At 37.5% G+C, this 144,179-nt stretch overlaps 10 protein-coding genes across 10 annotated transcripts in view; 6 read left to right on the top strand and 4 right to left on the bottom strand.

Annotated features, from left to right (window-relative positions):
- Positions 1–15,251: 15,251 nt before the first annotated feature.
- On the bottom strand, positions 15,252–16,181 carry LOC102265256 (olfactory receptor 2J3-like). Its single transcript, XM_070360834.1, has one exon. It carries the CDS (start codon positions 16,179–16,181, stop codon positions 15,252–15,254), a length of 930 nt encoding a protein of 309 aa, XP_070216935.1.
- Positions 16,182–30,267: 14,086 nt separating this feature from the next.
- On the top strand, positions 30,268–31,685 carry LOC102265536 (olfactory receptor 10C1). Its single transcript, XM_005901926.2, has 2 exons — positions 30,268–31,210; positions 31,645–31,685. Exons 1-2 carry the CDS (start codon positions 30,268–30,270, stop codon positions 31,683–31,685), a joined length of 984 nt encoding a protein of 327 aa, XP_005901988.2.
- A 16,977-nt stretch (positions 31,686–48,662) lies between these two features.
- Positions 48,663–49,574, bottom strand: LOC102265821 (olfactory receptor 2J3). Its single transcript, XM_005901927.2, has one exon. It carries the CDS (start codon positions 49,572–49,574, stop codon positions 48,663–48,665), a length of 912 nt encoding a protein of 303 aa, XP_005901989.2.
- Positions 49,575–60,887: 11,313 nt separating this feature from the next.
- LOC138984948 (olfactory receptor 10C1-like) lies at positions 60,888–61,850 on the top strand. The gene has a single exon (XM_070360954.1). It carries the CDS (start codon positions 60,888–60,890, stop codon positions 61,848–61,850), a length of 963 nt encoding a protein of 320 aa, XP_070217055.1.
- An 18,064-nt stretch (positions 61,851–79,914) lies between these two features.
- On the top strand, positions 79,915–80,853 carry LOC102282905 (olfactory receptor 2B11-like). Its single transcript, XM_014483475.2, has one exon. The coding sequence runs from the start codon at positions 79,915–79,917 to the stop codon at positions 80,851–80,853; it is 939 nt and encodes a 312-aa protein (XP_014338961.2).
- An 8,361-nt stretch (positions 80,854–89,214) lies between these two features.
- Positions 89,215–90,165, top strand: LOC102282622 (olfactory receptor 10C1). The gene has a single exon (XM_005911128.2). It carries the CDS (start codon positions 89,215–89,217, stop codon positions 90,163–90,165), a length of 951 nt encoding a protein of 316 aa, XP_005911190.2.
- A 10,875-nt stretch (positions 90,166–101,040) lies between these two features.
- Positions 101,041–101,964, bottom strand: LOC102283187 (olfactory receptor 2J3). The gene has a single exon (XM_014483476.2). The coding sequence runs from the start codon at positions 101,962–101,964 to the stop codon at positions 101,041–101,043; it is 924 nt and encodes a 307-aa protein (XP_014338962.2).
- Positions 101,965–129,857: 27,893 nt separating this feature from the next.
- On the top strand, positions 129,858–130,808 carry LOC102281024 (olfactory receptor 10C1-like). Its single transcript, XM_014482748.2, has one exon. It carries the CDS (start codon positions 129,858–129,860, stop codon positions 130,806–130,808), a length of 951 nt encoding a protein of 316 aa, XP_014338234.2.
- Positions 130,809–140,177: 9,369 nt separating this feature from the next.
- Positions 140,178–141,114, top strand: LOC102280744 (olfactory receptor 2B11-like). The gene is given in 2 exon segments (XM_014482747.2): positions 140,178–140,378; positions 140,380–141,114. Coding segments are annotated over 2 exon segments (936 nt in total).
- Positions 141,115–144,152: 3,038 nt separating this feature from the next.
- Positions 144,153–144,179, bottom strand: part of LOC102280177 (olfactory receptor 2J3-like) — a 931-nt gene continuing 904 nt past the window's right edge. The window contains 1 exon segment of the mRNA XM_014482749.2: positions 144,153–144,179. This exon segment is cut by the window's right edge and continues 888 nt beyond it. Within this exon segment, the coding sequence (XP_014338235.1) occupies positions 144,153–144,179 (27 nt within the window).

The following is a 144,179-nucleotide window of genomic DNA, read 5'->3' as shown; positions in this document are numbered from 1 at the left end:
AATTTCTGTGTTGTCTGTTGTGATCTCACCATTTTCATTTCTAATTTTATTGATATGATTTTTCTCCCTTTGTTTCTTGATGAGTCTGGCTAATGGTTTGTCAATTTTATTTATCCTTTCAAAGAACCAGCTTTTGGCTTTGTTGATTTTTGCTATGGTCTCTTTTGTTTCTTTTGCATTTATTTCTGCCCTAATTTTTAAGATTTCTTTCCTTCTACTAACCCTGGGATTCTTCATTTCTTCCTTTTCTAGTTGCTTTAGATGCAGAGTTAGGTTATTTATTTGACTTTTTTCTTGTTTCTTGAGGTGTGCCTGTATTGCTATGAACTTCCCCCTTAGGACTGCTTTTACAGTGTCCCACAGGTTTTGGGTTGTTGTGTTTTCATTTTCATTTGTTTATATGCAAATTTTGATTTCTTTTTTTGATTTCTTCTGTGATTTGTTGGTTATTCAGCAGCGTGTTGTTCAGCCTCCATATGTTGGACCTGGGCCATAAATCTAGCCTTGGTAAACTCAAAAAAATAAAAATCATTCCAGGCATCTTCTCTGACCACAATGCAGTAAGATTAGATCTCAATTACAGAAGAAAAACTACCATGGCTTTCTTATCCATTTGTCTGCACATGGACATCTAGGTTACTTCCATGTCCTGGCTAATGTAAACAGTGTTGTGATGAACATTGGGGTACATGTGTCTGTTTCACTTCTGCTTTCCTTTTCTCCACACCCTCTCCAGCATTTATTGCTTGTAGACTTTTGGATCACAGCCATTCTGACTGGCATGAAATGGTACCTCACTGTGGTTTTGATTTGCATTTCTCTGATAATGAGTGATGTTGAGCATCTTTTCATGTTTTTGTTAGACATCTGTATGTCTTCTTTGGAGAAATGTCTATTTAGTTCTTTGGCCCATTTTTTGATAGGGTCATTTGTTTTTCTGGAATTGAGCTTCAGGGGTTACTTGTGTATTTTTGAGATTAATTCTTTGTCAGTTGCTTCATTTGTTATTATTTTCTCCCATTCTGAGGGCTGTCTTTTCACCTTGCTAATAGTTTTCTTTGTTGTGCAGAAGCTTTTAAGTTTAATTAGGTCCCATTTGTTTATTTTTGCTTTTATTTCCAATATTCTGGGAGGTGGGTCATAGAGGATCTTGCTGTGATGTATGTTGGAGAGTGTTTTGCCTATGTTTTCCTCTAAGAGTTTTATAGTTTCTGGCCTTACATTTAGATCTTTAATCCATTTTGAGTTTATTTTTGTGTATGGCATTAGAAAGTGGTCTAGTTTCATTCTTTTACAAGTGGTTGACCAGTTTTCCCAGCACCACTTGTTAAAGAGGTTGTCTTTAATCCATTGTATATTCTTGCCTCTTTTGTCATAGATAAGGTGTCCATATGTGCATGCATTTATCTCTGGGCTTTCTATTTTATTCCATTGATCTATATTTCTGTCTTTTTGTCAGTACCATATTGTCTTGATTACTGTAGCTTTGTAGTAGAGCCTGAATTCAGACAGGTTGATTCCCCCAGTTCCATTCTTCTTTCTCAAGATTGCTTTGGCTATTCAAGGTTTTTGTATTTCCATACAAATTGTGAAATTATTTGTTCTAGTTCTGTGAAAAATCTCACATTTTTTAAAGCAACTTAAAGGATTTTACATATATTTGGTGTTTAACTAATATGATGAGAAATCAACATAATGTTGTATAGTGAAAAATTAACAGGTAAGAATAACAAGAGTGAACTGGACTTTTCTGACATGTCTTTTGGTCTAGCAAATCAAGATTTAAGCAAAGTATTGGATGATAAAGTATATGCTTTCTTGAACAAGGTTTTACTTGAGCCCTCCAAGTATCTCTTGCAGGAATGGGGTTTTGATTCTAAACACAATTTTGCCCCTCCTACCATAGTCTTGGGGCTTCTTCTCCTTTGCCCCTGGAGATGGGGTATCTTTTTTTTGGTGGGATCCAACATTCTTCTGTCAATGACTGTTCAGCAATGAGTTACAATTTTGGAATTCTTGCAAAAGATGGCCACTTGTCCTTCTACTCTACCATCTCAGTAACTCAGTATTCTTGCCTTGAGAACCCCATGAACAGTATGAAAGGCAAAAAGATATGATACTGAAAGAAACTCCCCAGGTCAGTAGGTGCCCAATATGCTACTGGAGAAGAGTGGAGAAACAGCTCCAGAAAGAATGAAGAGACAGAGGCAAAGCAAAGAGAAAAAAAAAAAACCAGTTGTGAATGTGACGAGTGATGGAAGTAAAGTCTGATGCTGTAATGAATAATATTGCATAGGAGCCTGGAATGTTAGGTCCATGAATCAAGGTAAATTAAAAGTGGTCAACAGGAGAAGGCAAGAGTGAACACTGACATTTTAGGAATCAGTGAACTAAAATGAACCAGAATGGATGAATTTAATCCAGATGACCATTATATCTACTACTGTGTGCAAGAATCCCTTAGAAGAAATGAAGTGGCCATCACAGACCACAGAAGAGTCAAAAGCTCAGTACTTGGGTGAAATCTCAAAAACGACAGAATACTCTCTGTTCATTTCCAAGGCAAACTATTCAGTGTCACAGTAATCCAAGTCTATGCCCAACCACTAATCTAAAGAAGCTGACATTGAACAGATCTATGAAGATCTATAAGACCTTCTAGAACTAACACCAAAAAAAAAAAATGTACTTTTCATCATAGGGGACTAGAATGCAAAAATAGGAAGTCAAGAGATACCCAGAGTAACAGGCAAGTGTGGCCTTGTAGTATAAAATGAAGCAGGACAAAGGCTAAGAGAGTTTTGCCAAGAGAATGCACTGGTCATAGCAAACACCCTCTTCCAACAACACAAGAGACTACTCTATACATGGACATCACCAGATGGTCAATACTGAAATCAGATTGATTATATTCTTTGCAGCCAAAGATGGAGAAGTTCTATACAGTCAGAAAAACAAGACCAGGAACTAACTGTGGCTCAGATAGTGAACACTTTATTGCAAAATTCAGACTTAAATTGAAGAAAGTAGAGAAAACCACTAGACCATTCAGGTATGACCTAAATTAAATCCATTACAATAATGCAGTAAAAGGAACAAATAGATTCAAGGAATTAGATCTGATAGACAGAGTGCCTGAAGAACTATGGATGGAGATTTGTGACATTGTACAGGAGGAGTGATCAAAATCATCCACAAAAAGAGAAATGCAAAAAGGCAAAATGATTATCTGAGGAGGCCTTAAAAACAGCTGAGAAATGAAGAGAAATTGAAGAAAAAGGAGAAAATGAAAGATATATCAATCTGAATGCAGAGTTTCAAAGAGGAGCAAGGAGAGATAAGAAAGCCTTCCTCTGTGATCAGTACAAAGAAATAGAGGAAAACAACAGAATGGGAAAGACTAGCAATTCCTTCAAGAAAATATGAGATACCAAGGGAATATTTCATGCAAAGCTGGGCACAATAAAGGACAGAAACAGTATGGACTTAATAGAAGCAGAAGATATTAAGATGAGGTAGCAAGAATACACAGAAGGACTATACAAAAAAGATCTTTATGACCCAGATAACCACAATGGTGTGATCACTGACCTAGAGCCAGACATCCTGGAATGCAAAGTTAAGTGGGCCTTAGAAAGCATCACTATGAACAAAGCTAGTGGAGGTGATGGAATTCCAGCTGAGTGATTTCAAATCATAAAAGATGATGCTGTGAAAGTGCTGCACTCAACATGCCAGCAAATTTGGAAAACTCAGCAGTGGCCACAGGACTGGAAAAGGTCAGTTTTCATTCCAATCCCAAAGAAAGACAGTGTCAAAAAATGTTCAAACTACTGCACAATTGCACTCATCTCATATGTTAACAAAGTAATGCTCAAAATTCTCCAAGCCAGGCTTCAACAGTATGTGAACCAAAAACTTCCAGATATTCAAGATAGATTTAGAAAAGACAGAGGAACCAGAGATTAAATTGCCAACATTCATTGGATCATAGAAAAACCAAGAGAGTTCCAGAAAAACATCTACTTCTGCTTTATTGACTCCACCAAAGCCTTTCACTGTGTGGATCACAACAAACTGTGGAAAATTCTGAAAGAGATGGGAATACCAGACCATCCTACCTGCCTCCTGAGAAATCTGTATGCAGATCAAGAAGCAAGTTAGAACCAGACACGGAACAATAGACTGGTTCCAAATTGGGAAAGGAGTACATCAAGGCTGTATATTGTCACCCTGTTTATTTAACTTATATGCAGAGTACATCATGAGAAATGCCAGGCTGGATGAAGCACAAACTGGAATCAAGATTGCCAGGAGAAATATCAATAACCTCAGATATACAGATGACAACAGCCTTTATGGCAGAAAATGAAGAGAAATTAAGGAGATTTTTGATGAAAGTGAAAGAGGAGAGTGAAAAATCTGGCTTAGAACTCAACATTTCAACATTCAAAAAAGTAAAATCATGGCATCCAGTCCCACCACTTCATGGAAAATAGATGGGGAAACAATGGAAACAGTGAGAGAATATTTTGGGGGCTCCAAAATCACTGCAGATGGTGACTGCAGCCATGAAATTAAAAGAAGCTTGCTCCTTGGAAGAAAAGCTATGACAAATCTAGACAGCATATTAAAAAGCAGAGACAGAGAATATTAAGAGCATATTAAAAGCAGAGCATATTAAAAAAGGTCTGTCTAGTCAAAGCTATGGTTTTTCCAGTAGTCATGTATAGATGTGAGAGTTGGACCATGAAGAAGGCTGAGCACCAAAGAACTGATGCTTTTTTACTATGGTGTTGGAGAAGACTCTTGAGAGTACCTTGAACTGCAAGATCAAACCAGTCAATTCTAAAGGAAATCAGTCCTGAGTATTCATTGCAAGGACTGATGTTGAAGCTGAAGCTCCAATACTTTTGTCATGTGACACGAAGAACTGACTCCTTGGAAAAGACACTGATGCTGGGAAAGATTGAAGGCAGGAGGAGAAGGGGACGACAGAGGATGAGATGGTTGGATGGCATCACCAACTCAATGGACATGAGTTTGAGCAAACTTGGAAGTTGGTGATGGACAGGAAAGCCTGGCGTGCTGTAGTCCATGGGGTCAAAAAGAGTCAGACATGACTGAGCAACTGAACTGAACTGAATCAACTGCAACCCAGATCCATTTTTTGAAATAGAAATGACCATCTTCGTGCTTCATTCCAGTTCTTGAGACAAATTGACTTTGGTATATTTAGAAAAATTTGGTATATTTGGAAAAATTTCTAGAACAACTTCAAAATTTGATTGGGGGATGATTTACCATAAAATATTTTTAAATTTGACACACACACAGATATACACACACAACGCAAGGAAAATAAAACTTCCGTGATGTTACATAATATCTCTGATCATTTTTATTAGTTAAGACAACCTTAGTTTGGAGGGAAAAACCCAACAAGATTTGTCAAAAGCTTAGCTAAAGAGACTGTTTAGAACTGTTCAGATTACTTCTTTATCTTTCAGGCCTCTAAAGACAATTCATTTCAGAATTGTGTCTTCCACACAGAAAGCAATAGTGACAAAATACACCCTCAAGAATGGGCTTCTGCCCTCTCAAATTCTAAAGCGCACAAACTCATGACAAGTGCTTTTCTCAAAAATCAAACAAACAAAAAGAGCAAGAAGCACAGGAAGTCTTTTGGAGGTGACAGATTATGTTGTTTGTGATGACAGTATCATATACATAGCCATATGTTCAAATTCATCAAAATGCATACATCAATTTATTCAACTTTTTGTAATTCATATTTTTAAAGGAATATGAATCTGAATAGAGGGAGAAAACTAATTAAATTCCCAAATAAGAGGAAGAATTAAAGTTTTTTATATTCCACATGTAAGTGAGATCATATGGTATTTGTCTTTCACTTTCTAATTCATTTCACATAACATAATATGCTCTAGACCTCTTCATGTTGAAGTAAATGACAACATTTCATTTCTTTTTATTGCTGAGTAATATTCCATTGTATATATGTGGCACATCTTCTTTATTCCTCTGTTGATAGACACTTATATTGCTTCCATATCTTGGCTATTAGTAATGCCACAATGAACGTTGGTGTGCATATATCTTTTCAAATTAGTGTTTTTGTTCTCCTTAGGTAAATATCCAGGACAGAAATTACTGAATCATGTGACATTTCTGTTTTTCATTTTTTGAGGAACCTACACATCCTGTTTTCCATAGTGGCTGTACCAATTTACAGTCCCTCCAACAGTAGGCAAATCTTCCCTTTTCTGCACAAGAATAATGGAACTTTAAAAACAACCATTCCGTGAAGCAAAATAGCAATCACTGTTCCTTGGAAGAATTAATAAAGGATGCTTGATAATGAGGCTGGTGGGTGATGGCTGCAGGCTCTCAGAGGGCACTGAAAATCTAGGTTTCCCACCCACCTGAGTGCCAGCCACCTCAAGTAGTCACAAGTAGCTCAGTGGTCCCAGAAACCTCCCTTGACTGGAGGAAGCTCATTGGCTTCAAGATCCTAAATGGCTCCTGTGAACCCAGGCTCCCAGCCAAACAGAGCACCAACCAACACCCATGGCATCAAGTTCCTGACCAGCTCCCATGGCCATGGCAACTCCCAAGTACCAGGCTCCCAATGGGCCAGGACAACCCATACTTCTGTCATATTCCTGCACTGGCCAACTCCCACAGTCCAGGATATCTTAATTGGTCTTAGACATCCAATCAATGACCACAAACCAGTGTCTAGAGGGCACCTGTTAACTCCTGATGCTGGAGGGCCCCAGTGCCAGGTTGACTGCTATTCCAGGCTTTTGATGTACCCCAACACCAAGTCTTCCCTGGTAGCTCAGATGGTAAAGCATCTGCCTACAATGCGGGAGACCCGGGTTCAATCCCTGGGTCGGGAAGATCCCCTGGAGAAGGAAATGGCAACCCACTCCAGGACTCTTGCCTAGAAAAGCCCATGGATTGAGGAGCCTGGTAGACTACAGTCCATGGGGTCACAAAGAGTCAGATATGACTGAGTGACTTCACTTCACTTCAACACCAAGTCACCAAAATACTCCAATAGCAGTTTATCATGGATGCCACAAGAATGCCCATATAGATTCTCTGCACAAGTAGACTAGTGAAGGGCTTTGCCTGGCAAAGGCAGTCTATAAGGACTAGAAAAGGTACCTACATTCTTAAATGCACAGATACCAAGGCAAGACCACAAATATCATGACTAATCAAGGAAGCATGAAACCACAAAAGGGTAGTAATAAAATCCAATGCTTAATCTACAGATCTATGAACTGTCTAGCAAAGAATTCAAATAATCCCTTTTAAAAGAGCATGGTTCAGGAAACTCAAACAGGGGCTGTATATCAACCTAGAGTGGTGGGATGGGGAGGGAGATGAGAGGGAGTTTCAAAAGGGAGGGGATATATGTATACCTATGGCTGATTCAGGCTCCAAAATCACTACAGATGGTGACTGCAGCCATGAAATTAAAAGACGCTTACACCTTGGAAGGAAAGTTATGACCAACCTAGATAGCATATTCAAAAGCAGAGACATTACTTTGCCAACAAAGGTTCGTCTAGTCAAGACTATGGTTTTTCCTGTGGTCATGTATGGATGTGAGAGTTGGACTGTGAAGAAGGCCGAGCGCTGAAGAATTGATGCTTTTGAACTGTGGTGTTGGAGAAGACTCTTGAGAGTCCCTTGGACTGCAAGGAGATCCAACCAGTCCATTCTGAAGGAGATCAGCCCTGGGATTTCTTTGGAAGGAATGATGCTAAAGCTGAAACTCCAGTACTTTGGCCACCTCATGTGAAGAGTTGACTCATTGGAAAAGACTCTGATGCTGGGAGGTATTGGGGGCAGGAGGAGAAGGGGACGACAGAGGATGAGATGGCTGGATGGCATCACTGACTCGATGGACGTGAGTCTGAGTGAACTCCGGGAGTTGGTGATGGACAGGGAGGCCTGGCGTGCTGCGATTCATGGGGTCGCAAAGAGTCGGACACGACTGAGTGACTGATCTGATCTGATCTGATGGCTGATTCATGTTGAGATTTGACAGAAAACAGCAAAATTCTGTAAAGTACTTATTCTTCAATAAAAAATAAATTTATTTTAAAAATTTGGCAAGGTACAAGAAAACAGAGGGACACAACTAAATAAAATTATAGTTTTATTATAGTGGTTTTTGCCATACATTGACATGAATCAGCCATGGGTGTATGTGTGTTCCCCATCCTGAACACCCCTGCCACCTCCCTCCCCATCTCATCCCTCAGGGTCATCCCAGTGCACCAGCCCTGAGCACCCTGTCTCATGCATCAAACCTGGACTGGAGATCTGTTTCACATATGATAATATACATGTTTCAATGCTATTTTCTCAAATCATCCCACCCTCTCCTTCCTCCACAGAGACCAAAAGACTGTTCTATACATCTGTGTCTCTTTTGCTGTCTCACATGTAAGGTCATCATTTCCATCTTTCTAAATTCGATATATATGCATTAGTATACTGTATTGGTGTTTTTCTTTCTGACTTACTTCACTCTGTATAATAGGCTCCAGTTTCATCCACCTCATTAGAACTGATTCACATGCATTCTTTTTAATAGCTGAGTAATATTCCATTGTGTATATGTACCATGGCTTTCTTATCCATTCGTCTGCAGATGGACATCTAGGTTGCTTCCATGTCCTGGCTATTGTAAACAGTGCTGCGATGAACATTGGGGTATATGTGTCTCTTTCACTTCTGGTTTCCTCAGTGTGTATGCCCAGCAGTGGGATTGCTGGGTCATAGAGCAGTTCTATTTTCAGTTTTTTAAGGAATCCCACACTGTTCTCCACAGTGGCCATACTAGTTTGCATTCCCACCAAGACTGTAAGAGAGTTCCCTTTTCTCCACATCCTCTCCAGCATTTGTTGTCTGTAGACTTTTTGATTGGAGAAGGCAATGGCACCCCACTCCACTACTCTTGCCTGGAAAATCCCATGGACAGAGGAGCCTGGTAGGCTGCAGTCCATGGGGTCGTGAAGAGTCAGATAAGACTGAGTGACTTCACTTTCACTTTTCACTTTCATGCATTGGAGAAGGAAATGGCAACCCACTCCAGTGTTCTTGCCTGGAGAATCCCAGGGACGGGGAGCCTGGTGGGCTGCCGTCTATGGGGTCGCACAGAGTCAGACATGACTGAAGCGACTTAGCAGCAGCAGCAGCAGCAGCAGCAGACTTTTTGATAGCAGCCATTCTGACTGGCATGAGATGGTACCTCACTGTGGTTTTGATTTGCATTTCTCTGATAATGAGTGATGTTGAACATCTTTTCATGTGTTTGTTAGCCATCTGTATATCTTCTTTGGAGAAATGTCTGTTTAGTTTTTTGGCCCATTTTTTGATTGGGAATAAATGATCTATACTCTTTAGAAATATTTAGTTAATTAAAGGCAAAGAAAAACTGAAAAATAGTTTTGGATTAAGGGATACTAAGGACATAACACAGAAATCTAATTTGTTATACTGGATTATATCTTTAGAAAATACTCTCAGGAACAGTTAGAGATGGGCATGCATTATACTCTATAATATTTCAGAAAATTATTTAACTGCATATTAATATATTATTATTGACAGAACAACAAAGCACCAATGGCTTTGTGAAATAATATTGTGAAATCTAGTGAAGGCTTATTGCAAATTCATATTATTTTTCTTTTCTAAGTTATATTGTCTTGTTCAGTCACTCAGTTGTGTTCAACTCTTTGTGACCCCATGGACTGCAGCAAGCCAGGCTTCCCTGTCCTTCACCATCTCGCAGAATTTGCTCAAACTCATGTCCATTGAGACAATGATGCCATCCAACCACCTCATCCTCTGTAACACCCTTCTCCTCCTGCCCTCAATCTTTCCCAGCACCAAGGTCCTTTCCAATGAGATGACTCTTCACATCAGGTGGCTGATGTATTGGAGCTTCAGCTTCAGCATCACTCCTTCCTATGAATATTTAGAATTGATTTCCTTTAAGATTGGATAGTTTGACCTCCTTGCTGTCCAAGGGACTCCCGAGTCTTCTGCAGTACCACAATTCGAAAACATCAATTCTTCGGCATTCAGCCTTCTTTACGGATGTGAGAGTTTGATCATAAAGTTTTATTGTTGCTGAATTATAATTGGAATATGGTGAATTTGTATTTGAAACTTTATTATGCTTGAAATCACTTGATATTGTCATAGCATATGATAACCAGTGACCTTTCAGCATCACTTTCGTAAAAAGAGATATAGTATGTGACACTGATGCCAAAGAAAGTGTAGAGAATGAGAGAATCTGGACTGGAAGCCAGAGCTAGTTTCTGTAGCTATCTGATGGCATATTTGTGCCAATAATCCCACACTGCTGAGATATATTAAGAGAAATCCCTGAGCATGCGTCTGGGGAATATGCTGCACAGGAACAAGTATGAGATGAATTGGACAAAGATTGGGAGATATGGTCCCAATGGGGAGGAAAAATTTACTGAGATAAAGAAGAAGTTGGTCCTTCAGTGCATTTCACTTCCATTCTTACCTGAGAAAAGGCTGATTTCACTGGTAGTTTTTCAACAAAATTGCCTGTGACACAAATTCATGTGTGCTGTGTAAATGGTTGGGGTTAACAGTGGCAGGGTCTCAGACATTCTAGTTGTTCTTGACCATAACAAGGGAACTCAAGTAAAAATCTATTTTCATTACTTTATTTGTCACATAAAGTTGTTTAAGCTTCAGTAAGTCACATATCTTCTTCCCTTCTATTTTCTCATCTACAAAGTGAGAAAATACATTCCTATATCCTGCCTGCTATAAAATTGCATGAGGTTCATGTAAGTAGTTTGAAAATTACAAAGTAATAAAATCAATAGTATCTCTGGTCATCTTTGGGAGAATTTTTTGCAACTAATCTTTGTTTTAGATTACAAATTAAAAAAATATTATAGTAGTGTGGCTAGGATTCAAAAAGCATAAATGCTAAAATTATGTATTCCCAGAAAAATATTCTACATGTACAAAAGGATAAATGTATGCTTTTCACACAGAAAAGGAAAAGAAGAAATTGGAAATTTCAAAAATTTTTAAGTTACATAGTCAGAGACTTGGGAATTACAGGAGGTATCCCAAACAGTAAGATTTCCACAAAATGATTCAAAGAACTAAGCTATGTCTTTCAAGTGTTTTAAAGATTTTTTGCTCTGTAATGATTCACTCTGTGTGGCCCCAATTATTTACTAAAACTTCTTTTATAGACATGATTACTTGTTCTTCATTTCTTGGAATGGAGCTTAAGGACAAATGCATATACCCCATATTATTGTTTATGCCTTGTTGGAAATAATGAATCACAGACACACAAAGGGGAAGACAAAGACATCAGAATCAATGCAGCTGCAAGCCACACAGGAAATTGAGGAGAAGGTTTCAGATGTGTTTTTCATTTTAATAATTTAGGAATCAGCATTTGAATGCATCATACCTAAACTTTGTGCTTGTGCTTTAGCTTTTGCTTAGTCGCTCAGTCATGTCTGACTCTGCAATCATTTGTACTGTAGCCCACTAGGCTCCTCTGACTGTGGGATTTTTCAAGCAAGAATACTGGTGTGGGTTGCCATTTCTTCTCCAAGGGATCTTCTCAACTCAGGGATTGAATCTGTGTTAAAGTAAAACTGACAGTTAAGCTACCATACAAAAGTCAGGTGTTGCCAAGATTTTACTTTATTCCTTACTCCATTTTGGCTCAATATGGGTGCAGTTTAAAGTGTTATATACCAAAAAAAAAAAAAAAAAAAAGTGTTATATCCCTAGGACACCTACTTTATATGGAGGTGGTATCAATAATATAGAGAACAAAACTATTACTTAAATAAAAATTCATCTCTTTATTTAAAAAATATATGTTGATTTTCATAGTGAACTTTTAAACCACAAATATTCAAATCACATCAAGCTTAAAAGTAAAAAATTAATATATCATACAACTTTTATCATAATATTTTCAAACACATTTCAAGTAATTCTTTCAAATATCCATCAGATTCATCAACACATTTTTCAGAGCCTAGTATTTGGTCACCTCAGGTATTCTTTATTTCTTCTTAGGTTTTGCAAGAGTGCTATGCTCTTACTTTACCTAACAATACCTAGCCTGTACGACCATGACTTTATAGTTATATAGCACAGCTTTACAACTTATTTCTACTTCCTTTACACTTCCCACTGACTTGAAGAAAAAGGGAAATATGAGATGCTTACTTCTGCTGCATTACTGAGAGCACTTCTTCCCATGACTCAAAAAGGTTTTTTTCTGACCAATGATAATGTTATATTAAAGACTACGGACTAAAATTTCTTTCAATATTAACTAGCATTCAAAAAGGATAACAACGTTGGAAAAAATATTTAAAGTGTTTCAAAATGTCTTTCATTTTTTATATATATTATCTAATTTTATTTATTTATTTATTTATTTTCTTTTTTTTTTCTAATTTTATTTTATTTTTAAACTTTACATAATTGTATTAGTTTTGCCAAATATCAAAATGAATCTGCCACAGGTATACATGTGTTCCCCATCCTGAACCCTCCTCCTCCTCCCCTCCCCATACCGTCCTTCTGGGTCAGCCCAGTGCACTAGTCCAGTATCGTGCATCGAACCTGGACTGGCAACTCGTTTCTTACATGATATTCTACATGTTTCAATGTCACTCTCCCAAATCTTCCCACCCTCTCCCTCTCCCACAGAGTCCATAAGACTGTTCTATACATCAGTGTCTCTTTTGCTGTCTCGCATAATCGGGTTATTGTTACCATCTTTCTAAATTCCATATATATGCGTTAGTATACTGTATTTATGTTTTTCCTTCTGGCTTACTTCACTCTGTATAATAGGCTCCAGTTTCATCCACCTCATTAGAACTGATTCAAATGTATTCTTTTTAATGGCTGAGTAATACTCCATTGTCTATATGTACCACTGCTTTCTTATCCATTCATCTGCTGATGGACATCTAGGTTGCTTCCATGTTCTGGCTATTATAAACAGTGCTGCGATGAACACTGGGGTACACGTGTCTCTTTCCCTTCTGGTTTCCTCAGTGTGTATGCCCAGCAGTGGGATTGCTGGATCATAAGGCAGTTCTATTTCCAGTTTTTTAAGGAATCTCCACACTGTTGTCCATAGTGGCTGTACTAGTTTGCATTCCCACCAACAGTGTAAGAGGGTTCCCTTTTCTCCACACCCTCTCCAGCATTTATTATTTGTAGACTTTTGGATCACAGCCATTCTGACTGGTGTGAAATGGTACCTCATAGTGGTCTTGATTTGCATTTCTCTGATAATGAGTGATGTTGAGCATCTTTTCATGTGTTTGTTAGCCATCTGTATGTCTTCTTTGGAGAAATGTCTATTTAGTTCTTTGGCCCATTTTTTGATTGGGTCGTTTATTTTTCTGGAGTTGAGCTGTAGGAGTTGCTTGTATATTTTTGAGATTAGTTGTTTGTCAGTTGCTTCATTTGCTATTATTTTCTCCCATTCTGAAGGCTGTCTTTTCACCTTGCTAATAGTTTCATTTGATGTGCAGAAGCTTTTAAGGTTAATTAGGTCCCATTTGTTTATTTTTTGCTTTTATTTCCAATATTCTGGGAGGTGGGTCATAGAGGATCCTGCTGTGATGTATGTCGGAGAGTGTTTGCCTATGTTCTTCTCTAGGAGTTTTATAGTTTCTGGTCTTACGTTTAGATCTTTAATCCATTTTGAGTCTATTTTTGTGTATGGTGTTAGAAAGTGGTCTAGTTTCATTCTTTTACAAGTGGTTGACCAGATTTCCCAGCACCACTTGTTAAAGAGATTGTCTTTAATCCATTGTATATTCTTGCCTCCTTTGTCAAAGATAAGGTGTCCATATGTGTGGATTTATCTCTGGGCTTTCTATTTTGTTCCATTGATCAATATTTCTGTCTTTGTGCCAGTACCATACTGTCTTGATAACTGTGGCTTTGTAGTAGAGCCTGAAGTCAGGTAGGTTGATTCCTCCAGTTCCATTCTTCTTTCTCAGGATCGCTTTGGCTATTCGAGGTTTTTTGTATTTCCATACAAATTATGAAATTATTTGTTCTAGCTCTGTGAAGAATACTGTTGGTAGCTTGATAGGGATTGCGTTGAATCTATAAATTGCTTTGTGTAGTATACTCATTTTCACTATATTGATTCTTCCAATCCATGAACATGGTATATTTCTCCATCTATTAGTGTCCTCTTTGATTTCTTTCACCAGTGTTTTATAGTTTTCTATATATAGGTCTTTAGTTTCTTTAGATAGATATATTCCTAAGTATTTTATTCTTTCCGTTGCAATGGTGAATGGAATTGTTTCTTTAATTTCTTTTTCTGTTTTCTCATTATTAGTGTATAGGAATGCAAGGGATTTCTGTGTGTTGATTTTATATCCTGCAACTTTATTATAGTCATTGATTATTTCTAGTAATTTTCTGGTGGAATCTTTAGGGTTTTCTATGTAGAGGATCATGTCATCTGCAAATAGTGAGAGTTTTACTTCTTCTTTTCCAATTTGGATTCCTTTTATTTCTTTTTCTGCTCTGATTGTGGTGGCCAAAACTTCCAAAACTATGTTGAATAGTAATGGTGAAAGTGGACACCCTTGTCTTGTTCCTGACTTTAGAGGAAATGCTTTCAATTTTTCACCATTGAGGATAATGTTTGCTGTGGGTTTGTCATATATAGCTTTCATTAGACCAAAGATAGAAGACAAAGTTTATGACAAATTCTGCCTAAAAAGCAAGAAATTAAATGACATATTCTAGGCTTTTTAAATTAAGAATAGCATCTCTCCATAGAATTATATCTGAATTTTATTAATTTTTACAACAAATTCTATGCTTCATTTTTAATTGAGAAAATGATACTTTATTTTATTAGATTTGTGCACTAAAAAAATTAATATTGATGTTTGATCCATATTTTACATGGCTGTTACTGCCACTGAGGAGTGATTACTATTTAGGCAAACTGTGTTTAATCATATCTGCAACCATGAACTCTGTCCTTGTGAGAGTACACATTCAAAAAGTGCTAATAGAGTCAGTGAATGAAAGAGTAATGAGTGGATAGGTTAAAGAACCATTGGTAAAGAGATGCTCCATTTCATCATTAATGTCACAAGTATACCAGATCATACTCACCCCATTAGTCTCTTTACAGCCCCTCTTACATCTCTGTTTCTGAGGGTGTAGATTAGAGGGTTGAGGCTAGGTGTGACAACAGTATAGAAGAGGGCAATGAACTTGCCCTGATCTTGAGAATTTCCTGATGGTGGCTGGAGGTATATGCACATGGCTGGGATGAAAAAAAGGGATACGACCATAAGATGGGCTCCACACGTCCCAAAGACTTTCTGGAGTCCAGTTGTCGACTGCATCCTCAGCACTGCCTGGGCAATGGCACCATAGGAGCTGAGAATGAGGATGAGAGGTATGAGAACAAAAATGGAGCTCGTGACCATGAGGGTTAGCTCATTGGCACGGGTATCAATGCATGACAGTCGAAGAAGTGCTGGAACTTCACAGAAGAAATGGTCCACTTGGCGATGTCCACACAGGGGTACCCAAAATGTAAAGAAGGAATGAAGTGCTGAGTTGGTAAAGCCACTTACCCAACAAGCCACAGCCAACAGTTGGCAGAAACGAGGATGCATGAGGACAGTGTAATGCAGGGGTCTACACACAGCTGCATAACGGTCATAGGACATCACCATCAGTAGCACACATTCTGTAGATCCCAGTGCGAGGACAAAATAAAGTTGAATCATACAACCATTGTAAGAGATGGTTTTTTCTGGGCCCCAGAGGTTGACCAGCAGTTGAGGGATAGAACTGGTGGTGTAGCAGAGATCCAGGAAAGAGAGATTTGAGAGGAAGAAGTACATGGGAGTGTGGAGATGGGAGTCCAGGTATGACAAGATAATGATGAACAGGTTGCCTATCAATGTCATCAGGTAGAACATCAAGATAACCACAAAGAGAACTAACTCAAGCTGAGGCCAATCAGAAAAACCCAATAGAACAAACTGGGCTTCAGGGGTTGCATTCTTTTTTCCATCATCATTCATATCTTGTTACCTGAGGAAAGAATTACATACATCCTAAAAATGTAGGGAATGACTCCGAGAATCAAAGAGACACAGGAAATTTTAAAAACCAGTTTCAAGGGCATACCACTGCTCAATTGTAGGACAATTTGGGCATTAAGAGAAACTGTGGTACCAACGAATTGAAAGAAATAAGAACCCACAAGCTAATACTGATAAACTTAAAAAAGAATAAATTTATAGTGGCGAACAGAAGGCTGTTCCTGTTGGCTGGATACTAAATAGTAAATATAGAAGGAATGGTGGAGTTAGAAAAACTTAAATATATGCTAAAAATGAGTGAATGAAGAAATGTTGAGCCATGGACATAGTCTAAAATATCTCCCCACAAGTTACTTGTTAATTATAAAATATATAGTAGACTTTACAACAGAAAAACCTAGTAGAGCACTGTAACAACATAATCAGTGTTAACATCATTAATGTTGTTACAAACCAAGATCATGTGACCACCGATACAATGCTCTGAACCAGGGCATAGTGTCACTTCAGTCTTGTTCAAGCCAAAACATGCATAGCTTGAGGCTAATAATGAAAAGGCATGAAATAAACTCACATGGAGACAAGATGGGTAAAATAGCTGACCTGCACTCTTTAAAAACACCAAATTCAAGAAAGAGTTTGAAATGAAGATAGAGGATAAATACATAGATACATATATGACAGACATAGAAACAGATGAGAGAGGATAGGTGATAAAATAAATCTTTTCAGGCAGAGTGTAGACTATTGTTGAATCTGGTTAAAAGGTTAATAGCAGTTTTCTGTACCATTTTACAACTTTTCTACAAATTTTATATTTTACCAGAATAAAAAACTCCAGAAAGTAAATTAAATGCTTTTCTTTACTTTTATATTTTGTCCAAATATTTGTCCTATTATAGAAAAATAACTTAACTATTAAGTTTTTCTCACTCATCCAAGGATGACATCAGGGTAAATAGCAACTTGAAAATTTCTAACATAATGAAAGAAGAAAATCTCCATGAAACAAATAATCTTTTCTTTAAACAGTTTTAATTTTCTTCTCAGCATTTTCAGACAATTTCCATTTATGTGATTATAGAAAACAGAATAATTGCAATCTCAATAATCTTACATATAGAATAAGAGATATGATGAATGATATCAAATTTATTTATGATTTCAAGATGTTTATATAGTGTCAAAAATATTGTTTCAATTATATATTCTTATAGAAAAACTTTTCCTTCTTATTTGTTTACTTGCACTCACAGCTTATTTCTAAACTGAAACCCAAATAGAGATACCAAAAAAAGAGACAAGAAACACATGCATATCAGCTTACAAACAAAACTTACAATCACAGTCCTTATGATTTGACTCTGAAATAGATGGGGAGAACAGTGATAAAAAGCCTCCCAAAGAACATATGAATATAACTGATTTGAAAAGAGAAATTTTTAGGAAAAGGAAGATATAAAGTCATTGAAAGAACAAAGAAGTAAGGAAGGGTGTGAAAATGGAGGATGATGGAGAGGAACCAGATTACAGTGCTTCAAGTTGAAAATGTACAGATGTGTACCACAGAGCTGAGAAACACGAACACAGGGCCTGAGGTGGTTTCTAAAGTATTTCTTTTTCATTAGGACAATAACTGAGACCATATTTAAATTCTAATCATAATTTTATTCTATTCATAAATTTTAATGTCTACATATATTTTTATTCTCCAACTTAGTGAAGAATTCTATTTACTGAAACCATTAAATGACTTTATCATTTAAGATATTGTGCCTAGAGAATCCTGTATTTCTTTTTGGTTAAAAAAATGAAGTACATTTCACAAATAGCTATAAATCTTAAGTGATTCTTTTTCTCTTATGGGTTTCAGTCCTTCATATGAAAGATTAATACCACCTTTTTTTATACAGTTAACCCTGATAAGGCATAATAACCAACATTTAAATATACCTCTCCTCTCTGTAATTGCTTTGCCTCATCCTCATTCCATTGCCATATCACTTCTGCTTCCTCTTTCCACAGTCAATTTGTTTTCTCATGCTTCCTAATAAGCTATGGCAAAAAGAAAAAAAAGAAAGAAATCACAGAAGAGCCACCTGTGGTTACCTCTTTTGAGGTCTTTTAATTGCTCACATTTTTATTAGTACAACTCTCGAAAAGATACTAGCAGTAGATAAATGGTGGAATTTCAGCAGGAATATTAGAGAGAATGTAGCCTCATATTTTTAAGACTAATTCAGGCCTTAAAACTCTTATCATTAACTAATTGCTAATGATGAATCATTAACTAGACTACTTTCTATAGCTCAGAAACCATGCAGGATTATAAGCCAGTACATTGCTTAAAAGAAATTTTTTGTAATTAAATAGAAGATTAAAGTATTATTAAACTATAGAAGGAAAGTAACTATAAAGATGTAACTAGAACTCTAAATGATAACTTGGACCAAGACAGAGTATCCAAGAGAGGACAAGCTTGGAAAGACTTGCTCAAGGCTACAGCTCAGACCTCACCAGAGAAGGTGTGGTTGAGCCCACTGGATGGTGAAGAAGTTCACCATGGCTGAATCAAATAATAGCAATGGTTGAATAGTACATTATGAAGATGATTTCATTTAGAGGTCACTGCCATTTTTAGGATAATAGGAAAATTTCAAGATTTTTAAGCATTTTCCTAGAATAGGAGATAGTACATCATGAGATGTATAAACCCAAATGCTCTTGTTGCTTCTTCTGAAGCAGATATAATTTTCTTCCTCCTTATACAGTTGCATGAGTAACTTCATATTGATACATTAATTACAACAAAGCAGCAGCTCTGAGATATATTTATCTTTTGCATGACACATCTTTAAGCCTTCTTATACACATTATAAAAAGATATAAGAGACCCCCCAAAAAAAGATAGAAGTAGAAAAAAGGTAGACTTTAGGGTTAAATTTCTTCTTACCAGAGAAGTAAATAAAGACCTTAACAAAGGTTGCTTTCATGGACTTTGAATAAATTATCTCTTCTCTATTTTCAAAATAAGACATTATGGAGGAAATACTGGTGGACATGAGCTTCTCTTCTCCATCACTATATCACTGGTCAGCTTTAATCCTTAATACTCTTATCTAGTGCTTAAGTAGTATTCACATAACTCCTTTCATGTCTATCCCTTCTGTGTCTGTCCAAGTGCTTTGTATATGTCTGCTCAATCTACGCCTCTTTATGTGTGGACCAATCTGATCTCTGGTTTTCACCTCTTTGAAATCACCAACATAAATGGCTACCTACACCATATATTCTAATCTACTACATCAGTATAGGAAAGCAGAGTCTGAAAATTACTATGATTGTCCTTGCTACACAATTTGGTAGAGTCCTGAGTCTACCAAAAAGATCCAGCTTTAACTGGAAGGAGGAACTCATTAGAGCACGTAGTGTGTCCAGGGATAGACCTCTTTTCCTAGAGCAAGTAGTGCCTTTATGGAAACAAAAGAATACTGTGCTATGTTTTCCTTGAATGAGGCCACTGGGAGAGTAAATCCCAATGTGGCAATTAATGCCCTTCAAGGAGTTGTCGTAGTTAGAACAGTTTCTTTCTCTCAAAGCAGGGTGGAAAGGGCCAAATGAAACTGTGCAGCTAGCTAACTGGTTTCACGATACTGTCCTGGTGCTTCCCCACTCTGAGCTGAGCAAACGCTCACAGTTCTACACTGGAGGGAGAGCAGTGCAGACCATGAAAAAATCTCACTGTGAGATGTTAAGGCAGCGCCAACTCTGAGCAGGGAGTTGTTGTTCAGTCACTCAGTCATGTCCGACTCTTTGTGATCCCATGGAAAGCAGCATGCCAGGCTTCCCTGTCCTTCACCATCTCTCGGAGCTTGCTTAAACTCAAATCCATTGAGTCCATGATGCCGCCCAACCATCTCATCCTCTGTTGTCCCCATTTCCTCCTGCCCTCAATCATTCCCAGCCTCAGGGTCTTTTCCAATGAATCCACTCTTCACATCAGGTGGCCAAAGTATTGGAGCTTTAGTTTCTGTATCAGTCCTTTCAATGAATATTGAGGATTGATTTCCTTCAGGATTGGATGGTTCAATCCCATTGCTGTCCAAGGGATTCTCAAGAGTTTTCTCTAGCACTGTAGTTCAAAAGCATCAATTCTTCAGTGCTCAGCCTTTTTTATGGTCCAACTCTAATATCCGTACATGACTACTGGAAAGACCATAGCTTTGACCATATGGACCTTTGTCAAAAAAGTGATGTCTCTGCTTTTAATATGCTGTCTACGTTTGTCATACTTTTCTTCCAAGGAGAAAGTGTCTTTTAATTTCATGGCTGCAGGGAGAGGGCAGCCATTACTGCCACTTACACAGGCAGCACATCACAAGCAGACCAGGTCTCTGAGGGCAGCCTGACCACCACACCCATTACACTGACTATTGCCAAATAAACACCTTGGCTCCTCGCTCCAGCACTGCTCCCCTCTGGGGCTGAGGGGGCCAGTGCTGGGAGAGAGAAGAACACATACTATAAGGGAATGGAGCCAACTTGACCCAACTCTCAGGGCTTCTGCTCCAGCAACTTGGGACTCACCCATGCCCTAAAAGGACCGTGATGGCCACTGAGCAGAGGGGAAGCCCTGGCTCACACCTGGCTCTGGCCCCTCATCTCTAACCCCACCTCCTAACAAGATGATAGCTGACAGCACACCCTGAGGAAAGACATGACTTGTGTTCAAGTCAAATCCAGCTCTGCTATCAAAGTCACTGGCCCCATGCAGATGGTATAAGGATGCTCCCATATAAAGATACCTCCTCAAGCCCACCATAGGTAACTTTTCCATTGAGTTTCATAGAGACACACAAAGTTCAGTAAAATGAAAAGACAGAGTAACTTGTCCCAACTGAAATGGCAAGAGAAAATTTCTGAAAAAGCAACTAATGAGACAAAAATAAACAATTTACTAGACAAAAAATTAGAAGCATTAGTAGTGTGAATAATAACTGAATTAGGGAAAAGAATAGATGCACACAGTGAGATCTTAACAAGGAACTAGAAATTATAAGAAAGAACCAGTCAGAACTTTAGCGTACAATAACAAAAATGAAAAACACAATAGAAGGAATGAACAGCAGACCAGGTGATAAAGAAGAATGCATAAATTATCTGAAAGACAGATTAATGGAAATCACCGAGTGAGACTAACATAAAGAAAAAACAAAATTTTAATCAATTTATTTTTTAGTGAAGGATAATTGCTTTACAGAATTTTGCTGTTTTCTGTCAAACCTCAACATGAATCAGCCATAGGTATACATATATCTGCCCTCCCTTCTTTAACTCCCTCCCATCTCTCTCCACATCCCACCCCTCTAGGTTGATACAGAGCCCCTGTTTGAGTTTCCTGAGCCATACAGCAAATTCTTATTGGCTATCTATTTTACATATGGTAATGTAAGTTTCCATGTTACTTTTTCCATACAAGGAATTTTAAAAAATGAGCTTCCCAGAGTTGCTTGCTGCACAACTGAGTCTGTGCCTTTGCTGCAGCCCATGAAGCTGCCACCTCCTATGAGGACTACTGCTGCCCTGCCCTGAATCCACAACCTGTATCATTCATTTAAGGACTGATTATGAAGCTAAAGCTTCAATACTTTTTTCACCTGATGCAAACAGTCGACTCATTGGAAAAGACCCTGATGCTAGGAATGATTGAGGGCAGGAGAAGAAGGGGATGACAGAGGATGAGATAGTTGGATGACATCACCAACTCAATGGAAATGAGTTTGAGCAAACTCCAGGAGGTTGGTGAAGGACAAGGGAGCCTGGCATGCTGCAGTTCACGTGGTCACAAAGAGTCAGATATGACTTAGCAACTAAACAACAGCAACAACATCCTAACATGCAGCTGCACCTTAAACACTCCAATGGTCATTGAAACAACTGTTGCGTTCAATAAAACTGGGTTGCCTGGTGCCATTGCTTGGGAGGTAGAAGCTGAGATGGAACCAAATTTGTCATATATAGTAGCCAATACATTGGCTTGGTGGATAAATCTGATGAAGTTTCCATAAGTGTATTGAAAAGCCATTTTACCAAGCCACAAGCCTGGCAGAACTGCAGCCTCTATGTTGGGGTTGTAATCAACCTATGCAGACACTTAGCAAAGGATTCTTACTGTTCAGCTTTCCAAATGTGCTTATTGTTTGTACAAATTGACCTTTCGTGAATCATGCAGTATTGAGTTACGTCTTTAAATTTGTTTCCATGCCAGACTCTTATCAATGTTTCTTATAAAAAAATTTAGAAAGACTCGGGGCCAAGATAACTCAGCACAATACTTGCATATTAGTATTTTTAGTATCATATAGAACTAAAATCTCAGAAACTATGAACACTCTGGACTATATGAGGTTTATTCCTTCCACCATTTCAAACATGGAAATTAGGGCCTGTAAGGATATTTACAAACAGTATATTTACATCTCCCACATTCACACCATTATATATCAGATTTGCTCCTTTTTCTTTTACAGTGATTATTTAAAGTCTTTATATAAAACTCATTTTTTACTATTATAGAAAACCTCCATTCTGAAAATCTACATTGTACAGAAGCTTGTCTTTAATGTTTCCAAACAGAAAAAGCCTTACAGCTCATTTTAATGTTTGCACTTTTATTTTTATTTATTTTTTAATTTTATTTTATTTTTAAACTTTATAATATTGTATTGGTTTTGCCAAATATCGAAATGAATCTGCCACAGGTATACATGTGTTCCCCATCCTGAACCCTCCTCCCTCCTCTTTCCCCATACCATCCCCTGGGTCGTCCCAGTGCACTAACCCCAAGCATCCAGTATCGTGCATCGAACCTGGACTGGCGACTCATTCCATATATGATATTAAACATATCTTAATGCCATTCTCCCAAATCATCCCACCCTCTCCCTCTCCCACAGAGTCCAAAAGACTGTTCTATACATCAGTGTCTCTTTTGCTGTCTCATATACAGGGTTATTGTTACCATCTTTCTAAATTCCATATATATACGTTAGTATACTGTATTGGTGTTTTTCTTTCTGGCTTACTTCACTCTGTATAATAGGCTCCAGTTTCATCCATATAAAACTCATTTTTTCTATTATAGAAACCTCCATTCTGAAAATCTACATTGTACAGAATCTTGTCTTTAATGTTTCCAAACAAAAAAAGCCTTACAGTTCATTTTAATGTTTGCACTTCTAGATGCAACTTTCAAGGAGGGCATGAAAAAGAATGGGAAGGGTTATTAAGTGTTTTTAGTAAAATATTGCCTCTGTCTCTTGTAGAACATGTAGACTATACACTTTAATTGAGTAAATGTTTTTAAAGGTAGAAATACTTTGTTATTGTAGCTAAAACAATTCTTAATCATAAAATTTCTGAAATTCTTGCAATTTCTTCACATTTAATTGAAGTTGTTTACCAACTTATTATTTTTGTTTGAAGTGTGATTCCCAACCTCTCTTGCAAAAAAATAAAATAAAGAAGTGGGTTTCTGCTAATGAATTGAGCAGACAATTAATGTTTTATATGCATTTTGAGCTGTGTGACCTAGTATTTTGATACTTAACAAGTTGTTCTATTATGTGATTGATAAAATAGTGAAATATATTAATGTTAGCTTAACCATATATTTACAAGACCTGAGAACATGTGATTATAGTTCTGTGGGGTAAATAATTTGTCAGTGTTCATCATCTTTTAAAAATCCGGTAGGAGAGCTTATAGTTGCTGCTGTTTAATCACTAAGTCATGTCCAACTCTTTTACAATCCCATGGACTACAGCCCACCAGGCTCCTTCTGTCCATGGGATTCTCCAGGCAAGAATCCTGGAGTGGGTTGCCATTCCCTTTTCCAGGGAACCATCCTGACCCAGGGATTGAGCCCACATCTCCTGCATTGACAGGCAAGTTCTTCATCATTGAACCACCAGGGAAGCTTAAACATGAAATAAATAATGAAGCACATTTTTTTTAAAAAATGAAAACAATTTAAGGAATTTCTGGGACAACATCAAGGGTACCAACACTCACCTTATAGGGCTCCCAGAAAGAGAAAAGAGAGAGAAGAGTGTGGAAAATGTAAACGTGGAGCTGCATCTTGAACTACGTAGGGCTGGCGCAATCCCGAGGCTCAGGCTGGAACATGGGCCTAAGGCAGTCTTGGGAAACTGGCCAGCCCCTCGTGCAGTTCTCAGTTCTCCCTCTCCTCACTGTTTCAGGAGCAAGCAAGTGTGCATGTGTTCCTAAAGAGTGGAGTCCAAGCTTCCCACAGCCCTTCTGTTAGTCCGACTAGCTGTCCAACCAGCCTATGGGGTTCATCTTCCCTGTGCAGGACCCCAGGGCTGGTGTGCCCAGTATCTGGCTGGAACCACTCACTCCCTGGGGAGGATCTCTGCCCATGTAATCTCTCTTTTCCTCTGAGTCCCCTACCAGGGCACAGGTCCTGACCTGACACTTTTCTTCCTACTGGATTTCATGTGGATATTTCTTACAGCCTTGGTTGTACAGGAGTCTTTCTCCCAGTCTCCAGGTCATTTCCAGTAAGAACTGTTCCACATGTAGATGTATTTTTGCTGTGTTCATTAGCGAAGGGAGTTCCCCATCCTGCTACTCCACCATCTGTTCTCTTCTAGTGCATATTGCATCTAATGGGGCTTTGGTGAGGGGCGTTTTCTATTTAAACAACTTTCTCTTCCCTAGTCTTTCTCCTTTGCCTTTACATCATGTCAACGATATATTCAATATTAGGTAATCAGTACCTTGTACCTTATCTACTTTTTAATATCACGAAACAATAAATATTGTGTCATACAGTTTTGTTCATCACCCTATATATATCTCTCTGATTCTCAGTCCTTTTTTATTACTTTTGATAGACACAAATAGGTACTTTGTCAAACTCAGTTGTAATTAGAAGATTATTATTATTTATTAGAGTATCTTATGGTAATCAGAATAAATAATAATTGCTTCAATATAAGATGATATGAAAGTTATTTATGCCATTTTCATAATATTTTGATGACTACTTGGTTTAATTCAAACAAAAATTATAAATATTTTTTGAGTATTTCATCTTAATAATATAGAGTGGTCACATAAATATTTGATTCCAGTAGTACATTTCTCTTGAGTTAATCTCATTGTGTACCGAGTCTATGATAGCAGTTACCTAAATGATAGATTATATTATTTTACTGGTAATGATAGGTTGTTATATTTTACTGTTGATTCACTCTACTTTTGTTCTACAGTAATTTTTTTTTTTTTTTGCCACATTGCAGCATGCGGGAACTTAAGTTGTCTGACCAGGGAAGGAACCAGTGCCTCAAGCACTGGAATGCAAGTCTTAACCACTGCACTGCCATTGGTTAATGCAAGTCTTAACCACTGCACTGCCATGGAAGTCCCTATATTACCTTCTATATTTATCATTTTGCTTTCTATATATTCATTTTTACCATAAATACAGACTGACTTGAGAGAGAGAATTCCTGAGAGATAAAATCAAACTGCTTCCTGACATACTCTAGTGAGAAGAATATGTCTCCTGGGGAAGGGAGGCAGGATAAGGATTCAGAACAAGGAGAAGAAATGAAGTACAACTATTCATATACCATTTTTTTCAAGGCAAGAACGGTTCAAATACATCATCATGTAAACAGCATAGCCAAGCATGCTTTGTGTGTGTGTGTGTGTGTGTGTGTGTGTGTTTTTAGCTGATGGCATTGCTAGGAAGAATATAATGCTATCAGAGAAGACACACAATCTTGTCTGGGTTCAGACATGGTCCTAACTACAACAAAACTTCTCAGTGCATGGTCTTAGAAGATTGGGGCGATTTACATTCTCTAAATTTGGGGAGGTTATATCGAGAATGTTCAGACAAAATTCGGCAGTGGCTCATCAGAAGAAAATACCATCTACTTTTTTCCTCAAATATTAGGATCAAAGGTATGTGGTATAACTGATGCCTTAAAAAAGAAGCCTGCATTAAATGGTAGATTAAAATGTGAAAATGGATAGACAACACCAAAATCATTATTCAGTTCTGAACATTATTTTAATCAGTTCTTTTTCCTTCTCTGAGTAGTATAATAATTTACTCATTTTGCCAGGATCCCTGTCTTAAAATTGCTATAAGGTGTTCCAAAATAATTACTTCTCAGGAAATAGATATATCTCTTATTTGGAGGTAATAGAAATGCCTAGATTATCCTGTACATGTTACTCCAATCAAATGATAGTTTCTGCTGGGTTATGTTGAAGCATCACCCAGCTAAATATTAGGTGCTCGATAAAATGGTTATGGGTGAATCATCTCTACAAAATTTAATGATCAATTTACATAAATTGTATCTACTATTCAAGCATTTTAGAGGTGACAATTTCAGAATAACACATTAATATTTATTGAGTTTCCCTTGTATGCTAGGCACTGTACTGTTTAAGGTGAAATTTTAATAATGTCTCAGACGTTTCCCTTTAGCTGTTAGGAAACAAAGAAATATTTCATTATGAGAACAGAGATTAATAAGGAACTGAATCAGTGAAAGATAACTTCTAATTATGTGGCACTGACCCCAAATTAAACACTTATGCTGGATTATTTCCAACGCAGAACTATATAGAATGCACCTGTCTTGGATCTTGAGGCTGGGTAAGGTGGCACATGAAGTCAAGCCACTGAGGTATTAAAATTGTCTTGTCTCCTTCCTCTGTTTATTTCATATACCCAACTGTCACTGAAACTCCATCTCAAGATTCAAACTGTTAGAACCTTGTCAATGTCCAATGGTCACTTAATCTTTTATTATATTGAGTAGGAATAGAAAAATTCAATTTGCCATTGAGCATTAAACTTCTATATCTTTAGATTAATACCACAGTGCACATTTGCTTGATGATTGGCACTGAATATAGGTGATTTTGATAGCTTGGTAATAATAGGGAATATTGTAGGCAACATTCTATGAGATCATTAACATAAGGCTTTTAAAAAGTAGGTTTTGAGACTGATAAAGTAGTTTAGTTCTTGATTTTTCAGTTGTGGTTTGCTTCTGTGTTTCCATTTTAACTCAAAACAACTCCTCAATAAAGATAGGAAGGGCTTCATCATCCTTCCTTTACACAGAAATAATGGATCAGAAACTTTGTGAAGAAAATATATCAGGTGAGAGACAGAAGAATGTCCCAAATTTTTGTACTGCCCGTGATGCTCCTTTCTGCAGACTCCTGACATCCTGCTGTTGAGCAACTCACTCTCTTTCTATAGACAATGATTAAAATTAAACTTTCTTGGTATGTACATAAGACTGACCTTTACTACATGGAACTCAGGGTCCCTGGACAAAGGTCAATAGATTAAATCCTGAAAACAATAGAAAGGATAATGAAAAAATCAGATTTTACATGATGTAGAATTATTCCTGGTGACAGGAATGGAGAAGAGATTTTGACTGTTTGTCTGTATTCTCACTTCCAAGTGGGTATATGCATTTATTTTATATGATTTAATTTTTATTTCTAGACAAAGTATAATTCTTTGTCAGTTTAAATACTTAGAAGCACTCACAGATCTTCACTCTCTTGGACAGGTAATTTTTTTCATCTTTGAACTTTGTAAGGTTTTAAAAAGTATTTACCACAGGATGATTCTTTAATTCATCTTGTGGGTCTAAGAATATTAAATGACTAACAGCATGCATTAGCCTCTGTGCACTCAGCCCTCACCATGTGCTATCTACCAATAGGTTTCTCCCATTCCTCACATCCCCTGACTCTCACCCCCAACACAGGCATTTGCATTTACAGTCTACAGTCCAAATGGGACAAGGATATTTATGAAATAAAATCCTTACAATGTCATGACTTAAGAGTCAGGCATTCTCCTTTTCTGGTTGGGATTTCCACCTTGGTTCCTCCATCATTGTCACTGAGGAAATTGCAGTTCCTTTCAGATGCAGGAAGATAAAATTAGTTTGAAAAATATTTGAGTATTTAAATGACAAGAAGAATGAAAACATCTCCACATCCAGAATTTTTAAGTAACTGCATAGGTTATTATTGTGAACTGATGATATTTAAGAAAATATTTTGGGTTTTTAAAAAAGATAAGTAAACTATTGTCTGTTTTCTTTGCCAAAATCTTCACTGAAATGTGTTCCTACATGAGGAATACAGATACTAAATTATATTAATTAATTTAATTTGACAGAATGCAAGGTAAATGTTTATAAATGCTACAAGTGTAAATGCATTCAGTTCAGTTCAGTCAGTTCAGTCATCATGTCCAACTCTGCGACCCCATGAACTGCAACACGCCAGGCCCCCTGTCCATCACCAGCTCCCGGAGTACACTCAGACTCACGTCCATCGAGTCTGTGGTGCCATCCAGCCATCTCATCCTCTGTTGTCCCCTTTTCCTCCTGCCCCCAATCCCTCCTAGCATCAGAGACTTTTCCAATGAGTCAACTCTTTTCATGAGGTGGCCAAAGTACTGGAGTTTCAGCTTTAGCATCATTCCTTTCAAAGAACACCCAGGATTGATCTCCTTTAGAATAGACTGGTTGGATTTCCTTGCAGTCCAAGGGTAAATGCATTATAATAGAATATTTGATGTGTGAAAATTTTCAACAATTATATCTATAAAGGGTTCCTATAATCGTGCTGACTTGTTAGTCCATATTTAACAGAATTTTGAAAGAGTCCACTTGTTTCTATCTTATTTTACATTGTTTAATCCTAGGACCTACAACAGTAACTGAAAAATACTTGAAAATACCCTGTGTTCAATAAATACTTGTTGACTGAATGAGTGAAGAAAGCAAGTCAGTGGCAAAAGATTAGGAAATAAATAGGTATGAGAAGAACTTTATTTGATAAAATGAAGGAATGAAACAGAATTGTGCAGAAATTTCTTTTCCATTTTATGCCTGCTGAGTAGATATATCTTTGACAAATCAACTGAGATAGTGAACATAAAGTAGGATTCAGTTTCAGGATGAGTCTAACTTCTAACTTCCAAACTTCATATATTTTAAATTATAGGTAAGAAATTTATCTCTTTGACTCACTAGAGCTTGCTCAATTCAGTTCAGTTCAGTCGCTCAGTCATGTCTGACTCTTTGTGACCCCATGGACCGCAGCACGCCAGGCCTCCCTGTCCATCACCAACTCACGGAGTTAACTCAAACTCATGTCCGTTGAGTCAGGGATGCCATCCAACCATCTCATCCTCTGTCGTCCTGTTCTCCTCTCACCTTCAATCTTTCCCAGCATCAGGGTCTTTTCAAATGAGTCAGCTCTTCACATCAAGTGGCCAAAGTATTGGAGTTTCAGCTTCAACATCAGTCCTTCCAATGAACATTCAGGACTGACTTCCTTTAGGATGGACTGGTTGGATCTCCTTGCAGTCCAACAGACTCTCAAGACTCTTCTCCAACACCATGGTTCAAAAGCATCAATTCTTCGGTGCTCAGCTTTCTTTATAGTCCAGCTTTCACATTCATACATGACTACTGGAAAAACCATAGCATTGACTAGACAGACCTTTGTTGGCAATGTATCTGCTTTTTATTTTTTATTTATTTTTTTAAATTTTATTATTTTTTAACTTTACAATATTGTATTGGTTTTGCCATATATCAACATGAATCCACCACAGGTATACACATGTTCCCTGAACCCTCCTCCCTCTTTCCTTCCCATACCATCCCTCTGGGTCATCCCAGTGCACCAGCCCCAAGCATCCAGTATTGTGAATCGAACCTGGACTGGAGACTCGTTTCATATATGATATTATACATGTTTCAATGCCATTCTCCCAAATCATCCCACCCTCTCCCTCTCCCACAGAGTCCAAAAATATGCTGTCTAGGTTGGTCATAACTTTTCTTCCAAGGAGTAAGCGTCTTTTTATTTTAAGCGTCTTTTAAGAGCTTGTTAAGAGTAATATAATAAGGATTTATATTTCTATCTGAAAGAATCTTTCTGATGACTTCACCTTTCTTTTATTCAGGTCATGAGCATCAATTGTTCTTTGTGGCAGGACAACAGCATGTCTGTGAAACACTTTGCATTTGTCAAATTCTCTGAGGCCACCGAACAGTGCTTCCTTTTATTTACCCTCATCCTATTCATGTTCTTAGTATCACTGACAGGCAATGCTCTCATAGTTCTTGCCATCTGGACCAATCCAGCCCTCCATACCCCCATGTACTTCTTCCTGGCCAACTTGTCTCTCTTGGAGATTGGATACACTTGCTCTACTATACCCAAGATGCTGCAGAACCTTGTGAGTGAGGCCCGAGGAATCTCTCGGGAGGGCTGTGCTACACAGATGTTTTTCTTTACATTATTTGGTATCAGTGAGTGCTGTCTTTTGGCAGCCATGGCTTTTGATCGCTATATGGCCATATGCTCCCCACTTCACTATGCAACACGAATGAGTCGTGGAGTGTGTGTCCATTTAGCAATGGTTTCTTGGGGAGTAGGTTGCATAGTAAGCTTGGGCCAAACCAACTATATTTTCTCTTTAGACTTCTGTGGCCCCTGTGAAATAGACCACTTCTTCTGTGACCTCTTGCCTATCCTGGCACTAGCCTGTGGGGATACATCCCATAATGAGGCTGCAGTCTTTATTGCAGCCATTCTTTGCATTTCCAGTCCATTTTTATTAATCATTGCTTCTTATGGCAGAATTCTAGCTGCTGTATTGGTCATGCCCTCCCCTGAAGGCCGTCAAAAAGCTCTTTCCACCTGTTCCTCCCACCTACTGGTAGTAACACTCTTCTATGGCTCAGGATCTGTCACCTACTTGAGACCCAAGGCTAGCCATTCACCTGGGGTGGATAAACTCCTGGCCCTCTTCTATACTGTGGTGACATCCATGCTCAACCCTATCATCTACAGCTTACGGAACAAGGAAGTCAAGACAGCTCTTCGGAGAACTCTGGGCAAGAAAAGCAACTTCATTTAGAGGAGTCTATTCTACAGATTTCACGGGTAAGATACTAGGGGAACAACTAAATTCCTCTTTGAAAAAGATGCACACTCAACCTAAGAGGAAAGAAGGAAAGGGAGGAAGAAAGTAGGGAGAGAGGGAGGAAGGAGAAAAGGAGGGAGGAAAGAAGGAAGAAAGGAAGGAAGAAAACACTGTACTTGTCAGTGTGTTTTATAAGAAGCTTCTTTTATAACAGTGACTGTAACAATGATTGTAATTTTGAAGACAGCTCTCTTCTTATAGCTAAAGTTCTGACTGCCAAGTTTGGAAGGAAGTTGGCTAGCAAAGAATTTTAAAGGTGAAGTCAACACTAGACTGGTTTTCCAGAATATTTCATTTTAGGCTAAAGTACAGGCTTGGAGTATAAATTACCAGATTTATCCTCGGAAGCCTCAGAAATTCTCACTCTATCCTCTTATGCATTTTCTATCACCTGAGAGGTCTGTATGACATCTGCACTGGTCACTGGGGTAGTTCCCCCACATATGTTTGTCTCATATGACTCTCAGTTCCACAATAACTATGATGTGAATTATTTCCTTCCATAAAAATGTTTTAAAATTCTTCATTCTCAGTTACTGGTACATAATATAGAATTGAATGATTCTTCTTTTGAGTTGTGAGTATATAAAAATGTGTAAACATAAAAAAGCAAACTCTTAAAATTCAGAGGTGTTTGTTGCAGAATAATATGAGAAATTTTTGCCAAGAGTCCTCATAGTAAAAATTTTAAAAATAATAATACTTAAATTTAAGGATAGAAGAAGAAAGTTGAATTGAAAATAATTAATATGTTATACTAATATATGTTATCAGTATGTACTTGATTGTGGCAATCATTTCACAATGCGCACATACATAAAGTCATCACCTTATATACCTTAAGTCGTAACTCTTGACAATTTTGTCAGTTTTGTCTTGATAAAGATGAAGAAGAAAAAAATGTTATAATAATGTTACAATCAGGGGATGGTAGTGATGCTCACTAATGACCAAGATGTATTTTGCCACATATGCTGTTTTTCCCAAAACCTAATAAATTCATTTAGGACCAGAACAGCATATTATGGTTTCTATTTGTATTTTTATTTGTGTGTAGTCAGTGAAGAATGGAAATAAACTAAGCATGCAAAAATAACTATTTAAAAATTATCCTATAAAAATGGGCAGGAATTATCTGTAGGCATTAGATATTATTATTTATAAGTGTTTATTAATCTAAAAAATAAATGATATTAAAAATTAAAGCAAGTTAGGAACAATTTAGGTAGCATGATCATTTTTGTTTCATTTACTAATTTTGAAAAGTTTTACACGTTTGAAATGATCAAAAGCTGGTCAGTTACATGTAAAAAATAAAACTACATTTCTTCTAACCATAAACTCAAGAAATAGACTCAAGAAATAGATTATAGACCTAAAAGTAATAGCAAGACTAGAAACCATAAAACTCCTAGGAGTGAACATAGAACACTTTTTGAGATAAATCACAGCAGTCTTTTTGGATCTGTATGCTAATGCAAAAGATATAAAAGCAAAACCAAACAAATTGGACTTAATTAAGGTTAAAGGCCTTTGACGGCAAAGAAAACAATCTATAAATAACCAAAGGTCAACCTACTGAATGTGAGAAAATATTTGCAAATGATATGCTTGATAAGGGGTTACTACTCAAAATATATAAATAGCTCACTCAACTCAGTATTCAGAAAACCAAACGACTCAGTCAAAAAATGGGCAGAAGGCATGAATAGACATTTTTCCAAAGAACACATATAGATGACCAACAGGCACATTAAAAAATGATCAACATCACTAATTATTAGAGAACTGCAAAAAAAAAAAAAAAAAAAGAGATATCACCCTCACAGCTATCAGAATGGCTATCAAAAAAAAGAAATCTTTGAGCAATAAATTTTGGCAAGTATGTGGAGAAAAGGAAAGGAAATTCTTCTTGATAGGAATGTAAACTGGTGCAGCCACTAATGGAAAACATTATGGAGGTTTCTCAAAAAAAAAAAAAATACAACTACCAATCCTGGATATAGATCTGAAGAAAAAAAAAAAAAACACTAATTTGAAAAGATACATAGAATCCAATGTTCATAGCAGCATTATTTATAATAGCCAACATATGGGAGCAATCTTAGTGGATAAAGGAGATAAAGGAGATGTTACAATATACATGTCACATATGTACTGAAATACAAATAGTCCATGTCACCACTTCACACATGAAAAGTTGTCAACATGATTATTAGAGAAATGCAAATTAAAACAAAAAAAAAATCACCTCACACTTGTCACAATGGCTTTTATCAAAAGGACAAGAAATAATGTGTTGGCAAAAAATATGGAGAAAGGGAACATATGCTTGATTCATGGAACTGAAAACTGGTGCAGACATTATGGAAAATAATACGGAGGTTCCTCAAAAAACTTAAAAATAGAACTATCATGTGATGCAGCAATTCATATTCTTGTTATTTATCTGGAGACACCAAAAACAGTCATTCAAAATGATATGTGTACATATATGCTCATTTGCAACATTATTTACAAGAGCCAAGATATGGAAACAGACCAGGTGTCCATGGATGGATGAATGGATAAAGAAGGTGTGTTATAAAACAATGCAGTCCTACTCAGCTATAAGAAAAGAATGAAATTTTGTCATTTGCAACAACACGGATGGACCTTGAGGGTATTATGCTAAGGAAATAAGTCACACAAAGATACATACCATATGATTTCAACTATATGAGGGATACTTTTTTAATAAAGCAAATGAACAAACCAAACAAGATTTATAGAGAAAAGACTGGTGTTTGTCAGAGGGGAGGAGGGTTGAGGCAAGGGAGAGGGGGTGAAGGGAATCAAGCAGTATAATATCCAGATAAAAATAAATTGGTCATGGGGGTGTAATCTACAGCATGGTGAATATAGTCAATAATATTACATTGAAAACTTAAAAACTGCTAAGAAAATAAATCTTAAAAGATCTCATCACAAAGAAAAACTGTAACTTTGCATAATAACCAATGGTAATTAGATTTACTGTGATCATTTCAAAATGTATACAAGTATCAAATCATTATGTCATATAATGTAAAAGCAAGTCAATGTATGGCAAAACCAATACAATATTGTAAAGTAAAATAAAATTTTAAAAAGACACACTAAAAAGGAAAATAAATGAATAAAATAAAATTAGTTTCCAGTGTGTTGAAAACCAAATGAGTCTATTTTAAAACAAATCTAGCAATAGAGGAGATGATACCAACCTCAATTCAGTAGGTAACTAATTATACATAAGGAACATTCCCATGGAGAACTCTGTCCCATGGAACTTTTTCTGCTAGCTCATCTGGTATAACCATAAATGGGCTGCTGAAAATAATGTCCAAGGGGCTCAGGAATATTAAAAAAAAAAAAAATAGCACACCACAAAGCACTCTTGATATTAGTAATATCTACTAAGGTCTTTTGAATCTGGGCTTTTTTCTTTCTGACAGCATTTTATCAAATAGAAAACTCATATTTCTGAAGATATTTCTTAAGTACTCATCTGCAAACTACAGTTTCTTTGTCCTTTTCTGAACATTTGAAAAATTCAAGTATGTTCCTTCACACTTCCTTTTTCTTAAGTGATGTTTATCTAAAACAAGTAAGACTTTTGCTTTAAAAGCTATCCATTCTTAGAGAAGGTTGGAATGTGTGTACATCATAGTGCCAAATATTCATAGGGAAATTGGAAAGTATTTCATTCCTGGGAGCCTTCTCTAAATATTGGAAATAACTAGTGTGGTACCTATAGAAAGAAATGAGATTTTTCATTGTAATCAACTCAGTTTCTCAGTTGAACCGACCTTAAAAACATGTAAATTTTAGTAAACACTATATCTGACAGATATTAAATACCTGAATGAAGTGTGTAACCTTCATACAATCATATGAACATTTTTAATGTGTAGCATAATAAAAATCTGATAGACAACTTGTCCACATATTTCATCCAGATGTTTTGAAGTCAGATAAAAATATTTTCTTTCTTAGCAATTTCTTAATTGCTTAGAAAATAAATCTTAAAAGATCTCATCACAAAGAAAAATTGTAACTTTGTATAATAACGAATGGTAATTAGATTTACTGTGACCATTTCAAATGTATAAATATTTTAGAATAAAAAATAATATTTTCCCTCACATAACTTTAAAAACACTTTAAATATAAAGAAAATACTGTATAAAGACAATTATATATAAAAAGATACACTAGAATGATAATTTAGTGGAGAGACAAAGAACTTTAAACCTTCACAGATCAATAGATCCCTATATGGTTAAACCATAAGCCTATGGGCTTTCTTTATAGCTCAGTTGGTAAAGAATCTGCCTACAATGCAGGAGACCTGGGTTCAATCCCTGGGTCAGGAAGATCCCCTGGAGAAGGAAATGGCAACCCACTCCAGTATTCTGTCTGGAGAATCCCATGGACAGAGGAGCCTGGCAGATACAGTCCATGGGGTCGAAAGAGTCGGACATGACTTAACGACTAAATTACTATGGTTAAACAGTGACAGAAAATCACTGAAAGTAGATCAAAAATTGGATTAAAATGCCATGGAATGCAAGAGTTAGAAGTAATGAAATATCATGAGATTGATATGGGAAAAATTAGAGATCTAGGGTAGAATTATAGCACTTAAATATACATTTTTGGAATGTAGAAATCTGAATTTATACTCTCATTATCTCTCTACTTCATTGAAGAAATGTGTTGATTTTTGATCCTTAAAAAATTTCCTAGTTATTAGCATACAATTGGGATGAATTATTAACAATATCTTAAAATGGGAATACTAAAGTTTGCTTTGTCAAAGCATTTGGGGATCAGTGACTTAATGATTTAATCATTAATTAATCATTAATTAACTAAATGATTTAATGGATGTAAAATGCTTCCTGTAGTGTTTGGCACACCAGGCTCATTCAGAATTAGTTGGAATTATTGTTTTATTTTTGTATTACACTCATCTGACCTAAGTGTAGTGTGGAATCAAAGGGCCATAGTGACATCTTATCCCTGAGAAATTTTGTGTGACATTTCCCAGGATAGCTTTGAGGATTTAATGAAACAGAGAATATGAAAACTGTGAAAAAAAAAAAAAAAAGAAAACTGTGCTTTGCAACCCTACAAATGTAGTCTGTTGCCCCTAAACCAATGTCTCTGATCCTAAATTGGAAAAAGATTTTTCTCCTGGACCCAAAGGCTGTCTTCGTAGCTACATAAAATTAAGTAAATCACTGATAACTGTCCAAACTCTTAAATAAAAATAAGATAATCCCACTCAATAAGAAAAATTCCTACAACATAGGTAATTAAATTTTAACAAGAAAAATCAATTGCCCAGTTTAAATGAAGATAATTTATAGCACAAAAAGAGATGGTGCAAACTACTGACTGAATCCAAGTTTACTAAATGAGTCTAAACAGAAAAGGCACACCAGAAAGGTCACATTACTAGGGCTATTAACTGATTCTGATTGCTGGCAAGGTACATCAATATACCTCTTAGTATAGCCTTCTTGTGTTGTTTATTTACAAATTAATGAATATCTTAATTCTGATTATTTTCTGTCTAATACATTCCAAATGCACAGAACAATTATTGGTACTCATTCCCCTGGAGAAGGGAATGGTAACCCATTCCAGTATTCTTGCCTGGAGAATCCCAGGGATGGAAGAGCCTGCTGGGCAGCAGCACAGGCTCTGTGGGGTTGCACAGAGTCGGACACAACTGAAGACACTTAGCAGCAGCAGCAGCAGCAGCAGCAATGCCATCCCAGGGCATATATCCAGAGAAAAACTTGGTTTGAAAATATACATGCACCTCAATGTTCATTGAAACTCTCTTTACAATAACCAGGACATGAAAGCAACCAAAATATTGAACCAACAGAAATATCCATTGACAGATGAAAGGATAAACAAGATGTAGTATACATATGTATACATATACTACAATATTCCATTGTATATATACATTCACTGCAAGGAGATCCAACCAGTCCATTCTGAAGGAGATCAGCCCTGGGATTTCTTTGGAAGGAATGATGCTAAAGCTGAAACTCCAGTACTTTGGCCACCTCATGCGAAGAGTTGACTCATTGGAAAAGACTGATGCTGGGAGGGATTGGGGGCAGGAGGAGAAGGGGATGACAGAGGATGAGATGGCTGGATGGCATCACTGATTCGATGGACGTGAGTCTGAGTGAACTCCGGGAGTTGGTGATGGACAGGGAGGCCTGGCGTGCTGTGATTCATGGGGTCGCAAAGAGTCGGACACGACTGAGCAACTGAACTGAAGTATATATACATATACATACATATATACAATGGAATATATATATATATATAGAGAGAGAGAGAGAGAGAGAGAGAGAGTGGAATATTACTCAGTCATTAAAAAGAATGAAATAATGACATTTGCAGTGACATGGATGGATGTGGAAATTGTCATACTAAGTGAGGTAAGTCAGACAGACAAGACTAATATATGATATCACTTATATGTGGAATCTAAAAGCATGATACAAACTAACCTATTTACAAAACAGAAAGACTCACAGACTTAGAGAATAAACTTGTGGTTACTAAGGGAGAAGGCTGGGGGGAAGGGATAGAGTTTGGGATTGACATGTACACACTGCTATATTTAAAATATATAACCAATGAGGACCTACTGTATAGCATAGGAACTGTGTTCAATACTCTGTAATAACCTAAATGGGAAGAGAATTTGAAAAAGAGTAGATACATGGAAAAAAAAAAGTCCTTCCTCTCCACTCTTTTTAAGTTTATATTTTAAACTCAAAGTTCCTTTAGACTTAAAGCACTTGATGCCTTTTTCTCAAGAATAGATTTCATTAAGTTAGGCCTTTATATTATTTTTTAATCAGACTAATTTATCAGCAACCTTATATTCGCTTTCACTGGAGAAGAAAATCTTATGATAAACTTTTTTTTCTTATTTGCATAGAGTGAACTTTTAATAAAAATACATAAATAAATAAAGCTAGTGTGTGCCTGCTAAGTCACTTCAGTCATTTCTGAGTCTTTGCAACCCTATGGATGGTAGCCCACCAGGCTCCTCGCTCCTCTGTCCATGGGATTCAACAGGTAAGAACATTGGAATGGGTTACCGTGCCCTCCTGGGTTGCCAGGGCCTCCTTCAGTGGATCTTCTCAACCCAGGGACTGAACCCACATCTTACATATCTTGCATTGGCAGGCAAGTTTTTTACCACTAGCACCACCTGGGAAGCCCAAATAAACCTAGACTTAACGCCAACTTTAGGTGAAGCCTTCTGATCCTGTGTGAGTGCCCTGGCTTCTAGCAACACTGACATGGCGGGCCTCAGCTTCTCCAGGACTTGCATAAGTAGAAATCTGTAATACTAAGCACGTTCACCACAGCAACAGATCTGCCTCAAGCTTCCAGGACTTTTCTATTATACAACAAATTGCAAAGAACATCAAGAAGGTCCTGCTTGGAAGATAAATCAGCACCTAAAAACCAAGAGAAACCATCAGTAAGGTAGCAGTGGGGGAGAATTAACAAACATTACCAAATGTCTTCATTTTATTGGTTTCCACCAATGCCAACATAAGGTGGAAATGTACAAGTCTAAGAAGACACTGACTACAGTGACTCTGTCCTTCCCAGGCCCTAATTAGTAACTGCAAAGTCTGAGAGGATAAAGGCCTTTTCACACATGTACAGTACAAGGATCACTGTTTCAGAAGCTTGGAGATTACAAATTTACATGTCCACATTAATAGTCAATGTTCTCTTAAACTAAGCTTATCTTTCTGGGAGCACAGGGCCTAATATTTTTAAAAGATCATTTTCTTGCCTTCAATAACCAATCCCTGTTTCATTTTTTTTAATTTAAATTTATTTATTTTAACTGGAGGCTAATTACTTTACAATATTGTATTGGTTTTGCCGTATATCAACATGAATCCGCCACAGGTGTACACATGTTCCCCCTGTTTCATTTTTGGTTAGATCACAAGTGTAGTCATGCAGAGTTGAATTCAAATTGTTGTTAACTTATCAGCCTGAACTTCAAATTTAAGAAGTCTTAAAGAATCAAGTTAACCTGGAAAGTCTTCAATTTCAAGGATTTACAGTCCTGCCATAAATGACTCTCCAAACCCATACCAGTGTTGCCTCATTCTCAAACACAATAGAAAAATTCTATTTCTCAGAAGAAAGAAAAGAATAACTAATAAATGTTGTCAACAGTAGTGCCATGTCTTGATTTGATCTTTGTTGTTGTTCAGTCGTTCAGTCGTGTCTGACTCTTTACAAGCCCAAGGACTGCAGCACACCAGGCTTCCCTGTCTATCACCATCTCCTGGAGCTTATACAAACTCATGCCCAATGAGTCATTGATACCATACAACCATCTTGTCCTCTGTTGTACCCTTCTCCTCCTGCCTTCAATTTTTCCTAGCATCAGGGTCTTTTCCAGTGAGTTGGTTCTTCACATCAGGTGGCCAAAGTATTGGAGCTTCAACTTCAGCATCAGTCCTTCCATTGAGTATTCAGGGTTGATTTACTTTAGGTTTGACTAGTTTGATCTCCTTGCAGTCCAAGGGACTCTCAAGAGTCTTCTCCAACACCACAGTTCAAAAGCACCAAGTCTTACAAGTTCAGCCTTCTTTATGGTCCAAATATCACATCCTTACACTACTACTGGAAAAACCATAGCTTTGACTAATGGACCTTTGTTGGCAAAGTAATGTCTCTGCTTTTTCATATGCTGTCTTGGTTTGTCATAGCTTTTCTTCCAAGGAGCAAGCGTCTTTTAATTTCATGGTTGCAGTCACCATCTGCAGTGATTTTGGAGCCCAAGAAAATTAAGTCTCTCACTGTTTCCTTTGTTTCCTCATCTATTTGCCATGAACTGATGGGACCAGATGTCATGATCTTTGTTTTCTGAATGTTGAGTTTTAAGCCAGCTTTTTCACTCTCCTCTTTCACCTTCATCAAGACACTCTTTACTCTTGATTTGGTCCACTCCATGCATTTCTGGTGAACTGCTCATTAGGAAACTTCACCTCTGTGGTAACAGGAGTGGTCATATGACCAAAACAGGTAAATTAGTCTTTCTATCCCAAAGGAAAATCTGAGACTAGTCAAGATCATTTTATTAAAAATGATATATGATACAGTATATATAAACATATATGGTAAAAAAAAAAAAAAAACTTTTCCTTCCAGTAGAATGACAACTGTGCTAGTTTCCCATCATTGCTATGACATATTGCCATATACTTAATGGCTTAAAATAACACAACTGTTTAGTACCTTAGAGTTCTGGAGATGAGGAGGCTAAAATAGGTCAACAGGGCTGTGTCCTTCTGCAGACATTAGGAGAGAATCTATTTACTGGTCTTTTCCAACTTCTAGAGGCCACTGATAATCCTTTTCTCCATCTTTAAAGTCAGAAGCATAATATCCTGTCTCCTCCCTAACTCCTGCCTCCTCTTATAAGAACCTTTGTAATTATATGGGCCCACTTGGGTAATTCAGGTTAATCTCCCCATCTCAATTTCCTTGATTTATTTTTATCTGTAAAAATTCTTATACTGTGAAAGACAATGTATAATCACGGGTTCCAGGGATTGGGATGTGAACAATTTGAGAAAAAAGAACAACAAGGCATTATTTACATACCAAATTAAGTAATAAATGTACAATAAATAATGTAACTTTTTCTTTTTTATTGAAATATAGCAGATATGGACATGAGTTTGAGCAAACTCAGGGGAACAGTGAGGAACTGGGAAGCCTGGCATGCTGCAGTCCATGGGATCGCAAACAGTTGGACACAACTGAGCAACTGAACAATTATGTTCATTTCAGGTGTACTATGTAGTGATTTGGCATTTGCAGGCACCATGAAATGATCACCACAATAAGTCTAGTAACCATCTGTCGCCATGCAATATAATGGGGAACTGACAATATTCCTTATGTTGTATACTACATTCCTAAGACTTCCTTATTTTCTAAATGAAAGTTTGTATGGCAAAACCAATACAATATTGTAAAGTAAAAATAATAATAATAATAAATAAATAAAACTTAAAAAAGTTTGTATGTATTAATCCCATTTCATATTTTACACCCCCTCTGGAAACCATCTACTTGTTCTCTGTATCTATGAGTGTGTTTGTTTTGTTTTATTTGCTTGCTTGCTTTATTTTTTATATTCTATACATAAGTGAGATTATATGATATTTGTCTTTCTCTTTATTATTTCACTTAGCATAATATCTTATAGATCTATTCATGTTGAAGTAAATGGCAGATTTCATACCTCTTTATGGCTGAGTAATATTCCATTACTGAGCATGCTCAGTCACTCAGTCTTTTCTGACTCTTTGTGATCCCATGGACTGTAGTCCCCCAGGTTCCTCTGTCTATGTAATTTTCCAGGCAAGAAATATTGGAGTGGGTTGCCATGTCCTACTCCAGGGGATCTTCCCGATCCAGGGATCAAACTCACATCTCTTCCATCTCTTGCATTGACAGGTGGGTTCTTTACCACGGAGCCACCTGGGAAGCCCAATGTATATATATGTCTTCTTTATTCCTCTATTGATGAACACTTAGATTGATTCCATATCTTGGCTATTAGTAATGACACAATGAACTTTGGTGTGCTTATATTCTTTCAAATTAGTGGTTTTGTCTTCTTCTGGTAAATACCCAAAAGAGAAATTGCTGGATCATATGGTAGTTCTTTGCCAGCAAAGGTCCATCTAGCCAAAGGTTATGGTTTTTCCAGTAGTCATGTATGGATGTGAGAGTTGGACCATAAAGAAGGCTGAGCACTGAAGAACTGATGCTTCTGAACTGTGGTGTTGGAGAAGACTCTTGACAGTCCCTTGGACTGCGAGGAGATCAAACCAGACAAACCTAAAGGAAATCAACCCTGAATACTGAATATTCATTGGAGGGACTGAGGCTGAAGCTGAAGCTCCAATACTTTGGCCACCTGATTCGAAGAACTGACTCATTGGAAAAGACCTTGATGCTGGGAACGATTGAAGGCAGGAGGAGAAGGCGATGACAGAGGATGAGATGGTTGGATGGCATCATCGACTCGATGGACATGAGTTTGAGCAAGCTCCGGGGGTTGATGATGGACAAGGATGCCTGTTGTGCTGCAATCCATAGGGTTGCAAAGAGTCAGACAGGACTGAGGGACTGGACTGAACTGAACTGATGGTACTTCTATTTTTCATTTTGTGAGGAACCTCCACATTCTGTTTTCCATAGTGACTGCATCAATTTACAATCTCTGCAACAGTACACAAATGTTCCCTTTTCTGCACAAGAATAAATGAACTCTAAAAATCACCATTTTGTGCAAAATAACAATCACTGTTTCTTGGAAGAATTAATAAAGGGTGCTTGATAATAAGACCAGTGGGTGATGGCTTCAGGCTCTCAGAGGGCCCTGCAAACCTAAGCTTCCTGACCACCTGAGTGCTAGTCACTTCCAGTAGTCACAAGTAACTCGGTGGCCCCAGAAGTTTCCCTTGGCTAGAGGAAGCTTCATTTGCTCCAAGATTCTAAAGAGATCCTGTGTGGGAGAAGGCAATGGCACCCCACTCCAGTACTCTTGCCTGGAAAATCCCATGGACAGAGGAGCCTGGTGGGCTGCAGTCTATGGGGTCACTAAGAGTCGGACGCGACTGAGTGACTTCACTTTCACTTTTCACTTTCATGCATTGGAGGAAGAAATGGCAACCCACTCCAGTGTTCTTGCCTGGAGAATCCCAGGGACGGCGGGGCCTGGTGGGCTGCTGTCTATGGGGTTGCACAGAGTTGGACATGACTAACGCGACTTAGCAGCAGCAGGGGGTTAGATAATAAACTTCTAAGGTAACATAAAAGAAACAGTGGCTGTTCCAGCATTGAAAGAATGGCATATAAGTTGATGTTCCAAAACAACTTATACCAACATTGTCTTCTGAGTGCTGCCTATTATGAAATCTGTTGTAAAGAAGAGCCTAATATTTATAAGATTAGAAGAAAATAAACCTTTTATTGATAAAAAAAATAAATAAATAAAGAGATCCTGTGAACCCAGGCTCCCAATCAAGCAGGGCACCAACCAACACCCATGGCATCAAGTTTCTGACCAGCTCCCACGACCATGGGCATCTCCTAAGTAACAGGCTCCCAGCAGGCCAGCACACCCAGGCTTCTGGCATATTTCTGCCCTGGCCAACTCCCACAGTCCAGGATATCTCCTCTGGTCTTAGGCTTCCAATCAGTGACCACAAACCAGGGTCTAGAGAGCACTTGTTAACTCATGATATTGTAGGGCCCCAGTACCAGGTTGACTCCTATTTCAGGCTTTTGATGCACCCCAGCACCAGGTCACCAAAATACTCCAGCAGCAGTTGACCATGGATGCCACCAGAATGCACACATAGACTCCCTAGACAAACTGACTGGTAGAGGCCTTTGCCTGCCAAAGCAGATTTATAAAGACTAGTACAGGAACCTACATCCTCAGATGCACAGATACCAAGGCAAGACCACAAATATCATGAGTAATCAAGAAGGTATGATACCACCAAACACAATACATACTGTAAAGAAATGCCAACTTGTCAATTCTCATCCTATTATTAATATCCAATTCCATACCATTTTTTGTTGAACTTGATTTTGTTCATATAATATTTTCCTAATTTTATTTAGTTGTATACCTCTGTTTTCTTGTCCTTCACTGAATTTTTTAAAGGATTATTTGAATTCTTTGTTAGACAGTTGGTAGATTAAATTTTCATCCAACAGCAGCAGTGCACACATTCTTTTCAAGTGGACACAGATTATTCTTCAGCATAGAACGTATGTTAAGTTGCAAAACAAGCCTTAGCTAATGTAAGAAGACTGAATTCATATCAAGTATCTTTTCTTACCAGAAACATAAGAAATTAGATGTCAATTACAGGATGACAATTGGAAAATTACAAACTAATGGAAACTAAACAACATACTCCTGACAACCATTGGTCAAAAAAATGGGGGGGGGGAACCAAAAATATCTTAAGACAAATGAAGATGGAAATACAAAATACCAAAACTTGCAAGATGCAGCAAAAGCAATTCTAATAGGCAAGTTTATAAAGATAAAAAGAAAAAATTACAAAAAGCAATCTATCTTTATCTCAAGTAACTAGAAAAAGAAACAAACTAAGCCCAAAGTTAGAAACAAGAAAGAAAATAACAAAGAGCAGAAATAAATGATAGAGATACAAGAAAAACAACAGAAAAGACCAACAAAACTAAGAGTTGGTTTATTTGAAAGATGAACCTGACAAACCTTTAGCAAGATTAGCACAGAAAAACAGAGAGAGCAGCTTTATTCACAATAGTTAAGAATCTATCAAAAGATGAATGGATAAAGAATACCTTACATACAGTGAAATATCCTTCAACCTTGAGAAAGAAGAAAATCTTGCCTTGTGCAAAAATATAGATGAAACTTGAGGGTGTTATGCTAAGTAAAATAAATTAGAAAGACAAAAACAAGTATGTTCTCACTTTTATGTGAAATTTAAAAATAAATAAAAGGCAAACAAAAAAATAGCTAGTAAAAGAATGGTTACTAGGGGCTGCTTGGGAGAACAGAAAATGTTGGTTATAGAGTACAAATTCTCAGCACTAAAACACTTTCTGGAGATTTAATTTACACTGGTGACTATAACAATATGTGCGTGTTAAGTCGCTTCAGTCTTTGCAAGTCCAGGGACTGTAGCCCACCATGCTCCTCTGTCCGTGGAATTCTCCAGGCAAGAAAACTGGAGTGGGCAACCATGCCCTCCTCCAGGGGATCTTCTCCATCCAGTAATCAAACACTAGTCTCTTAAGTCTCCTGCATTGCCAGGCAGGTTCTTTACCACTAGTACCACCTACTGTATTATATACTTCAAATTTACTAAAAGAGTAGATCTTAAATATTCTCACTACAAAAAAAAATGTATAATAAATGGGAGAACAGATGGGTTAACTATTTTTTGGTAAATATCTGCAATATGTACATGTATAAATCATCACAATGTACACCTTGAACTTGAACATATTGTATGTCAATGATGCCTCAATAAAGCTGGAGGAAAAATAAAAATATAAATACATAAAAATTATGGATGAAAATTAAAGGAAATTGGAATTCCGCCTAATTTTCGACCTTCTCCCCACCAGGTTCTTGTGAACTACCAAATAAACATAGTAACTTTATAGTAGAGAAGCCTAAAAGACACCATGTTATCCAAGTGTTCACAGCTCATATCATCAGTAATAGAATAAGTAAATACCAGGTTCCTTCTAATAAGATGCAGCTCAGGTGACACAATATCAGTTTTGTGGAGTCTCATTGTCAAAAAGGAAAATTCTAATTCTGCATAAACACTAGGCAACTATAAATTGAAAAACATTGTATAAAATAAATGGTGTATACTCTTCAGAAATATTTAGCTATTAAAGGCAAAGAAAAACTGAAAAATGGTTTTAGATTAAAGGACACTAAGAGACATAACACCTAAATCTAATTTGTTATCCTGAATTAGCTCTTCACTTTAGGAAATACTCTCAGGAACAGTTAGGGATGGGTCAGCATATATACTATTTCAGAAAAATATTTAAATTCATATTAATATTATATAATTATAGACAGAATGGCAAAGCACCCGTGGTGAAACATTAACACTATGAAATCTGGTGGAGGTCTAAATCTGCACTATTTTCTTTTCTGGAAGTTTTACTGTTGTTGAATTGTAATTTGAATATGGTGTATTTGTATTTGAAATTATTATGCTTGAAATCACTTGATGCTGTCATAGCATATGATAACCAGTGACCTTTCAGCTTCATATTTGTAAAAAGAATACAATGTATGGCAATGAGGCTAATAAAATAGTAGAGAATGAGTGAATCTGAACTGGAAGCCAGAGCTAGTTTCTGTAACTATCTGATGGCATATTTGTGCCAATAATCCTGCACTGCTGAGATATACTAAGAACAAACAATTGAGCATGTGTTTAGGGAATATGCTGCACAGGAATCAGTAATGAGAAGTGGGCAAAGATTGGGAGATATCGTCCTGAAGAGGAGGAAAATTTTACTAAGATAAAAGAAGATGATCCTTCAGTGCATTTAGCTTCCATTCTTAGCTGAGAAAATGCTTTCATCATCAGTTCTTCAGTAAAGTTGCCTGTGACCCAAATTCATGTGTGCTGTTTAAATGTCAATTTACCAAATATTGGTTGGAGGTTTAGGGTTGGCAATGATAGAGTCTTAGATCTAGTTGTTGTTGACCATAACAAGGGAACTCAGGTAAAAATCTATTGTCGTTACCTGATTTGTCATATACAAGTTACTTAAGCTTAGGTAAGTCTCATATCTTCTTCTCTTCAGTTTTCTCATCTAGAAGGTGAGAAAAAAACATACTTATATCCTGCCTGTGATAAAAAAAGTTTCATGTAAGAAGTATGAAAATATAAGCAATATAAACAATAGTATCTGTGGTGATCTTTGGGAGAATTTTTTGAAAGTAATCTTTATTTTAGATTACAAATAAATATTACAGTAACATGGCTAGGATTCAAAACCATAAACACTAAATTTATACATTTCAAGAAAAATAGTCTACACATACAAAAAGATATTTCTGTGTTTTTCAAGCATAAAAGGAAAAGAAGAAATGGGAAATTTCAAAGCTTTTTCAAGTTAGTGAGATACTCTGGTACTATATGAGGTATAGCAAACAATAAGAATTCCATAAGTACAAGGTGGTTCAAAGAACTAAACTATATCTTGTAAGTTCTTAAAAGATTTTTGCTCTGTGATAGTTCTTTTGTGTGGCCCCAATTATTTACTAAAAGTTCTTTTATAGACATGATTCTTGATTCTTCATTTCTTGGAAAGTAGCTTAAGGACAAATGTATATACCCCATATTATTGTTTATTGCTAGTTAGAGTAAACAACTCACAGACATACAAAGGCAAAGACACAGACATCAGAATCAACATACATGACAGCCACACGAGAAGTTGAGACAAAGATGTGGGACGTTTTTCTTTTTAATAATTTAGGGAAAAGGGCTTGAATCAATCAATCTAAAATTTAGAAGCCCCCAAAACTAAAACAGACATTTAAGAACCATACAAAACTCAGGTGTTGCCAAGATTTTACTTTATTCCTTATTCCATTTTTTATCTCAATAATCTCAATATGGTGCAGTTTAAAATGTTATATACATAGTACATTTACTTCAGATGGAGATGGTATTAATAATATAGGAAACAACACTACTACTTTAATTAAAAGTGCATTTATTTATTTATTTGAAAAATACATGCTAATTTTCATAAGAACTTTCTAACCACAAATATTCAAATCAGATCAAGCTTAGAAAAGAAAAAACTACCATTTTCATATAGCTTTTATCATAAAATTTTTCCAATATATTTTCAAGTAATTCCTTCAAATACCCATTGGATTCATCAATACACTTTTCAGAGCCTAGCACTTGGTCGCTTTAGATACTGTTTACTGCTTCTTGGGTTACGCAGGTGCTACAAGCATTTATTTCACTTAACAATACCTAGCCTACGATGACCATTACTTTATGAGCTATATAGCACAGCTTTAAACTTATTTTCCCTTCCTTTACACTTCTCACTAACTTGAAAAAAAGAGAAATATGAGACGCTTACTTCCACTGCATTACTGAGAGCACTTCTTGTTACGACTCATGCAAGTCACTTTGTTACTAATGATAATGGGACATTATAGAATACAGACCAAAAATCCTATCAATATTAACTAGCATTCAAAAAAAGAATAACAATGTTGGAGAAAACATGTAAAGTTTTTCAAAATGTCTTTCGTTAGACCAAAGATGGAAGACAAATTGAATAACAAATTCTGCCTACAAAGCAAGAAATTAAACAATATATTCTAGGTTTTTTTTAAGGAATTATACCTGAATTTTGTCAATTTTTATAATAAATTCTATACTTCATTTTCAATTAAGAAAATTATACTTTTATTATGTTTGTGCACTAAAACCTGAATATTCATGTTTGATCCATTTTTACATGGCTGTTATCACCACTAAAGAATGATTAGTATTAAGACAGACTGTGTCTAATTCATATCTATTACCACGAACTTTGTGACCTTGTGAGTGTACACATTCATTAAGTGTTAATTGAGTGAATGAAAGATTGATGAGTGGATGACTGGAAAAACCATTGGTGAAGAGATATTCCATTTTACCATTCATGTCACCAGTATAAACAGACCATCCTCACCCCACTAGTCTCTTTACTGCCCCTCTTACATCTTTGTTTCTGAGGGTGTAGATTAGAGGGTTGAGGCTAGGTGTGACAACAGTATAAAAGAGGGCAATGAACTTGCCCTGATCTTGAGAATTTCCTGATGGTGGCTGGAGGTATATGCACATGACTGGAATGAAAAAGAGGGATACGACCATAAGATGGGCTCCACACGTCCCAAAGACTTTCTGGAGTCCAGTTGTCGACTGCATCCTCAGCACTGCCCGGGCAATGGCACCATAGGAGCTGAGAATGAGGATGAGAGGTATGAGAACAAAAATGGAGCTTGTGACCATGAGGGTTAGCTCATTAGCACGGGTATCAATGCATGACAGTCGAAGCAGTGCTGGAACTTCACAGAAGAAATGGTCCACTTGGCGATGTCCACACAGGGGTACCAAAAATGTAAAGAAAGAATGAAGTGCTGAGTTGGTAAAGCCACTTACCCAAGAAGCCACAGCCAACAGATGGCAGAAACGAGGGTGCATGAGGATAGAGTAGTGCAGGGGTCTACACACAGCTGCATAACGGTCATAGGACATCACCATCAGAAGCACACATTCTGTGCATCCCAGTGCGAGGACAAAATAAAGCTGAATCATGCAACCAGTGTAAGAGATGGTTTTTCCTGGACCCCAGAGGTTGACCAGCAACTGAGGGATGAAGCTGGTAGAGTAGCAGAGATCCAGAAAAGAGAGATTTGAGAGGAAAAAATACATAGGAGTGTGGAGATGGGAATCCAAGTATGACAAGATAATGATGAACAGGTTGCCTGTCAATGTCATCAAGTAGAACACCAAGACAACCACAAAGAGAACTACTTCCAGATGAGGCCAATTAGAAAACCCCAGTAGAACAAAGTAGGCTTCAGAGGTTGCATTCATTTTTCTCGTGGTCATTCATTACTTGTTATCTGAGGCAAGTATCATATATACCCTAGAAATTTAAAGAAATACTGCAAAAGCAAAAAAAAAAAAAGTACATTGGAGCCACCTGTAGTTACCTCTTTTGGGGTCTTTTAATTGCTTGTATTTTATAAGTACAACTCCTGAAAAAGATGTTAGCAGTAGACAAATACTTGAATTTCAACAGGCACATTAAAAACAGTTAGCCTCACACTTGTAAGTCTGATTTAGGCTTTAAAACTCTTAGTCTTTAACTAATTGTTACGCTAGACTACTGTCTACAGCTCAGAAACCATGGATGATAATCAGATAGCAAATTGCCTAAAAGAAACTTTTTGTAATTAAACATAAGATTTATTATAAAGAATTATTAAGCTATAAAAGGAGAGGAACTATTTTTTTTAATGTTGTTAGAACTCTAAATAATGTCTTGGCCCAAGGGACAGTATCCAAGAAAGGACAAGCTTGGAAAGAGGCACTTCCTGCTCAAGGCTACAGTTCAGACCTCCTCAAAGAGGGTGTGGTTGCGTCCCCTGGATGATGAACTTAACTGTGGCTGAATCAAAATATAGCAATGGTCCAAGAGTGAATTACAAAGATACATCACTTAGAGATCACTGCCATTTGAGGGGTAATAGGAAGGCAATGGCACCCCACTCCAGTACTCTTGCCTGGAAAATCCCATGGACGGAGGAGCCTGGTAGGCTGCAGTCCATGCGGTCGCTAAGAGTCGGACAGGACTGAGCGACTTCACTTTCACTTTTCACTTTTCACTTTCATGCATTGGAGAAGGAAATGGCAAGCCACTCCTGTTCTTGCCTGGAGAATCCCAGGGACGGGGGAGCCTCGTGGGCTGCCATCTATGGGGTCACACAGAGTAGGACACGACTGAAGCGACTTAGCAGCAGCAGCAGCAGGAGGAAAATTTCAGATTTTTAAATATTTCTTTAGAATGAGACAGTATATCATGAGAAATATAAACCCAGATGCTTTTGTTGCTTCTTCTGATGCAGATATAATTTTCTTCTTCCTTACACAGTTGCATGAATAACATAATATATTAATTTTAAAGAGTAGCAGCTCTGAGATATATTTATCTGTTGCATGACCCATCGTTCAGTATTCTTATAGAAGTTAAAAATAAGATATGAGACCAAAAATTTTTTTTTAATTTAAAAATTGATGTAAGTAGAAAACTGGTAGGAAATTTAGGATTAAATTTCTACTTACAGTAAGAAAGGAAAATAAAGACCTCATCAAAGGTTGCTTTCATAGGCTGTAGAATGAAATATCTCTTCTCTATTTTTGAAATACAACATTATGGAGGATTCCCTGTATTTGTCTGCCCAATCCATGCCTCTTTATCTGTGGGCCAATGATCTCTTTGAAATCACCAATATAAATGTCTGCCTACACCATGTATTCTAATCTACTACATCAGTACAGGAAAGCAGAGACTGAAAATAACTATGATTACCATTACAACACAAGAAAGGATCCTGAGTCTACCAAAAAGATCTCATTTTATCTGGAAGGAGGAACTAGTTGGAGCATATACTGTGTCAGGGAATGGACCCCTTTTCCTAGAGCAAACAGAGCCCTTATGGAAACAAAAGAATACTGTTTTGTTTTCCCTGACTGAGGCCACTGGGAGTATAAATCCCAAAGCAGCAATTAATGCCCTTCAAGGAGTTGTCCCAGGTTAGAACAGTTTCCTGCTTTCTCCCAAAGCAGGGTGGAAAGGACCAATTGAAACCACCAGTTAGCTGACTGGTTTTCCTAGAATGCCCTTCTGCAAGCCCCACTCTGAGCTGAGCAAACACTCACAGCTGCTCACTGGAGGGAGGGCTGCCATGACGGAGGGAAAAGCTGAGTGTGGAATGCTGAGGCAGCTGAAAAACCAAATGGCCTCTGAGCAGGGAGGGGGCAGCCATTATGGGCACTTACACAGGTAGCACATCATGAACAGAACAGATCTCTGATGGCAGCCAGACCACCACACCCAATACACTGACTATCGCCAAATAAACATCCCCAGCCTCTCTTACTCCAGCACTGCTCCCCTCTGGGGCTGAGGGGGCCAGTGCTGGAAGGGAGAGGAACACACACTATAAGGGAATGGAGCCAACTGACTCAACCCTCAGGGCTTCTGTTCCAGCAACGTGGGACCCACCCTTGCCTTAAATAGGGTGGTGATAGCAACTGAGCAGAGAGGATGTCTTGGCTCACACCTGGCTCTGGCCCTAGCCCCTTCATCTCTAACCCCACCTCCTAACCAGGTGGTACCTGCCAGCACACTCTGAAGAAATATCTGTCTTGTATTCAAATCAAACTCAGCTTTTCCCCCAAAGCCACTGCACCCACATGAATTGTACAGGGACACTGCCAAATCTGTACACTATTTCAAGATTGCCAGTGATAACTGTTTCACCTAATTTCATAAAAACAGAGGAAGTTAAGCAAAATGAGAAGACAGAGTAATTTTTCTCAGTTGAAAAAGCAAGAGAACACTCCTGGGGGGGTGGGGAACTAATGAGATGAAATAAACAATTTACTAAAGAATTGAATAACCTCAGTTATGCAGATGACATCACCCTTGTGGTAGAAAGTCAAAAGGAACTAAAGAGCCTCTTGAGGAAAGTGAAAGAGGACAGTGAAAAAGTTGGCTTAAAACTTAACGTTCAAAAAACTAAGATCATGGCATCCAGTCCCATCACTTCATGGCAAATAGATGCGGAAACAATGGAAACAGTGACAAGCTTTATTTTCTTGGGCTCCTAAATCACTGCAGATGGTGACTGCAGCCATGAAATTAAAGATGCTTGCTTCTTGGAAGAAAAGCTATGGCCAACCTAGACAGCATATTAAAAAGCCAAGATGTTACTGCCAACAAAGGTCCATCTAGTCAAAGCTAAGGTTTTTCTGGTAGTCATGTATGGATGTGAGAGTTGAACCATAAAGAAGGCTGAGCACTGAAGAACTGATGCTTCTGAACTGTGGTTTTGGAGAAGACTCTTGAGAGTCCCTTGGACTGCAAGGAGATCAAACCAGTCAAACCTAAAGGAAATCAACCCTGAATACTGAATACTCATTGGAAGGACTGAGGCTGAAGCTGAAGCTCCAATACTTTGGCCACCTGATGCGAAGAGCCGACTCATTAGAAAAGACCCTGATGCTGGGAACGATTGAAGGCAGGAGGAAAAGGGGACGACAGAGGATGAGATGGTTGTATGGCATCACCAACTCAATGGACATGAGTTTGAGCAAGCTCCGGGATATGGTGAAGGACAGGACAATGCCTTGCTGTCGTCCATGGGGTTGCAAAGAGTCAGACATGACTGAGCAACTGAACAACAACAAAAACGTTGGAAGCATTAGTGATAAGAATGCTAACTGAATAAATGGAAAGCATGGGATGAAAAATGGATGAAAAGAATAGATGAAAACTGTACGAATTTTACCAAGAAAATAGAAAAATTTAAAAGAACAAGTCTGAACTGTAGCATACAATAACTAAAATTTAAAACACACTAGGAGGAACAAACCAGAGAAGGCAATGGCACCCCACTCCAGTACTCTTGCCTGGAAAATCCCATGGATGGAGGAGCCTGGTAGACTGCAGTCCATGGGGTCGCTAGGAGTTGGACACGACTGTATAACTTTCAAGTAGACAACCTGAGCGACTTCACTTTCACTTTTCACTTTCATGCATTGGAGGAGGAAATGGCAAGCCACTCCAGTGTTCTTGCCTGGAGAATCCCAGGGACGGGGGAGCCTGGTGGGCTGCTGTCTATGGGGTCGCACAGAGTCGGACATGACTGAAGCGACTTAGCAGCAGCAGCAGAAGAAACAAACAGCAGACTAGGTGATAAAGAAAAATACATAAGGGATTTGAAAGATTACTTTAAAATCACCAAATGAGACTAGCAAAAAGAAAACAGAATTTCAAAAAATGAGCTTCTCGGTGCTGCTCACTGCAGGATGGAGTCCAACACCCCTGTCAAAGCCAAAAACTCCACCACCACCCTGTGACAACAACCTCCTCCCTGCCCTGCCACCGCCACCACCTGTGTCACCACCACCTGGGGACAGGATGTATAGTTAGGCCACAGCCTTCAGTGAGGAGACATATTCCTCAGTTCTGTGGTGTTCTTCATCACACATTTATGAAGTTTCTGAAGGGCAGTGGAGACTATTGCGAGGCACAGCATGACCTCTATGCAGAAAAGTGATTTGTAGAAATTCACTACCACTCCAATAAGAAGCTCCCAGTGAGTAACCTGGACACAGAAGAACTGAACTGAAATTCACAGAGCATTTTTTACAAGACTTCTGACCTGGATGGAGTAAACCTCAGCGCACTTCATTTCTATCACCTTAGTATTACTGGACCAAAGAATTGTTGCTTCTTGTTAGGAGGGTCATTTCATTTCCGTTCCTCTCAACTTCATACTCTAAAGCACTGAGTATTTCAAGTGGAGTATATTGAAGTAGATTCAGTTTCTTTCCATCATTTCTGTTATTCAATTTTTAAATTTTTTCATAATCGAGCATTTTTTAACTAAATTGACATGCTTCAAATGAACCACCAAGATCCTGTGGAACTCATATACAAGAACATGAGATTTCTTATTACACACAATCAAATTAATGCAAACTTAAACAACTGTATAGAGGAACTTAAGAAGTACCACAATAATAAGAGTATGTGTTGTTGTTCAGTCGCTCAGTCCTGTCCGACTCTTTGCAACGCCATGGACTGCAGCATGCCAGGCTTCCCTGGCCATCACCAACTCCCAGAGTTTACTCAAACTCAAGTCCATTGAGTTGGTGATGCCATCCAACCATCTCATCCTCTGTTATCCCCTTCTCCTCCCGCCTTCAACCTTTCCAGCATCAGAGTCCTTCACTATCTCATGGAGGTTTCTCAAACTCATTTCCACTGAGTCAATGATGCCATCCAGCCATCTCATCCTCTGTGGCTCCTTTCTCATCCTGCCCTCAGTCTTTCCCAGCATCAGGGTCTTTTCCAATGAGTCAGCTCTTCGCATTGGGTGGCCAAAATATTGGAGCCTCAGCATCAGTCCTTTCAGTGAATAGTCAGGGATGATTTCCTTTAGGATTGACTGGCTCAATCTCCTTGCTGTCCAAGGGACTTTAAGAGTCTTCTCCAGTACCTCAATTCAAAAGCATTAATTCTTCTGCACTCATTCTTTTTTTATGGTCTAACTCTAACATCAATACATGACTACTGAAAAAACCACAGCTTTGACTATACGGACCATTGTCAGCAAAGTGTTACTACAATTATAAGAGTATGTGAAGTTACCACAATAATAAGACTGTGTGAAGAAACTTACAACACTATTCTTGAGAAAGAAGGCATCTGTGATCTCAGCTGGCCTTTTGACGGTGGTGCTGAATAGTAAGGACTCATTCATAAATTCAGAAGTTGAATGACTCCTTACTAAGGTAAATGAACCCCCTTTCAGATAGTGCTTTATCTTTTAGCTAACACTTGTTCGCATGGTAAGATCATGGGGATCCAAGGGAGAGAGTGGAAGCATGCAACACTTCTGAAGTCCAGCACAATATCCCTTCTACCACACACGTTCTATTAGCCAAGCAAGTCACAGGACCAGTCAAAATTCAAGGGAGGAAACACTTGAGAAACACTAACATATCACTTATGCATGTGCACTTAATCATACACATTGCAGAGGGTGTGGAGAGAGAAAAAGGTAGCTATTTTTGCTAACCATCTTCAACAGACACTACTCTTCCCCTGTATTTAATGAATTCCCTATCTATTTTGTGTCAAGTCTACCATTATGTCTTTAGTGTGTGCGTATGAATCCCTGAAAAACCAATGATTAGTGTTACTTTTTAAATAAATATTAGTTGAATAAATTCCTTAGAAAATACAAGGAATAACCTTTTAGAAAGGAAATATCTATAATAACTCTAACTTTGAATCAGAACCATATAGAGAGAAATAAGGTGGGTGTTGCCTGGTAGCTTAGTTGGTAAAGAATCTGCCTGCAGTGCAGGAGACTCAGGATCCATCCCTGGGGCAGGAAGATCCCTTGGAAAAGGAAAGGGCAAACCACTCCAGTATCTTTGCCTGGAAAATCTCATGGACAGAGGAGCCTAGTGGACTGCAGTCCATGGGATTACAAAGAGTTGAGCACGACTTTCAACACTTTCACTTTCAAGGTGGGTGTAATTTATGTGAAATTAAAAGGAATTTTATTCATTAAAAAATACTTCTGGCTAAAACAATTCTTAATCATAAAATTTCTGAAATTCTTGTAATTTTCCCATACTTGTCCGAAGTTGTTTACCAACTTATTTTTGTTTGAAGTGTGATTCCCAACCTCTTTCACACACACACACAAAAAAAAAGTGGTTTCTGCTAATGAATTGAGCAGACATTTAATATTTTATATGCCTTTGGAGCTGGGTAACTTAATATTTGATACTTGACAATTTGTTTTATTATGTAATTGATTAAAACCATATATTTATACTGTCTGGGAACATGTGGTTATAGTTCTGTGAGAGAAATAATTTGTCAATATTCACCAGCTTATAAAAATACAGTGTAAGGACTTAAATGTTAAATAAATAGTGAAACGCCTTTCTCTTTAAAAATGAAAACAATTTAAGGAATCTCTAGGACAACATCAAGGGTACCAACATTCACCTTATAGGGATCCCAGAAAGAGGAGAGAGAGAGAGGAGAGTATGGAATATGGAAATGTGGAGCTGGATCTTGAAGCAAGCAGAGTTGGAGGGTTCCCTAGGCTCAGGCTGGGACATGGGCCTGGGGGCAGTCTTGGGAAACTGGTCAGTCACTCATGCCGTTTTCAATCCTCTCTCTCCTCACTGCTTTAGGAGCAAGCAAGTGTGCACGGCTCCTAAGGAGTGGAGTCCAAGCTTCCCACAGCCCTTCTCTTAATCTCACAAGTCCTCCAATCAGTCAAAGGGGCTCATCTTCTCTGTCAAGGAACACAGAGCTGGGGTGCCCAGTATCTGGCTGGAACCACTCACTCCCTGGGGAGGATCTCTGCCCATGTAATCTCTCTTTTCTTCTGAGTCCCATCCCAAGGGTACGGGTCCTGACCTACTGCTTCTCTTCCTAACTGGCTTCCATGTGGATATTTCTTATAGCCTTGGTTGTACAGGAGTCTTTCTCCCAGTCTCCAGTTAGTTTCCAGTAAGAATTGTTCCACATGTAGATATAATTTTTGTGCATTCATTAGGGGAGAGAGTTTCCCCATCCTCCTATTCCACCATCTGTTCTCTTCCTATGCATAATTCATCTAATGGGGCTGCAAGAAGCAGAATTTATATCCAAATGCCAACTTCCTGCTCCTAGTCTTTCTCACTTCCCTTTAGATCATGTCACTGATAGGTATTCAGTACCTTATCCACTTTTTAAATCATTTAAACAATTAGTATTAAGTATCATCTACTTTTTTTCATCATCTTAATATATACCTTTGACTACTGAGGTTTTTTTTAATTACTTTTGACAGAAACAAATAGATACTTTTGTGAACTCTTGTGTATCTGGAAGATTATTAAGATTTACTAAAATGTTTTATAATAATCAAAATAAATACTAACTGCATTGATATAATATGATATGAAAGTTATTTGTTGTTTTCATAATTATTTTGGATGACTACTTGGTTTAATTCAAACAAAAATTTTAAATCTGAGAATTTCATAGTAATATTAATACCATAGAATGGTCACATAAATATTTGATTTCAGTAGTACATTTCCACAGAATTAATATCACATTGTGTATGCACTCTATGATAGCAGTTACATATAATATAGGTTATTCATTATATTTTACTGTTGATGTACTTTTACTATTGTTTTACTTTTTTTTTTTTTTTTTTTTGCCATACTCTGAGGCATGTGGGATCTTAGTTTACCGACCAGGGATTGAACCCATACCCCTTACACTGGAAGTGCAGAATCTTAAACACTGTACCATGATGAAAGTCCCTACATTACCTCTTATATTTATTTATTTTGCTTCCTAAATGTTCATATTCACCAACAAATGGAGACAGATGTGTCCATGGCAATCCCTGAGAGATGGATCAAACTACTTCCTGACATACTTCTGAGAATATGTCTCCTGGGCAAGAGAGACAGGATAAGGATTCAGAACAGGGAGAAGAAATGAAGTGTAACATATTCATATACCCTTTTTTTCATGGCGAGAAAAGTTCAAATATATCATCATGTAATTAGCACAGCCCTCACGCACCCACACATGCATGTGTTGTGTGTGTGTGTGTGTGTGTGTGTGTGTGTGTGTGTAGTTGAGAGCATGGCTAGGAGGGACAGAGTGCTCTCTGAGAAGACAATCATCCTGGGATCAGACGTGGCCCTGATTACAACAAAATCTTCCTCTTAGAAAAGAGGATTAGGGAGATATACATCCTCTGAATTTTGGGAGGTTATACAGAGAGTGTTTAGACAAAAATTGGGAGTGGCTCATCAAAAGCAAATACTATCTACTTTTTTCTTCAAATATTAGGATTAAAGGTATGTGATATAACTGATGCCTTAAAAGAAAAGAGGGTTGTAGAAAACAGTGGATTAAAATGTGCACATGGATAGACAATACCAAAAGCATTATTCAGTTCTGGAGATTATTTTAATCAGTTCTTTTCTCCTTATCTGAAGACTATAAGGATTTACTCAGTTTGCAGTTATAAAATTGTTATAAGTTGTTCTAAAATAATTATTTCTCAGGAAATAGGCATATCTCTTATTGTTGGGTAATGCAAATGCCTAGATTATCCTGTAAATTTTACTCCAAACAAATGATAACATAGTTTCTGCTGAGCTATGTTAAGGCATCACCCAGCTAAATATTAGGTGCTTGATGAAAAGGCTATGGGTGAATTGTGGAAAGCAATGGGAAATCTCTACAAACAAATGACCAGTTTATATAAATTGTATCTACTATTCAAGAATTTTGAAATGATGATTTCAGAATAACAAAGGTTAATATTCATTGAGGTTTTTTTGTATGCCAGGCACTGTATTGTTTCAGGTAAAATATCTGATAATGTCTCAGACGTTTTCCTTTGACTAATAGGAACCAAACATTTCATTTTGAAAACTGAGATTAATCAGGGATTGAGTCAGTTAAGGAGCATTTCTAACTATGTGGTACTGACCCAAAATGAATCACTTCTGCTGGATTATTTCCAAAGCAGAACTATATAGAATGTGCTTGTCTTGGATCTTGAGGCTGGGTAAGGTGGTACATGATCCCAAGCCATTGAGTTATTAAAATTATCTTGTCTTCTTCCTCTGTCACTGAAACTCCATGTCAAGATTCAAACCTTCACACATATGTCAATGTCCAATGTCCACAAAATCTTTTATCACATTGAGTAGGAATAGGCAAATACAATTTAAAATAGGGCATGAAGCTCTTATGTCTTTATATTAATATCACAGTGCATATTTGCTTGATAAGTGACTGAATATAGTTATTTAATAATCTGGTGATAATAGGGAATACTGCAGGCCATATGAGTTGAATTTAGATGATGATAAAAGTGAATTTTAATTCCTTATTTTTCATTCATGGTTTCCCTCTATAATGTTTCCATTTTAACTCAAAACAACTCAGCAAGCAAGACTGGAAAGGCTTCATCATCCTTACTTCATACAGAAATGATTAATCAGAGGCTTTAGGTCAAGAAAATGTATCAGGTGAGAGACAGAAAAATGTCTGTCCAAACTGTTATACTGCCTGTGATGGTCCTTTCTGCAGACTCCTGACACCTGTCCTTGAGCATCTTGCTCTTTTTCTGTAACAATGATTAAAATGAAACATTCTTGCTATGAACATAAAGCTGACCTCTACTACATGTGTCTCAAGGTCCCTGCACAAAGGTCAACAGAGCAAATCCTGAAAACAATAGAAAGTGCAATGAAGAAATCAGATTTTACCTGGTATAGTTTTATTAATATTCTTAAGTCCATTTAAATATTTCAAAGCACTCACTTCACTATTTTGGACAACTTATTTTTTCAAATATCTATGAATTTCATGAGGTTTTAAAAAGCACTTAACACAGGATGACTGTTTATTCATCCTGTGCATCTGAGAATATAGAATGACTAACAGCATGCATTAGCCTTTGTGCAGTCAACCCTCCCTGTGTGCCTTCCACAACTAGGTTTCTCCCATTCCCCACATCCCCCGACTTTCACCCCCAACACAGGCTTTTGCATTTATGTCTACAGCCTAAATGGGCAAGGATATTTATGAAATGAAATCTTTGCGATATCACTACCTAGGAAAGAGTCAGGTATTCTCCTTTTTTGGTCAGAATTTCCCCCTTGGTTCTTCCATCAGTCTCACTGAGAAAGCTGCAGTTCTTCCCAAATACAGGAGGATAGAATTAGTTTAAAAAAAAAAAATTGTGTGTTTAACTGACAAAACAGATGATAACTTCTCCACATCCAGAGCTTTTATGCAACAACATAGGCTATTATTTAGAAGTAAAGATATATAAGAAAATGTTTGGGGTTTTAAAAAAAGATAAGTAAACAATTGTCTCTTTTTCTTGCCACAGCCTTAACTGAATTTCTTTGCTACATGTCGAATATAGATATTAAATTGTATTAGTTAATTTAATTAGATACAATGCAAGGTAAATATATATAAATTATTTTAAATAACATAAATGCATTATAATATTTTATGTATGAGCAAATTTTTCAACAATCATACCCATCAAGGGTTCTTGTCATCATGCAGGTTTGTTACTCCATATTTAACAGAATTTTGAATCAGTCCACTTATTTCTGACCCTTTTTTCCTACCTTTTAATCCCATGACAACAGTAAATGCAAAATAATCTGAAAATACTCAATGTTCAATAAATGTTTGTTGAGTGAACAACTAAAGAAAGCAACTAAGCAACCAAAGAAGAGGAAAGAAATAGAAATCATAAGACGTTTATTTGAGAAAATGAAGGGGTGAAGAAAATTGTACTGAATTTTTTTTTCCAATTTATGCTTGTTGACTAGACATATATTGGACAAATCAACTGGTACAGTGAACATAGGATAGGATTTGGTTTCAGGATGAGTGTAACTCCCAAACTATTTAAATTTAAATTATAGGTAAGAAATTTATCTCTTTGACTCACTAGAGCTTGTTAAGAGTAATATAAAGATGTATACTTCTATCTGAAACTATCTTTCTGATGACTTTGCCTTTCTTTTATTCAGATCATGAGTTTCAATTGTTCTTTGTGGCAAGACAACAGCATGTCTGTGAAACACTTTGCATTTGTCAAATTCTCTGAGGTCACTGAACAGTGTTTCCTTTTATTTTCCTTCATTCTATTCATGTTTTTAGCATCACTGACAGGCAATGCTCTCATAGCCCTTGCCATCTGGACCAATCCAGCCCTCCATACCCCCATGTACTTCTTCCTGGCCAACTTGTCTCTCTTGGAGATTGGATACACTTGCTCTACTATACCCAAGATGCTGCAGAACCTTGTGAGTGAGGCCCGAGGAATCTCTCGGGAGGGCTGTGCTACACAGATGTTTTTCTTTACATTATTTGGTATCAGTGAGTGCTGTCTTTTGGCAGCCATGGCTTTTGATCGCTATACGGCCATATGCTCCCCACTTCACTATGCAACACAAATGAGTCATGGAGTGTGTGTCCATTTAGCAATGATTTCTTGGGGAGTGGGTTGCATAGTAGGCTTGGGCCAAACCAACTATATTTTTTCTTTGGACTTCTGTGGCCCCTGTGAAATAGACCACTTCTTCTGTGACCTCCCCCCTATTCTGGCACTAGCCTGTGGGGATACATCCCATAATGAGGCTGCAGTCTTTGTTGCAGCCATTCTTTGCATTTCCAGTCCATTTTTATTAATCATTGCTTCTTATGGCAGAATTCTAGCTGCTGTTTTGGTCATGCCCTCCCCTGAAGGCCGTCAAAAAGCTCTTTCCACCTGTTCTTCCCACCTACTGGTAGTAACACTATTCTATGGCTCAGCATCTGTCACCTACTTGAGACCCAAGGCTAGCCATTCACCTGGGGTAGATAAACTCCTGGCCCTCTTCTATACTGTGGTGACATCCATGCTCAACCCTATCATCTACAGCTTACGGAATAAGGAAGTCAAGACAGCTCTTCGGAGAACTCTGGGCAAGAAAAATGTTTTGACTCACGGGTAGATACCAAAGGACCACACAAATTTCTTTGAAAAAGATGCACACTCAACCTCAGAGGAAGGAAGAAAATTAAGAAAGATATGGATAAAGAGAGGGAGTATGGATGGAGGAAGGAAGGGGGAAGGAGAGAAAGAAAGAAAGAGGGAGAGAATGAGAGAGGGAGTGTAGGAGGTTGGGGGGAAAGAAGGAAGGAAGACAGAAAGGAAGGAAGGAAACTCTGTACTTGTCAAGGTGTTTTGTAAGAAATGTCTTTTGTAACAGTGATTTTAATTTTGGAGATAGTTCTCTTCTTATAGCAAAAGTTCTAATTGCCAAATTCTGAAAGGAAATTGGCTACCAATGAATTTTAATAAGTGAATCTAATACTAGACTGGCTTTCTAAAACATTTCAGTCTAGGCTAAAGTACAGGCTTAGAGTATAAATTACCAGAATCTATCTCAGAAGCCTAGGAAATTCTCACTCATACTCTGAGGCATTTTCTCTCCTCTGAGAGGTCAATATGACTTCTGCCATGGTCACTGAGGCAGTGCTTCCACATATGCCAGTCCCATATGGCTCTTAATTCCTTAATAACTCTATGATGTTCATTACTTTCTTCCATAAAAATGTTTTAAATTCTTCATCCTTAATTGTTGGTATATGAAGTAGTCAAATAATTCTTTTTTGAGTTGTGGATAAAACTCAAAAAAGCAATTCTTAAAATTCAGAGGTAATTGTGGCAGAATATTAAAAGAAAAGCATGAGAAAATTTTTACCAAGAGTCCCCATAGAAAAAATGTTTTTGAAAAGAAAGAGAAATCATATTTAAATTCAAGGATGAAAGAAGAAAATTGAGCTTAAAATAATTAATATAAATAATTTTAATGATTTTATGTAATTTACGACATGTACAAATGTGCAGATGAATCCTGGCAGGATATATTTGGAAATTATCCAAAACTTGCTCTTAAGAGAAATGAACATAGTTACAACAAAATCTAGTATCTCGAGGCATCTATAGAAGAAACTATCTTGGATTTGAACTCTAGTCCTTGGGGAAGAGCTGTGGTCTATGAAGATTTAGCAACTACCCATACAGTAGTGATAACATGACAGGAATGGAGAACTCTGCTGCTATGACAACTTACAAATAGGATGAATAAATTTTAGTGATCTAACATATAGCATGCTGACTGTAGTTAATAATACTGAATTGTATACCTGAACTTTGCTAAGAGAATAGACCTAAGTGTTCCTACCACACACATACGCAAAAGATATCTACATGAGGTGATGTTTTTTAACTTGATTTTGACAATCATTTCACGATGAACACATATATAAAATCATCACATTATCCACCTTACGTTTTAACTCTTGACAATTTTTTCCATTTTATCTCAATAAAGCTGAAAAAGAAAAAGAAGATGTGATAATGTTACGATTAGGGGATGGTAGTGATGTTCACTAATGACCAAGATTTGTTTTACTGGACACATTTTACCAAAAGCTATATAATTCATTGAAGACCAAAACATAATATATTGCAGTTTTTATTTATATCTGTGTAAAATTAACAAAAAATGGAAAGAATATGAACATGAAAAAATAACTATTTAACAATTATGCTATAGAAATAGGCAAGAATTATATGCAGGCATTAGGGATTATTATTCAAAGTGTTTATTAATCTAGAAAAATGATTATTAAAAATTAAAGCAAGTAAAAACAATTTGTATAGCATGATCATTTTTACTTGGTTTACTAATTTTCTAAAGGCTTATAAGTTCAAAAATATCAAAACTGGGCAGTTACATGTAAAAGCATAAGATTAGAACATTTCTTCTCATCATATACAAAATGCAAATGTATACTCAAAATAAGTATATTTTTTGAGTATACAAAAGTATACTCAAAATGAATTAAAGACCTAAATGTAAAACCAGAAATCATAAAACTTCTAGAAGAGAACATAGGCAGAACACTCTTTCAGTAAAATCACAGCCATATTTTTTAAAACTGTATGCTAAAGGCAAAAGGAAAAAAAGCAAACAAACAAATTGGACCTAATTAATGTTAAAAGCTTTTTCACAGCAAAGAAAACAATCTATTCATAACCAAAAGACAACCTACTAAGTGGGAGAAAATATTTGCAAATGATATGACTGGTATGGGATTAATATCCAAAATATATAAATAGCTCATACAACTCAGTATCAAAAAAAACAAATAATGCAATCAAAAAAATGGGCAGAAGACATGAATAGACATTTTTCCAAAGAAGACGTATAGATGGCTAACAAGCACATTAAAAGATCAACATTACAAATTATTAGTGAAATGTAAATCAAAACCAGAATGAGATGTTACATCACACCCATCAGAATGGCTATCATCAAAAAAATGTATGCACAACAAACGTTGGCAAGGATGTGGAGAAAAGAAAACTCCTCATGATGGGAATATAAATTGGTGCGGTCACTATGAAAAACATTATGGAGGTTTCTCAAAAAACTAAAATACAACATATACTACAATCCAGGATTTCCATTCCTGGGGATACACCTGAAGAAAAAAAAACACTAATTTGAAAAGATACATGCAGTCCAATGTTCATAGCAGCATCTTCTTTCCAAGACATGAGAGCAACCTTACTGTTCATCAACACTTGAATGCATAAAGGAGATAAAGGATATATATATATAACATAAATATTGAAATATTGATACAAATGGTCCATATCATCACTTCTATTGGAATCTAAAAAATAAAACAAATGTATGTAACAACAAACTCACAAATATAGAGAACAAACTAGAGATTCCCAAAGGAAAGAGGGAAAGGAGGGGCAAGATAGGAGTAAGTATGGGATTAGTATGGGCTTAATAGATACAAACTATGGAGAAGGCAATGGCACCCCACTCCAGTACTCTTGCCTGGAAAATCCCATGGATGGAGGAGCCTGGTGGGCTGCAGTCCATGGGGTCGCTAAGAGTCAGACACGACTGAGCAACTTCCCTTTCACTTTTCACTTTCATGCATTGGAGAAGGAAATGGCAACCCACTCTAGTGTTATTGCCTGGAGAATCCCAGGGACGGGGGAGCCTGGTGGGCTGCCGTCTATGGGGTCGCACAGAGTCGGACACGACTGAACTGACTTAGCAGTAGTAGATACAAACTATGTATAAAATAGACAAGCAACAAGAATACATTGTATAACACAGTCATCTATAGCCATTTTCTTGTAATAATTTTTAATAGAGTATAATCATTGGAAAGACAGATGCTGAAGCTGAAACTCCAATACTTTGGCCACCTGATGCAAAAAAATGACTCATTGAAAAAGACCCTGATGCTGGGAAAGATTGAGGGTGGGAGGAGAAGGGGATGACAGAGGATGAGATGGTTGGATGGCATCACTGACTCAATGGACATGAGTAAGCGTAAACTCTGAGAGTTGGTGATGGACAGGGAGACATGGAGTACTGCAGTCCATGGGGTCACAAAGAGTCGGACACGACTGAGAGACTGAACTGAACTGATAATCTATAAAAATACTGAGTCACTATATTATATACTTCAAACTTCTATAATATTCTAAAATAGCTATACTTCAATAAAATGCTAATAAGATAAAGGGAAAAGACAGCACTATTTAGTTATACTAATAACAGAATAAAGACATAAAGAAAAGAATTGTTACCAGAGTAAAAAAAAAAAAAAACCTTTTCATAGTGAAAAATTTATGCTATTCATCAAGAAGATATAATGGTTACAAACACATATGTATCTAGTAACATATTGCAAAATATGTAAAGTAAAAACTAACAGAACTGATTGAAGAAATAGTTAATTCCACAATAATAGTTGAACTTCAATACCCCACTTAAAATAATGGAAAGAACAATTAGACATAAAATCAGCAAAGAAAGAGAAGATTTGAAAAATATAAGCAAACTAAAACTAACAGATCTACATAACACTTCACCCAACAAAAACAGAATACATATGTTTCTCATTGCATATGGAACATTCTACAGAGTAGATCATTTGTTAGGCCATGAAAAAATCACAATAAATTTTAAGTGACTGAAAGTATGTTCTCTATGCACAATGAAATGATATTAGTATAAATTTTTTAAATATTGTGAAATATACAAGTATGTAGAAATTAGATAATGCACTCATAAATAATAAATATCTCAGAAGAAATAAATGTCTTAGCAAAGAATTTGAGAAGAATGAAAACACAGCATACCAAAATATATGGAATGTAGCAAAAGTATTTCAGATATGTTTTATATAAAAAATAAATATATTTTAATTGTTGATTTATCAATTTATCTGCCATGAAAAGGTTTCTATGTGTGTATAAAAATCAACTGACATAATATGTAGAAGATGACTCTATTATATGTTTTGAGTTACTAGTGTCATGAAATTTACATCTTTCAGAGCAAAATAATTTTGGATATACTTGGAAAGCAAAATAATTTAGAAAATACATTGTCTTTTGATTGAAATTTTAGAAGAATATGATATTGAGATACTGGGTAGTAAATTCATATTGGGTATTCCTTCCTAGAAGGTGATATTTAAACTCAAACTGAAAGACAGGAAGAAGCCAGCCATGATGAAATCAGGGAAACAGCATTTTAAGTGGGAGAAAAGGTAATTCCAAAGTTCTGGAAGCCAACAGAGAAGGAGAAATATAGTATGACATCCCTTAAATGTGGAAACTAAAAAGAAATGATACAAAAGAACTTACAGAACAGAGACTCAAAGACTTAGAAGACAAACTTATGGTTGCCAGGGGGACAGGACAGTTGGGAGTTTGGAAAGGTCATGTACACACTGCCATATTCAAATTGGATAGCCAATAAGGACCTATTGTATAGCACAGGGAATTCTGCTCAATGTTATGTGCCAGCCTGAATAAGAGAGGTCTGGGGGAGAATGGATACATGTATATGTATGGCTGAGTCCCTTCACTGTTCACCTGAAACAACCACAACACTGAAAATTGGCTATACCCCAATAAAAAATAAAAAGTTCAAAGTTTGGGGAAAAAAAAAAAACAAAAATAAACAGTATGGAAGCCAGAAATGATCTTGGCCTGTTTTTAAATGGAGAGTTATATCAGCTATGATCCCAGCATAAAATAGATGCACATTCCAACTGGGAAAATGAGAAAAGTTGAACAAAGGAAGAACTGACAAAGGTGTGAGAAGAATTTAAACATCAACAAAAGATTTCTATATGTGTACTACACATGCACTACCCTGGAACTTGTCACATTTAGGAGTCTCTCTCAAACCTAAGGCTTGAGGTATCAAAGAATTCTTAAGTTCTTTTGATTTGGATACCTCATGTATACTTCAAGTATTCAAAACAAAAGAATTAAAGAATTCCTTAATTTATGGCTTCTGGTTGGGTTCAGCCAATGACAGCAGACAGTTGACGATTAGAGAATGAGAGAAAAACAAATTTGTGTTATTTTCCATTTGCTCCCTCTTAGCTGGGAAACCGGAGAAGGCAATGCCACCCCACTCCAGTACTCTTGCCTGGAAAATCCCATGGACGGAGGAGCCTGGTGGGCTGTAATCCATGGGGTCGGTGAGAGTCAGACTGAGCGACTTCACTTTCACTTTTCACTTTCGTGCATTGGAGAAGGAAATGGCAATCCACTCCAGTGTTTTTGCCTGGAGAATCCCAGGGACGGGAGAGCCTGGTGGGCTGCTGTCTATGGGGTCGCACAGAGTCGGACACGACTGAAGCGACTTAGCAGCAGCAGCAGCAGCTGGGAAACATGAGGTTGCCTGTGTTGCTCAACCAAAAGTCATAGCTCCTGGAGGTATCACACAGGAGTCATAGCTCCTATGTATTACAGAGTCTCTTTTTCTAATTTCACTTGAGGTACAGCACAGAATAAGACATCAGTTCAGTTCAATCACTTAGTCATGTCCAACTCTTCATGACTGCATAGAGTGCAGCACGCCAGGTCTCCCTGTCCATCACCAACTCCTGAAGCTTATCAAACTCATGTTCATCGAGTCAGTGATGCCATCCAACCATTTCAAACTCTGTCATCCCCTTCTCATCCCAGCTTCAATCTTTCCCAGAATCAAGGTCTTTTCCAATGAGTCAGTTCTTCTCATCAGGTGGCCATTGGAGTTTCAGCTTCAGCATCAGTTTTACCAATGAATATTCAGACAGATTTCCTTTAAGATGAACTGGTTGGATCTCCTGGCAGTCCAAGGGATTCTCAAGAGTCTTCTCCAACACCACAGTTCAAAAGCATCAATTCTTCGGCGCTCAGCCTTCTTCACAGTCCAACTCTCACATCCATACATGACCACTGGGAAAACCATAGCCTTGACTAGATGGACCACTGTTGGCAAAGTAATGCCTCTGCTTTTCAATATGCTATCTAGGTTGGTCATAATTTTCCTACCAAGGAGTAAGCATCTTTTAATTTCATGGCTGCAATCACCATCTGCAGTGATTTGGGGCCCAGAAAAATAAAGTCTGACACTATTTCCACTGTTTCCCCATCTATTTGCCATGAAGTGATGGGACCAGATGCCATGATCTTTGTTTTCTGAATGTTGAGCTTTAAGCCAACTTTTTCACTCTCCTCTTTCACTTTCATCAAGAGGCTTTTTTTCTGCCATAAGGGTGGTGTCATCTGCATATCTGAGGTTATTGATATTTCTCCCGGCAATTTTGATTCCAGCTTGTGCTTCTTTCAGCCCAGTGTTTCTCATGATGTACTCTGCATAGGAGTTAAATAGGCAGGGTAACAATATACAGCCTTGACGTACTCCTTTTCCTATTTGGAACCAGTCTGTTGTTCCATGTCCAGTTCTAACTGTTGCTTCCTGACCTGCATATAGGTTTCTCCAGAGGCAAGTCAGGTGGTCTGGTATTCCCATCTCTTTCAGAATTTTCCACAGTTTATTGTGATCCACAAAGTCAAAGGCTTTGGCATAGTCAATAAAGCAGAAATAGGTGTTTTTCTGGAACTCTCTTGCTTTTTTGATGATCCAGCAGATGTTGGCAATTTGATCTCTGGTTCCTCTGCCTTTTCTAAAACCAGCTTGAACATCTGGAAGTTCACGGTTCACTTGGAGAATATAGAGCATTACTTTACTAGCATGTGAGATGAATGCAATTGTGTGGTAGTTTGAGATTTCTTTGACATTACCTTTCTTTGGGATTGGAATGAAAACTGACCTTTTCCAGTCCTGTGGAGACTGTTGAGTTTTCCAAATTTGCTGGCATATTGAGTGTAGCACTTTCACAGCATCATCTTTTAGGATTTGAAATAACTCAACTGCAATTCCATCACCTCCTCTAGCTTTGTTCATAGTGATGCTTCCTAAGGCCCACTTGACTTTGCATTCCAGGATTTCTGGCTCTGGGTGAGTGATCACACCATTATGGTTATCTGGGTCTTGAATATCTTTTTTGTATAGTTCTTATGTGTATTCTTGCCACCTCTTTTTAATATCTTCTGCTCCTGTTAGGCCCACACCATTTCTGTCCTTTATTGTGCCCATCTTTGCATGAAATGTTCCTTTGGTATCTCTAATTTTCTTGCTGAAATCTCTAGTCTTTCCCATTCTATTGTTTTCCCCTATTTCTTTACATTGATCACTGAGGAAGGCTTTCTTTTCTCTCCTTGCTATTCTTTGGACCTCTCATTCAGATGGGTATATCTTTCCTTTTCACGTTTGCTTTTTCCTTCTCTTCTTTTCTCAGCTATTTGTAAGGCCTCCTCAGACAACCATTTTGCTGGTTTTCATTTCTTTTTCTTGGAGATGGTCTTGATCACAGCCTCCTGTACAATGTTATGAACCTTCATCTGTATTTCTTCAGACACTCTTTTCCATCAGATCTAATCCCTTGAATCTGTTTGTCACTTCCAAAGAATAATCATAAGGGATTTGTTTTAGGGCATGCCTGAATGGTCTAGTGGTTTTCCCTACTTTCTTCAATTTAAGTCTGAATTTGGCAATAAGCAGTTCATGATCTCCGAGCCTTGGTCTCATGATCTCAGCTGCTGGTCTTGTTTTTGCTGACTACATAAAGCTTCTCCATCTTTGACTGTAAAGAATAAAATCAGTCTTATTTTGGTATTGACCATCTGGTGATGTCCATGTGTTGAGTCTTGTCTTGTGTTGTTGGAAGAGGGTGTTTGCTATGGACCAGTGCGTTCTCTTGGCAAAATTCTATTAGCCTTTGCCCTGCTTCATTCTGTACTCCAAGGTCAAATTTGCTTGTTACTCCAGGTAGCTCTTGACTTCCTACTTTTGCATTCCAGTCCCCTATAATGAAAAGGACATTTTTTGGATGTTAGTGCTATAAGGTCTTGTAGGTCTTCATAGAATGATTCAAGTTCAGCTTCTTCAGCATTACTGATTAGGACATAGACTTGGATTACTGTAATAGTGAATGGTTTGCCTTGGAAATAAACAGAGATCATTCTGTCATTTTTGAGATTGCATCCAAGTACATTCAGACTTTTTTGTGGACTATGAGGGCTACTCCATTTCTTCTAAGGTATTCTTGCCCACAGTAGTAGATATAATGGTCATCTGAGGTAAATTCACCCATTCCAGTCCATTTTAGTTCACTGATTCCTAAAACATTGATGTTCCTTCTTGCCATCTCCTGTTTGACCACTTCCAATTTACCTTGATTCATGGACCTAACATTCCAGGTTCCTATGAAATATTGTTCTTTACAACATCGGACTTTACTTCAGTCACCAGTCACATCCACAACTGGGTGTTGTTTTTGCTTTGGCTCCGTCTCTTCATTCTTTCTGGAGTTACTTCTCCACTGTTCTCCAGTAGCATATTGGCACCTACTGACCTGGGGAGTTCATCTTTCAGTATCCTATCTTTTTGCCTTTTCATACTCTTCATGGGGTCTCAAGGCAAGAATACTGAAGTGGCTTTCCACTTCCTGCCTCACTCAGTGCCCCCAACCCTGCAGCAAGCCACTGCCGACCAACACTTTATCTGGAGACACCTGGACATTCATGGAAAGTCTGGGTCAGTCCTCTTCTGGGGTCATGGCTCCGTTCTCTTGGGTCCTGATGCACACAAGTTTTGTTTGTGTCCTCCAAGAGTCTGTTTCCCCAGTCCTGTGTAAGTTCTGGGGGCTCTATTGTGGGGTTAATGGTGACCTCCTCCAAGAGGGCTTATGCCATACCCAGGTCTGCTGCACCCAGAACCCCTGCCCCTGCAGCAGGCCACTGCTCACTCATACCTCCACAGGAGACACTCAAACACTCACAGGCAGGTCTGGCTCATTCTCTGTGAGTTCTTCTGGTGTGCACAAGATTGTGTTTGAGCCCTCTGAGCATCTCTGGCAGGTATGGGGTTTGATTCTAAACACAATTTTGCCCCTCCTACTATCATGTTGGGGCTTCTTCTTTGCCCTTGGACATGGGCTATTTTTTTTTTTTTTTTTTTTTGATCCAACATTCTCCTGTCGATGGTTGTTCAGCAACAAGTTGTAATTTTGGAGTTCTCACAAGAGAAGATGAGTGCCCGTCCTTCTACATACCTAATGCAATAAAGAGGGGATCTGGACAGAAGAGGAATGAAATATATCCACCCATCACACTTGTAAAGTAGAACAAACATATGATTCACTTTATACTAGTGGCTACATTTAGGGAAAGGATAGTGGGATTATAAGCCATGAAAGAGAATGTTCAAGGAGAGATATCTGTTTATAACTGTTATTCAGTACATCTAAATTTGCTTTTTTCAAAATATATAATATACTCATGGATATGAGTGAAATTTTTTTGTACGTAAGAATTTAAGTTTTTAATTAATTTATTTTTAATTGAAAGATAATTGCTTTACATAATTTCATTGTTTTCTAACAAACCTCTACATGAATCAGCCATAGGTATACATATGTCTCCTCCCTCTTGAACCTCCCTCAGATCTCCCTCCCTAGCCCATCCCTCTAGGCTGATACAGAGCCACTGTTTGAGTTCTTGAGACATAAAGCAAATTCCCATGGGCTATCTATTTTACATATGGTAATATAAGTTTCCATATTATTCTCTCCATACTTCTCACCCTCTCTTCTCCTCTGCTCATGTCCAAAAGTCTGTTTTCTGTGTCTGTTTCTCCATCTTTGCCCTTCAAATAAATTCTTTGGTACCATCTTTCTAGATTCCATATATATGTGTTAGTATACAATATTTATCTTTCTCTTTCTGAATTACTTCACTCTGTATAATAGGTTCTAGATTCATTCACCTCACCAGAACTGACTCAAATACATTCCTTTTATGGCTGAGTAATATTCTATTGTGTAAAAGTACCACAACTTCTTTATCCATTCATCTGTCGATGGCCGTGTAAGTTGCTTCCATGTTCTAGCTATTGTAAAGAGTGCTGTAGTGAACACTGGGGTACATGTGTCTTTTTCAATCTTGGTTTCCTCAGGGTATATGCCTAGGAGTTGGATTGCTGGGTTATATGGTGGTTTTATTCCTGGTTTTCCAAGGAATCTATGAGTGTAACTTTGTAATCTTAAGGCATATATACAAATCTGACTACTATTATGTGTAAGTGAGAGATTAAGAGAAAGAGAGTGAAGGGTTGAAAGAGAGACTATCTTAAGTCCTTATATTAGAAAAGTTTTTAAATGTTCTAAAGAATTTTTTAATGTCACTTTATTCTTCCTCACTGGAAAGACCAATTATGGGGTTTTTTTTTTTTCTTGCCAGCTCATTTTTATGCCCCTTCATTGTATGGTCAGAAATATTAAGTCTTATGTGAGATATTCTACAAATAAACAAAATAAGGTGTTGAAGGAACTCACATTTAAATCCTCCAGAATCATTTACTCAAAATAGCTTTACTCTGATGATATATTAAGTTGTTGTTTAACAACTATTTGAAAGAAAAATTAAGAAAGCAATCCCATATACAATTGCATTAAAAATAATAAAATACCTAAAAATGAATTTAACCAAAGAAGTGAAAGATCAGTACACTGAAAACTACAAGACACTGAAAAAGGAACTGAAGGACATACAGATAAATGGCAATATATTCCACAGATTGATGGAATTAATTTAAATATCCATACTACCCAGAACAATATACAGATTCAATGAATTCCCTATCAAATTCAAATGGCATTTTACACAACATTAGAACATACAATTGTAAATTTTTCTATGGAACTATAAAAGTTCCTGAATAGTCAAAGAAAATCTTAAGAAAGAAGACTAAATCCAGAGGCATGTATCTTCCTGATCTCAAACTATATTAAGAATCAACAAAAAACAAAACAGTATGGTACTGGCATCAAAAAAGACATAGTAATCAATGTAACAAAATAGAGAGCCCATAAACAAACCCACCCACATATGGTTGGTTAATTTATGGCAAAAAAAAAAAAAAGCAATAATGATGTGGTAAAGGACAGTCTCTTCAACAAATGGTGTTGTAAAAATTGGAAGTTCAGTTCAGTCACTCATTCACGTCTGACTCTTCAGTACCCCATGGACTGCAGCATGCCAGGCTTCCCTGTCAATCATTTCCAGAGCTTCTTCAAACTCATGTCCATCGAGTTGGTAATGCCATCCAACCATCTCATCCTCTGTCATCCCCTTCTCCTACTGCCTTCAAACTTTTTCAGCATCAGGGTCTTTTCAAATGAGTCATTTCTTCACATCAGGTAGCCAAAGTATTGGAGCTTCAGCTTCAGCATCAGTTCTTCCAAGGAATCTTCAGGACAGATTTCCTTTAGGATTGACTGGTTGGATCTCCTTGCAGTCCAAGGGACTCTCAAGAGTCTTCTCCAACACCACAGTTAAAAAGCATCAATTCTTTGGCGCTCAGCTTTCTTTAGAGTCCCAACTCTCACCTCCATACATGATGACTGGAAAAACCATAGCTTTGACTAGACAGACCTTTGTCAGCAGTAACATCTTGCTTTTTAATATGCTGTCTAGGTTTGTCATAGCTTTTCTTCCAAGGAGCAAGTGTCTTTTAATTTCATGCCTCCAATCACCATCTACAGTGATTTTGGAGCCCAAGAAAATAAAACTTGTCACTGTTTCCATTGTTTCCCCATCTACTTGCCATGAAGTGATGGGACCAGATGCCATGATCTTCGTTTTTTGAATGTAGAATTTTAGGCCAGCTTTTCACTCTCCTCTTTCACTTTCATCAGAGGCTCTTTAGTTCCTCTGCACTTTCTGTCATAAGGATGGTGTCATCTGCATATCTGAGGTTATGTATATTTCTCCCAGCAATCTTGATTCCAACTTGTGCTCCACCCAGCCCAGCATTTTGCATGATATACTCTACATATGAGTTAAATAAGCAGGGTGACAATATACCACCTTGACATACTCCTTTCCCAATTTGGAACCAGTCCATTATTCCATGGCCAGTTTAACTGTTGCTTCTTGACCTGCATATAGGTTTCTCAGGAGGCAGGTAAAGTGGTGGTATTCTCATCTCTTGAAGAATTTCCCAGTTTGTTGTGATCCACACCGTCAAAGGTTTTAGCATAGTCAATGAAGCAGAAGTAAATGTTTTTCTGGAATTCTCTTGCTTTTTTGATGATCCAACAAATGTTGGAATTTGATCTCTGGTTCCTCTGTCTCTTTTAAATCCAGCTTGAACATCTGAAAGTTCTCAGTTCATGTACTGTTGAAGTCTAGCTTGGAGAATTTTGAGCATTACTTTGCCTGCATGTGAGGTGAGTACAATTGTGCAGTAGTTTGAGCATTCTTTGGCCTTGTCTTTCTTTGGGACTGGAGTAAAAACTGACCTTTGCCAGTCTTGTGGCCACTGATAAGTTTTCCAAATTTGCTGGTATATTGAGTGCAGCATTTTTTAACAGCATCGTCTTTTAGGATTTGAAATAGCTCACCTGGAATTCCATCCCCTCCACTAGCTTTGTTCATAGTGATGCTTCCTAAGGCCCCCTTGACTTCATACTCCAGGATATCTGGCTCTAAGTGAGTGATCACACCATTGTGGTTACAAGGGTCATTAAGATCTTTTTTGTATGAAACTGGGCTGCTACCTGACACTATACACAAAATTAACTCAAAATGGATTAAAGACTCCAATATGAGATGAAAACATATAAAATTCCCAGAAGACAGTGTAGACAGTAAGCTCCTTGACATCACTCAAGGCAGTAGTTTTTTTGGATCTAACCCCAAAAGCAATGGCAAGAAAAGCAAAAATAATCCAATGAGTCTGCATCAAACATAAAAGCTTCTTCACAATGAAGGAAACCATGAACAGAATAAAAAATGCAACCTAGAGAATGGGAAAAGATATTTACAAATCATTATACAGAAAAATTTATAAAAACAATATCCAAAATAAAGAACCCATATAACTTAATAACAAAACTACAAACAATCTAACTGAAAACAAGTAAAAGTTCCAAATAGACAGTTTTTTGAAGAAGACATACAGATGGCCAACAAACACATGAAAAGATGTTCAACATGACTAATTATTAGAGAAATGCTAATCAAAACCAAAAGTATGACCTCACATTTCTCACATGGCTTTTATCAAAAGAACAAGAAATAATAAGTGCTGGGAAGAATGTAGAGAAAGAGGAACATATGCACAACTCATGGGAAAGAAAATTTGTGGAGACACTATGAAAATCATATGGACATTCCTTCAAAAATTGAAAATAGAATTATTATATAATCCAGCAATTCCAATTCTTGGTGTGTATCTGGAGATGACAAAAACACTAATTCAAAAAGATATATGCACCTATATGTTCATTGCAGCCTTATTTACAATGACTAAGATATGGAAACAGCTTAAGTGTCCATCAATGGAAAAATGGATAAAGAAGATGTAGTATCACATACACAACGCAATTCTACCTAGCCATAAGCAAAGAATGAAATCTTGCCATTTGTAATAACACAGATGGACCTTGAGGAAGTTATGCTAAGAAAATAAGTCACACAAACAAAGACACATACTGTATGTGGGATATTTTTTAAAAAGCAAATGAGCAAACAAAACGGGTCTTATAGAAAAAAGACTGGTGTTTGCCAGAGAGGATGAGGGTTGAAAGGTGGAAAAGAGGGTGAAGGGAATCAACAGGTTAATTTCCAGCTATAAAATAAATTAGTCATGGGGATGTAATGTACAACGTTGTGAATATGGTCAATATCATTACATTGCAAATTTGACAATTACTAAGAAAATAAATCTTAAAAGATCTCATCACAAAGAAAAAATTGTAACTTTGTATAATGATCAATGGTAATTAGACTTACTGTGATCGAAATGTATATAAATGTCAAATCATCATATTGTACACCTGAAAATAATGTAATATATGTCATTTATACTTCAATTTTAAAAATCATGAAAATAAAACATACAGTTAAAAGGAAAATAAGTGAATAAAATAAAATTAGTTTCCAGTGTGTTGGGAAATCAAATGAGTCTATTTACATGTATACCTGTGGTGGATTCATTTCAATATTTGGCAAAACTAATACAATATTGTAAAGTTTAAAAATAAAATAAAATAAACTCTTGGAATTTAAAAAAAAAAAAATAAAACAAATCTAGCAATAGAGGAGGTTTAATACAAACCTCAATTCAGAAGGTAAACAAACGTACATAAGGAGCATTCCCATGGAGAACTCTGTCCCAAGGAACCTTGTCTGCTAACTCATCTGAGATAACGATAAATACGCTGTTTGAAAATAATGCCCAAGGGTCTCAGGAATATAATAAAATTGCACACCCACAGGACACTCTTGACATTATCTACTAAGGTCTTCCTAAGCTGGGCTTTTTCCTTTGTGGCAGCATTTTATCAAATGGAAAACTCACACTTCTGAAGCTATTTCTTAAGTACTCATCTGCACACTCCAGTTTCTAATCCTTCTCTGAAAATTTGAAAAATCAAGTGCATTCCTTGATGTCTCACACTTCTTTTTCTTAAATGATATTTATCAAAATAAGGGTAAGCAAAAAGACTCTTCTTTTAAAATCTATCTATTCTTAGGAAAGGTTGGAATGTGTGTACATCATAGTGCCAAATATTTGAAGGAAAATCAGAAAGCATTTCAATTCTGAGAGCCTTCTTTAAACGTTGGAAATAACTAGTGTGGTGTTGTAGAAAGAAACTAGATTTTTCTCTGTAATCAAACTCATTCTCTCATTTGAACCTACATTAAAAGCATGTACATTTTAATAAACACTATAAAAGTGTGAAAGTGAAGTCACACAGTCGTGTCTGACTCTTTGCAACCATATGGACTGTAGCCTTCCAGGCTCCTCCATCCCTGGGATTTTCCAGGCAAGAATACTGGAGTGGGTTGCTGCTTCCTTCTCCAGGGGATCTTCCTGATCCAGGGATGAATCCTGGGTCTCCTGCACTACAAGCAGACTCTTTACCATCTGAGCCACCAGGGAAGCCCAATAAACACTAAATCTGACAAATATTAAATACCTGAATTAAATGTGCATCTTGTAGTCAATTATGTGAACATTTTTAATATGTAGTAAAAATCTGGTGGATCAACTTGTCTACATGATTGATCCAGATGTTGTGAAATCAGATAAAATATTTTCTTTCTTCAATAATCTTTTTCCACATATAACTTTAAAGTCACTGTAAATATAAATAAAATACTGTGTAATGAAAATTATATAGTAAAAGATATACTACAATAAAATGTAGTGGACATTAAACCTTCACAGATAAAGAGATCCCTATGTGGTTAAACAGTGATGGAAAAATCACTGGAAGTACTTCAAAAGTTGGATTAAAATGTCATGATATTTGAGATTTAAAAGTAAAGAAATATCATGAGAATCACATGGAAAAGACTAGAAAGAGATCTAGGATAGGATTATAGATTAAATATACAGTTTTGGAATCTTTAAATTTGAATTTTTACTCTCATTATCTCCTACCTGGTTGAAGAAATTGATTGCTTTTTGATCTTTAGAACATTCATAGTTGTTAGGCTATTAATAGGGATAAATGATTAATTATATCTTAAAATATGGATACTAATATTTCCTTTGTCATGAGGTTTAGGGATAGATACTAAATGAGTCAATGGATGTAAAATGCTTCCTGTAGTGTCTGACACACAGCACTCATCAAGGATTACTTGGAATTATTATTTTATTATTGTATTTCACACACCTGACCTGGGGTAGTGTGAAATCAAAGAGCCATGGTGACATCTTGGCCCTGAGTAATCTTATGTGACACTTCCCAGGATGGCTTTGAGGATTTGATGAACTAGTGAATGTGAGAACTTTGCTCTGCAACCCTACAAATGTAATCTGTTGCCCCTAAACTGATAAGTCTCCTATCCTGAACAGGAATAAAGATTTGCCTCCTGATCCAGTTCCCTAGACATAAAGATTAGATTTGTAGCTACTTTGCCAACAAAGGTCTGTCTAGTCAAAGCTATGGTTTTTCCAGTAGTCATGTATGGATGTGAGAGTTGGACTATTAAAAAAAGCTGAGCACTGAAGAATTGATGCTTTTGAACTGTGGTGCTGGAGAAGACTCTTGGAGTTCTTGGACTGCAAGGAAATCCAACTGGTCAATTCTAAAGGAAATCAGTCCTGAATAGTCATTGGAAGGACTGATGCTGAGGCTGAAATCCAATACTTTGGCCATCTGATGCGAAGAACTGACTCATTTGAATTTGAAAAGACCTGATGCCAGGAAAGATTGAAGGTGGGAGAAAAAGGGGACAACAGAGGATGAGATGGTTGGATGGCATCACTGACTCAATGGACATGAGTTCGAGTAAACTCTGGGAGTTGGTGATGGACAGGGAAGCCTGGCGTGCTGCAGTCCACAGGGTCACAAATAGTCAGACACAACTGAGCAATTGAACTGACAATTAACTAAGTCATTGATAACTATCCAAATTCTTATGTACAAACAGGATAAGCCCACTCAATAAAGAAAAATTCCTGCAAGATAGATGATTAAAATTTAACATGAAAAACCAATTGCCCAGTTTAAATGATGTAGTTGGGCAAGAAAATTTACATTCCAAAACAAAATTCTGAGTATAGGAAAACATGTCATAGCTAAATCCTCTCCATTTATATTTCAGGACACTGGCACAAAAATGTTTAAATTTCTTTTTCAATTATAAATTACTAAGATGGATTTGAATAAAACCTGCCTTGTCAGTTCCTATGCGGATGATGTAACTCTTCAACTATAATAATATACTTGTATCTGAACAAGGCTACCTTGATGATGCTTAAGTGCAGGGTTTTCCCCACCTTCTTCTTGTGCTACAGCTGTAGCTATAGCTAACGATTTTAGTCTAAATATTTCAGTAATACCTTGCAGCAGTGATTCTGAAAAGAAACTACCTGATTCCTAGGTCCCATGCCACATCTACTCTACTAGACATGTGAATATAGGAACCAATAAACTTCATTTTAGCTGCATCTTCAGCTGATAAGTATGCAAACATAGTTTGAAAGCATTCCTTTGGAGAATATAAAACACAGTCATTTCTACTTGACATTTAATCCTCACCATAGCACAAGGACATAGGCACAGCATCTTTACTATACACAAAAGAAAATTCAATTTCAAAAAGGTTAGGTTACTTAAGCTAGTTACCTTTATTCTGTAGACTCTTGAAAAGAAATTAAGTCACCTAGTGTCACATTTGTTTCATTAGTCCTCTCCTCCAGTTCAGATGGTAAAGCATCTGCCTACAATGTGGGAGACCCAGGTTTGATCCCTGGGTCAGGAAGATCCCCTGGAGAAGGAAATGGCACCCCACTCCAGTACTCTTGCCTGGAAAATCCCATGGACGGAGGATCCTGGTAGGCTACCGTTCATGGGGTTGCAAAGAGTTGGACACGACTAAGCGACTTCACTTTGACTTTTTTCCAGTTAGTTACTATACTCAACCTCCTATGACTGGATGCTTAATGGTGCGAGCTACATAATTCTGTTTTATCATTTCTCAAATTTTTTCTACCTTTCTTGCTACCTTCCTGCTATAGGTGAAACAAATTGAAGATAATGGAACCAAATAACAAAAGCCATCCTGAAGAGTTTATTCTACTAGGCTTTACTGACCGTCCTTGGCTAGAGCTTCCTCTATTCATTATTCTGCTTATAACATACCCCATGGCCATGATGGGAAACATAGCCATCATTCTGGTGTCCAAGTTAGACCCCCGTCTGCACAGTCCCATGTATTTCTTCCTCACCAACCTCTCCTTTTTGGACATGTGCTACACCACAAGCATTGTCCCTCAGATGCTCTTTAACCTGGGAATGTCTAAGAAGACAATCAGCTATGTGGGGTGTGCAGTTCAGCTTTATTTCTTCCACACAATGGGGGGCACAGAATGTCTGCTTTTGGCTGTTATGTCCTTTGATCGCTACGTGGCCATCTGCAAGCCTCTACACTACACCCTCATCATGAATCAGCGCGTCTGTATCTTATTAGTGGCCACCGTGTGGCTGAATGGAATGACCTATGCTGTCTCAGAGGCCACTGTCACCTTACAGTTACCACTGTGTGGTCGCAATACCCTGGATCACTTGCTGTGTGAGATTCCTGTTCTGATAAAGACTGCCTGTGGTGAAAAGGGTGCTAATGAGCTCACACTCTCAGTGGTATGCATTTTTTTCTTAGCTGTGCCACTATGCTTAATTCTAATATCCTATGCTTGTATTGGACATGCTGTATTTAAGATTAAATCTTCGGAGGGAAGGAAAAAAGCCTTTGGGACATGTTCTTCCCATCTCATTGTAGTTTTCTTATTTTATGGCCCAGGTATCAGCATGTACCTTCAGCCCCCCTCCTCCATCTCAAGAGACCAGCCCAAGTTCATGGCTCTCTTCTATGGAGTGGTGACTCCTGCACTCAACCCTTTCATCTACACTCTGAGGAATAAAGATGTAAAGGGGGCACTGGGCAATCTGATGAGGAGCATTTTCACTTCCAAGTGATAGTTGGTAGACATTAGATGAAAGTATTTACCAATTTAGTAAGTATATAGAGGTTTCTTTAATAACTCAATCCTTTCTCATACTTTCCCATATCATGTTATTAATAGATGTTCTTCTTGCAAAACATGCCATGTTTCTCATATTCTTAGGCAAGGGTGATACTTGGCTAATACACACCAGTAAGGGCATTCCGTGGAAATATATTTAAAAAATTATTCTGTTTGATATATACTGAAATAATGGCTGTTAAACAATTTTTTTGAAGTACTGTAAACTATAATATAAACTAATCAGTTCAGTTCAGTCGCTCAGTCGTGTCCAACTCTTTGTGACCCATGAATTGCAGCACAGCAGGCCTCCCTGTCCATCACTAAATCCCGGAGTTCACTCAAACTCATGTCCATCGAGTCACTGATGCCATCCAGCCATCTCATCCTCTATCGTCCCCTTCTCCTCCTGCCCCCAATCCCTCCCAGCATCAGAGTCTTTTCCAATGAGTCAACTCTTTGCATGAGGTGCCCAAAGTACTGGAGTTTCAGCTTTAGCATCATTCCTTCCAATGAACACCCAGGACTGATCCCTCCTTTAGAATGGACTGGTTGGATCTCCTTGCAGTCCAAGGGACTCTCAAGAGTCTTCTCCAACACCACAGTTCAAAAGCATCAGTTCTTTGGGGCTCAGCTTTCTTCACAGTCCAACTCTCACATCCATGCATGACCACTGGAAAAACCATAGCCTTGACTAGACAGACCTTTGTTGGCAAAGTAATGTCTCTGCTTTTGAATATGCTGTCTAGGTTGGTCATAATTTTCCTTCCAAGGAGTAAGAGTCTTTAAATTTCATGGCTGCAATCACCATCTGCAGTGATTTTGGAGTCCCAAAAAATAAAGTGACACTGTTTCCACTGTTTCCCCATCTATTTCCCATGAAGTGATGGGACCAGATGCCATGATCTTAGTTTTCTGAATGTTGAGCTTTAATCCAACTTTTTCACTCTCCTTCTTCACTTTCATCAAGAGGCTCTTTAGTTCTTCACGTTCTGCCATAAGGGTGGCATCATCTGCATTTCTGAGGTTATTGATATTTCTCCCAGCAATTCTGATTCCAACATGTGCTTCATCTAGTCCAGAGTTTCTCATGATGTACTCTGCATATAAGTTAAATAAGCAGGGTGACAATATACATCTTTTTTTTTTTTTCTAATTTTATTTTATTTTTAAACTTTACATAATTGTATTAGTTTTGCCAAATATCAAAATGAATCCGCCACAGGTATACATGTGTTCCCCATCCCGAACCCTCCTCCCTCCTCCCTCCCCATGCCATCCCTCTGGGCCCTCCCAGTGCACCAGCCCCAAGCATCCAGCATCGTGCATCGAACCTGGACTGGCAACTCGTTTCCTACATGATATTTTACATGTTTCATTGCCATTCTCCCAAATCTTCCCACCCTCTCCCTCTCCCACAGAGTACATCTTTGACATACTTTTTTCCCAAATTGGAACCAGTCTGTTGTTCCATGTCCAATTCTAACTGTTGCTTCCTGACCTACATACAGGTTTCTCAAGAGGCAGGTCAGGTGGTCTGGTATTCCCATCTCTTTCAGATTTTCCACAGTTTATTGTGATCCACACAGTCAAAGGCTTTGGCATAGTCAGCAAAGCAGAAATAGATGTTTTGCTGGAACTCTTTTGCTTTTTTGATGATCCAGCAGATGTTGGCAATTTGATCTCTGGTTCCTCTGCCTTTTCTAAAACCAGCTTGAACATCTGGAATTTCATAGTTCACATATTGCGGAAGCTTGGCTTGGAGAATTTTGAGTATTACTTTACTAGCGTGTGAGATGAGTGCAATTTTGTGGTAGTTTGTGCATTCTTCGGCATTGCCTTTCTTTGCAATTGGAATGAAAACTGACCTTTTCCAGTCTTGTGGCCACTGCTGAGATTTCCAAATTTGCTGGCATATTGAGTGTAGCACTTTCACAGCATCATCTTTTAGGATTTGAAATAGCTCAACTGGAAATCCATTACCTCCACTAGCTTTGTTTGTAGTGATGTTTCCTATGGCCAAAAGTTTATCCACTCAATTTATCTCACATTGTTACTCTAACAAGCAAGTGTGCAATGTTTTATAATTTTAACTAAGGAATGTATCATTAAATATAAAATGAATAAAATATCTGGACAAAACATATGGATTTCTTAATGTTCCTTGTATATATCATAAGCATGAGCCTTCTGAATCAGTGAGAGAACAAGATAGTGATGTTAATAATGAACCACAACATGGAACCAGTTCATGCATAGTGGGGACAGCCAGGAATGCTTTTTGAAACTGTGCAAGAATCAGGATGAAAAAGAAAATATTTGTATTTCTAGAATAGACAGAAAATTGATTACTTCAACAATGTAAGCATATTTTTGAGGTTTAGAATCTGTATCGTTAAAAGTTGAAAGTGTCAAAATTAGTTCTAGGACTCACATCGAACTTCAAACTCTGTCATAAAACATCACATTTTTTAAAGCAAATTAAAGGATATTACATTTATTTGGTGTTTAAAATACGGTTAGAAATCAACATTACAGTGCTTCCCTGGTGGTGCAGTGGTAAAGAATCTGCCTGCCAATACAGAAATCAGCATAATGCTGTATAGTGAAAAATTAATGGGTAAGAACAACAAGAGTGATTTAGATATTTCTGGCATGTCTTCTGGTCTAGCAAATCAAGGTCTAAGCAAATTATTGGATGATAAATCATATGTTTTCCTGAACAAGAATTAACTGCAATACAGATTCATTTTTTTGAAACAGAACAGACCGTCTTGGTGCTTGGTCCAGTTCCTGAGACAAATGGACTTTGGTATATTTACTTCACAAATAATTCTAAACAACTTTAAAAGTTGGCTGATAGGCAGCTGATGTGCCATAAAAGGTTTTTAAATTTGACATAAACATGCACACAAAGCAAGAAAAATAAAAATTCTGTGAGGTTACATAATATCTCTGATCATTTTTATTAGTTAAGATAACCTTTGTTTAACTTAATCTTATTTAGACAAAATGGTAACTTCTGTTTAGAGTACAAAATTCAAGATTTAAGTTGAAAACTTAGCTATAGAGACTGTTTAGAGCTGTTTAGATCACTTCTTTATCTTTTAGACCTGTAAAGACAACTCATTTCAGAATTGTAATTGTCTTCCACTCAGAAATCAATAGTGACAAAATACATCTTCAAAGAATGGATTTCTGCCCTCTTAAGTTTTAAAGTGCACAAACTCATGACCAGTGCTCATCTCACAAACAAACAAACAAAAAAAAAATGCGTGGAGCACAAGGAGTCTTTGGAGGTGATGGTTTATATTGTTTTTGATGGCAGTATCATATGTATAGGCCCATTTCCAAATTCATCAAAATGCATACATTAAATATATTCAACTTTTTGTATATTAAGCATGCATGTGTGAAAGTTGCTCAGTAATGTCCAACTCTTTGCAACACCATGGACTATACAGTCCATACAATTCTCCAGGCCATAATACTGAAGTGGGTAGCTATTCACTTCTCCAGGGGATCTTCCCAACCCAGATCGAACTCAGGTCTCCCACATTGCAGGCAGATTCTTTATCAACTCAGCCACCAGGGAAGCCCAACAATTTTTAAAGGACACACAACAATTTTTAAAGGAATATGATGATATAGGGTGCTCGGGGCTGGTGCACTGGGATGACCCAGAGGGATGGGATGGTGAGGGAGGTGGGAGAGGGGTTCAGGATGGGGAACACATGTACACCCATGGCAGATCATGTCAATGTGTGGCAAAATCAATACAATATTATAAAGTAAAATAAATAAATAAAGGAATATGAATCTGAACAGAGGAATAAAGCTATATTCCCCCAAAAGAGGAAGAATTTAAACTTTTTTTCTAGAATCAGGTAGCAAAATTAGCTGGTGGGAAGCTCTGTTTGGTGTTCTGTGAATGACTGGTAAGGGTGGAATTGTGGGTATGGAAGGGAGATTCACAATGGAAGGGATATGTATATACACATAAGTAATTCATGTCCTTGTACAGCAGAAACTAACATTGTAAAAAATTTACTCCAATTAAAAAAACAAATGACAACTTACTCTTCTGTAGGCTTTTTCCTTTGCCTTCATATCATGTCAATAATAGGTATTTATTATCTTATCCACTTTTTTATATCATTTAAACAAAAAATATTAAGTATCATACAGTTTTTTCATCATCATAATATATATCTTTGACTCAGGTTTTTTTACTTTTGATACAAACAAAAAGGTACTTTGTCAAACTCATGTTACTAGAAGATTAGAAGATTATTATGATTTATTGAGTTTTATAATAATCAAAATAAATACTAAATGCATCAATATACTATTAATATGACATGAAAGTTACATCATTTTCATAATTACTTTTGATAACTACTTAGTTTAATTCAAACAAAAATTTAAATGTGAGTATTCTATATTAATAGTATAGAGTGGTCACATACATATTTGGTTCCAGTAGTAGATTTCCCTTGAATTAATATCACATTGTGTACACAGTCTATGATAGCAGCTGTCTATACTATAGGTTATTCATTATATATTGCTGTTGATTTACTTTTACTTTTCTTTTTACATTATCTTTTATATTTATTTATTTTGCTTTCTGAATACTCATACTCCCCAACAGATAGAGACAGACCTGTCCATGGCAATTCCTGAGAGAATCAAACTGCTTCCTGACATACTCTAGTGAGAAGAATATGTCTCCTGAGAAAGGAAGGCAGGATATGGATTCAGAACAAGAAGAAGAAATGAAGTATAAATATTCATAATTCTTAATGTTTCAGGATGAGGAAAGTCCAAACATCATCATTATGTAATCAGCACAGTCTTGCATGCTTGTGTGTGTGTGTGTGTCTGTGTGTCTTTGTGTGTTAGCCATGAGAGCATTGCTAGGAAGGACATGATGCTCTGTTAAGAGACACACAGCCTTCATGAAATCAGACATGGTCCTGACCACAGCAAAATCTTCTCAGTGCATGGTCTTAGGAGTGAGGATGTGGAGATTTATATCCTCTGAACTTTGGGAGGTTAAATGGAGAGCCTGCAGACAAAATTAGCTACTGGCTCATCAGAAGTAAAAACCATTTATTTTTTTCACTCAAAGTTTAGAATTAAAGGTATGTGATAAAACTGATGTCTTGAAAAAAGAAGGTTGTGGAAGACAGTCTATTAAAATGCTAAAATGGATAGATAATACCCAAAGCATTATTCAGTTCTGGAGATTATTTTAATCAGGTCTTTTCTTCTTCTCTGAAGTGTATAAATATCTACTCAGTTTGCCAGTAGCTCTGTCATAATATTGCTGCAAATTGTTTCAAAATAATTACTTCTCAGGAAATAGATATGTCTCTTATTGTTGGGTAATATAAATGCCTAGATTATCTTGTGCATGTTATTCCAATGAAACGATAACATAGTTCGTCTGGGTTATGTTAAGGCATCACCCAGCTAAATATTAAGTCCTCAATGAAATGACTATGGGTGAATTGTGGAAAGCAATGGGAAATCTTCTCTACAAACTAATGACCAATTTACATAAACAGTATCTACTACTTGATCATTTAGAAATGACAATTTCAGCATAACAAAGATTAATATTTACTGGGGCTTCCCTGATAGCTCAGTTCTTAGAACCCACCTGCAATGTGGGAAACCTGGGTTTGATCCCTGGGTTGGGAAGATCCCCTGAAGAAGGGAAATAGTACCCACTCCAGTACTGTAGCCTGGAGAATTCAATGGACTGTACAGCCCATTGGGTTGCAAAGAGTTGAATATTTATTGAGTTTTTCTTGTATGCCAGGCACTGTACTAAGTGTTTCAGGTAAAATATCTAATAATGTTTCATGTTTTCCTTTGACTGATGGGAAACAAAGAAACATTTCATTAAGAGAACAGAGATTAATAAGGGACTGAATTATTTAAGGAGCATTTCTGATTATGTGGCACGGACCCAAAATGAATCACTTGTGCTAGATTATTTCCAAAGCAGAACTATACAGAATGTACTTGTCTTGGATCTTGGGGTTGAGTAAGGTGGCACATGAAGCCAACCCATTGAGCTATTAAAATTATCTTGTCTCCTTCCTCTGTCTCTTCATACATCTAATTATCACTGAAACTCCATTCCAAAATTCAAACCATCAGAATCTTGTTGATGTTCATTGGTCACTCAATCTCTTATTACATTGAGTAGAGATAGACAAATACAATTTATTATTGGGCATGAAACTCCTATATCTTCAGATTAATATCAGTGCATATTTTCTTGATAACTGAATCTTAACATAGGCTTTTTATTGAAGTATAGTTGATTTAAGATGCTGTGTCAATCTCTGCTGTACAGCAAACTCATTTTTACACATATGTACATTAAATAGATTATTTTTACAGACTGGTTATAATAGAGGGTATGGCACACATCATCCTCTGAGTTTCTTAACATGAGACTAGTAAAAGGCAAGAGTTTTTTATGCTGATGAAGTGCACTTTAATTCCTTATTTTTCATTCATGGCTTGCCTCTGTCATGTTTGCATTTTAACTCAAAACAACTCAGCAAGAAAGACAGGAAGGGCTTCATCATCTTTTCTTCATAAAAATGATTAATTAGAAGCTTTAAGTCCAGAAAATGTATGAGGTAAAAGCCTGAAGAATGTCTGTGCTGAGCCATCTGTTGTACTGCCGTGATGCTCCTATCTACAGACCCCTGACAGCTGCCCTTGAGGACCTCCCTCTCTTTCAGTAGACAATGATTAAAGTTAAATATTCTTTGATATGTACATAAAACTGACCTCTACTACATGGATCTCAGGGTCCCTGGACAAAGGTCAACAGAGAGTAAATCCTGAAAAAAACAGAAAATGTCATGAAAAAAATCAGATTTTGCCTCGTGTAGTACTATTCCCAGTGACAGGGAGGGAGAAGGGAATTTGACTACATTTGTTTGTATTCTCACCCCAAGCAGACCCATACATTTATCTCTCTATGATGTAATAATTATTTATAGACAGAATATAATTCTTTGTAAGTTTAATTATTTAGAGACACTCACAGACCTTTCTAGACATCTTATTTTTTCAATTATCTCTGAACTTTGTGAAGCTGTAGGAAGTACTTATCACAGGATAACTTTTTATTCATCCTGTGGGGCTAAGACTATCAAATGACTGGCAGCATACATTGGCCTTTGCACAGTCAGCCATCCAGTGTATCATCCACCAGCTGCTTTCTCCCATGCCTCACGACCCTGACTCTCACTCCCAACACAAGCATTTGCATTTACTGTCTGCAGTCTAAATGGGACAGTATACTTATGAAATGAAATCTTTGTGATGTCCCTACTTAAGAAAGAGTGAGGCATTCTCCATTTCTGGTTTGGATTTCTTCCTTGTTTCCTCCATCAGTGTCACTGAGGAAATAGCAGTTCTTCCTAGGTACAGGAAGATAGAATTAGTAAGTATTATATTAATAACATATTTGTGTATTTAACTGATAAAAGAGATGACAACTTCTCCACAATCAGAGTTTTTATGCAACTGCATAGGCTATTATTGAGAACTGAAGATATTTAAGAAAATGTTTTGGGTTCAAAAAAAAGATAATAGACTATTAGCTCTGTTTCTTTACTACAACCTTAACTGAATTGTGTTGCTACATGGGGAATATATACATTAAACTATATTAATTAATTTAACTAGATACAGTACACAGTAAATGTTTATAAATGCTTTAAGTGTAAATGCATCATAATAGAATACTTGATGTGTGAATAAATTTTTCAAAATCATATCCACCAAGGGTTTTGTAATCATTCAGAGTTGTTATTTCATATTTAACAGAATTTTGAATGAGTCCACTTGTTTCCATCCTTTTTTGTCCATTGTTTAATCTCAGGACCCATGAACAGTAACTGAAAAATACTCTGAAAATACTCTGAATTCAACAAATACTTGTGGAATGAATGAGTGAAGAAAGCAAGTCAGTGGCAAGACAATAGGAAATAAATATTTAGATATGATAACTTTATTTGATAAAATAATGGGATAAAAGCTAATTGTGCTGAAATTTTTTTTCCATTTTATGCCTGCTGACTAGATATAAAAGGGAAATTTTTTTCCATTTTATGTCTGCTGACTAGATTTGGCAACAGGATCAGTGTAACTTCCAAACTTTTTAAACTAGAGGTAAGAAATTTATCTCTGACTTGAGCTTGTTAAGAGCAATATAAAGATTTATATTTCCAGCTAAAAGAATCTTTTAATGACCTGCCTTTCTTTTTTTCAGGTCATGAGCATCAATTGTTCCTTGTGGAGAGACAATAGCATGTCTGTGAAACACTTTGCATTTACCAAATTCTCTGAGTTAACCGAACAGTGTTGGCTTTTATTTTCCTTCATCTTACTCATGTTCTTAGCATCACTGACAGGCAATGCTCTCATAGCCCTTGCCATCTGGACCAATCCAGCCCTCCATACCCCCATGTACTTCTTCCTGGCCAACTTGTCTCTCTTGGAGATTGGATACACTTGCTCTGTCATACCCAAGATGCTGCAGAGCCTTGTGAGTGAGGCCCGAGGAATCTCTCAGGAGGGCTGTGCTACACAGATGTTTTTCTTTGCCTTATTTGGGATCAGTGAATGCTATCTTTTGGCAGCCATGGCTTTTGATCGCTATATGGCCATATGCTCCCCACTTCACTATGCAACACGAATGAGTCGTGGAGTGTGTGTCCATTTAGCAATGGTTTCTTGGGGTATGGGTTGCATAGTAAGCTTGGGCCAAACCAACTATATTTTTTCTTTGGACTTCTGTGGCCCCTGTGAAATAGACCACTTCTTCTGTGACCTCCCCCCTATTCTGGCACTAGCCTGTGGGGATACATCCCATAATGAGGCTGCAGTCTTTGTTGTGGCCACTCTTTGCATTTCCAGCCCATTTTTATTAATCATTGCTTCTTATGTCAGAATTTTAGCTGCCGTGCTCATCATGTCATCCCCTGAAGGTCGCCGAAAAGCTCTTTCCACCTGTTCTTCCCACCTACTGGTAGTAACACTATTCTATGGCTCAGCATCTGTCAGCTATTTGAGGCCCAAGTCTAGCCATTCACCTGGGGCAGATAAACTCCTGGCCCTCTTCTACACAGTGGTGACATCCATGCTCAACCCTATCATCTACAGTTTACGGAACAAGGAAGTCAAGACAGCTCTTTGGAGAACTCTGGGCAAGAAAAAGCTTTGACTCATGGGTACAAATAGCAACCCACTTAAACATTCTTTCCTGGGATATCTCACAGACAGAAGAGTCTTGCAGGGCACAATCCATGGTGTTGCAGAAGAGCTGGACACAACTTGTGACTAAACAGCAACAACATACTAGAGGACCATAAAAATTTCTCTTTGAAAAAGATGCATACTTAATCTAAAAGGAAAGAAAGAAAAGGAAGGAAGGGAGAAAAAATGCACTTGTCAAACTGTTTTGTAATAACCTTCTTTAATAACAGCAATTGTAATTTTGGAGACAGCAGTCTTCTTATTGCTACAGTTCTGATTGTCAAGTTCTGGAATGAAATTGGCTACCAAAGAATTTTGATACGTAAGTCCAGTACTAGACAGGTTTTCCAAAATATTTCAGTTTAGGTTAATGTACAGACTTAAAATGGGGCTTCCCAGGTGGCACTAGTGGCAAAGAACCCATCTGCCAATGTAGGAGATGTAAGAGATGTGAGTTCAATCCCTGGGCTGGGAAGATCCCCTGAAGGAAGCACAGTAACTCACTCCAGTATTCTTGCCTGGAGAATCCCATGGAGAGAGGATCCTGGAGGGTTATGGTCCATAGGGTCGGAAAGAGTCAGACACGACAAAGCAACTTAATCCACGTGCATGCCCAGGCTTAAAGTACAAATTACCAGCTTATATCTCGGAAGTCTAGGACATTCTTACCTATACCTTTAGGCATTTTCTAGTCCATGAGAGGATAAAGCACTATAAGGGCTTCCCTTGTAGCTCAGTTGGTAAAGAATCTGCCTGCAACACAGGAGACTCAGGTTCGATTCCTGGGTAGGGAAGATCCCTGGAGAAGGAAATGGCAACCCACTACAGTATTCTTGCCTGGAGAATCCCATGGACAGAGGAACCTGGTGGGCTACAGTCCACGGGGTCACAAGAGTCAGACACGACTTAGCTACTAAGCCACCACCACCACCAGTCCATGAGAGGTTCATATGACTTCTGCTCTGGTCACTGGGAGGGCTTCCCTCATAGCTCAGTTGGTAAAGAATCCGCCTGCAATGCAAAAGACCCTGGTTCCTTTCCTGGGTGGGGAAGATCCCCTGGAGAAGGGAAAGGCTACCCACTCCAATATTCTAGCCTGGAAAATTCCATGGTCAGTCCATGGGGTTGCAGAGTCAGACAGGACTTAGCGACTTTCACTTTCACATTCTGGTCGCTGAGTAGCGCTTCCACAAATATCTGTCTCTTGCGACTCTTAGTTCCCAAACAACTCTATGATGTGAAATATTTCCTTCCATAAAAATATTTTAAAATTTTTATCCTTACTAATTCGGAGAAGGCAATGGCACCCCACTCCAATACTCTTGCCTGGAAAATCCATGGATGGAGGAGCCTGTAGGCTGCAGTCCATGGGGTCCCTAAGAGTCGGACATGACTGAGCGACTTCACTTCCACTTTTTACTTTCATGCATTGGAGAAGGAAATGGCAACCCATTCCAGTGTTCTTCCCTGCCCTGGAGAATCCCAGGGATGGGGGAGCCTGGTGGGCTGCCGTCTATGGGGTCGCAGAGAGTCTGACATGACTGAAGCGACTTAGAAGCAGCAGTAGCAGCATAGAGTTAAATAAATTTTTTTTTGAGTTGTGGGTACTATGAAAATAGGTAACCATCCAAAAGAGAAAAGTCATAAAATTCAGAGGAATTTGTTGCAGAATAATATAAGAAATTTTTACCAAGAGTCTCCATAGTAAAAAAATTTTTTTAAAGAAAGAGAAATCAGATTTAAATTCAAGAAAGGAAGAATAAAGCTGAACTAAACATAATTAATAAAAGCAATTTTAATTTTTATGTAGTTTACCAAATGTACATACGTGCAGATGAATTCTGAAAGAATATATTTGGAACTCATTCAAAAACTTGCTCTTAAGAGAAATGAACATAGTTACAACATAATCAAGTACCTCTAGTCATCTATAGAAGCATTACCTTAAATTTGAACATCAAGTTCTCAGGGAGGTGCTGTGATCTATAAGTGATTAATAACTACTCATAGTAGTGATAATGTGACAAGGAAAGAAGACCTCTGACTGCTGCCATGACAATTTACAGATAGAATGAATAAGTTCTAGCAATCTAACATAGAGCATGCTGACTGTAGTTAATAATACTGTACTGTGTTTGAAATTTGCTAACAAAGTAGACCTTAACTGTTCCTATCACCCACATACACAAAGGATAGCTATGTGAGACAGTGAATATGTTACTTAACTTGATTGTGGTAATCATTTCACAATGACAATATAAAATCATCACATTACCCACCTTAAGTCTAACTCTTGACAATTTTTATTATTTTATCTCAATAAGGCTGAGAAAAAGATGTGATGATGCTACAATCACAGAATGGTAGTGATGTTCACTAATGACAAAGATGTGTTTTGCCAGATATGCTCATTTTACCAAAAGCTATTTAGTTCACCAAAGACCAAAACATAATACACTGTGGTGTTTATTTGTATCTGTGTGCACCTAATGAAGAATAGAAATAATCTGAACACGTGAAAATAACTACTTGACAATTACACTATAGAAGTAGGCAGGAGTTATCTGCAGGCATTAAAGATTATTACTTTTACATGTGCTTATTAATCTTAAAAATGATTATTTATTAAAAATTAAGGCAAGTAACAGGCTTTCTGGGAGTTCAGTGGTAAAGAATCTGCCTGCAATGCAGAAGATGCAAGAACTCCATCCTGCCACAGGCTCCATCCCTGGGCTGGGAAGATCCCCTGGAGGAGGGAATGGAAACTGACTCCAGTATTCTTGCCTTGGAGAATCCCATGGACAGAGGAGCCTAGCAAGCTACAGTCCATTGGGTCGCACAGAGTTGAACACGATTGAAGCAACTGAGCGTGGCATGGAAGGAAAGTTAAAAACAATTTGTATAGCATCATCATATCTGTTTACTTTACTAGTTTTGAAAAGTTTTGTAAGTCTGAAATGATCAAAAACTGAACATTTATATGTAAAAGAATGTCTGCAACATTTCCACTCATCATATAAAAAAAATAAACTCAACATCGATTAAAGACCTAAATTTAAGACCAGAATCCATAAAACTCCTAAGAGAGAAAATAGGCAGAACACTCTTTGAGATAAATCATAGCAACATTTTTTTGAATCTGTATGCTAAGGCAAAAGAAACAAAAGCAAAAACAAACTAGACCTACTTAATGTTAAAAAGCTTTTGCACAGGAAATATATACATGTGTATGTATATATATGTGTATATATATATATAAAACAAAATGATAATCCACAAAAAGATGACCGACTGAATGGGAGAAAATATTTGTAAATGGTATGATTGGTAAGTGGTTAATATCCAAAATATATAAACAGCTCATATAACTCAGTATCAATAAGACCAAAAAACTCAATCAAAAAATAGGCAGAAAGCATGAATAGACATTTTTCCAAAGAAGACATATAGATGGCTAACAGGCACATTCATGTTGATGTGTGGCAGAACAAATACAATACTGTAAAGTAATTAGCATCCAATTAAAATAAATAAATTTAAATTAAAAAAATAAAATGAAAACATTAAAATTACAGCTTAAATGTTTAAGTATTATTTGACCTAAAATAAAGGAAATAAATTTACCAGTTGTAGTTTTCCCCCCCAAAAAAAGGATGTTCCACATCATTAATTATTAGAGAAATGCAAATCAAAACCAGAATGAGACATTACCTCATACCTATCAGAATGGTTATCATCCAAAACTTTACAAACAACAAATGTTGGCAAGAATGTGGAAAAAAGAAACTCTTTTAGACCCTTGATGGGAATGTAAACTGATACAGCCACTGCAGAAAACTTACTAGAGGTTTTCAAACACTAAAAGTACAACTACTCTACAATCCAGCAATTCCATTCCTGAGTATATATATCTGAAGAAAACAAAAACACTAATTTGAACAGATATGTACAATCCAACGTTCATTGCAGCATTATTTACAATAGCCAAGATATGGAAGCAACCTTAGTGTTCACCAACATTTGAATGGATAAAGGAGATAAAGGGGAGATTATAATACATATATAACATATATATATATTAAATATCAATATAAACACTCCATGTTATCACTTCTACATGGAATCTAGAAAAAGTAAACAATTGGAAATGGGGAAGATGGTGAAGGAATAGGATGGGGAAACCACATTCTCCCCCACAAATTCATCCAAAGATCATTTGAATGTTGAGCAACTTCCACAAAACAACTTCCGAACACTGGCAGAAGACACCATGCACCCAGAAAGGCAGCCCATTCTCTTTAAAAGCAGGTAGGACAAAATACAAAAGACAAAAAGAGAGACAAAAGAGTTAGGGATGGAGACCCATACCAGGGAGGGAGTCGTGAAGAAGGAAAAGTTTCCAAACACCAGGAAACCCTCTTACCAGTGGGCCTGTGGGGAGTTTTGGAATCTCAGAGTGCAACATGATTGGGAGGAAAAAAAAAAACCCACAGAATAGGCGCCTAACCACAACTCCCAGTGGAGAAGTAGCCCAGACACTCTTTGCATCTGCCACCAGCAAGCGGGGGCTGAACAGGGAGGCGCAGGTTGCAGGCTTAGGGTAAGGACCAGGTCTGAATGCCCTGAGGACAATCTGAGGGAGCTAACATGAGATAGCATCACAAACTGTGGGATAGCCAGAAAGGAAAAAAAAAAGATAGAGAAAGAGAACTTTCCCCGCGAAAAGCTCTAACCTAAGGCACAGCCTGGCTTGCTCACATAACAAAGGACTGAGCGAATACCAGAGGAGAGCTAGCCAACTGCAGACCAGCCCATCCACCCATTGGAGGCAGAGAGGAAGGCTGGCGACAGCCAGAACCGGAAGGCAAAGGGCAATCTCGGCCCCAGAGATGGCATCCCCCACCAAACTGTGAGCAGGCTCCTAGTTGCTAATCAAGTGTTCCTAAGATCCTAGACAGTTGACATCTGCCAGGATGGTCACAGCCAGAGATCAGCTCCCCAAAGGAGACACACGGCACACCTGAGACGGCACTCCTGCAGCGCACCCAAGAAACCAAGTGGCCAGGACTGAGGAGGTGATTAAGATGCACGATTCACCTGGGACAGTGTCCTTGCCAAGCACCTGGTCGCCTGAGCTGCTAGGACCTGGGAAGGGCACAAAACGCAGGCCCAACCAAATTTGTGCCTTTGCGGAGTACCCGAGAACCTGAATCTGAGTGTCTTAGACCTAGGAAGTGCACGAAACCCAGGGCCCGCTTTGGACAATTCCCCTGCAGAGCAACCTGGAGCCTGAGCAGTGTAGACCAGAAAAGCACACACAACATGAGCTGGGGCAAACCCATTGTGGTTTATACACTGGGAGCACTCCCCACACACACCAGTGACATTTGTTTGCAGTGTTCTGCCCTCCTCACAGCACAACTGAACAAGTGAGCCTAACTAAGTGACCACCTTTGCCCCCTTGTGTCAGGGCAGAAATTAGACACTGGAGAGACTTGAAAACAGAGGAAGCCAAAATAAACAAAGAAGAGGGAACAACTCTGGAAGTGATAGGTGCAACAGATTTAAACCATGTAGTTAGCATTGACTAAGCATTGGAAGGTGCCTATAGACCTTGAGAAGAAGTATAAGCTAGAACAAGGAACTATCTGAAACTGAACTGACCCTACATTGCCCTCAATAGCTCCAGAGAAATTCCTAGATAATTCTCATTTTTATAACCTACTATTACTTTGAAAAAAAAAAAACCCTATTTTATTTTTTAATTAAATAATTTATTTTAATTGGAAGGCTAATTACTTTACATATTGTAGTAGTTTTTGCCATACATTGACAAAAATCAGCTATGGGTGTACATGTGTTCCCCATCCTGAACCCTGCTCCAACCTCCATCCCCATCCCATCCCTCTGGGTCATCCCAGTACACCGGCCCTGAGCACCCTGTCTCATGCATCAAACCTGGACTGGCTATCTATTTCACATATGGTAATATACATGTTTCAATGCTATTCTCTCAAATCATCCCACTCTCGCCTTCCCCCACAGAGTTCAAAAGTCTGTTCTTTACATCTGTGTCTCTTTTGCTGTCTCACATATAGAAGGCCCTATTTTTAAAGCAAATTTCATATACATATTTTTATAATTTTTGTAATTGAATTTTTTAATATTTATAATATTGTATTTTTGAATGGGAAAGACTAGAGATCTCTTCAAAAAAATTAGAGATACAAAGGGAACATTTCATGCAAAGATGGGCTCGAGAAAGGACAGAAATGATATGGACCTAACAGAAGCAGAAGATATTAAGAAGAGGTTGCAAGAATACACAGAAGAACTGTACAAAAGAGATCTTCAGGACCCAGATAATCATGCTGGTGTGATCACTCACCTAAAGCCAGACATCCTAGAATGTGAAGTCAAGTGGGCCTTAGAAACCATCACTATGAACAAAGCTAGTGGAGGTGACGAAATTCCAGTTGAGCTATTTCAAATCCTGAAAGATGATACTGTGAAAGTGCTGCACTCAATATGCCAGCAAATTTGGAAAACTCAGCAGTGGCCACAGGACTGGAAAAGGTCAGTTTTCATTCCAATCCCAAAGAAAGTGAGTGTGAAGTTGTTCAGTCATGTCTGACTCTTTGCGATCCCATGGACTGTAGTCTACCAGGCTTCTCTGTCCATGGGATTTTCCAGGCAAGAGTACTGGAGTGGGTTAGCCATTCGCCTTCTACAGGGGATCTTCCTGACCCAAGGATCAAACCCAGGTCTCCTGCATTGCAGGCAGACACTGTACCCTCTGAGCCACCAGGGAAGCCCCAGGAAATCCCAAAGAAAGGCAGTGCCAAAGAATGTTCAAACTACCGCACAACTGCACACATCTCACATGCTAGTCAAGTAATGCTCAAACTTCTCCAAGCCAGGCTTCAGCAATACGTGAACCGTGAACTTCCAGATGTTCAAGCTGGTTTTAGAAAAGGCAGAGGAACCAGAGATCAAATTGCCAACATCTGCTGGATCATCGAAAAAGCAAGAGAGTTCCAGAAAAACATCTATTTCTGCGTTATTGACTATGCCAAAGCCTTTGACTGTGTGGATCACAATAAACTGTGGGAAATTCTGAAAGAGATGGGAATACCAGACCACCTGACTTTCCTCTTGAGAAACCTATATGCAGGTCAGGAAGCAACAGTTAGAACTGGACATGGAACAACAGACTGGTTCCAAATAGGAAAAGGAGTATGTCAAGGCTGTATATTGTCATCCTGCTTATTTAACTTATATGCAGAGTACATCATAAGAAACACTGGGCTGGAAGAAGCACAAGCTGGAATCAAGATTGCCGGGAGAAATATCAATAACCACAGATATGCAGATGACAGCACCCATATGACAGAAAGTGAAGAGGAACTCAAAAGCCTCTTGATGAAACTGAAAGTGGAGAGTGAAAAAGTTGGCTTAAAGATCAACATTCAGAAAACGAAGATCATGGCATCTGGTCCCATCACTTCATGGCAAATAGATGGGGAAACAGTGGAAACAGTGTCTGACTTTATTTTGGGGGGCTCCAAAATCACTGCAGATGGTGACTGCAGCCATGAAATTAAAAGACGCTTACTCCTTGGAAGGAAAGATATGACCAACCTAGATAGCATATTCAAAAGCAGAGACATTACTTTGCCAACAAAGGTCCATCTAGTCAAGGCTATGGTTTTTCCCATGGTCATGTATGGATGTGAAAGTTGGACTGTGAAGAAAACTGAGCACCAAAGAATTGATGCTTTTGAACTGTGGTGTTGAAGAAGACTCTTGAGGGTCCCTTGGACTGCAAGGAGATCCAACCAGTCCATTCTAAAGGACATCAGTCCTGGGTGCTCATTGGAAGGACTGATGATGCTAAAGCTGAATCTCCAGTACTTTGGCCACCTCATGCGAAGAGTTGACTCATTGGAAAAGACTCTGATGCTGGGAGGGATTAGGGGCAGGAGAAGGGGATGACAACAGAGGATGAGATGGCTGGATGGCATCACCGACTCACGGACATGTGTTTGGGTGAAGTCCAGGAGTTGGTGATGGACAGGGAGGCCTGGTGTGCTGCAATTCATGGGGTTGCAAAAAGAGTTGGACATGACTGAGTGACTGAACTGAACTGAACTGAAGACTCTAATCTTCAGTACCAATTTTTACTTAGGGGTGTGATTACTGGCTTGATTGCTGTCCCCTTTTGACTCTCCCTCTTCTTCCCCAGGTCACCTCTATCTCCTCCCTCCCCTTTCTCATCTCTACTTAATTCTGTGAATCTCTCTGGGTGTTCCAGGCTGTGGAGAACACTTAGGGAACTTATTACTGGCTAGATTGGTCTCTCCCCTTTTGACTCCCCATCTTCTCCTCCTGGTCACCTCTAACTCCCACCTCCCCCTTCTTCTTTTTATGTAACTCTGTGAACCTCTCTGGTTGTCCCTCGCTGTGGAGAATCTTTTCACCACTAACCTAGATGTTTTATCATCTGTGCAGTATGGATGGAGAAGTCTTGAGGCTACTGTAAGAATAAAATTGAAAGCCACAGGCTGGAGACTTAAATCCAAAACTTGAGAACATCAGAAAACTCCTTACTCCAGGGAATAGTAATCAACAAGATCTCATCCAAAAGCCTCCATACCTACACTGAAACCAAGCTCCACTCAAGAGTCAACAAGTTCCAGAGCAAGACACACCACGCTAATTCTCTAGCAATGCAGGAACATAGCCCTTAGTATCAAAATACAGGCTGCCCAAAGTCACACCAAACCCACAGACACCTCAAAACTCACAATTGAGTCTGAGTGAACTCCAGGAGTTGGTGATGGACAGGGAGGCCTGGAGTGCTGCGATTCATGGGGTCACAAAGAGTTGGACACGACTGAGCAGTTGATCTGATCTGATCTGATGCAGCTAAATGAATTAAGCAAATACTAACAGGTCTGAAGGGAGAAACAGACAACACTACAACACAGTAATAGTAGGGGACTTCATTTTCAGCAATGGGTACATTACCCAGAAAGAAAATCTATTTAAAAAATTGGACTTGAACCATACTTTATACCAATTGGACTTAACAGACTTTCATATATATCCCATCTATCAGCACAAGGATAAACATTCTCTTCAAGTGTACATAGAATATTCTTGCAAGATAGATCTGATAAGTCTATGAAATTTTTCTTTTGAGTAATTTTGTTTGTGAATTGTAATTGGAATATGGTGGATTTGTATCTGAAAATTTAGGCAGTGAGAGACCTGGGTACTGCATGCAGTATCCCAAATAGTGGTATTTCCATAAATGCAAGATGGTTCAAAGAACTCAGTTATGTCTTTTAAGTTTTTTAAAGTTTTTGTTTTCCTCTGTGATGGTTCACTCTATGTGGCCCCAATTATTTACTAAAAGTTCTTTTATAGACATGATTCTTGGCTCTTAATTTTCTGAAAAGTAGCTTAAGCATAATTGAATATACCCCATATACACCTAGTTGGAGATAAAGACTGAATCACAGATAAACAAAGGAGAAAACAAAGACATCAGAATCAATATAACTGCAAGCCATACAGAAAATTGAGGGGAAGATTTTGGATGTGTTTTTCATTTTAATACTTTAGGAAATAGGGTTTGAACCAATCATACCTAAACTTTAAAGGCTTCAAAAACTACAACTGACATTTGAGTTACCATTCAAAATTCAGGTTTTGCCAAGATTTTACTTTAAATTTAATTATTCTTCAGCTCAATGTGGGTTCAGTTTAAAGTGTTATATACATAGTATACATTTCAGATGGAGATGGTGGCAGTAACATAGGTAATAAAATTATACTTTGATAAAAATACATTTGTTTGGAAAATGTGTCAGTTGATTTTTATAATGAACTTTCTAACCACAAATATTCAAATCAGATTGAGTTTGAAAAGGAAAAAACAACTAGCATTTTCATACAGCTTTTATCACAAATATTTTCTAATATATTTTCACATAATTCTTTCAAATACCCATCAGATTCATCAACTCATTTTTCAAGAGCCTAGTACTCAGTCAACTCAGACATTCTTTATCACTTCTTAAGTTAAGCAGGTGCACCATGCTCTAACTTCACTTAACAAAACCTAGCCTAGGATGACCACTACTTTATGTGCTATATAGCACAGCTTTGCAACTTATTTTCACCTCCTTTACAAGTCTCACTGACTTGAAAAAAAAAAGGAAAATATGAGGGGCATTATTTGAAAGCCCTTTTTGGTACAATTCATCAAAATTATTTTCTTACTAATGATAATGGAATATCAAAGAATACACTAAATTTTTTTCAATATTAACTAGTATTCAAAAGAGAATAACAGTGTTGGAGTAAAGACTTATCTTTCATTATTAAACCAAAGACAGAAGAAAAATTTTATGACAAATTTTGCCTATAAAGGGAGAAACTGAAAGACATATTCTAGGTCATTTTAAATTAAGAATATCATCTCTCCATAGGAATTTTACATCTGAATTTTATCAATTTTTACAACAAATTCTATGCTTCATCTTCAGTTAAGTAAAGGATATTTTTATTGGATTTCTGCACTGAAAAAATTAATATTGATGTTTGATTCATGTTTTACATGGCTGTTATATCCACTGAAGAGTGATTACTATTTAGGCAGACTGTGTTTAATTCCTATCTGCTACCTGAACTCTGTGACCTTGTGAGAGTACAAAATAAGTGCTAATAGAGTGAGTGAATGAAAGAAGGGTTGGCGTGTGGATGGGTAGATGAACTATTGGTGAAACAGATGCTCCATTATACCATTACTGTCACAAGTATAACTAGACCATTCTCACCCCACTAGTCTCTTTACGGCCCCTCTTACATCTTTGTTTCTGAGGGTGTAGATTAGAGGGTTGAGGCTAGGTGTGACAACAGTATAAAACAGGGCAATGAACTTGCCTTGATCTTGAGAATTTCCTGATGGTGGCTGGAGGTATATACACATGACTGGAATGAAAAAGAGGGATACAACCATAAGATGGGCTCCACACGTCCCAAAGACTTTCTGGAGTCCAGTTGTTGACTGCATCCTCAGCACTGCCCAGGCAATGGCACCATAGGAGCTGAGAATGAGGATGAGAGGTATGAGAACAAAAATGGAACTCGTGACCATGAGGGTCAGCTCATTAGCATGAGTATCAACACATGACAGTTGAAGCAGTGCTGGAACTTCACAGAAGAAATGGTCCACTTGGCGATGTCCACACAGGGGTACCCAGAAGGCAAACAAGAAGTGAAGTGCTGAGTTGGAAAAGCCACTTACCCAACAAGCCACAGCCAACAGTTGACAGAAACGAGGGTGCATGAGGACAGTATAATGCAAGGGTCTACACACAGCTGCATAACGGTCATAGGACATCACCATCAGTAGCACACATTCTGTGGATCCCAATGCAAGGAAAAAATAAAGTTGAATCATACAGCCATTGTAAGAGATGGTTTTTACTGGGCCCCAGAGGTTGATCAGCAACTGAGGAATGGAGCTTGTGGTGTAGCAGAGATCCAGAAAAGAGAAATTTGAGAGGAAGAAGTACATGGGAGTGTGGAGATGGGAGTCCAGGTGTGACAAGATAATGATGAACAGGTTGCCTATCAATGTCATCAAGTAGAACATCAAGATAACCACAAAGAGAACTAACTCAAGCTGAGGCCAATTAGAAAAACCCAGTAGAACAAAGTTGTCTTCAGAACTTGCATTGATTCTTTCCATCATCATGCTTTGCTTGTTACCTAAGGAAAGAATTGTGTTGCGCTGTGCTAAGTCGCTTCAGCTGTGTCTGACTCTTTGTGACCCTATGGACAGAAGCCCACCAGACTCCTCTGTCCATGGGATTCTCCAGACAAGAATACTGGAGTGGGTTGCTATTTCCTGCTCCAGGGGATCTTACCAATTCAGGGATCAAACCTGGGTCACTTTCATCTGTTGTCACGTGTTCTTTACCTCTAGCACCACCTGGGAAGTCTAAGGAAAGAACTACACAGATTCAAAAAAAGTGTGGAAATTCTCCAAGAACCATAGAAACACTTAGAAAAGAAACAGAAGCCAGATCAAAGAATTGAATACCAAGGCGATGGCACCCCACTATTATCTAACCTATAATATAATTATATATTATAGGTTAGATAATAATATAGTATCTATGTTCAATTTTCTTATTTTGTTAACTATACAATGATTATGTAAAATAGCATTCCTATTCTTAGGAAATAAACAATAGAATTTAGCAGAAAAGAACATGGTATCTCCAAATTAGACTATTATTGTCCAGAAAAAAAATAGATACCATAGATAGATAATAGATAAATAGTGATAGGTAAATAGATAGAAATTAATATATTTATACATAGATAATAGATATATACATAGATGATAGATACATAGATTCATATGTGATAGATAGATATAGATAGATGAGAGAGAAAAAAAAAGAGATTATAGAATAAGTCTTTCAGGTAGAATGCAAACTATTGCTGAATCTACTTAAAAGGTTAATAGTTCTTTATACCACTTTAGCACATTTTCTGTAAATTCAATCTAGAATAAAAAGTAACAAAAAGTTACAAAGTATTTTTAACTTTCATGTTTCATCCAGATATTTGTGTTGTTATAGAAAAGTAACTTCTTAACTGTTGAGTTATTCTTACTCATCTAAGCAAGACATCTATGTTAAAAGTAACTTGAAAAAATCCTAATATACCAACAGAAGAAAATTTCCATAAAACAATCTTTTTTTAAAACAAATAGCTTTAGTTTTCTCTTCATCATTTTCAGGCAATTTCTGTTTATGTGATTATAGAAAACAGAATAATTGCAATCCCAATAATCTTACATATAGATGAAAAGATATGAGTAACATCAAATTTATTTATGATTCCAAAATGCTTATATAGGGTGAAAATATTGAGCTTCAAGTAAATATTTTTATAGAATAACTTTATCTCCCTATTTTTTATTTGCACTCACAATTTATTTCTAAACTGAAAGCTAAATATGAATCTTACATATAGATGAAAAGATACAAGTAACATCAAATTTATTTGTGATTTCAAAATGCTTATATAGGGTGAAAATATTGAGCTTCAAGTAAATATTTTTATAGACTAACTTTATCTCCCTATTTTTTACTTGCACTTACAATTTATTTCTAAACTGAAAGCTAAATAGAAACATATGGACATCAACTTATGATTACTCATGATACAAACAAAGCTGAAAATCTTAGTTCACATGACTAGTCTGTGAAATAGATGGGGGAAACAGTAATAAAATGCCTTTTAAAGGACATAAAACATCACCGATTTGAAAAGAGGTATTTTTAGAAAAAGGAAGATAAAAGCCATCCAGAGAACAAAGAAGCAAGGAAGAATGTGAGGTTGGGGGAAGATGGAGAGGAATCCAACTACTGGTGCTGAAAGTTAAAAGTTTGCTCCTGTGTATCACAGGGTTGAGACACCTGAACACAGAGCCTCAAGGACGTTTTCACATTGTTTCTTTCCTCTAGGACAGTAACTGAGACCATATTCAAATTCTGCTCATAATTTATAATGTCTACATATATTTTTATTCTCCAACTTAGAGAAGAATTCTGAATGTTTATTGAAACCATTAAATGACTCTGTCATTTTATATATTGAACCTAGAGAACTTTAGGTTTCTTTTTATTAAAAATAATAATAATAAAGTGCATTTCATAAATATTTATGACTCCTAAGTGATTTTTTTTTCTCTTGTGGGTTTTCAGTCTTTCATAGGAAAGATAAATACCATCTTTTGTTATATAGTTACTATGACAAGGCATAATAACCACTATTTAAATATCCCTCCTTCTCTCTGTGAATGTTTTGCCTTACTCGACATTGACACATCATATCTGCTTCCCTTCTTCCACAGCCAATTTTTTCTCTCCCACTTTCTAATAAGCTATTGGCCAAAATAAGTAAAATTCACAGCAGAGCCATCCATGGTTGCCTCTATTGCCTGTGTGTGTGCTCAGTCGTATCTGACTTTTTGTGACCCCATGGACTATATTCCACTGTGTTCCTCTTTTCATGGGATTCTCCAGGCAAGAATACTGGAGTGGGTTGCCATTTCCTACTCCAGGGGATCCTCCCAACTCAGGGATCAAGCCCACATCTCTTGCACCTCCTGCACTGGCAGGCAGATTCTTTACTATCACACCACTTGGGAATCCCCCAATTATCTCTACTGGGGTCTTTTAATTACTCATGTTTTATAAGTGCAATTCCTCAAAAAGCTGTGAGCAGTAGCTAATTTGTTGAGTTTCAGCATGAAAGTTAGAAATAGTTTAACCCCACAACAGTAAGACTGATTCAGGCCTTTAAACTCTTAATCATTCACTAGTTACACTAAACTAGACTACTTTCTGTAGCTCAGAAACCATGCAGGAGAGTCAGATATTACATTACTTAAAAAGAAAATTTTGTAATTAAACAGAAGATTAACATAAAGAACTTTAAGTTATGGAAGGAGAATAACTATAAAGATGCAACTAGAACTCTAAATGAATCTTGGACCAAGAGACAATATCTAAGAAAGGACAAGTTTGGAAAGAGGCACTTCCTGCTTAAGGCTACAGGTCAGACCTCACCAGAGAAGGTGTTGTTGAGCCCACTGGATGATGAAGTTCACCATGGCTGAATCAAAAAGTGGCAATGGTCAAATAGTGAATTATGAAGATTACATCACGTAGAGATCACTGCCTCTTGAGAGATGATAGAAAAATCTAGAAATTATTTTTCAATTGCCCTAGAAGGGAAATAGTACATCATGAGAAATATAAACCCAAATTCAGTCATTGCTTCTTCTATTGTGGATATAACTTTCTTCTTCCTTGTTCAATTGCCTAAAAATCTTAGTATATTGATTAAAACAAAGTTACAGCCATATCTTAATCTGTTGTATGATCTATCCTTCAACATACTAATAAATGTTAGAGAGGAATATGAGATAAGAGACAAAAAAAAAAAAAGATGTAAGTAGAGAAAAGGTAAGAACTTTATGGTTTACTTTACTTCTTACCAGAGGAGACAAAAATAAAGACTTCATCAAAGGTAGATTTCATGGGTTGTGAAATGAAATATCTCTTCTCTTTTTTTTAACTAAGATAGATGGAAGAAACAGTGGTGGACACAAGTGTCTTTTTCCCATTCCCATATCCTTGGCGAGGTTGTTTTTTCTTATATTAGTCCTTTAATACTCTCACCTAGTGCTTAAGTAAAACTCAAACAGTTCTTTCCACTTCTGTTCTTCCTCTGTCTGTCCTCATTCCCTATATTTGTCTACAGAATCTATGCCCTCTATCAGTCCTATGTGTGGACTGATCTGATCTCTAGTTTTCATCTCTTGGAAATCACCAGCATAAATGGCTGTGTGTACCATATATTCTAATCTACTACATCAATATAGAAAAGCAGAGTCTGAAAATTACTGTGATTATCATTGCTACATAAGACAGAGTCCTGAGTCTACCAAAAAGATCTGGTTTTAGCTGGAAAGAGGAAGTCATTAGAGCATTCACTGTGTCAGGGGATGGACCTCCCCTTTTCCTAGAGCAAATGGTGCCTTTATGGAAACAAAAGAATAAACTCTTGCTTTCCTTAACTGGGTTCAGTGGGAGGGTAAGTCCCAAAGCAGCAATTAATGCCCTTCAAAGAGTTGTCCTAGTTAGAACAGTTTCTAAGGAATACCTTCAACATGATACCATAAAGTTGTACTAAGATAACAATATCACTAATAAACATGTTTTAAGCCTGCTGTATAGGGAAGGGGATGAGTTGTCCTGAAGTTTCTTCCTGATTTCTTCATCATTCTAAGGGCCAAATTTAAAGGAATATTTGTCAGAGGTAGTCTAATGGGGAGGTGGAAAGGGAAGCATGAAACATTTCTAAAAACAGAATCCATAGGCTTCCCTGGTGGTTCAATGGTAAAGTACCCTTCTGCCATTGCAGGAAACGCTGGTTCAATCCCTGATTCAAGAAGATCCCACATACCTCGAAGAAACTAAGCCTGAGAGTCACAACTGTTGAGCCTGTTCTCTAGAGCCCAGGAGTCACAACTACTGAGCTCACGTGCTGTAGCTATTGAAGCCTGCGCACCCTAGAGCCAGTGCTCCACCACAAGAGAGGCCACTGCAATGACAAGACTGCCCACTGCAACTGGAGAGTAGCCCCAGCTCACTGCAACTAAAGAAAAGCCCAGGCAGCAATGAAGACGCGGCACAGTCAAAAATAAATAAATAAAAAGAATACATTTGAATCAGTTCTAATGAGGTGGATGAAACTGGAGCCTATTAAACAGAGTGAAGTAAGCCAGAAAGAAAAACACCAATACAGTATACTAACACATATATATATATATGGAATTTAGAAAGATGGTAACGACAACCCTGTATGCGAGACAGCAAAAGAGGCACAGATGTGTAGAACAGTCTTTTGGACTCTGTGGGAGAGGGAGAGGGTGGGATGATTTGGGAGAATGGCACTGAAACATGTATAATATCATATAAGAAACTAATCGCCAGTCCAGGTTCAATGCAGGATACAGGATGCTTGGGGCTGGTGCACTGGGACGACCCAGAGGGAGGGTGCGGGGAGGGAGGTGGGAGGGGGTTCAGGATGGGGAACACGGGTACACCCGTGGCGAATTCATGTTGATGTATGGCAAAACCAATACAATATTGTAAAGTAATTAGCCTCCAATTAAAATAAATAAATTTAAATTAAAAAAATAAATAAATAAAATATTTTTAATGGAATATGTAAAGACTAAACTTTGCCTTATTAATTTAATTCTGCCTGCCAACATTTTTAAGCTTCAAGGCCAAGTTTAGTACTGCAAAAGTATTGAAAAAAATCTTTGAAGACCATTTAAACCATAACAAAGACGGTAACTATCAAAACTCAGAAACATAACAAAATTATTTAATATTTCCAAACTTTTTTCTCAGTAATTTTCCTTGATGTCTTGTCAAGAGTTTTGCAATAATATATAAACAAGTGAAATTACCTTAGATTACTAATCTACATCCAATAATTTACTTGATAGTATTAAAGTACACCACGAGTTTATAAATTAATGAACATTTTTAAATTGTTATATTGTTTCTAGCTAACATAGTTCATCTGTAGAAAGAAAATTTTGATTTAGAAATCATATATTGTAATAAAATTACATTTTAAAAACTGTAATCTTTAGGAGAGCAATTGGGTGTTTCTCTATTTAACAGAAATATCAGAAAATAGACTTTATGTTTCAGTGGTCTTAATTGTTGTGAAAATTAATAAGAGAAATATATAAATGTTTTCCCCAGCACTTAGTATATAATTATTCAATACATATTTGAATAGATATTTTAACAAACACCTCTATTTCTTTGTTATTCTTTATTTTAGATATTTAAAATATTACAATAGAACACCTACATTCCTACAGCTAGAATCATCAACTATTACTTTTGTTGTATCTATTACAATCATTTTTTAGAGGCTATCTACAACCAGTCTAGTGCATTGTAAGATCAAGAGGAAATAAACAACTTTGAGAAATAGACTGGATTCAAATCAAGATGGCAGAGTACAAGGATATGGAACTCATCTCCCCTCACATATTTATGTGGAAAAATTTTCACTGAAAACTAACTGGAGACAACCAGAGAGACTCCTGTACAAGCAAGGCTATGAGAAAGGTAAAGACAGAATCAAGTCAGAAACAAAGACAGGCAATTAGGTCAGGTCCTATGTCCCTAGGAGGGGACTCAGAGGAAAAGGAAGATTACAAAGAAGACTCTCCATGAGGGGTGAGCAGCTCAAGTTACATCTTGGACACCCCAGTCCTGGGGTCTGACTAAGGGAAGAGGAGCTCCCTTGGCTGTTGGGAGGCTCAGAGGGACTAAGAAATGGGCTATGGGAAACCTCAACTCAGTTTGGGAATAGTGCAAAAATGCTTCTATCTTCCCAAAGCAGGGTGGAAAGGGCAGAACAAAAGGCTTCACACACAAATGCCCCAGTGGATGTTCTACCCTGAGCTGAGTAAACACTCCAGCACAGCTAGAGTTTCTCATTGCAGCTCCACTCTGGAGCAACAGCTGCCATAACAAAGGGGAAAGCTCGCTGTGAGATGCTAAAGGTAGCTCCAAGCATGAGCAGGAAGAGGGCAACCATTACTGGAATTTGCACAGGCAGCATATTACAAGGAGACCACATGTCTGAGAGTGGCCAGACCACCATACACAATAGACTGACTTTTGCCAAATAAACACACCAATGCTCTTGCTCCAGCACTGCTCTCCTCTGGGGCTTCAGGAACTTGAGACCCACTATACCCTCAAAAGGACTGTGATGGCCACTGAGCAAAGAGAAAGAAGCACTGGCTCACACCTGGCTCTGGCCCCAGCCCCTTCAGTTCTGACCCCATCCCCTAACAAGGTGATAGCTGTCAGTGCACCCTGAGGAAAGACATGACTTGTGTTCAGGTCAAACCCAGTTCTGCCATCAAAGCCACTGGTCCCACGGAGATTGTACAGGGACACTCCCATATAAGAACACCTCTTCAAGGCCACCATGGATAACATTTCCATCTAATTTCATAGAGACAAAGGAAGTTAAGCAAAATAAGAAGACAGAGTAATTTGTCTCAATTGAAATGGCAAGAGAAAATTTCTGAAAAAGAAACAGCTACTGAGATGGAAATCAAATTTACTAGACAAAGAATTGAAAGCATTAGTAATAATAATAGTAACTGACTTGGGGAAAAGAATAGCTGAACACAGTAAGAATTTTAACAAGGATCTAAAATCATAAGAAAGATCAGTCACGACTGAAGAATACAATAACTAAAATGAAAACACAAGAAGAAAAGAATAGCCAGACTAAGTAATACAGAAGAATGTATAAATCAACTAAAAGATAGATTAATGAAAATCACTAAATGAGAATAGCAAAAAGAAAACTAAATTTTTTAAACTGAAAACAATTTAAAGGCTCTGTAGGTCAATATCAAGGTACTAGCATTCACATTATAGGGATCCCAAAAGGAGAAAAACGAGAGAAAAAAGTGTGGAAAATGTAAATGTGCAGCTGCATTTTGAAGCAAGCAGAGCTGGAGTGTTCCCCAGGCTCAGGCTGGAACATGAGCCTGGGCGGGAGGGGGCAGTCTTGGGAAACTGGCCAGCCACTTATGCAGCTTTCAGTCCTCCTTCTTCTCACTGATTCAGGAGCAAGTGTGCATGTGTTCCTAAAGAGTGGAGTCCAAGCTTTCCACAGCCTTTCTGTTAGTCCCACTGGCTCTCCAACCAGTCAAGGAGGCTCACCTTCCCTGTGCAGGATCCCAGGGTGGGAGGGAGCCAACATCTGTCTGGAACCACTCATTCTCTGGGGAGGATCTCTGCCCATGTAATCTCTCTTTTCCTCTGAGTCTCCACCCAGAACACAGGTCCCAACAGGATGGCTTCTCTTCCGACCCAATTCCATATGGATATTTCTTACAGCCTTGGTTGCAGGAGTCTCTCTCCAAGTCTCCAATTAGTTTGCAGTGAGAACTGTTGCACATGTACAGCAAGTGCTCTACATACAAACTTCAAGTTGTGAACTTTCAATGACATGAACGGGCATTCTATCAGCATCAAGTGTGAGTGAAATTGAAGCTTGCCCTCCATCTCCTATCACTGATGATCCTTCAGCTCTACCATTTCCTACCTTCTCTCCCTCCTCCAGTCAGTAGCCCTTCTTGCCTCTTCACTCAATGCCAGCCTCTGTATGCCAGTGGTTGTACTGTACTATTGTACTTTTCAAGGTACTGTGCTATAAGATTTAAAATGTTTTCTTTACTTTTTGTTTGTTTTTTATGTATTATTTATGTGAAAAGTATTTTAAACCTATTACAGTACAGTACTATATAGCCGATTGTGTTAATTGGGTATCTAGGCTAATTTAGTTGGACTTATGAACAAATTGAACTTATGGACATACTCTCAGAATGGAAATCTTTTCAAATGTCAGGGACTTACTGTAGATGTACTGCTGATGAGATCACTGGGGGAAGTGAGTTCCTCGACCTCCTACTCCTCCACCTTGACCTCCTTCTGGGCATAATTTATTTAACATGGAAACGATAATGGAAATTTTCTATCCAAATGACAACTTCCTTCCCTAGTCTTTCTCCTTTGCCATTCAGTTCAGTTCAGTTCAGTCACTCAGTCATGTCCGACTCTTCGCGACCCCATGAATCACAGCACACCAGGCCTCCCTGTCCATCACCAACTTCCAGAGTTCACTCAGACTCACGTCCATCGAGTCAGTGATGCCATCCAGCCATCTAATCCTCTGTTGTCCCCTTCTCCTCCTGCCCCCAATCCCTCCCAGCATCAGAGTCTTTTCCAATGAGTCAACTCTTCACATGAGGTGGCCAAAGTACTGGAGTTTCAGCTTCAGCATCATTCACTCCAAAGAACATGTCAATTATGAATATTCAGTACCTTACCCACTTCTTATATCATTTACATAATTTTATATCATTGACATAATTCAGTACCTTATAGTTTTTTTCATCATCTTAATAGGTACTTCTGACTCTTATTTTTTTCTTTTTTTAATGTTCATGGATGTTATTGTAAGGAATAAGATATAAACTTGTTTATCAGTTCAGTTCAATCTCTCAGTCGTGTCCGACTCTTGGCGACCCCATGAATCACAGCACACCAGGCCTCCCTGTCCATCACCAAATCCTGGAGTTCACTCAGACTCACGTCCATCGAGTCAATGATGCCATCCAGCCATCTCATCTTCTGTCGTCCCCTTCTCCTCCTGCCCCTAATCCCTCCCAGCATCAGAGTCTTTTCCAATGAGTCAACTCTTTGCATGCGGTGGCCAAAGTACTGGAGTTTCAGCTTCAACATAATTCCCTCCAAAGAAATCCCAGGGCTGATCTCCTTCAGAATGGACTGGTTGGATCTCCTTGCAGTCCAAGGGACTCTCAAGAGTCTTCTCCAACACTGCAGTTCAAAAGCATCAATTCTTCTGCGCTCAGCCTTCTTGACAGTCCAACTCTCACATCCATACATGACCACAGGAAAAACCATAGCCTTGACTAGATGGACCTTTGTTGGCAAAGTAATGTCTCTGCTTTTCAATATGCTATCTAGGTTGGTCATATCTTTCCTTTCAAGGAGTAAGCGTCTTTTAATTTCGTGCCTGCAGTCACCATCTGCAGTGATTTTGGAGCCCCCAAAAATAAAGTCTGACACTGTTTCCCCATCTATTTCCTATGAAGTAACAGGACCGGATGCCATGATCTTCGTTTTCTGAATGTTGAGCTTTAAGCCAACTTTTTCACTCTCCTCTTTCACTTTCATCCAGAGGCTTTTTAGTTCCTCTTCACTTTCTGCCATAAGAGTGGTGTCATCTGCATATCTGCGGTTATTGATATTTCTCCCAGCAATCTTGATTCCAGCTTGAGTTTCTTCCAGTCCAGCATTTCTCATAATGTATTCTGCATTTAAGTTAAATAAGCAGAGTGACAATATACAGCCTTGACGAACTCCTTTTCCTATTTGGAACCAGTCTGTTGTTCCATGTCCAGTTCTAACTGTTGCTTCCTGACCTGCATATAGGTTTCTCCAGAGGCAAGTCAGGTGGTCTGGTATTCCCATCTCTTTCAGAATTTTCCACAGTTTATTGAGATCCACAAAGTCAAAGGCTTTGGCATAGTCAATAACGCAGAAATAGATGTTTTTCTGGAACTCTCTTGCTTTTTCGATGATCCAGCAGATGTTGGCAATTTGATCTCTGGTTCCTCTGCCTTTTCTAAAACCAGCTTGAACATCTGGAAGTTCACGGTTCACGTATTGCTGAAGCCTGGCTTGGAGAATATAGAGCATTACTTTACTAGCATGTGAGATGAGTGCAATTGTGCAGTAGTCTAAAGCTGAAACTCCAGTACTTTGGCCACCTCATGCAAAGAGTTGACTCATTGGAAAAGACTCTGATGCTGGGAGGGATTGTGGGCAGGAGGAGAAGGGGATGACAGAGGATTAGATGGCTGGATGGCATCATTGACTCAATGGACGTGAGTCTGAGTGAACTCCGGGGAGTTGGTGATGGACAGGGAGGCCTGGCGTGCTATGATTCATGGGGTTGCAAATAGTTGGACATGACTGAGCAACTGAACTGAACTAAACTTGAGCATTCTTTGGCATTGCCTTTCTTTGGGATTAGAATGAAAACGGACCTTTTCCAGTCCTGTGGCCACTGCTGAGTTTTCCAAATTTGCTGGCATATTGAGTGCAGCACTTCCACAGCATCATCTTTCAGGATTTGAAATAGCTCAACTGGAATTCCATCACCTCCGCTAGCTTTGTTCACAGTAAGGCTTTCTAAGGCCCACTTGACTTCACATTCCAGGATGTCTGGCTCTAGGTCAGTGATCACACCATCATGATTATCTGGGTCGTGAAGATCTTTTTTGTACAGTTTTCTGTGTATTCTTGCCACCTCTTCTTAATATCTTCTGCTTCTGTTAGGTCCATACCATTTCTGTCCTTTCTCGAGCCCATCTTTGCATGAAATGTTCCCTTGGTATCTCTAATTTTCTTGAAGAGATCTCTAGTCTTTCCCATTCTGTTGTTTTCCTCTATTTCTTTGCATTGATCACTGAGGAAGGCTTTCTTATCTCTTCTTGCTATTCTTTGGAACTCTGCATTCAGATGCTTGTATCTTTCCTTTTCTCCTTTGCTTTTCACTTCTCTTCTTTTCACAGCTATTTGTAAGGCCTCCCCAGACAGTCATTTTGCTTTTTTGCATTTCTTTTCCATGATATCACAGTAATCCAAGTCTATGCTCCAACCAGTAACACTGAAGAAGCTGAAGTTGAATGGTTCTATGAAGACCTACAAGACCTTTTAGAACTAACACCCAAAAAAAGATGTCCTTTTCATTATAGGGGACTGGAATGCAAAAGTAGAAAGTCAAGAAACATCTGGAGTAACAGGCAAATTTGGCCTTGGAATATGGAATGAAGCAGGGCAAAGACTAATAGAGTTTTGCCAAGAAAACGCACTGGTCATAGCAAACACCCTCTTCCAACAACACAAGAGAAGACTCTACACATGGACATCACCAGATGGTCAACATCGAAATCAGATTGATTATATTCTTTGCAGCCAAAGATGGAGAAGCTCTATACAGTCAACAAAAACAAGACCAGGAGCTGACTGTGGCTCAGATCATGAACTCCTGATTACCAAATTCAGACTTAAATTGAAGAAAGTAGGGAAAACCACTAGACCATTCAGGTATGACCTAAATCAAATCCCTTATGATTATACAGTGGAAGTGAGAAATAGATTTAAGGGCCTAGATCTGATAGATACAGTGCCTGATGAACTATGGAATGAGGTTCGTGACATTGTACAGGAGACAGGGATCAAGATCATCCCCATGGAAAAGAGATGCAAAAACTTGTTTATAAACATTACTAAATTTGTAGTAGTTCTTGCCTTTTTCAATGTGTATTAAGAGTATAGTGATTATGATGATATTGTTTTGAAAAGCACAAAGGGATTCTAATGTTAAAAAAGATGGAAGTAAATGGAGCAGAAAATGATATTCAGAATAGCACCTAACTCTCCTGCCCTCCATCACTTTATCTGGTTCCTAACAGAACTTGTTCCCTTTATAGGAACCAGCCAGAATAGACTCTTGATTTTCTTCACTACTTTTGAGAGAAATCAGTTGGCACCTGGCCAAATTCATGTGTAACTAGGAGATTTTTAAGATTTACTTATTATTATTTTATGATTTACTTATAACAATCAGAAAAAATACAAACTCATCAATATAATGACATGAAAGTTACTTATGGGAGGAGGAGCTAAGATGGCAGAGGAGTAGGACGGGGAGAACACTTTCTCCCCCACAAATTCATCAAAGAACATTTAAACGCGGAGTAAATTCCACAAAACAACTTCTGTATGCCGGCAGAGGACATCAGGCACTCAGAAAAGCAACCCAAGTCTTCAAAAGGAGCGTCCCTCCCTCCCCACAGTCCGACTGAACAAGTGAGCCTAAAAAAAAAAAAAAAAAGTGTCCACCACCATCCCCTTTGTGTCAGGGCGGAAACCAGACACTGAAGAGACCAGCAAACAGAAGAAGCTACAAGAGAGGGAACCGCCTTGGAAGCTACAGGCAATAGATTAAACCCTATGGTTAGTACCGACTACATAGGAAGGGGCCTATAGATCTTGAGAAATATAAGTCGGACCAAGGAACTAGCCGAAAATGAACTGACCCCACAATACTCACAACAAAACCAGAGAAAGTCCTAGATATACTTTTACTATTTTTACAATCATTCTTTCTTTTTTTAATTTTTAAAATATTTTTAAGTCCTCTATTATTCCTTTAATTTTCACTTTTATAACCTACTATTACTTTGCAAAAAAAAAAAGACCCTATTTTTTTAAAGCAAACTTCATATATATATTTTTTATAATTTTTGTGACCTTTTTTTTTTTTTTTCTTTTCTTCTTTTCTTTAACATTGTATTTGTGAAATTCCAATCTCTACTCCAGATTTTTAATTTTAGCTTTTTGGTATTTGTTATCAATTTTGTACCTATATTTTTTTTTATAATTTTTTGACTTTTTTTCTCTCTCTTTCTTTCTTTCTTCTTTTTATATAACATTGTATATCTGAAATTCCAAACTCTACTCTAGATTTTTAATTTATGCTTTTTGGTATTTGTTATCAATTTTGTACCTATATTTTCTTTATAATTTTTGCGACTTTGTTTGTTTTTGTTTCTTTTTTTTTCTCCCTCTCTTTCTTTTCCTTCTTCTTTTCTTTAACATTGTATTTTTGAAATTCCAAACTCTACTCTAGATTTTTAATTTTTGCTTTTAGGTATTTGTTACCAATTTGGTACCTTTAAGAACCCAATCTTCAGTACCCATTTTCACTAGGGAGCGAGATTACTGGCTTGACTGCTCTCTCTCCCTTTGGACTCTCCTTTTTCTCCACCGGGTCGCTTGTGTCTCCTCCCTAACCCCTCTCTACTCTACCCAACTCTGTGAATTTCTGTGTGTTCCAGACGGTGGAGAACACTTAGGGAACTGATTACTGGCTGGATCTGTCTCCCTCCTTTTCATTTCCCCCTTTTATCCTCCTGGCCACCTCTGTCTCCTTCCTCCTTCTTCTCTTCTCTGTATAACTCCGTGAACATCTCTGAGCGGTCCAGTTGTGGAGTGCACATAAGGAAGTGATTACTGGCTAGCCCACTCTCTCCTCTATTGATTCCACCTCATCTCATTCGGGTCACCTCTAACTCCCTCCTCCCTCTTCTCTTCTCCATCTAACGCTGTGAACCTCTCTGGGTGACCCTAACGGTGGAGAAACTTTTCATCTTTAATGTAGATGCTTTATCAATGGTGCTGTATAGAAGGAGAAGTTTTGACACTACTGTAAAAATAAGACCAATAACTGGAAGCAGGAGGCTTAAGCCCAAACCCAACTCCAGGGAACTCCTGAATCCAGGGATCATTAATCGACAGAAGTTCATCAAACACCTCCATACATACACTGAAACCAAGCACCACACAAGAGCCAACAAGTTCCAGGGCAAGACATACCAAGTAAATTCTCCAGCAACACAGGAACACAGCCCTGAGCGCCAAGATACAGGCTGCCCAAAGTCACCCCAAAACCATAGACATCTCATAACTCATTATTGGACACTTCATTGCACTCCAGAGAGAAGAAATCCAGCTCCACCCACCAGAACACCGACACAAGCTTCCCTAACCAAGAAAACTTGACAAGCCACCTGTACAAACCCACACACAGTGAGGAAACGCCACAATAAAGAGAACTCCACAAACTGCCAGAATACAGAAGGGACACCCCAAACTCAGCAATTTAAACAAGATGAAGAGACAGAGGAATACCCAGCAGATAAAGGAACAGGATAAATGCCCACCAAACCAAACAAAAGAGGAAGAGATAGGGAATCTACCTGATAAAGAATTCCGAATAATGATAGTGAAATTGATCCAAAATCTTGGAATCACAGATAAATAGCCTGGAGACAAGGATTGAGAAGATGCAAGAAAGGTTTAACAAGGACCTAGAAGAAATAAAAAAGAGTCAATATATAATGAATAATGCAATAAATGAAATGAAAAACACTGTGGAGGCAAGGAATAGTAGAATAACAGAGGCAGAAGATAGGATTAGTGAATTAGAAGATAGAATGGTAGAAATAAATGAATCAGAGAGGATAAAAGAAAAACGAATTAAAAGAAATGAGGACAATCTCAGAGACCTCCAGGACAATATTAAACACTACAACATTCGAATCATAGGGGTCCCAGAAGAAGAAGGCAAAAAGAAAGACCATGAGAAAAGACTTGAGGAGATAATAGTTGAAAACTTCCCTAAAATGGGGAATGACATAATCACTCAAGTTCAGGAAACCCAGAGAGTCCCAAACAGGATAAACCCAAGGCAAAACACCCCAACACACATATTAATCAAATTAACAAAGATCAAACACAAAGAACAAATATTAAAAGCAGCAAGGGAAAAACAACAAATAACACACAAGGGAATTCCCATAAGGATAACAGCTGACCTTTCAATAGAAACTCTTCAAGCCAGGAGGGAATGGCAAGACATACTTAAAGTGATGAAAGAAAATAACCTACAGCCAAGATTATTCTACCCAGCAAGGATCTCATTCAAATATGAAGGAGAAATCAAAAGCTTCTCAGACAAGCAAAAGCTGAGAGAATTCAGCACCACCAAACCAGCTCTCCAACAAATACTAAAGGATATTCTCTAGACAGGAAACACAAAAACGGTGTATAAGTTCAAACCCCAAACAATAAAGTAAATGGCAACAGATCATACTTATCAATAATTACCTTAAACATAAATGGGTTGAATGCCCCAACTAAAAGACAAAGACTGGCTGAATGGATACAAAAACAACACCCCTACATATGCTGTCTACAAGAGACCCACCTCAAAACAGGGGACACATACAGACTGAAAGTGAAGGGCTGGAAAAAGATTTTCCATGCAAATAGGGACCAAAAGAAAGCAGGAGTAGCAATACTCATATCAGATAAAATAGACTTTAAAACAAAGGCTGTGAAAAGAGACAAAGATGGTCACTACATAATGATCAAAGGATCAATCCAAGAAGAAGATATAACAATTATAAATATATATGCACCCAACATAGGAGCACCACAATATGTAAGGCAAATGCTAACAAGTATGAAAGGAGAAATTAACAATAACACAATAATAGTGGGAGACTTTAATACCCCACTCATACCTATGGATAGATCACCTAAACAGAAAATTAACAAGGAAACACAAACTTTAAACGATACAATAGACCAGTTAGACCTAATTGATATCTATAGGACATTTCATCCCAAAACAATGAATTTTACCTTTTTCTGAAGCGCACACGGAACCTTCTCCAGGATAGATCACATCCTGGGCCATAAATCTAGCCTTGGTAAATTCAAAAAAATAGAAATCATTCCAAGCCTCTTTTCTGACCACAATGCAGTAAGATTAGATCTCAATTACAGGAGAAAACCTATTAAACATTCCAACACATGGAGGCTGAACAACACGCTGCTGAATAACCAACAAGTCACAGAAGAAATCAAAAAAGATATCAAAATTGGCATAGAAACGAATGAAAATGAAAACACAACAACCCAAAACCTGTGGGACACGGTAAAAGCAGTCCTCAGGGGAAAGTTCATAGCAATACAGGCATACCTCAAGAAACAAGAAAAAAGTCAAATAACCTAAGTCTACACCTAAAGCAACTAGAAAAGGAAGAAATGAAGAACCCAGGGTTAGTAGAAGGAAAGAAATCTTAAAAATTAGGGCAGAAATAAATGCAAAAGAAACAAAAGAGACCATAGCAAAAATCAACAAAGCCAAAAGCTGGTTCTTTGAAAGGATAAATAAAATTGACAAACCATTAGCCAGACTCATCAAAAAACAAAGGGAGAAAAATCAAATCAATAAAATTAGAAATGAAAATGGAGAGATCACAACAGACAACACAGAAATACAAAGGATCATAAGAGACTACTATCAGCAATTATATGCCAATAAAATGGACAACGTGGAAGAAATGGACAAATTCTTAGAAAAGTACAACTTTCCAAAACTGGACCAGGAAGAAATAGAAAATCTTAACAGACCCATCACAAGCACGGAAATTGAAACTGTAATCAAAAATCTTCCAGCAAACAAAAGCCCAGGTCCAGACAGCTTCACAGCTGAATTCTACCAAAAATTTAGAGAAGAGCCAACACCTATCCTACTCAACCTCTTCCAGAAAATTGCAGAGGAAGGTAAACTTCCAAACTCATTCTATGAGGCCACCATCACCCTAATACCAAAACCTGACAAAGATCCCATGAAAAAAGAATACTACGGGCCAATATCACTGATGAACACAGATGCAAAAATCCTTAACAAAATTCTAGCAATCAGAATCCAACAACACATTAAAAAGATCATACACCATGACCAAGTGGGCTTTATCCCAGGGATGCAAGCATTCTTCAATATCCACAAATCAATCAATGTTATACACCACATTAACAAATTGAAAAATAAAAACCATATGATTATCTAAACAGATGCAGAGAAAGCCTTTGACAAAATTCAACATTCATTTATGATTAAAAACTCTCCAGAAAGCAGGAATAGAAGGAACATACCTCAACATAATAAAAGCTATATATGACAAACCCACAGCAAACATTATCCTCAATGGTGAAAAATTGAAAGCATTTCCTCTAAAGTCAGGAACAAGACAAGGGTGCCCACTTTCACCATTACTATTCAACATAGTTTTGGAAGTTTTGGCCACAGCAATCAGAGCAGAAAAAGAAATAAAAGGAATCCAAATTGGAAAAGAAGAAGTAAAACTCTCACTGTTTGCAGATGACATGATCCTCTACATAGAAAACCCTAAAGACTCCACCAGAAAATTACTAGAACTAATCAAGGATTATAGTAAAGTTGCAGGATATAAAATCAACACACAGAAATCCCTTGCAGTCCTATACATTAATAATGAGAAAACAGAAAGAGAAATTAAGGAAACAATTCCATTCACCATTGCAATGGAAAGAATAAAATACTTAGGAATATATCTACCTAAAGAAACTAAAGACCTATATATAGAAAACTATAAAACACTGGTGAAAGAAATCAAAGAAGACACTAATAGATGGAGAAATATACCATGTTCATGGATTGGAAGAATCAATATAGTGAAAATGAGTATACTACCCTAAGCAATTTATAGATTCAATGCAATCCCTATCAAGCTACCAACAGTATTCTTCACAGAGCTATAACAAATAATTTCACAGTTTGTATGGAAATACAAAAAACCTCGAATAGCCAAAGCTATCTTGAGAAAGAAGGATGGAACTGGAGGAATCAACCTGCCTGACTTCAGGCTCTACTACAAAGATACAGTCATCAAGACAGTATGGTACTGGCACAAAGACAGAAATATAGATCAATGGAACAAAATAGAAAGCCCAGAGATAAATCCACACACATATGGACACCTTATCTTTGACAAAGGAGGCAAGAATATACAATGGATTAAAGACAATCTCTTTAACAAATGGTGCTGGGAAATCTGGTCAACCACTTGTAAAAGAATGAAACTAGAACACTTTCTAACACCATACACAAAAATAAACTCAAAATGGATTAAAGATCTAAACATAAGACCAGAAACTATAAAACTCCTAGAGGAGAACATAGGCAAAACACTCTCTGACATACATCACAGCAGGATCCTCTATGACCCACCTCCCAGAATATTGGAAATAAAAGCAAAAATAAACAAATGGGACCTAATTAAACTTAAAAGCTTCTGCACAACAAAGGAAACTCTAAGCAAGGTGAAAAGACAGCCTTCAGAATGGGAGAAAATAATAGCAAATGAAGCAACTGACAAACAACTAATCTCAAAAATATACAAGCAACTCCTACAGCTCAATTCCAGAAAAATTAACGACCCAATCAAAAAATGGGCCAGAGAACTAAACAGACATTTCTCTAAAAAAGACATACAGATGGCTAACAAACACATGAAAAGATGCTCAACATCACTCATTATCAGAGAAATGCAAATCAAAACCACAATGAGGTACCATTTCATGCCAGTCAGAATGGCTGCGATCCAAAAGTCTACAAGCAATAAATGCTGGAGAGGGTGTGGAGAAAAGGGAAACCTCTTACACTGTTGGTGGGAATGCAAACTAGTACAGCCACTGTGGAGAACGGTGTGGAGATTCCTTAAAACATGGAAATAGAACTGCTTTATGATCCAGCAATCCCACTGCTGGGCATACACACTGAGGAAACCAGAAGGGAAAGAGGCACGTGTACTCCAATGTTCATCGCAGCACTGTTTATAATAGCCAGGATATGGAAGCAACCTAGATGCCCATCAGCAGATGAATGGATAAGAAAGCAGTGGTACATATACACAATGGAGTATTACTCAGCCATTAAAAAGAATACATTTGAATCAGTTCTAATGAGGTGGATGAAACTGGAGCCTATTATACAGAGTGAAGTAAGCCAGAAAGAAAAACACCAATACAGTATACTAACACATATATATGAATTTAGAAATATGGTAACAATAACCCTGTATACGAGACAGCAAAAGAGACACTGGTGTATAGAACAGTCTTTTGGACTCTGTGGGAGAGGGAGAGGGTGGGATGATTTGGGAGAATGGCATTGAAATATGTATAATATCATATATGAAACGAGTCACCAGTCCAGGTTCGATGCTTGGGGCTGGTGCACTGGGACGACCCAGAGGAATGGTATGGGGAGGGAGGAGGGAGGAGGGTTCAGGATGGGGAACACGTGTATACCTGTGGCGGATTCATTTCGATATTTGGCAAAAACCAATACAATATTGTAAATTTTAAAAATTAAAAAAAAGAAATTAAAAAAAGTTACATATGTCATTTTCATAATTATTTTTGAAGACTATCTTAATTCAGACAAAAAATTAAGATCTTAGTATTTCACATTAATAGTTCAGAGTGGTCAAATATTTAGTTCCAGTAGTATGTCACTTGAATTCATATCATTTTATGTACATAGTCTATGATAGCAGTTACATATAAAACAGATTATTCATTATATTTTACCATTGATTTATTTTTGTTTTTACAGGCTACTTTACATCTTACTTATCTTCTTCCTAAATATTGGCATTTACTATACCAACAAATACAGAGAGGTTTGTCCATGGCAATCCCTGAGAGACAGAATCAAACTACTTTTTAACACTCTAATGAGAAGACAATGTCTCCTGGGAACGGGGAGGCAGGATAAGTATTCAGAACCAGGAGAAGAAATGAAGCATATGTATTCATACTCCTTTTTTTCAGGACAGAGGAAAGCTCAAATATATCATCATGTAACTAACAGCTTTGCATTCTTCTGTGTGTATGTGTGTGTGTGTGTGCGCACGCACGTGCATGCACGCAGTTGAGGACACTGCTAGGAGGGACATAATGCTCTCTGAAGAGACACGCAGTCTTTCTGGGAACAGACATGGCCTTAATTACAACAAAAGCTTCTCAGTGCATGGTCTTGGGAGTGAGGATTGAGGAGATTTACATTCTCTGAATTTGGGAAAGTTTTAAGGAGAGTGTGCAGAAAAAATTAAGGAGTGGCTCATCAGAATCGATAACCACTTTTTTGTCCCTCAAATATTAGGATTAAAGATACGTGATATAACAGATGTATTTTTAAAAGAGGATTGTGGAAGACAGTGAATTAAAATGTGAAAATGGATAGAAAACACACAAAGCATTATTCAATTCTAGACATTATTTTAATCAGTTATTTTCCCTTTCTCTGAAGAGTATAAAATTTACTCAGTTTGCCAGTATCTCTGTCATAAAATTGCCATTATGTTCTAAACTAATCATTTCACAGGAAATAGATAAATCTCTTATTGTTTGGTAATAGAGATGCCTAGATCATCCTGTGCATGTTACTTCAACCAAAGGATAACGTAGTTCATGATGAGTTATGTTGAGGCATCACCCAGCTAAATATTAAGTCCTCAATGAATTGATTATAGGTGAATTGTAGAAAGCAACAAGAAATTATTTCAACAATCTTTAATAAATAATTTACATAAATTGTATCTACTATCCAAGCATTTTAGAAAGGACTTCAGAATAATGAAAGTTATTGAGTTTTTCTTGTTTGAGAGGCACTGTTCTATTTCAGGTAAAAATATCTAACAATGTCTCTTATGTTTTCCTTTGGCTGAGAGGAAACAAAGAAACATTTCATTATGAGAACAGAGATTAATAAGGGACTGAGTCAGTTAAGGATCATTTATGTGGCATTGACCCAAACTGAATTAGTTATGCTGGATGATTTCCAAAGTAGAACCATATAGAAAGTACTTGCATTGGATCTTGGGACTGGGTGAGTTGGCACATGAAGCCAAGCCATTGAGCTATTAAAATTATCTTGTCTCTATGTACCCCAATGTTCATCACAGCACTGTTTACAATAGCTAGGACACAGAAGCAACCTAGATGTCCATCGGTAAATGAATAGATAAGAAAGTTGTGGTGCATATACACAATGGAATATTACTGCTATTAAAAAAAACACAATTGAGTCAGTTCTAATGAGGTGGATGAAACTGGCACCTATTATATAGAGTGAAGTAAGTTAGAAACAAAAACACCAATACAGTATATTAACATGTATATATGGAATTTAGGAAGATGGTAATGACGACCCTACATTAGAGACAGCACAAGAGACACAGATATAAAGAACAGACTTTTTAACTCTGTGGGAGAAGGCAAGGGTTGGATGATTTGAGAGAATAGCATTGAAACATGTATATTGCCATATGTGAAACAGATGAACAGCCCAAGTTCGATACATGAAACAGGGCACTCAAACCCGATGCACTGGGACAACCCAGAGGGATGGAATGGGGAGGGTGGCGAGAGGGGAGTTCAGGACAGGGGGACACATGTACACCCATGGCTGATTCATGTCAATGTATGGCAAAAACCACCACAATATTGGAAAGTAATTAGCCTCCAATTATAATAAATAAATTAATTTTTTTTAATTATCTTGTCTCCTTCCTCTATGCTTTCATGTATCCAACTATCACTGAAACTCCATCTCAGGACTCAAACTCAGAATCTTGTCAATGTTCAATGGTCACTTAATCTTTTATTATACTGAGTTGGAATAGACAAATACAATTTATCATTGAGCCTGAAACTCCTATATTTTTAGACTAATATCACAATGCATATTTGCTTAATGACTGACTCTCAATATAGGTTATTTTAATAGTCTGGTAATACTAGGGAATATCACAGGCAACATCCTATGTTTCTTAACATGAGGTTTTTAAAGGGCAAGAGGTTTTGACACTGATAAAGTGCATTTTAATTCCTTATTTTTCATTCATGGTTTATCTCTATAATATTTCCATTTTAGCTCAAAACAACTCAGCAAAAAAGATGGGAAGGGCTTCATCATCCTTCCCTTACACAGAAATGATGGATCAGAAACTCTAAATCAAGAAAATGTGTCAGGTGAGAGACAGAAGAATGTGCCAAATTGTTGTACTTCCTATGATGCTCCTTATCTGCAGACTCCAAACACCTGCCTTGAGCATCTCACTCTCTTTCTGTAGGCAGTGATTAAAATTAAACTTTCTTGGTGTGTGCATAAAGCTGACTTCTAATACATGGATCTCAGGGTCCCTGCACAAAGATCAACAGAGAGTAAATTCTGAAAACAATAGAAAGAGTAATGAAAAAAATCAGATTTTACTTGGTGTCATGTTAGTCTCAGTGACAGGGAGGGAGAAGGGAATTTGACTATGTTTCTTTATATTCTCACCTCCAGTGGACTCATATATTTATTCATATATATTTAATATTTATTTCTAGACACATTACCATTCTTTATCAGTTTAAATATTTAGAAGCACTCACAGACCTTCACTATCTTGGATATCTTAATTTTTTCCAGCTGTCTCTGAACTTTATGAGGTTTTAAAAAGTACTTATCACAGGATGACTTTTTATTCATCCTGTGGGTCTAAGAATATTGAACGACTATCAGCATGTATTAGCCTTTGTGCAATCAGCCCTCCTGTGTGCCATCTACCAGTGGGTTTCTCCCATTCCCCACATCCCCCAACTCTCATCCCCAATACCGGTATTTATATTTGCTGTCTACAGTCTCAATGGATGATAATATTTATGAAATGAAATATTTATGATGTCACTACTTAAAGAGTGAGGCATTCTTCTTTTCTGGTTAGGATTTCTTCCTTGGCTCCTCCACTGGTGTCACTGAGGAAACTTCAGTTTCTCCCAGACACAGGAAGGTAGAATGTGTAAGAAACATATTTGCCTATTTAACTGACAAAATGAATGACAACTTGTCTACATCCACAATATTCTATATAACTGCATAGTCTATTATTGAGAAGTTAGGATATTTCAGAAATTTTTTAGACTTAAAAAAATGAAAGTCAACTATTGTCTTTGTTTTCTTTGCCACAACCTGAACTGAATTGTGTTGCTACATGAGAAATATAGATATTAAATTATATTAGTTAATTTAATTAGATACAATCCAAGGTGAGTGATGTGAAAGTCTTTGGGACTCTTTGTGACCCCAAGGACTTTAGCCTGCCAGCCTCCTCCATCCAGGGAATTCTCCAGGCCAGAATACTGGAGTGGGTGGCTGTTCCCTTCTCCAGGGAATCTTCCCAACCCAGGGATCGAACCCAGGCCTCCTGCATTACAAGTGGATTCTTTACCATCTGAGCCACCAGGGAAGCCCACAATGCAAGGTAAATGTTTACAAATGCTTTAACATAAGTGTAAATGCATTGTAATAGACTGCAATGTATAAGCAAATTTTTCAACAGTCATATACACTGAGGGTCCCTGAATTGTGCAGAGTTTTTATTTCACATTTAACAGAATTTTTGAATCAGTCCACTTGGTTCTGTCCTTAACTTTGTGGAACTGCTGCATACCTCACTGGATATACAAATTAGTAGATTAAAATGATTCAGAATATACAACTATTTTTCCCAGGACACAACATCCACGTGGCATTTTTATATTTGAATCTATATATGTATAGATTATAGACAGATAATTATATATAGAATCTATGTAATTATATATAGAATCTGTTTGTGTATATATTTTTTACTTTTTCTCTTTCTATCACAGCAGGTGACTAGAAAAATATGAAATGGAAATGAAGAGAATGAACAGGAGGAATGATTAGGGACTCTAGGGACTGTGACATAAAATTCAGCAAAAGGAGTATATATGAAGGTAAATTTATTGTAAGAGTATGCAAGTATACAGGCTCTGTTATGGCTAAAATTTAAGTACGTAACCAATTTTCTACATGCTTCTATGAGAATTAACTCACTTAATCCTTATAACAACTGCATTAGGGAGGTACTTCTATCACTTCCTTTAAAAATGGGAAAATTGAGGAAAAGATATTTAAGGAAATGTTAGCCATGACAGTGTTAGATGGCTGCACTAGGAATTTAACCCACGTAGACTGTCAGCACTCTTGATTACTGTGCTATTTAGCATGGATTTGAATGTGTGTTTCTGTCAGTATAAGATATATGTATATATGTAAAAATGTACATCTTTGTACATATGCTTTTGTGAACACACTTGTTAAATTTTGTCTGTTCATAATAATTTGGAACCTCAAAATGCATACTTTTGTTTTATATATACTGGCATCAAACATTAATGTGGAATAAACAGTGATGTGTTTTAAACAAATGTAGAATAAACAAGATTTCAGTTTATACTAATAAAAACATAAGAGTTCAGAGGAATAGGAAAAAACCTCCTCATTCTTTTGTCCTTTCATAGCAAACATTATTTAGGATTTTGCTTGAAGACATTTCCAAAAAAATTTAAACTGCAGTACATCCATATTTAGAACAAGAAATGTTTTTGTCAAGAATTGGTAGTAACTACTGGATTGAGAGACAAATAGCTGTCACATTTGAGATACTTAAAGAAAATGAAATTTATCATAATTATCTTCAGAAAATAGAGTAAGTGCTACTAGACAGAATATATATGCAGCCAGAGTAAAGCTTAATATTCTAATTTTTTAATTACATGAGAACTTATTCACTGTTATGGTTGGTGGAAATAATGGTATAAATAAAGTTCTTCACTCCCAAACTTCTTGAGGCTATTTTCAGGAAGAAATGAACAATCAATCGTCCTTGGAGTAGTGTAATGCTCAAATTTACACTAAATTTAAATGCTAGTGGAAGTGAGAAATAGATTTAAGGGACTAGATCTGATAGATACAGTGCCTGATGAACTATAGAATGAGGTTCATGACATTGTACAGGAGACAGGGATCAAGACCATCCCCATGGAAAAGAAATGCAAAAAAGCAAAATGACTGTCTGGGGAGGCCTTACAAATAGCTGTGAAGAAGAGAAGTGAAAAGCAAAGGAGAAAATGAAAGATATAAACATCTGAATGCAGAGTTTCAAAGAATAGCAAGAAGAGATAAGAGAGCCTTCCTCAGCGATCAATGCAAAGAAATAGAGGGAAACAAGAGAATGGGAAAGACTAGACATCTCTTCAAGAAAATTAGAGATACCAAGGGAACATTTCATGCTAAGATGGGCTCGAGAAAGGACAGAAATGGTATGGACCTAACAGAAGCAGAAGATATTAAGAAGAGGTGGCAAGAATACTCAGAAGAACTGTACAAACAAGAGCTTCATGACCAATATAATCATGATGGTGTGATCACTCACCTAAAGCCAGACATCCTGTGAAGTCAAGTGGGCCTTAGAAAGCATCACTACAAACAAAGCTAGTGGAAGTGATGGAATTCCAGTTGAGGTATTTCAAATCCTGAAAGATGATGCTGTGAAAGTGCTGCACACAATATGCCAGCAAATTTGGAAAACTCAGCAGTGGCCACAGGACTGGAAAAGGTCAGTTTTTATTCCAATCCCAAAGAAAGGCAATGCCAAAGAATGCTCAAACTACCGCACAATTGCACTCATCTCACATGCTAGTAAAGTAATGCTCAAAATTCTCCAAGCCAGGCTTCAGCAATACGTGAACAATGAACTTTCAGATGTTCAAGCTGGTTTTAAAGAAAAGGCAGAGGAACCAGAGATCAAATTTCCAACATCCACTAGATAATGGAAAAAGCAAGAGAGTTCCAGAAAAACATCTATTTCTGCTTTATTGACTGTGCCAAAGCCTTTGACTGTGTGGATCACAATAAACAGGAAAATTCTGAAAGAGATGGGAATACCAGACCACCTCACCTGCCTCTTGAGAAATCTATATGCAGGTCAGGAAGCAATAATTAGAACTGGACATGGAACAATAGACTGGTTCCAAATAGGAAAAGGAGTATGTCAAGGCTTTATATTGTCACCCTGCTTATTTAGCTTATATGCAGAGTACATCATGAGAAACGCTGGGCTGGAAGAGGCACAAGCTGGAATCAAGATTGCTGGGAGAAATATCAATAACCTCAGATATGCAGATGACACCACCCTTATGGCAGAAAGTGAAGAGGAACTAAAAAGCCTCTTGATGAAAGTGAAAGAGGAGAGTGAAAAAGTTGGCTTAAAGCTCAACATTCAGAAAACTAAGATCATGGCATCTGGTCCCATCACTTCATGGGAAATCGATGGGAAACAGTGGAAACAGTGTCAGACTTTATTTTTTCGGGCTGCAAAATCACTGCAGATGGTGATTGCAGCCATGAAATTAAAAGATGCTTACTCCTTGGAAGAAAAGTTATGACCAACCTAGATAGCATATTCAAAAGCTGAGACATTACTTTGCCAACAAAGGTCCATCTAGTCAAGGCTATGGTTTTTCCTGTGGTCATGCATGGATGTGAGAGTTGGACTGTGAAGAAAACTGAGCGCCGAAGAATTGATGCTTTTGAACTGGGGTGTTGGATAAGACTCTTGAGAGTCCCTTGGACTGCAAGGAGACCCAACCAGTCCATTCTAAAGGAGATCAGCCTTGGGTGTTCTTTGGAAGGAATGATGCTAAAGCTGAAACTCCAGTACTTTGGCCACCTCATGCAAAGACTCATTGGAAAAGACCCTGATGCTGGGAGGGATTGGGGGCAGGAAAAGGGGACGACAGAGGATGAGATGGCTGGATGGCATCACCGACTCGATGGATGTGAGTTTGAGTGAACTCTGGGAGTTGGTGATGGACAGGGAGGCCTGGCATGCTGTGATTCATGGTGTCACAGAGTCGGACAGGACTGAGTGACTGAACTGAACTGAAATGCTCAAATATCAATTAGACAGTGGTGGGAAGATGGAGTGGAAGGGCCATGTAACTTACTAGTACAAGGGCAAGGGAGAGGGGGAGTTGGGGAAGAAAGTTCCAGAGAGGAGATGAAGCTATGCTGAAACTCAATAATAGATTATTAGCTAGATGGACAAATAGGGAGGAAAATTTCCAGCCCCTTCCACCAGGGGAAAATAAACACAAAGGAAAGGAAATACATGCATTCAAGGCACATACGAAAAGATGCAAGTAGTTTGCTGTGACTATAACACACGGTCCATTGGATAAAAGGTGAGACAGAAGTCTCTATCAATAGTCAGTACCTTGATCTATAGATTTTCATCAATTATATTAATAAATTTGATTTTTAACTTGGAGCAAGGGTAATTTTCATTTAGCAAAGAACAATCTGATGGAGAAAGCTTGGAAGATGAGATTTTTTTTTTTTAACTGTTGCAATGATGGGATTATCTCAGCAGTACAATATAGACATGATGTGAATGGCTGTGACAGTCTTCACATGGTTGCCTCTTCTTCATTCACATCTCAGCTCAGGCTTCTCTTCATCAAGAACCCTTTTTGAACAGCCAATTTAGTTGATCAGTAACAGAACTTACCTGTGTTTTAATTCTATGCATTGTAACAATTATTTATTGAATAGTCATTTAATTATTGCTTTCCTTAACTAAATAAGTTCCCTTTGGAAAGAAGTGGTATTTTTTCATTGTTTTAAACCAGGACCTACAGTAACTGCAAAATACTTTGAAAGTATTCTGCTCAATAAATACTTGTTGAGTAAATGAGTTAAGAAAGTAAGTCAGTGGCCAAAGAAGAGGAAAGAAATAGGTATTTGAGGAACTTCATTTGATAAAAAGAAGGAATGAAAGAGATTTGTGCTGACTTTTTTTCCCCCATTTTATGCCTGCTGACTAGATACACTGTGGACAAATCAATTGGGATGGTTACCTAGAATAGTACTGGTTTCAGGATGAGTATAACTTCCAAACTTTAAAACTTTAAATTATAGGTAAGAAATTTATCTCTTTGGCTCACTGGAGCTTATTAAGAGTAATATAAAGATTTATATTTCTATCTGAAAGAATCTTCCTGATGACTTTGCTTTTCTTTTCTTCAGGTCATGAACCTCAATTGTTCCTTGTGGCAAGACAACAGCATGTCTGTGAAACACTTTGCATTTGCCAAATTCTCTGAGGTCACTGAACAGTGCTTCCTTTTATTTACCCTCATCCTACTTATGTTCTTAGCATCACTGACAGGCAATGTTCTCATAGCTCTTGCCTTCTGGACCAATCCAGCCCTCCATACCCCCATGTACTTCTTCCTGGCCAACTTGTCTCTCTTGGAGATTGGATACACTTGCTCTGTCATACCCAAGATGCTGCAGAGCCTTGTGAGTGAGGCCCGAGGAATCTCTCGGGAGGGCTGTGCTACACAGATGTTTTTCTTTACATTATTTGCTATAAGTGAGTGCTGTCTTTTGGCAGCCATGGCTTTTGATCGCTATATGGCCATATGCTCCCCACTTCACTATGCAACACGAATGAGTCGTGGAGTGTGCGTCCATTTAGCAATGATTTCTTGGGGAGTGGGTTGCATAGTAGGCTTGGGCCAAACCAACTATATTTTTTCTTTGGACTTCTGTGGCCCCTGTGAAATAGACCACTTCTTCTGTGACCTCCCCCCTATTCTGGCACTAGCCTGTGGGGATACATCCCATAATGAGGCTGCAGTCTTTGTTGTGGCCACTCTTTGCATTTCCAGCCCATTTTTATTAATCATTGCTTCTTATGGCAGAATTCTAGCTGCTGTATTGGTCATGCCCTCCCCTGAAGGCCGTCAAAAAGCTCTTTCCACATGTTCTTCCCACCTGCTGGTAGTAACGCTCTTCTATGGCTCAGGATCTGTCACCTACTTGAGGCCCAAGGCTAGCCATTCACCAGGGGTGGATAAACTCCTGGCCCTCTTCTATACTGTGGTGACATCCATGCTCAACCCTATCATCTACAGCTTACGGAACAAGGAAGTCAAGACAGCTCTTCGGAGAACTCTGGGCAAGAAAAAGTTTTGATTCCTGGGTAGATAGCAGAGGAACATACAAATTCCTCTTTGCAAAAGATGCATACTCAACCTAAGAGGAAAGACGAAAGGAAGGAGGGAGGAAAAAATATTGTACTTGTCAAACTATTTTGCAAGAACATTCTTTAATAACAGTGATTGTAACAATTCTTGTAATTCCGGAGACAGCTCTCTTCCCATAGCTAAAGTTCTGACTGCCAAATTCTGGAAAGAAGTTGGCTATTAAAGAATTTAATAGGCGAGTCCAACATTACACAGGTTTTCCAAAATATTTCAGGTTAAAAGTATAGGTTTAGAGTATAGATTGCCAGATTATATCTCAGAAGCTTGGCAAATTCTCACTCTATACTCTTAGGCATTGTATAGCCCCTGAGGGCCCATCTGACTTCTGCTCTTGTCACTAGGGTCTGTCCCATAAAACTCTGAATTCCCTAGTAACTCTGTGACATGTATTACTTACTTCCATAAAAATGTTTTATAATTCTTTTGCCTTAATTGTTGGTACATTCTATAGAGTTAAATTTTTGAGTTGTGTGTGCTATAAAAATATGTAGACATCAGAAGTAAACTCTTAAAGTCAGAGGTATTTGTTGCAGAATATTAAAAGAAAAATATGGGAAATTTTTATGGAGAGCCCTCATGGTCAAAACGTTTTTAGAAATAAAGAGAAATCACATTTAAATCCAAGGATGGAAGATGAAAGGTGTACTAAAAATAATTAATATAAATAACTGTATTTAATACAATATTTAATATAAAAATTATAGATTTTTATTCAATTTATAAAATTTACATATGTACAAATGATTCATAGCTGAGTATACTTGGAAATCATCCAAAAACTTGCTCTTAAGAGAAATGAACATGATTACGACACGATCTAGTAGCTCAAGGCATGTATTAGATGCGTTTCCTTGATTTGAACATCTTGTCCTCAGGGAGGTGCTATGATCTATGAGGGATAAATAACTACTCAAACAGTAGCTATAATATGACAAAAAGTGGAGAACTGTGCTGCTACTATGACTTAACTTACAGTATCAGAAGAATAGGTTCTGGGGACTGATGTATGGTATGGTGACTATAGTTAATAATACTGTATTGTGTACTTGATATTTGCTGAGAGTACTGTAGTTCTTAAGTATTCTTACCATACACATACACAAATGATAACTATTTGAGGTGATGGAATATGTTTCTTAACTTGATTGTAGTAATCATTTCACAAAGGACACATATATCAAATCATATTATATACTTTATATACAATTTTATTGGTCAGTTTTATCTCTTAAAAGCTGAGGGGAAGAAAGACTGTGAAAATTCTACAGTCAGGGTATAGTAGTGATGCTCACTAATGACAAAGATATGTTTACCAGATATACGCATTTTACCAAAAACTATCCAATTCATTGTTGACCGAAACATAATACTTTGTGGTTATTATTTACATGTGTGTACAGTAATTAAGAATGGAAATAATCTGAACATGCAAAAATAGCCACTTAACAATTGTGCTACAGAAATAGTCAGGAATTATATGTAGGCACTAGAGATTATTACTTAAAAGTGTGCTTATTAATATAGAAAAAATGAGTTATTAAGCATTAAAGCAAGTTAATAGCAATCTGTATAAATTTAAAAGTATGTTTATTAATCTAGAAAAATTAATGAGTTATTAAGCATTAAAGCAAGTTAATAGGAATCTATAAGGCATTAACATTTTGTTAAGTTTTATAAGTTTGAAAAGATTAAAAACTTGACAACTTACAATGTAAAAGAATCAGACTATTAACATCTAATCACACTACATGCAGAATTAAACTTATAGTGGATTAAAGTCCTAAATGTAAGACCAGAAACCATAAAACTCCTAGAAGAGAACACAGGCAGTAAGGTCTTTGACATCACTCTTGACAATTTTTGGATCGACTCCAAAGGCAATAGCAACAAAAGCAAAAATAAACCAATGAGATTACATCAGATTTAAAAGTTTCTGCACAGTGAAGGAAATCACAAACAAAATAAAAAGGCAACTACAGAATGGGAAAAGATATTTGTAAATCATATACCCAAAGGTTTATCCAAATAATATCCAAAATATACAAAGAACACAAGCAACTCAATAACAAAAAATCAAACAATCCAACTGAAAAATAGGTAGTTCTAAATAGACATTCTTCTGAAGAAGACATTCAAATGGCCAACAGACACATGAGAAGACATTCAATTGGTTTAATCATTAATTACTGTTTCTGCTGCTGCTGTTTGGTCATTAGGTCATGTCCGACTCTGTGATCCCATGGCTGTAGCCTGCCAGGCTCACCTGTCCATAGGCTTTCCCAAGCAAGAATACTGGAGGGGTTGTCATGTCCTTCCCCAGGGGAATCTTCCTGACCCAGGGATCGAACCCTCATCCCCTGCTTGGTAGGTGGACTTCTTACCACTAAGCCACCTGGGAAGCCCTCCACTAATAATTAGAGAACTGCAAATCAAAACAACAGTATCACTTCACATCTGTCAGAGAGGCTATTTTCAAAAGAACAAGAAATAACAAGTTTTAGCAAGAAAGTAGAGTAAAGGAAACACTATCTATGGGAATGAAAACCAATACAGATACTATAGAAAATTGTATAGAAGTATCTCAAAAAATTAACAGCAGAACTATCATATGATCCAGCAATTCAAAATACTAGTATTTATCTGGAGAAAATGAAAACACTAATTCAAAAAGATATATGCACCCATATGTTCATTGCAGCATTATTTACAATAGCCAAGATACAGAAACAACTTGTGTCCTTTGATAGATAAATAGATAAAGATATGGTATTTATATACAATGCAATTCTACCCAGCCATAAAAGAATTATGACATCTTGCCATTTGCAGCAAATGGATGGACCTTGATAGTATTATGCTAAGGAAATAAGTCACACAGAGAAAGACAAATACCATATGATTTCACTTATGTGAGGAATCAAAATAAAACAAATGAACAAAGCAAAGCTCATAAATACAGAGAACATATTCGTGATTGCCAGAGGGGAGGAGCATTAGCAGTGGGTAAAATGCATAAAGGAGATCAAGAAGTAACAAATTTCCAGATATAAAATAAATTATGCCACAGGAATAAAATGTGTGGCATATGGACTATAATCAATAACATTGCATGGAGAAACTGGAAGTTGCTAAGTGAATAAAACCTAAAAGCTTCCGGGCTTCCCTGGTGGTCCAGTGGTTAAGAATCCACCTTGCAATACAAGGGACACAGTTCCAATCCCTGGTCTAGGAAGAGTCCACATGCCATGGAGCAACTAAGCCTGTGCACCACAACTATTGAGCCAGTGCACCTAGAGCCTGTGCTCTGATATAGAAGAAGCCACCACAATGAGAAGCCTGCACATCACAACTAGAATAGCACCTGCTCACTGTAACTAGAGAAAGCCTATGCATAGCAACAAAGACCCACCACAACCAGAAAATAAAATAAATAAATAAATAAATCTTAAAAAAAAAAAAAGCTTCCATCAGAAGAAAAAAATTTGTGACTTTATATAATGAACAATGGTAACCAAATTTACTGTGATCCTTTCCCACTATATGCATGTTAAGTCACTTCAGTAATGTCTGACTCTTTGCAACCCTATGAACTGTAGCCCACCAGGCTTCTCTCTCCATGGGATTCTTCAGGCAAGAATACTGGAGTGGGTTGCCATGTCCTCCTCCTTTGTTCTTCCTGATACAGGGGTCGAGTCATTATGTTGTATACCTGAAAATAATGTAATGTTGTATGTCTATCATGCTTCAACTTTAAAAAATCATGACATGGAAACGTGTGACCAACAAGGGATTAATCTCCAAAATTTGCAAACAGCTCATATATATGGCTCAATATCAAAACAACAAACAACCCAATCAAAAAACTGGGCAGAAGGCCTAAACAGACATTTCTCCAAAGAAGACATACAAATGGCCAAGAGGCACAAGAACAGATGCTCAGCATCGCTGTTTTAGAGGAATGCAAATCAAAACTACAATGAGCTATTATTACCTCACATGAGTCAGAATGGCTATCATCAAAAAGCCTATACACATTAAATGCTGGAGAGAGTGTGGAGAAAAGGAAACTATCTTACACTGTTGCTGGGAATGTAAATTGGTACAGACACTAAGAACAGAATGCAGATTCCTTAAAAAACTAAAAATCCAGCAATCGCACTACTCGACATGTATCCAGAGAAAACCATGGTTTGAAGGGACACATGCACCCCAATATTCATTGCAATGCTGTTGACAATAGCCAAGACATGGAAGCAATCTAAATGTCAATTGACACATAAATGGCTAAAGAAGATATGGTACATATATACAGTAGAATATTACTCAGCCATTAAAAAGAAAGAAATGTCATTTTCAGTAACATAGATGGACCTGGAAATTATCATCTTAAATGACATAAGTCAGGATTAAGGAAAGTAACATGAAATGTTTCACATTAAAATATGAAATAATAATTCCATTGTGAAAGAAGAGTTCTGTAAACTATAGAGGATGTCAGGAAAGTGTTTTATCCTTCTTATAAATCTAAGTTGCACTGTCTTAGAAAATTAATGTACCCTTTAGAAAGTTGTTCCTATGTGTCTGTGTCAATAGTTACCTGCTGAACAATCAGGAGAATAAAAAGGCATTGTATAGCTCATTAAAAAATGACATAATTCAGACAGAGAAAGACAAGTATTATATGATACCACTTACATGGGGAATTTTTTTTTAAAGATATAAATGAACTTATTTACAAAGTACAGACAGACTCACAGATGTAGAAAACAAATTTATGGTTACCAAAGGGGAGAGGAGGGAGGGAAGGATAAATTAAGAGTTTGGGATGAACACACACACACTACTATATAGATAACTAATTGATGCTTTTGAACTGTGGTGTTGGACTCTTGAGACTCCCTTGGACTGCAAGGAGATCCAACCAGTCCATTCTAAAGGAGATCAGCCCTGGGATTTCTTTGGAAGGAATGATGCTAAAGCTGAAAGTCCAGTACTTTGGCCACCTCATGTGAAGAGTTGACTCATTGGAAAAGACTCTGATGCTGGGAGGGATTGGGGACAAGAGGAGAAGGGGACGACAGAGGATGAGATGGCTGGATGGCATCACTGACTCGATGGACGTGAGTCTGAGTGAACTCCGGGAGTTGGTGATGGACAGGGAGGCCTGGCATGCTGCAATTCATGGGGTCACAAAGAGTCGGACACGACTGAGCGACTGATCTGATCTGAAGGACCTACTGGATAACATACAGAATGCTGCTCTGCAATATTGGAAAAGAATCTAAAAAAGAACAGATATATGTATATTATAACTGATTCACCTTGCTGTACAGCAGAAACTAACACAACATTGTAAATCAACTATACTCCAATAAAAATTCATTTAAAAATAAAACCTATGACAAAAAATAAAATAGAACAAGCCTAACAATAGAAGAGATTTGCTACCAACCTCAATTCAGTAGGTAACTAATTATACACAATAAGCATTTCCATAGAGAACCCCGTCCCAAGGAAATTTCTCTGCTAACTCATCTGGGATAAGCATAAATGGACTGTTTAAAAACAATGCTCAAGAGTCTTAGAAATATAATAAAATTACACACTCACAAAGCATTCTTGATATTATCCATATTGTCTTCCTAATCTTGGCTTTTTTCTTTCTGGCAGCATTGTATCAAATTGTAAACTCAGACTTCTAAAGCTAATTCTTAAATAGTCAACTGCATACTATATTTTCTCTCTTTGAAAATTTGAAAAATTCAAGTGTGTTCCTTCCTAAATCCTTTTTTATTGTGATACTTATCTAAATAAGGTAAGTAAAAAGACACATTTTTTTTAACTATGCATTCTTAAGGAGCATTGTAATCTGTGTACATCACAGTACCTAACATATATAGGGAAAACAGCATTTCATTTCTGGGAGATGTCTCTAAATTTTGCGAATAACTAGTTTGGTGCCTATAGAGAACAACTAGATTTCTCTTCGTAATCAGTCTTTATCATTCTCTCACTTAAACCAAACTTGCTGCTGCTGCTGCTGCTGCTGCTGCTGCTGCTAAGTCGCTTCAGTCGTGTCCAACTCTGTGCGACCCCATAGATGGCAGCCCACCAGGCTCCCCTGTCCCTGGGATTCTCCAGGCAAGAACACTGGAGTGGTTTGCCATCTCCTTCTCCAATGCATGAAAGTGAAAAAATAAAGTGAAGTCGCTCAGTCGTGTCTGACTTCTAGCAACCCCATGGACTGCAGCCCACCAGGCCCCTGCATCCATGGGATTTTCCAGGCAAGAGTACTGGAGTGGGTTGCCATTGCCTTCTCCGAAACCAAACTTAAATGCATGTAAATTTTAATAAACATTAAACATTTAGTATCTGTATAGCTGACAGATACTAAACACCTGAGTGAAATGTGAAGTTTTTATTCAAGCAAGTGAATATTTTTAATACATAGTCAAAATTTGATGAATTTAATGTCCACAAGTTTCATCCAGATGTTTTAAAGTCAGATTAAGAACTTTTCTTTCTTCTCTAGTATTTTCCTACACATAACTTAATAATCACTGTAAATATAATAAAATATTCTGTGTGAAAATTATGTACAAAAAGATATACTAGGATGAAAATGTTAGTGGAGATACAAAGGAAAAATCAAAAGAAATAGTCTGATGCTTTATTAAAGTGACTTTAAACATTCATGGATAAATAGATCCCTATATAGTTAAATAGTGATGAAAATTCACTGGAAGTAGATCAAAAAGTAGGATTAAAAAGTCATGGAATCCAAGAGTTAACAGTAATGAAATATGAGAATGGCATGGAAAAGATTAGAGATCTAGTATACAACCTAGATAGCATATTCAAAAGCAGAGACATGACTTTGCCAACAAAGGTCCATCTAGTCAAGGCTATGGTTTTTCCCGTGGTCATGTATGGATGTGAGAGTTGGACTGTGAAGAAAGCTGAGTGCCAAAGAATTGATGCTTTTGAACTGTAGTGTTGGAGAAGACTCTTGAGAGTCCCTTGGACTGCAAGGAGATCCAACCAGTCCATTCTAAAGGAGGTCGGTCCTGAGTGTTCTTTGGAAGGAATGATGCTGAAGCTGAAACTCCAGTACTTTGGCCACCTCATGCCAAGAGTTGATGCATTGGAAAAGACTCTGATGCTGGGAGGGATTGGGGGCAGGAGGAGAAGGGGACGACAGAGGATGAGATGGCTGGATGGCATCACCGACTCAGTGGACGTGAGTTTGAGTGAACTCCGGGAGTTGGTGATGGACAGGGAGGCCTGGCGTGCTGCAGTTCATGGGGTCACAAAGAGTAGGACATGACTGAGTGACTGAACTGAACTGAACTGATACAATCCCAGAGCTTAATTGTACATCTTGGAAACTTGAAATCCTGAATCTATAGTCTATAATCTGTCTACCTCATTGAAGGAATTCTCAACTTTTTGATCTTTAGAACCTCCCTAGTCATTAGTAGACATTAGTGATGAATGATTAATAATATCTTGAAATATGGGTACTAAAGTTTCCTTTGTCAGAGGACTTGGGAATAGTTACTGGATGATTTAATAGGTATAAAATGCTTCCTGTAGAGTCTGGCACACAGGGCTCATTAAGTATTACTTGAAACTATTATTTTATTTTTGTATTATACACATCTGACCTAGGGATAGTGTGGAATAAAAGAGTCATAATGACATCTTAACCCTGAGTAGCTTCATGTGACACCTCACAGGAAGGCTTTGAGGATTTAATGAAATAGAGAATGTGAAAACTGCTTTGCAACCCTATAAATGTAGTCTGTTGTCCCTAAACCAATAATTAACTGTCAGGGTAACTCAGAATTTTGTCACCAGGATACATGACTCTAACTTCCCATCTGAATATCTCTCACTTGACAGATTACAGACTTCATGAAACACACTTCATGAAACTAAAGGAAAAGTATTTAAAAATCTCATTACATTATTAACTTTCTCAAAGTATTGCTTTACTCAGCTAGCTGATTTTTGTTGTTACACTATGCCTCTTACCTTAAAAAAAAAAGTTTAAAGAATGTAGCCTCAGGATGTAAAATAATTTATAGTTATGAATAAGTCTCTGATGCTAAATTATAATAGAGAATTTTCTCCTGATCCAGTTTCCTGGACATAAAGGTTGCATTTGTAGCTAAATACAATTAAGTAAATCACTGATAACTGTCCAAAGTCTCATAAAAACATGATAAGCTCACTTGATAAAGAAAAATTCTTATAAGACAGATAATTAAAATTGAAAATAAAAAGTCAAATGCCCAGTTTGAATGAAGTAATTATGCAAGAAAATTTACATGCCCAAACAAATTTTTGAGTATGAGAAAACATATGTCATAGCTAAATTCTCTCAGTTTACACTTCAGGAAACTGACATGAAATTGTTTACATTTCTTGCTCAATTCTAAATTACAAAGATGGATTTTAATAAAACCAGCCTTCATAGTCCCCATGGGGATGATACAATTATTCAGCTATAAAAATATACTTGAATCTGGAAAGGCTCTTTTGATAAGTCTTACAGTACTAGGTTTTGTCTGACTCCTTCTTTTGCTATTGTTACCTCAATATTTTTATTCTTCTTAATATTTCAGTACTGGCTTGTATTAACTAGGCTTCAAGCCACATCTACTCTATCAGACACCTGCATATAGAAACCAATAAACTTTAATTGCTTCTTCAGCTAATATTTATGCAAAAAAAAGTATGAAAATCATTACTTTGGAGTATCTGAAACAGTCACTTCTTGGCATTTAATCCTACCAGTGGCTCAGCGATAAAGAATCTGCCTACAATGCAGGAGACCTGGGTTTGATCTCTGGATTGGGAAGATCCCCTGGAGGAGGGCATGGCAACCCACTCCCGTCTTCTTGCCTGGAGAATCCCATGATCAGAAGAGCCTGGTGGGCTACAGTCCATAGGGTTGTAAGGAGTCAGACATGACTGAGTGACTGAACAACAACAACTACATCCTAAGGATGTAGTTATTGTCATCTTTATTATACAGAGCAGGAAATTCAGTTTCAGAAAAGGTTGGGTTACTTGCTTAAGGTGATTACCTTTGTTTTGTAATATCACGAAAAGCAATTAAGTCACCTGCTGTCACATATTTTAAGTTATCACCTCTACCCAATTTACTGTAGCCAATCTTCTGTGACCAGATGCTTAACTGTGCACACTGCATAACTGTGTTTTGCAGTTTTGCAAAACCTTTCTACCTTCCCTGCCACTTCCCTGTCATAGGTGAAACAAACTGAAAATAATGGATCTGATTAACAAAAGCCATCCTGAAGAGTTTTTTCTACAAGGCTTTGCTGACCGTCCTTGGCTAGAGCTTCCTCTATTCATTATCCTGCTTATAACGTACCCCATGGCCATGATGGGAAACATAGCCATCATTCTGGTGTCCAAGTTAGACCCCCGTCTGCACAGCCCCATGTATTTCTTCCTCACCAACCTCTCCTTTTTTGGACATGTGCTACACCACAAGCACTGTCCCTCAGATGCTCTTTAACCTGGGAATGTCTAAGACAATCAGCTATATGGGGTGTGCATTTCAGCTTTATTTCTTCCACATAATGGGGGGCACAGAATGTCTGCTTTTGGCTGTTATGTCTTTCGATCGCTATGTGGCCATCTGCAAACCTCTACACTACACCCTCATCATGAATCGGCGCATCTGTGTCTTATTAGTGGCCACCGTGTGGCTGAGTGGAATGACCTATGCTGTCTCAGAGGCCACTCTTACATTACAGTTACCACTGTGTGGTCGCAATACCCTGGATCACTTGTTATGTGAGATTCCTGTTTTGATAAAGACTGCCTGTGGTGCAAAGGTTGCTAATGAGCTCACACTCTCTGTGATATGCTTTTTTTTGTTAGCTGTACCACTATGCTTAATTCTTGTTTCCTATGCTTGTATTGGACATACTGTATTTAAGATTAAATCTTTGGGGGGAAGGAGAAAAGCCTTTGGGACGTGTTCCTCCCATCTCATTGTAGTTTTCTTGTTTTATGGTCCAGCCATTAGTATGTACCTTCAGCCCCCCTCCTCCATCTCAAGGGACCAACCCAAGTTCATGGCTCTCTTCTATGGAGTAGTAACTCCTACACTCAACCCTTTCATCTACACTCTGAGAAATAAAGATGTAAAAGGGGCACTGGGCAACCTCATGAGGAGCATTTTCACTTCCAAGTGAGTGTTGGCAGACATCAAATGAAATTATTTAACCATTAGGTTAGGTATATAGAGGTTTCTTTAATAACTCATTCTTGTCGCCCTTCCTCAGTTCATGTTAGATGTTCTTTTTGCAAAATATGTCACATTCCTCATATTCTTCTAAAATGGTGTTAGGCAAGGGTGATACTTGGCTAATATGCACCAGTAACAGCACCTTTTATTTGTGTGAACTTTTAAAAATAGTTCTATTCTGGTGGGTAGATAATGAAATCATAACTGTGCTAAGTAGTAAAAGAAAAGAAGGCAATAATATAAATTATAAACTCATGTGTTCAAGCTAATCATCACAGCAAGCATTCACCAGTGAACTTCCTTGATTGAGTCACCTAAGAAACATCCCGACACTCTACAAGATTGGCCCCATCTAAAAGGGAACATGGCACCACTGTGAGGCACTCTACACCTTAAATCAACCATGAGTCTCATTAAGTTTATCAGCTTAGGTAGATGCTACTGCTTCTTTAAAAACACATTGCGACTCTTGTTTAACAAACAAGTGAACAGCGTTTTTATTTTGCCTAAAAAATGTATCATTAAATATTAAAATAAATAAAATATATGTGAAACACATTGGTAAGTTTCTTAACATTCCTTTTAAATATCATAAGCATGAGCTTTCTGAATCAATGAGAGGAAAAGATACTGATATTAATAATGAACCACAAGGTAGAACCATATGGGGGTAGCCTGAAATGCCTTTTGAAACTGTGCAAGAATCATTATGAGAAAGAAACAATTTGTATTTCTAGGGTGGAAAGCAGCTTGATTACTTCAAACAATATAAGTATCTCTTTGATCCTCAAAATCTGTATCATTAAAAGTTAAAAGTGCTAAACTTAGTTCCAGGACTCACACCCGACTTAACACTTTGTCACAAAATTAGTTACATATTTTAAAGCAAATTAAATGTTTTTGTAATTATTCAGTATAGAATTAATATGATGAGAAATACAGCTTTGTAATGAAATTAACAAGCAAGAAAAATAACAGTGATGTGAACTCTTCTGGCATGTGTTCTGGTATGATCAAAATCTAAGCAAATTATTGGGTAGAAAATTGCATGCTATCCTGAACAAGAATCAGTTGGAACTCATATCTAATTTTTTATAAAGAACAGATCTTCTGGTACTTGGTCAAGTTCTTTAAATAGATTTTTGGTGTGTCTAGTTTGGAAAAATTCTAAATAACTGTAAAATTTGACTGATGGCTGAATGCCAAAAAAAAGTTTTAAAATTTTACACATACACAGAGAGAGAGAGAGCAATGAAATTTAAAATTTTGTGATGTTAAATGATATCTCTGATCATTTTTATTAAATATATCCTTTGTCTAACTTAGTCTTAAACACATAGGAATGTGGTAATATTTAGTTTGGAGGGCAAAACCCAGCAAAATTTGTGTCATAAGCTTTGCTATAGATACTGTTTTAGAGCTGTTTGGATTGCTTCCTTAAATTATCTACCACCTTCTAGGCCTGTAAACATGACTCATTTCAGAATTGTGAGTGTTTTCCAGGCTCTGAAATATCAGGACTTCCTAAAGAAAATGCACAAAAATTTTAAGGATAAAGAACACTGAGCAAAGTGGTAGTGGGAAAGCCACAGATACATGCTATTACTCTAGACTACTTCACAGTAGTCGTATATGTCCAATATATTCCAGCATGAAGAATATTCTCATTAGTCACTGAGAAGCTCTGTTGAAGGAAACACATTATATGTGAAGGTTAGAGTGTATTCTATACTTGATGTAAAAGCATGAGCAATCTCAAGATTGCCTTTTCAAGGAAGCTAATCAAAAAACTTTTCTTCTTTTCTCAGCCAAGCAAGTCTTTCCTGAAGAACAAAAGGAAGACAGCAAAGTATTGTAACCCCTAGTTATAAAAATGCAGACAAGTATTTGAGAAAGGCTTTAAGCGAGAAATCAAAAAGGTGTAACTATGATTTGCTTCACACTAGAGGTGTCCTCAAATCTGCATAGCATAGTAACTGCAAAGCCTGCCTGGTTGCTTCAGATATTCTTCATTGCTTCTTGGGTTAAGCGGGTGTTCCATGTTCTTACCTACCAATACCTTGCCTATGATGACCATTACCTTATGAGCTATATAACATTTTTACAACTATTTTCATCTCCTTTATACTTCTCACTGTTTTGAAAAATGAGAAATATAAGATGCTTATATGGCTGCATTATTTCAGAGACCTTCTTAATTGATTCATAAAACTTATTTTCTTACTATTGGTAATGGTATAATGAAGAATATAGACCAAAATTCCTCTCAATATTAACTACTTCCAAAAAAGAATAACAGTTTTGGAGAAATGATTTAAAGTATCTCATTATGTGTTTAATTAAACCAAAGAAAACAAATTTTTGATGCATTCTGCCTAAAAAACAAGAAATTAAAAGGTATGTTCTAGGAACTTCCCTGGGAGTCCCAAGGTTAAGACTCTATGCTCTCAATGCAGGGGACCCAGGTTCAATTCCTAGTCAAAACTAAATCCCACATGCTTCAAATAAGAGTCCACATACCACAACTAAAGATCCCATGTGCTGCAACTAAGACCTAGCTCAGCCAAAATAAGCAAATAAATAAAATACTTTTTAAAAGATATATTCTATGTATTTTAAGACTATGAATATCATCTTTCCATAGGAACTATACCTGCTCTTTAAATCAATCCATATCTCATTTTCAATTAAGAAAAAGATACTTTTGTTTTATTAGGCTTGTGCCATTGGAAAAAAATCTAATATGGAATTCAATATTGATTTTATATAGTTATTTTCTCCACCAGAGAGTGATTGGTATTCAGGCAGTCTGTGTTTAATTTATATCTGCTACAATGAACTCTGTGACCTTGTGATAGTACATGCTCAATAAGTCCTGAGAGAGTAAGTAAATGAAAGAGTGGCCAATGAATGGATGGATGGATGAATCATTGATGAAGAGATGCTCCATTGTACCATTAATGTCACAAGGATACAGGCTCATTCTCACCCCACTAGTCTCTTTACTGCCCC

The sequence above is a fragment of the Bos mutus genome, chromosome 23 (genome assembly GCF_027580195.1).
Source record: "Bos mutus isolate GX-2022 chromosome 23, NWIPB_WYAK_1.1, whole genome shotgun sequence".
In the NCBI taxonomy this organism is placed as follows: domain Eukaryota; kingdom Metazoa; phylum Chordata; class Mammalia; order Artiodactyla; family Bovidae; genus Bos; species Bos mutus.
This window is presented reverse-complemented; position numbering and strand designations above follow the sequence as displayed.

What these genes read in the sequence shown, in the direction of transcription:
- LOC138984948 (XM_070360954.1), top strand. Translation starts at nt 60,888, where the DNA reads ATGAGTTTCAATTGTTCTTTGTGGCAAGACAACAGCATGTCTGTGAAA.
- LOC102281024 (XM_014482748.2), top strand. Translation starts at nt 129,858, where the DNA reads ATGAACCTCAATTGTTCCTTGTGGCAAGACAACAGCATGTCTGTGAAA.
- LOC102282905 (XM_014483475.2), top strand. Translation starts at nt 79,915, where the DNA reads ATGGAACCAAATAACAAAAGCCATCCTGAAGAGTTTATTCTACTAGGC.
- LOC102282622 (XM_005911128.2), top strand. Translation starts at nt 89,215, where the DNA reads ATGAGCATCAATTGTTCCTTGTGGAGAGACAATAGCATGTCTGTGAAA.
- LOC102265536 (XM_005901926.2), top strand. Translation starts at nt 30,268, where the DNA reads ATGAGCATCAATTGTTCTTTGTGGCAGGACAACAGCATGTCTGTGAAA. An exon ending in GAGAACTCTGGGCAAGAAAA is followed by an intron (nt 31,211 to 31,644) that starts GCAACTTCATTT and finishes CGGAAGCCTCAG; the next exon opens with AAATTCTCACTCTATCCTCT.
- LOC102265821 (XM_005901927.2), bottom strand. Translation starts at nt 49,574, where the DNA reads ATGAATGCAACCTCTGAAGCCTACTTTGTTCTACTGGGGTTTTCTAAT.
- LOC102265256 (XM_070360834.1), bottom strand. Translation starts at nt 16,181, where the DNA reads ATGAATGATGATGGAAAAAAGAATGCAACCCCTGAAGCCCAGTTTGTT.
- LOC102283187 (XM_014483476.2), bottom strand. Translation starts at nt 101,964, where the DNA reads ATGATGGAAAGAATCAATGCAAGTTCTGAAGACAACTTTGTTCTACTG.